Source organism: Hordeum vulgare, chromosome 3H, assembly GCF_904849725.1.
Source record: "Hordeum vulgare subsp. vulgare chromosome 3H, MorexV3_pseudomolecules_assembly, whole genome shotgun sequence".
Classification (NCBI taxonomy): domain Eukaryota; kingdom Viridiplantae; phylum Streptophyta; class Magnoliopsida; order Poales; family Poaceae; genus Hordeum; species Hordeum vulgare.
In genome coordinates, this window is record NC_058520.1 from 589,041,306 (window position 1) to 589,142,456 (window position 101,151).

General features: G+C 43.8%; 5 protein-coding genes across 6 annotated transcripts; all 5 read left to right on the forward strand.

Moving 5' to 3' along the window:
- Window positions 1-5,287: 5,287 nt before the first annotated feature.
- On the forward strand, window positions 5,288-13,574 carry LOC123440869 (4-coumarate--CoA ligase-like 7). The gene is made up of 5 exons (XM_045117412.1): window positions 5,288-6,347; window positions 12,356-12,542; window positions 12,637-12,782; window positions 12,892-12,959; window positions 13,066-13,574. The coding sequence occupies exons 1-5, from the start codon at window positions 5,313-5,315 to the stop codon at window positions 13,292-13,294; spliced, it is 1,665 nt and encodes a 554-aa protein (XP_044973347.1). The 5' UTR covers window positions 5,288-5,312; the 3' UTR covers window positions 13,295-13,574.
- Window positions 13,575-21,463: 7,889 nt separating this feature from the next.
- LOC123440870 (chitinase CLP-like) lies at window positions 21,464-22,933 on the forward strand. The gene has a single exon (XM_045117413.1). It carries the CDS (start codon window positions 21,495-21,497, stop codon window positions 22,752-22,754), a length of 1,260 nt encoding a protein of 419 aa, XP_044973348.1. The 5' UTR covers window positions 21,464-21,494; the 3' UTR covers window positions 22,755-22,933.
- A 5,196-nt stretch (window positions 22,934-28,129) lies between these two features.
- On the forward strand, window positions 28,130-29,754 carry LOC123440871 (chitinase CLP-like). Its single transcript, XM_045117414.1, has 2 exons — window positions 28,130-29,149; window positions 29,234-29,754. The coding sequence occupies exons 1-2, from the start codon at window positions 28,188-28,190 to the stop codon at window positions 29,622-29,624; spliced, it is 1,353 nt and encodes a 450-aa protein (XP_044973349.1). The 5' UTR covers window positions 28,130-28,187; the 3' UTR covers window positions 29,625-29,754.
- Window positions 29,755-40,982: 11,228 nt separating this feature from the next.
- LOC123442136 (putative disease resistance protein RGA3) lies at window positions 40,983-51,260 on the forward strand. The gene is made up of 5 exons (XM_045118224.1): window positions 40,983-41,337; window positions 42,164-43,327; window positions 47,318-50,172; window positions 50,267-50,434; window positions 50,524-51,260. Exons 1-3 carry the CDS (start codon window positions 41,035-41,037, stop codon window positions 50,159-50,161), a joined length of 4,311 nt encoding a protein of 1,436 aa, XP_044974159.1. The 5' UTR covers window positions 40,983-41,034; the 3' UTR covers window positions 50,162-50,172; window positions 50,267-50,434; window positions 50,524-51,260.
- Window positions 51,261-51,833: 573 nt separating this feature from the next.
- LOC123445411 (putative disease resistance protein RGA1) lies at window positions 51,834-61,428 on the forward strand. Of its 2 annotated transcripts, none has more exons than XM_045122398.1 (5): window positions 51,834-52,281; window positions 54,846-56,009; window positions 57,524-60,404; window positions 60,489-60,696; window positions 60,777-61,428. In XM_045122398.1, exons 1-3 carry the CDS (start codon window positions 51,976-51,978, stop codon window positions 60,356-60,358), a joined length of 4,305 nt encoding a protein of 1,434 aa, XP_044978333.1. In that variant the 5' UTR covers window positions 51,834-51,975; the 3' UTR covers window positions 60,359-60,404; window positions 60,489-60,696; window positions 60,777-61,428. The 2 variants fall into 2 exon arrangements, with proteins under 2 accessions (XP_044978333.1, XP_044978332.1); XM_045122397.1 differs by having other exon boundaries at window positions 60,489-60,690.
- The last annotated feature ends 39,723 nt before the right edge of the window (window positions 61,429-101,151 follow it).

Genomic DNA, 101,151 nt, shown 5'->3' on the forward strand with positions numbered 1-101,151 from the left:
CGTAGGACTTTATTCTACTTAGAGTTATACAAATTATAACATCCATTATTACAATAAAATAGCTGATAACATCAAATGAGTGATGTGGAGATTATATAAGATCTCCATATGCGTCTTGGTTGTATTCCACCATCATTTTGTCAACATCAAGAAGATCTTCATCCTTCTGCCTTGTTTCCTTAGGAGCGGTTTGAGAAGTGCTAGCTTCAAGGTTTTCTTCTTGTTGTAAGGTGTTGAAGTGAGCTTCGGCTTTTCCATTAACTTGTTTGCCTTTCCCAGTGGATTTGATGTATAAATCCGCTAGATGCTTGGGAGTTCGGCATTTTCTAGTACGATGGTTAGTACATCCACACCTTTGACAAATCTCGGAGTTGGTGTTTCGGTCATTTTTCTTGAAGTGACCTTTACCTTTAGATTGACCAAAGCTTTTCTGCTTGTTGTTCCTTTTCCACTTTCCATTGAATTTCTTGAAATTCTTTTTGTTGCCCCCATACTTTTTAGTAAACTGAGTGTTAGCATGTGCTTCAGGGAGTGGCATTGAGCCCGTTGGGCGTGTCTGATGATTCTTCATGAGAAGTTCATCATGTTTCTCAGCCTGAAGTAGAGTGTATATGAGCTCAGAATACTTTTTGTATTTTTGTTGACGGTACTGCTGTTGTAGTACTCTCATCGAGGGGTGGAAAGTGCACAAGGTTTTCTCAATAAGATCTTCTTCGGAAATTGCTTGATTGCAAAACCTTAGTTTTGAGTTAACCTTGTGAACTGCAGAGTTATATGCTGCCACAGATTTGAAATCTTGGAACCTTATGAGGGACCATTCTCTCCGTGCTTCCGGCAACATAACTGCTCTTTGTTGGTCATATCTCGCCTTGAGAGAGTTCCACAAAACTAGTGGATCTTCTTCCATCAAATATTTCGACTTTAAGTCCGGATGGAGATGGTGCCTTAAGAAACTTAAAGCAGTATATTTGGCTGCCGTGGGGATTTCTCCGGCGCCTTCATCGGGTGTGATGATAGTGGAACCGAGTTTACGGCTTTCAAGGGCTATCTTTGCATCCATAGCCCATGGTAAATAGTTACTACCATCTAGTTCAAGTTCATGAAATTCACGATGCATGACACCAGCCATTTCCTGCATGGTATTTTCATGCATAATTTAGTTTTACTATGAGAGTAAAATATAAGTTACAACAAATGCTTTAGGAAGCAAAAATTTTAAGTATAACCGATGCTTTATGTGTAGACCTTATTTTATGTATATGACACTTCGAAAATATTCACCGTTGGGGTGTAGATCTCATAGTAGTGGAGAACATAGTCTGGTTTTGACCAGTAGATGTTCGTAGTCCATTACCTTGTGTCATACTTTATTTTACAAAAACACTTTGAAAGTAGTCATCTTGTCAAAAGACTAGATGTAGACCTCTCAGCAAGAGTGGATAATCTGCAAATTATGCAGTAGATCACACAATTACCTTGTGATTTGTAAAAATTCAAGGTAGTCACATTAATTCGCATATTCGGGAGAGCACTCGAAGATAGTCACTTTGCCAAAATAACGAAGGCAAAATGTAGATCTTTCAGCGATGAGGATAATCTGCAAAATGCAGTAGATGCCTCATCTACCTTGTGATCCCAAAAAATTGAATTAAAAAAATTGTACTTGAAAACTACATATTCTAAAAAAAATGAAAAATGTTGAGGCAATTATATAGAATATGTACACATAGTCTGAGACTTTATTTTAGACGATATACAATCTAAGTATTCAAACGTACAATACAATACCAAGTGAATATGATAAGCAGAGGTTCTTAATACAATAAGATATCACACTGAAATAAAAGGAACAAGCTGCAGTGCAATATAGTAGTTGCAGCATAGTAATACTATGATTAAAACACAACTAATAGTCATTTTATTTCCTGGCGTGTATGCCTTTTGGAGAGGAATCATGGCTTGTAGGCCTTTTGGAGATGAAAGGTGGCCTGGCAAGCCTTCTCGAGAGGAAACGTGGCCTGGTAAGCCACGCGCCGCACCAGTAGATAAGGGAGCAAGGGCAGCCACGCATCAGGGTTTCCCCATAGCGCCACCACTCCCATTCCCATCGATTCTGGCTCACCATCTCACCACGCCAGCCCTCCTCTCCCCATGGCAGCGTCTTCAAGGGAGGCGGGGTGTTCCCCGCGCTGCCGCACGGCCACCGCCGCTGCTGCTCGCCCCAGGGGCGCCGGTGAGGCCGAGGGCCGCCGGCGACCATGCGCCCCAGACTGCAGCACGGTTCAGTGCCATGGACGCGGCGTACTGCCGCAGGATGCAGCGCGCCTCTGGTGGAGGCGTGGGAGGGAGGGGCGGTGCTGAAGGCGGGGGCGGAGTCGACGGTGATGGTGGAGGCGGCGTCGACGACGAGCCCTGGCCCTCTCCTTCTTCTTCCATCTTGATGGCACCGTTCAGATCGGGAACAGCGGGGTAACCGCCTGTTTCTGCTGCTGCCGGCGTCGAGGACGGCAGATCCGAGACGGGGCCATATCCTGGGGGGGAAGAGGTGCGGTAGTTCGTCTGATGGCGTCGGCGACGGAAGCCGCGGTGGTGCGCCCGTACGCGCTGGGCATGTAGTGGGTGGTTGCCTCGCCGGGCATAGCCACGGCGACGGTTCTGGTGGTGGTTCCTGGCGAAGAAGCGACGACGAGGGCTACTCGTGACGCCAAGTCCATGACGGCGTCGTGCAGCCTGGTGATGAGTGCGAGGAAAACGATGGCGACGGCTTTTCCGCTGGATGTAGCGAGCGAAGGCAAAAGCAAGGGATGGCAGGCTCTCTCCTGCCATGTTCTTACCTTTTCTTCTTCTCTGTCGGCCTTTTTTCTTGTCTATGTCGGTAAAGCAAGTGCTGATAACGTGTGGAATGTAAAAACGAGAGAGCGGATAAAATGATGGAAACGTTGCTTTCATTGATGGATTGGGAGTATATATACCCCTGGTACAAGGCTCTTACAAAGAGGGAGTTGCTACAAGTAGCAACCGACATAGTGAGGATTAACCCTTTAATTAATCTAATTAATTTATTTCTAACAATGTTGACGACCAGCGGCTACTTTGTGGGCCTTGATGATAAGGGCAACTTCATCATCAAATGGACATCACCAAAGATTCGTTGATGACCGACATTGGAAGTTGCCCTTGTCAGGTTATCAGGTTATCCACCGAAAAGCTTGGACTTCCACAGAGATGTCCATTTTTTACATTATCTCTCCTTCAGACTTTTTATAAGCTGGACAGACGCCATTCAAAATGTTATGCTTAAATTTGGCCAAAATTTGTAGTTGGTTTCCTATTTTAAATTCATTAATTAATTTTCTAGCCTTTTAAAAGGGCAAAATTGTCCCGGTTCAAAATAGTGTGCAAATGTGCTATAATATGACCCCTGAAGGTTGCGGTAAATTTTTTGATAATGTTACGAGGAAAACCTGATGCATTCCTTTTTTTTTTTTTTGCTGGAGAAAAACCTGATGCATTCCGTGTACATACCGACAAGTATGGAAGAAAGTTTCCAGCTCGTTTGGCTCCCATCATTTGGGCTTGGAATCGTGGATTTCATTTTTCAATTTCCTAAATGACAAATTTGGTTGTTCCAGAATTGACCATCGGAATTCATTCCACGATTCTAGATGATTGACATGGTGTATGAATCAAATCCCATCCTAACCCCCCGTCATTCTTCAAATCCAATCGCCCCTGACTGCCCTCGTCTCGCCCCCTATGCCCTCGTACCCTTCCACCACCGATGTTCATGAGATCCGCCGCCGCTGTCCAGTAAAGAGGACTCGGGACGCTGGAGTCTATCTCCACCAGCAGGGCATACCGGACACCGAGTTCATCTCCCCAGTGTCAAGGGCGCCTCCTCCTCCTCAAACCCTACTCCCTGATGACCAGAATCTCCCGACCTAATGCCAAGGGCACCGCCACCTCCTCGACCAAAACCCCATCTGCCTCGTCGTCCACCCGCCTGTTGAAGCAGGTAGCCAATCTTGTCTTGTTGTAGTTTACTCATCTTTGTGAATATTCTGGCTGGTTGTTGTGTGAGCTATACCAACTTTTTTTGTCAGTTGTAATTGAATTTATATGTGGATCTGTGCTTTATGGAGCTGCGTCTTATCATGATTTAATCTTAGCAACCAAAGGAATACTTTAATCTTAGCATGAATCTTGATTTTCCAAATTCATTTTTGTGAGAAGCTAACATCGGATTTAACAAGAAAAGAATATACAGATTTGACAGAAAAAACTTGTGTCAACAGTCAACATCCATTTAATTTGGTATTTGCCTCCATACATCTAGATTTTCTTACACCTTTTTTTACCTAGCTTTTAGACTTTCCAACAACTCTAGGTTTTCCCCATGTATGGGCTTTCTAAAGGAGAAATTTCCCCACATGGAGTATTAGATTGTAGTCGGTTTTTTTTTACCAGATTATTATTCGAAGCAAACCAAGTTCATATGGGGATTATCTAATTCCCGCCTGTAGTGATTTCTAATGGTGCATCGCCTCCAACACAAGGGTACTGGGCCAGGCTAGCTAGGAACATGATCTGAGTCCACGCGTCTCCCCCTTAGCGACATGCTTCGCTTAGAAAAAGGTAGCGACTAATATAACATCGATAAGAAAAAAGAGGGCTAGTGTAAATTACACACGTTTCCATTTTCTCTACTCCCTAGTGTAAAATACATAATTTTTAACTATTTTTTCCTGAAATGTAAACATTAGTTCATATAAACTATACAAAAAAGTTTATACAATGAGAAAAAATTATGGCATTTAGAAAAGTATTCACAGGTTTAAAGATTTGTTTATCCAATGTAAAACTTTGTTCTTATAATTTTTGAAAAATAAGTGTCGTACTAAAATATGTTCATGAAATATGAAATTTATATTCATAATGCTTAAAAATGTTCCCCCGTATGAAAAATGATAAATTTCCGCGTGCTTATAAATTGTTCACAAATTTTGTCAACGTGCATTTGTCAAATATGAAACATATTTCCCTATAGATGTTTAACATGTTACACTGCGTCTATTTTTGAGCATGTGTTTTTGAACATGTGGAAAACCAATGTTGGTTCCGAGTTCCGACACAAATAAAAGTACTTTACTTTAGGTCGCCAAAATTTAGTCGATTGCCGCTGCCTGCAGCAACACACAGGACAAAGGACAATCCTTTCAACTGAGACAGCCTGCCTCCACCAACCTTTGTGCCCGTGCCCCGCACACCCACTTACTGGCCTCACTCTCGACCAACGACTTCCCCAGTCGAGAATGCCGTCCAGCGCCCACGCCGCCATGGACGCCCGCACCGGCTACTGCCCGACAACCAAGTCGTTCCTCAGCCTCCGCGCGCCGTTGCCGCTGCCGCTGCCGCCAGCGGACGTCCCACTCACGTTCCCGGCCTTTGCGCTGTCGCTGCTGCCGTCCCCTCTGCCCGCCCACCCCGCGCTCCTCGACGCCGCCACCAGCGAGGCCATCTCCTACCCGGCGTTCCTGTCCCAGGTGCGCACGCTCGTTGGCGCTCTGCGTACGCGCGTGCTACCGCTCGGCCGCGGCGACGTGGCCTTCGTCCTCGCCCCCGCGCGGCTCGACGTGCCCGTGCTCTACTTCGCGCTCCTTGCCGCCGGCGTGGTCGTGTCCCCGGCCAACCCGGCCCTCACCGCCGGCGAGGTGTCCCGCCTCGTCTCCCTGTCTGGCGCGTCCGTCGCCTTCGCTGTCGCCTCCACCGCCGCCAAGCTCCCCGCCGGCCTCCCCGCCATCCTCCTCGACTCCCCGCACTTCCGCTCCCTCTTGCGCAGCAGCAACCATGTGGATGTGGAGAACCAGTCGGAGCCGCTGCACGCCGGAGCAGTGCGCCAGTCAGCGACAGCGACGATCCTCTACTCCTCCGGCACGACGGGGCGGGTGAAGGCGGCGGCGGTGCCGCACCGGAGCTTCATCGCGAGGGCGGCGGGGTTCCACGCCCTGCACGTCAAGTCGGGGAAGGCCAACGAGAGGACTCTGATGGGCGCCCCCATGTTCCACTCCATGGGTTTCTTCTTCACGCTCAACGGGCTGGCGCAGGGGTCTACCATTGTTGTGATGACGGGCCCGGCCGCGCGGGCGGGGTTGAGGGGAATGCTGGAGGCAGCGCGGCGGTGGGAGGTGACGGAGATAACGGCGGCGCCTCCCGTGGTGCTGGGGATGGCAAAGGACGGTGGTTGTCGGCTGTCGAGTCTGCTGCGGGTGATCTGCGGCGGCGCCCCTCTGCCGGGATCGGTGGCGGAGCAGTTCCTGCGGCGGTTCCCCCACGTGGATCTGTGCATGGTTAGTGTTTCCACATCACATCTTCTATTAATAAAAATATATCCCGTCATCACTAGGAACAATTAGCAACACATAGTACTTCCTCCGGTTTAGAATGCGTGCATGCAAATTCTCTACGACCTAGGTGGTTATTGATTGGTTGTGAAATGAGTTAAGAAAATAGCATTCACACTACGCATGCATATAAAAATAGTACAACGGAGTACTCCTAATTAGCTGCTCAATAATGCTAGACATACAAAAACTTACAAAGGTTTACTTAACCTTCCAAACTAACTCTTCTCTCCCTCCCTGATTTTCAGTGGGTGGGGCCCCTCATCCCTCAATTACCAATCACAATCTTACACATCAGTTTGTACGTAAAATCTTTACGTAAGCCTTTGTAGGTGTAGCATTACTCTTAGCTGCTAGGAGTAAATGCAACGTGCCTTAATCTTTGTCTATTTTGAAAATGCACGCAAGTCTAACTGTGTCTTCTAAACCGTGACGGAGGAAGTATGTGCATGCCGTTTTTCATTTATGTCTCTACAACGAAAACTAAATGCAACAGAAGGGACGAATTTTATCCGCGCGTAAGTTTGGAAATCAAAGCGGACATAAATTATGACTCAACGCATCGACGTAAACGGATAAGTATTCACTTTTTGTCCGGTGATCATCCGTTTCAGGCCTAACTTTGGGCCCGGGTTGCATTGGCGCTAACAAGGTGACGCGCGCGACGCTCGCCCGGGCGTACCACATCCAGTGGTACATCCACCTCATTTTTTTACCTTTTTGTCCAAAACCCTGCTGTCCACTCCCCTCACCCTCCCTCATGCTCGCCATGGCCGATGTGCCAAATCCCGTCGCCCCCCGTTGGCCTCGCATCTACTGTCGACAAGCCCCACACCATCGGCCAAAAGGAAACCAAATCAAAGATGGAGTTGACGCCGACGCAATGGACCGTACAATCGACCAAGACGGCTTACCGGAGGAAGGTGCATCCCGACAAGCTCGAAGCCGCCAACACGGCCACTATCGCCGCCGCCACTCAACAGGAGGAATTCATCGCGGACAATCAGGTCATCCATGCCGAGGTCACATAGCATGCCCTTTTACTGGTAGGGTTCGGCAATGGTGCCACCGCTGCAACCATGGGCAGAGTCAACATGTACATCCATCACGCTGCACACGCCCGACTTTCATGAGAAACCACAAGCAACCACCCGCTTCTCCACCTTTCCCGGTGACGACTCGCCAGAAGCAAGTGTGCTCGTGATGGCCACGCCCGCGCCCATCGCCATCGGCATCAATGCCACACCTATGGCTGGCAGGTCATCCACCTGGGGCCAAAGGAAGCAACCGTGGGAGATCCTTGCCGGCAACAGCCCGGACGCCCGCGCCCATCGCCATCGGCGTCAATGCCACACCTATGGCTGGCAGGTCATCCACCTGGGCCAAAGGAAGCAACCGTGGGAGATCCTTGCCGGCAACAGCCCGGACGCCTGCCAACAGTTCGATGCAATGCCACCGTCAATGGATGATGACCCGGTGAATCATTCAATATCGAGAATATCATCTTCGAGGGCCACGTTGGTGACACGGGCTTCGACCACGATGAGACCCAGAGCCAGGACGACCGTGACCACTACACGGAAGGCGAGGATGGTAAATATCCAAAGGGGACTAAAATGATGAGACAAGCAGTCTAAGAGAAATCTTCACCAAATCATGAATGTCCCGTCATCCTATGAAGATTCCCTATTATGAAAAGCCATGAGACTCTAACCAACTACAAAATGATGAACTATCTGAAAGGGTTATATTTGTTATAAAGGTTCGTCGAAAGTACGAAGCATCTCAAACATAATAAAAATCACATGAAGATTCCAAGACAACGGAATGACCGTTACTGTTTCCATAATGAGCCGCCGACGTGCCACTGCCGCTGCTTCCATACTGAAGTCGGCTTGACCTTGTCAATGAAAGCTGGAAAAGTCTTTATGCATGTTCCCCAAGGAGGAGCGTCCTGGAACGGCAATCATCGCCGTTGAACTCTTGGATAGATCGGAAGTACCTAACACCAAGACCGGCCTGTCACATGACGAGAAATCCTAACCTCACCGCTGCAAGAATACGTCAGGAATCTACGCCGGAGCGGAGGCACCGGGATTCTTCTCCCTACCACCGACCGCCGAAGCGGGAAACAGAACCGAGGAACCGGGATTATCCTCCCTGCCACCAGCTGGCCGGAGCGGCAAGCAGAGCGGGGACCGATCCGCTGGCTCGCGAGTGAAGTTTAAAGGGAAGATTTTACCCTACCTGCCAAGGGTCAGGTAACGGAACGAGTGGAAGTCATGAAGTGTCCACTATTTGTGTGCAGACATTCTACTATATATGGTTTGAATCAAATATCGAAAAGGCCATCGGAGATTTCAGCTTGTCAAACATCGTCTGGTGAGATATGTGAAAAGGTGTCAGTACCAATTATGAATCACCATAATACCCCACCACAAAAAGAAAAAGAAAAGTGTCATAACCTTTATCATTCAATATCTCGTCCAACTAAGTTAGCTGATCAAACATGTCTGGTGGCATATGTCTATCACTAAATTTTACATGCTGTAATGAAGCTCTTGCTAAGGAAACAATTTTGTTTTAGATAAGTAGCCAAAGGCCCTTACATGTGGAGATTTAGTGAGGACATGAACAATCAATCAACAACTATGAACATTTTTTTTTTTGAACGAGCAACTATGAACATTCTTGGTTGGTAGCCAAAATTCTGGTAGTCAGCATTCCGAAACTCTAGATTATCCAAAATTCTGGTAGTCAACATTCCGAAACTCTAGATCAAACCAACCAAGCTTAGCCAAAATATAGGTAAATCTAAAACTGGCCAAAAATTGACTAGTATAGGGAGGTTGCCAAAGAGAGATGGCTTCATCCTAGTGGTGGTTTTTTTTTTAATAATGGTACGCGCCGGGGCAGGGGAGGGTGGGGTGGGGGGGGGGGAGGCCCACATGAAGGTTGGGGAACGTCGCATGGGAAACAAAAATTTTCCTACGCGCACGAAGACCTATCATGGTGATGTCCATCTACGAGAGGGGATGAGTGATCTACGTACCCTTGTAGACCGTACAGCAGAAGCGTTAGTGAACGCGGTTGATGTAGTGGAACGTCCTCACGTCCCTCGATCCGCCCCGCGAACTATCCCGCGATCAGTCCCACGATCTAGTGCCGAACGGACGGCACCTCCGCGTTCAACACACGTACAGCTCGACGATGATCTCGGCCTTCTTGATCCAGCAAGAGAGACGGAGAGGTAGAAGAGTTCTCCGGCAGCGTGACGGCGCTCCGGAGGTTGGTGATGATCTCGTCTCAGCAGGGCTCCGCCCGAGCTCCGCAAAAACGCGATCTAGAGGAAATACCGTGGAGGTATGTGGTCGGGCTGCCGTGGAAAAGTCGTCTCAAATCAGCCCTAAAACCTCCGTATATATAGGTGGGAGAGGGGGACCTTGCCTTGGGGCTCAAGGAGCCCCAAGGGGGTCGACCGAGCCAAAGGGGGGAAGGACTCCCCCCAAACCGAGTCCTACTTGGTTTGGTGGGTGGAGTCCTTCTTTCCTTTCCCACCTCCTCCTTTTTTTTCTCTTTGATTTTTCTTCCAATGCGCATAGAGCCCTTTTGGGCTGTCCCACCAGCCCACTAAGGGCTGGTGCGCCACCCTCAAGGCCTATGGACTTCCCCAGGGTGGGTTGCCCCCCCCCCCCCCTCCGGTGAACTCCCGGTACATTCCCGGTAACTCCAAAAACCTTCCGGTAATCAAATGAGGTCATCCTATATATCAATCTTCGTTTCCGGACCATTCCGGAAACCCTCGTGACGTCCGTGATCTCATCTGGGACTCCGAACAACATTCGGTAACCAACCATATAACTCAAATACGCATAAAACAACGTCGAACCTTAAGTGTGCAGACCCTGCGGGTTCGAGAACTATGTAGACATGACCCGAGAGACTCCTCGGTCAATATCCAATAGCGGGACCTGGATGCCCATATTGGATCCTACATATTCTACGAAGATCTTATCGTTTGAACCTCAGTGCCAAGGATTCGTATAATCCCGTATGTCATTCCCTTTGTCCTTCGGTATGTTACTTGCCCGAGATTCGATCGTCAGTATCCGCATACCTATTTCAATCTCGTTTACCGGCAAGTCTCTTTACTCGTTCCGTAATACAAGATCCCGCAACTTACACTAAGTTACATTGCTTGCAAGGCTTGTGTGTGATGTTGTATTACCGAGTGGGCCCCGAGATACCTCTCCGTCACACGGAGTGACAAATCCGGTCTTGATCCATACTAACTCAACGAACACCTTCGGAGATACCTGTAGAGCATCTTTATAGTCACCCAGTTACGTTGCGACGTTTGATACACACAAAGTATTCCTCCGGTGTTAGTGAGTTATATGATCTCATGGTCATAGGAACAAATACTTGACACGCAGAAAACAGTAGCAACAAAATGACACGATCAACATGCTACGTCTATTAGTTTGGGACTAGTCCATCACGTGATTCTCCTAATGACGTGATCCAGTTATCAAGCAACAACACCTTGTTCATAATCAGAAGACACTGACTATCTTTGATCAACTGGCTAGCCAACTAGAGGCTTGCTAGGGACAGTGTTTTGTCTATGTATCCACACATGTAAATGAGTCTTCATTCAATACAATTATAGCATGGATAATAAACGATTATCTTGATACAAGAATTATAATAATAACTATATTTATTATTGCCTCTAGGGCATAATTCCAACAATGAATACATTACTCCAAGTGCCAAAGGCGAGGTTACAAGAGTGCGCTAGCGCGCAGGTAAACAGGGCATTCATCTTTTTTATGTGCGAATCTGGAAGTCTTGAGGAAGAAATAATTTACGAGATTCAGAATCGTAGTCCCAGCCATGTGGTCCTCACTGCAAAAAACACGGACATTCCTAGAGTCCAATATTTTCCACAAAATAGACACCGAGACCGACGGCAAAATGTCATAGGAGAAAAATGTCGGCGAGGCAATATCCAAAATTGCAGTAAGCGAGGGTGGAGCGTCTAGCTATAGGACATCCCATATGTTCACTGCAATTGGGCAGAAAACAAATAGGTGAGCGGCATGCCGGCATCCTCCACCAGTGCAGCACATCGAGGACAGATGGAATCGTTGGTGATCATTTTCTTGAGGAGATTGTGTTTGGTGTTGAGCCGATCCTTGAAGAGAAGCCATCCAAAAATCTTGACCTTGATCGGAAGAACCTCGGATGACCAAATAAGGTCGGCGAAGGGGTCGCTGTCATCCGTATCGGTGATGGTGGAGTAGGCTTGTCTGGAGGAGAAGGGCGTGCCGTGCAAGAGGAACCTATCATCAGTAGCATCATTGGGGAGAAAGTCCTCCAACAAAGACAACACATCCACAAGCTCGTTTGAAGCAAACATTAGTAAGGCGATTCCGCAGGTTAGTTAGTACTCCATCCAGCATGATCGGAGTCACTAAAATGGTAGGGTTTATGGAGTGGCAGTAAAGGTAGGGGTATATAATGGCTAAAGGTTTAGGGGTGATCCAAGTATCAGCCGAGAAGAAGGTAGCATAGCCAGTATTTGTCAAAACAAAGGAATTGAGGATGGATGCCTTTTCATTGGGGGAGAATAATTCCAGGCCATTGTGCTCCAATACCGCAATTTTGTTATGGCGAAAACCTTGTGAGGCAGAGTCCTGAAAATATGTTGTATTTTGGTCTGCCTCAACGGCGGAACGGATATTTCCACGATTTTTGGCAAGTGACAGTTATTTTTATTTGCTTGCCTACATATCGGCAAGCCAACTCTTGACATCGAAATAGATACTCTCTCAATTCCAATGAATAATGCTCGCACGCACTTGAAAATTAAACTTTGACCATATATTAGACGAACCAAATGTGCGTTGCATATGTGATAAAAAAATATACCCGTGAATCTGGTTCAGGGTTATGGCTCAACAGAGGCTGGGGGCATATCCTTGATGATGGACCGGGACGAGTGCTCCCGCATAGGCTCCGCCGGCCGCATCTCCCTCAACGTTGTGGCGAAGATCGTCGACATGGTCACCGGAGAGCCCTTGTCGGTGGGGCAGAAGGGGGAGCTGTGGGTGAGAGGCCCTGCCATCATGACAGGTTAACCTCACGAACATCTCCCTCATCAGTTGGTTATTTCAGGCGCGCAGATTGTTACGACGCTGCACTTATGTATCTGTGTCTGGCTGCGCAGGCTACATAGGTGACGACGAGGCGAACGCGGCCGCTTTCGATTCGGAAGGCTGGCTGAAGACCGGCGACCTTTGCTACATTGATCAGGACGGGTTTCTGTTCGTGGTGGACAGGCTCAAGGAGCTCATCAAGTACAAGGCCTATCAGGTCTGCTCTTGGCTCGTGAGCAACGGGTTATTCTCAATTTCTCATGCAGCAATAATTTGTCTCGCATGCATGATTGATGCGTGGTCCTAATATAAACAGAATACTGCAGGTCGCACCTGCAGAGCTGGAGCTTGTCCTGCAATCTTTGCCAGGGATCGTCGATGCCGCAGTTATGCCGTAAGTCCGCTGCAACCCATATATACCTTCTGAAGTTTACGATCGAGCGATACCGTATGCACGATGAACCAACTCCTGCAGTACTGACGTTTGCATGAATTTGCAGTTATCCTCACGAAGAGGCAGGAGAGGTACCCATGGCGCTCGTGGTGAGGCAACCCGGGAGCAAGGTCACTGAGGCACAGGTCATGGAGCACGTAGCGAAGCAGGTCGCGCCGTACAAGAAGGTGCGCAAGGTGCTGTTCGTCGACTCCATTCCGAAATCGCCGGCCGGAAAGATCTTGAGGAGGCAGTTGTCAGCCCATATGCGGTCTTGCCCTGCGTCCAGACTCTGATGAAGTGTGTGTTGCAGCTTGCAGTGGGCAAAAAGAAGTCTTGCAATAATGTCGTCACACACGGTCCTAAACCGATGCAATAAAATGGATGGAAATTGACGTTACGTTCCGTCCCGTCGTTGTATATGTACTTACATGATTCCAACCCTGGACTGCTCAAACTTAATGTTCAAACCATGTAGTGCCGGCCGTCTAAAATTTATTTTTCTTCACCTAGTTGTATATGCTTACGAGTTTTTACACCTACTAAAATTTATTTATACTTCGAAACTAAGACGACCTACTGCCTAGGCAGATGGAGAGACTGATATATGGAATCACAGATTGCAGACTAAATTGATTCAGTGATCGTTGTCCATATATTGTTCGAGACAGAAATGTTTATGATTCAAAATCTGTAATATACTGCGATGGTGAGCCCCCTAGTTTTCTTTTAGCTGAACACTTGTTCAGGATGTAGCTGTCATTTGATTTGAATAAAGTGCGCGACAGCTTCCAATAAAAAATAGAAAATATTTGACGAATTGTTAATCTTCTATTTAAAAAATGGTAAACATGTACGAAAAAAATGTTCTTGTGGTATATAAAAAATGTAGAACATGTAGTAAAAAAATTGAACATAAAACATAAAACATAAATTTTAAATATGTTGATCATGTATAACTAAATGTTAATCATATATTTAGAAAGTGTTAAACATGTATTAAAAATGTTTCCTATATATAAATAATGTATATTGTGTAACAAAAAATAGTTATGAAACATATTGTTTCAATAAAATGTTAATCATGTATTTCAAAAATGTTAAATATATTTATTTTTTCCTGATGTATACTAAAGATGTACAAATGTGTATGAAAAATATAGACATATGTTGAAGAAAAAACAAAGAAAACAGTGAAAACTGAAGAAATGAAATAAAAACTATAGAAATGTAGAAAACTGTAAAACTTGAAGAAAGGCATCAAACCCCGTGAGGAAACAAAGAAAAAACCAAGGAAAAAACAGTACAAAAACAAAGAAAACAGATGAACACTAAGAAGGAAATTGAAAACCTAAGAAAATTAAATAAAATATAGAATAAAAGGAAAACCAAACAAATAAACAAAATAAAACCAAAGAGTAAAAGAAACAAGAAAACCGGAAAAAACATCGCAAAAAAATCAAGGAAAAAATTGGAAACCAAAAAGAAAGAGAAGAAAAGGAAACGAGAAAACCGATAAAACAATACATATACCAAAGAAAATATAAAACAATAAATAAAAAAGAAAACTATACACAAAAAATGGAATCGAAGAATAAAGTCACACAGAAAATATAGAAGAAAACCATGAACGAACACAATAGACCGAAATAAACCGATGATAATGGGCCGGCTCACAAGCCAGAACGCGAGGACAAATCCCCATGAGAGACGGGAGGAGCACTTGTAGTAAGCGAGATATAGCTTTTGCTGTCCCTTTCCATAACCGATATCTCAATTCTACAGGTAGGCCATGAAATAGTGACACAACACGTAGCCCGACTTGCGAATCGAGATCTCAATTCTAGTCCAGCCCACTTTCTCACGCGAGCGGTTTTCTTTGTTTTTATTCATTTTTTTGTTTAGTTTCATATTTTCATAGTGTTGATAGATTTTTCGGGGACTTTTCTGTGTTTGCTTCGCTTTTAGATGTCTTTGCGTAATTTTATAGTTCATTTTATTTGATCATTTTTTATGAACTTTCTTTGTTTCTATGTTGTTTCCGTTTTCTTCTTTTTGTTCATTTTAAGTATTTCTTTTTCTACTGATGGTCCAAGAAGGATTAGTCACACATGGTCATGGTTACAACAATGTCGATGAAGAAGGCTTCGGAGATGGATTCTCCTCCGACAGAATACCGTAACAAGCCTCCAGATTGGAACATCACAGAACAGGAGATGGTGGCAAAATAAAAAATACTTGATTATTATTTCCTTATGTTTCATACCAATATAAAGACAGGGGCACTAGGAGGAGATGGAAGCATGTCCTAGGGGTATCATGAGGCCCTTGCTCAGGTTTCCAGGCCTGAGCTGACAGAACTAGCAAGTGTGGGTGCAACATTAACAATTACATTTTATCATAAGGAATAATAGCAATTTTATAGAGATAAGTATCTTTTCGAGGGGCGTCGTAGTCATAAGAATCAAAGTCATCCAAAAGGGATATATAATGTTCATAAATTTCAACATCATAATTTTCATCCTCCAGTAACAATGGATAGTATCCACACAATATATGAGTTAAATAATTACTCTCATTAGAAGGTGGCCACGAGTAGCTAATTTTCTCCCCTCCTGTAGTCCTTCACTCTCATCCTCATCTTTTTCAGCCAATGATTTCTCAACAATTTCATAGTAAAAAGCATATGTTCCTCTCTCATAATAATTTTCAGTAGCATCATGAATGAATTCACCAATATAACCATCACATAAGGCATTATGTTCATGATCCACAAGCATCCACACAATATATGAGTTAAATAATTACTCTCATTAGAAGGTGGCCACGAGTAGCTAATTTTCTCCCCTCCTTTAGTCCTTCACTCTCATCCTCATCATTTTCAGCCAATGGTTTCTCAACAATTTCATAGTAAAAGCATATGTTCCTCTCTCATAATAATTTTCAGTAGCATCATGAATGAATTCATCAATATAACCATCACATAAAGCATTATTTTCATGATCCACAAGCATAGAAAAAATATTACTCTCTACACAAGAAAATTTCTTCTCATCAATAATAGTGGGAGCAAACTCAACAAAATAACTATCATGAGAAACTTGATTGACATAATCCAATTGAAAATAAAAATCATGATGACAAGTTTCATCACTATTCTTTATAGCATACATGTAATCACAATAATCGTCATAAATAGGAGGCATGCTTTCATCATAATAAATTTTCTCATCAAAACTTGGGGGACTAAAAATATCATCTTCATCAAACATAGCATCCCCAAGCTTGTGGCTTTGCACATCATCGGCATCATGGATATTCATAGAAAGCATACTAACAACATTGCAATCATGCTAATCATTCAAATTAAACATTTTATAGAATTCTTCTTCAATCAATTGAGCACAATTTTCAGAATCCTTAATTTCAAGAAAGACATCATAAAGGTAAATCATTTCATGCAACTTCAATTCTATTTTTTGTTTTCTTTTATACAACCAACTAGTGATAAAACAGGAAACTAAAAAACTCGATTGAAAGATCTAAAGATATACCTTCAAGCACTCACCTCCCCGGCAACAGCGACAGAAAAGAGCTTGATGTTTAATACACAACTTGTTGTTGTAGACACATGTTGGGCCTCCAAGCGTAAAACTTTGTAGGACAATATCAATTTTCCCTCAAGTGAATGACCTAAGGTTTATCAATCCATGGGAGACGTATGATGAAGATAGTCTCTCTAAAGCAATCGTGCAATCAAATACAAGAAATCTCTTGTGTCCCCAACACACCCAATACAATGGGAAATTGTATCGGTGCACTAGTTTGGCGAAGAGATGATGATAAAAGTGTAGTATGGATAGTAGATATGAGTTTTTGTAGTGCGGACAAAAAAAAAGCAAGGTAGTAAATAATAAAATGGACCACAAACGGTATTGAAATGATAGAAAATGATGCCTAGGATACATACTCTCACTAGTGCAATATCTCAACAATGCTAACAGAACTGGATCATATGATTATCCCTCAAAGTGCAAGAAAGAATCACTCTCAAATTCCTATTAGCGGAGAACATAAGATAGAAATTGTTTGTAGGGTACGAAACCACCTCAAAGCTATTTTTTCTAATCGATCTATTGGGCTATTCCTATAAGTGTCACAAACAACCCTAGAGTTCGTACAAAAATAGCACCATATGACACACATCACCAACTCTAATCTCACCGAGATACTCAAATGTCACCACAAGTATCCATGAGTTGATCCTACGACATGTATCAAACAACTTCATAATCATAATATTCAATCCACACAAAGAACTACAAGGAGATCCCAAAGTTTCTATCGGAGAAAAGATAATGAAAACGTGCATCAACCCCTATGCATAGATTACCCCAATGTCATCTCGGGAATCTGCAAGTTGAGTGCCAAAACATATATCATGTGTTCTCAAATCTGAATATTCAATCCGACAAGACAAAACTTCAAAGGGAAAAGATTCAATTCATCACAACAAAGGTAGAGAGGGGGAAACATCATATGATCCATCTATATTAACAAAGCCCGCAATACATCAAGTTCGTGACATCTCAAGATCATAGGAGAGAGACCAAACACATAGCTACTAGTACATACCCCTAGCCTCGAGGGTGTACTACTCCCTCCTTGTCATGGTGGCCGTCGGGATGATGAAGATGGCCTCCGGTGATGATTTCCCCCTCCTACAGGGTGCCAGAATAGAGTCCAGCTTGGTCTTTGGAGGATACAAAGGTGTGCGGCGGCGGAGTCCAAGTTCTTGGTTAGCCATCTCAGGTTTCTATATATATATGTGAATTTTTGGCGTTGGTTTCAAGCGAAGGGGGGCCTTAGGGGGCCCACACAACATCAGTCCATGACCAAGGGGGAGGGGCGCCCCGGTGTTGTGTGGCACCCTAAGCATCTTCTGGTCCTTACTCGAAGCTTTCTAGGGCTCTTTTCTTATATAAAAAGTCGTCAAAAAGTTTCATTGCATTTGAAGAACTTTTATTTCTGCACAAAAAACAACACCACCGTAGTTCTGCTGAAAGCAGCGTCAGTCTGGTTAGTTCTAATCAAATCATACCAAAACGATGTAGAATTTTGATAAACATTGCATGAATACTTCATAAATTATAGATACGTTGGAGACGTATCATGTGTGCGCCCTTATTTTACACTACCTATTAGGAAAATGCTCCTCATCGATTGGAAATGCTTTCGCAAGAGGCACTATTAAAGGTCATGTCACTCATGTCGCTGCGTCACATGGGCGATGATCACCCTTTTGATGGAGAATTGTGTATCCTCCTGTACATGTCAATGAGTCAAGGATGGTGTAGCTACTTCTTGTTGATTTCTTGTTTTCTCCATGTATGTGGTTGAATGTTGCTTCAGCTGGTGCCCTATTTGTGTGTCCTTGCAAGGAGTTGCTTATGTGTTGTGCTCCGACATCTTGTACGAGCATCGACAATGTCCCTCTTCTGCAAGTGCTCTCTTGTAACCAGTGTTGCACCCCAACCGCCTACATGCTTAGAGCATCTCTAATAGAAGAAGTTGATGCAGAAACAACTAATTTTTGCATCTTCAAGGACCAAAAACTTCTTTTCAATACATGATGTAGATGCAAAAAGATTTACATCTCTGCCTTCCGAAGACGTAAACTACAACACCCCGCAGTGCAAATTTGCATCTCCACCTACTAGAGATGTAAAAACTGCAGCTGCACGCCAATCGCCCAACTGCCTTCGCCGAAGGTCTGGCTGCCAAAATTGCTTGCACGATGCGGGCGTGGAGGGGCTGGGCTTGTTCATAGCATCGACCCATTGATGTACGTAGGGGAGGCACGCCACACCGCCCGCCCGACGGCCACCCGCCTCCGGCTTCTTCCCACCACGCGAAGCCGGCCGCCCACATCACCGAGCTCCCTTCGCTCCTCCGACGCTCCTCCGCCGTCCCTACGTCGCTCCTCCTCCTCTCTCTACCTTGAATCACCGCTCCTCTATCGCTACTTCGCCGACACGATCCTCGCCGCTGTTGTCCCGATTCACCACCCCGTCGCCTCTCCGACGCTCCTCCACCGTCCCCCACGCCCAGCTGCTACCGGCCCGATGCTACACCGACATCGCCGCCCCGAATCGCGTCGTGCCACCACCATCCCCACTATCGCTGCCCCGATTTGGACGCCGTCCTCTAGTTTTTACATCTCCATTTTGCATCATCTATTGGAGTTCCTCTTTTACATCTTCAATATAGATCATATGTTGGAGTTTACTCTTTTTTGAGATGTAAAAAGCATCTTTCAGAGATATAAATTTTTACATCTCCTGATTTACATCTCCAAATTTGCATCTTTTATTGAAGATGCTCATAGGTTGTTCATCCTCACCTTAGCTTCTAATTTTTACTTGGAGCATTTTGTGTTTTGTGTGGTTCTTGCTTTCAGCAAGATGTATTGCCTGGTTTTCGATCTGGTATCTCACATAAACTCTTAGTTTCCGACCCGGTTTTCCACATTACCTGACCCATTTCTATTGAAATTGAGTTCAAGATAGATATGGGGATTACTCCTTCGTGACGAATTCAAAAGAAATTGCCTTTTCATCTTTTCCTAATAATAAAGCAAATACGGTTTCTGGTCGTCCGTCTTGGAAATTACCCCTAAAGTTTGCATAAATTACCCACCATGCCACCGGTAAGTAATAGAAAACGTTTCACAAAGCGAACAATCTTGGACTGGGTCGGCCCATGTAAAAACCTCCTATATTACGCTCTGCACGCTGGCAGAATATCTAGCACACCTTATGGGCCGCCCCATGCACAGGAACTTGCTTCTAGTTCCGTTTATTTATTTATTTTCAGTTCCGTTTTATTTTTTTATTTTAAATAATTTAGAACTTCAAATAATCTCTAAAATTTTAATAAACTGAAAATTATAAATCAACATATTTAAAAAATTAAAATGTTCATGACTTCAAAAACTGCTCGGAGTTTTGTAAAAAATGCTCGCATATACAATAAAATATTTGCAATTTTAGAAAAATGTTTGTACAATAAGAAAAGTCCATGGTCTCAAATACAATTCCATGTATTAAAAATTATTAAAGGCATTTAACAAATTGCTTTCTAATTCAAAATATGTTAATGCATTTAAACAATGTCCTAAAATTTTGAAAATAGCTAATGCCTGTTTTAATAGTTTCTTTTTTTATCTAAAATTTTCCGTTCCATTTTTGTTTATTTATAATTTAAATAATTTAGAATTACAAAAACTTTTGCATATTAAAAAATAGGAATTTTGAATTAAAATGCTGACGAATTTTTATTTTGAATTAGAAATAGGAGTCAAAAAAAGCGCCGGATTTTTATATTTTTTTGCAAATTCCAAAATAATGTCCATGAATTTAATAAATATATTACTGATTTATAAAAATGTTTGTTTATTCAGAAAAACTTCATGCGTTTCAAAAAATGTTTGTGAATTTAAAATAAAATCCTCCAACATCAAAAATTATGTTCGTCTTTTCTTGAATTGGTCGCCAATTCAAAAGGAAATATTGAAACCCGTTCGAAATATAAAAAATATTCACGATTTTTAGTAAATGTTTGTAAATTGTAAAAAATATTCTCGATTTTAAAATTGTTCCCATATTTGTAAAATTGTTCACGAAAGATCTAATATATGTAGGTAAATATTAGTGCTTCTAAGTCTTTGTGACAATATACCTGTGTGAATTTTGAAGAATTAACAGTTGGATGTATCGGATTATTATTGTAAGTTTTCTAAAAAAAAATCTTGAAATTCAGAATAAATCTTTGAGTTACCAATTTTTTTGACAACCATGATATATATTTTTTGAAAATGTAAAGATTGCTTCAACTTGTAAATAAATTTAAAAGAAGAAACATTTTCTTGCATTTGTGCACAAAATTTCTAAATCAAGCGATGATATGTGAACATAATGTGGTCACCATCATTGAAGATTATGTTTTTTTTCTTCCGTGACAACGAACGGGCCATTTTGCAAGTAATAATAAGTTGAGAATGAAGAGTATGAAAACATTTCCGCCGAATCAATCGTGTTTATGTCAAAATCTGCAAACATGATGCTCATTGTTGGTCTCGATTCTTCAATCTCCATGCTTGCTTGATGGCATGCATCGGAATCCTCCTCGTCGGCGCGATCTGTCAGAAGGTCAATGCATCGAAAGCACCTTCCCCTCCAAGGTTTTCCACTCGGTCAGTCAGTCTCACTCTGCATCGATCGGGCCTTCCTGTGTACGCCGCAGTAAGATCCGACACTGTGGCAGACGGAAACAATTTAACTACGTACACTCCTCATCGTCGACGGCAAATCGCCATTAATTCCGGTGTCGAGACTCGGGAGATCGCACATGCCTCACCTCCAGTATATAAAGAAGGTCGCACCCACCGACTGAATGCCACACTCACAAGTTGAGTCAACACCACCACCAAGAAAGATGGCGCGGCTCCACCTCCTCGTCCTGGCCGTCTCGCTCGCCGCGCTGGCGTGGCCGGCGTCGTGCAAGCGTGTTCGGTCGGTGCTCGCTCCGGTCACCAAGGACCCCGCCACACGCCTCTACACCATGCCATTCCACTACGGCGCCAACCTCGTCGTCGACATCGCCGGCCCGCTCGTCTGGTCGACGTGCGCGCCCGACCACCTGCCGGCCGCGTTCCCGTGCAAGAGCGCCACCTGCAGGCTCGCGAACAAGTACCACGTCCCGGGCTGCACCGAGAGCGCGGCTGACAAGCTCTGCGACAGCAGCCACAAGGTATGCAGGGCCTTCCCGTACAACCCGGTCACCGGCGCGTGCGCGGCCGGGGACCTGATCCACACCAGGTTCGTCGCCAACACCACCGACGGGAAGAACCCGGCGAGCCAGGTGAACGTGCGGGGCGACGCGGCGTGCGCGCCGAGCAAACTCCTCGAGTCGCTGCCGCAGGGCGCGTCGGGCGTGGCGGGGCTCGCGGGCTCCGACCTGGCGCTGCCGGCGCAGGTGGCGTCCGCGCAGAAGGTCCCCAACAAGTTCCTCCTCTGCCTGCCCCGCGGTCTCTCGAGCGACCCCGGCGTGGCCGTCTTCGGCGGCGGCCCGCTCCATTTCATGGCGCAGCCGGGGAGGGACTACGGCAAGGAGCTGGCCTACACGCCGCTCGTCGCCAAGAAGGGCAACCCCGCGCACTTCATCTCGATCAAGTCCATCGCCGTGGATAACGCCCGCGTGCCATTCCCGGCAGGCGCGCTCACCACCGGCGGCGCGGTGCTCTGCACGAGGGTGTCCTTCACCATGCTCCGCTCCGACGTGTTCCTCCCGGTGTTGGACGCGTTCACCAAGGCCCTGGCGAAGCAGGGCGGGCCGGTGGCGAAAGCGGTGAAGCCATATGCGCCGTTCCAGCAATGCTACGACACGCGGACGCTGGCCATCACGCGGAACGGGTACCTGGTGCCGGACGTGACGCTCACGCTGGGCGGCGGGAAGAAATGGACGTGGGACGGGTTGAGCTCGATGGTGGACATGGCGCCCGGGACGGCGTGCCTGGCGTTGGTGCAGATGGAGGGGGTGAAGGGCGGCGACAACAGCGCGCCGGCGGTGCTCATCGGAGGGTTCCAGATGGAGAACACCGTGGTGGAGTTCGACATGAAGAAGAAGCGGTTCGGGTTCGCCAGGCTGCCGTCTTTCACGCAGTGCAGCCACTTCAACTTTACTAGGGCCGGCTAGACATTTTTGTTGTCGATCGGTGATAATAAATCTGTATCTCTAGCTAGTAGTACTATTGGATGCTCAGTCCCCTTGATCTTGTTAAGTCTACATTTTCGTGCAAGTCATTTTTCCAAAACTGCACTTGTTTGTGCGTGGTTGAGATTCATAGAATTAAACAAGTAGCAAAATTATCAGTACCTTTTCTTCTTTCTCGATTTAGCTTTGTGTTAAGTCAAACCTTGGTAATTAAGTTTGATCAATTTCATGATATATAAAATGTATCAACATACAAATATCAAATAAATACAATATGAAAATATATTTTACAGTGGATCTATATAATGTTATTGATTTGGTATCATGGATGTTGATGTTCTTTTTAATAAACTTGTGAAAATTTAAAATGTTTGACCACAGTTATATAGATTTGAGTAACGATTTGTCAGATCCTCCTAGTGAATCGGCCGATTTGGGGAATAAGCTATGAATGGAGATTTTTTTTCACACTACTAAGTAGCCCGCATGCAAGAAATTAGGTTTTTACTAGCAAACATATCCGTGTATTGCAACGGAAGAGTAAATACTTTTTATCCGAGCCATTGTTCTCATTTTGATTCAATTTTGGTTCACCTACGGCCAGACTTAGATAACAACCTGTCGGTGTCGTTCGACACTAAGGAGGCCGCTTCAACAAATTAACTCTATTTACAAAAGTCTATATTTGTCACCGTCACATGCAGCGGATGAAACACAAAATAAAATCCTATGTATGATTTCCAATATTAATCTTCATAACTATCACAAGAATTGTTTGGATAATTTGAAAATAAATCTTCATGCACTTCCAATCTTCATAAATTTTATAAGTGTATGTATATGCTATAAAAATTATTTGTGTATTCAATATAAAAAAGAAGTATGTAGTCCGTTTGTAAGTACGTGTGTTGATTTGGCCAAAGAAAGTATGTACGTAACATCTTCGATCATGCGACATGTACAAAGACAAAGGCGGGTGGAAGTACAACATGTCTATGAATTTATTTGATTCATTGTAATTATTTCCCTCGTTCATTCCCTATGAAGCAGAGCAAGCATGCACCATTGATTTAGGTTGCATCCTAAATAGAATTCTTTTTAAATAGCTAATAGATAAAAATTACATTACATTATGATTCTACGCATTTTTCTAGTCGAATTTCATATATAATATGTTAAAATTAGAGTTCAAGTTTAAAAGATATGATGACTGTGCGTTGTTTAACATAAATATCAAAAATAAAAAGAGGTTCGCTGTGACCTAAAATCGGATTGCGTGTTTATTATTGTAAAAGTCAGGGGCTTCTTGTAAAAATAAAAAAACAATTTGTTTTGACTTAAAAACGTATTGTGGATTGATTACCTAAAATTACAAGGGCTTTTTTGCAAAATGATCAATAACGTACATAAGACACCCATCCTTTATTAATAGGTATAGACGTGTAGATATCAGTCATTCCATACCTTGCCTCCAATCTCAGGGGTTTAAATAGTTGCTTACAATAATCATGATAAGAACCATTAAAGTATGATAAACATCAACAATGATATTTTCAAAAGTCATATGCTGTATTATTGATAGAGCGTCGGCAGGAACGAGTTCCACCAGATGCGCAACATGCGGATCTCTCCCAATCTAAAGACCATGGCATCACCACGTGTCCAACAAACCTGTTTTTTTTCCTTCTTTGCCCACTTCTTGCTACAACCGTTCGGATAACATAGGGTTGCAGAGAGGGCGACATTTCGTGCGAGGGCAACGAGGACGGTGGCGCCAGGAAATCAGAAGCGACAGCGGCGTCTCGGGACGGATCTCGGTTCTCTGCCGAGCTATGGCACCCCCGAAAGGTAACCACCTCTCATGCTCTCCATTTGTTTCCCCTCCCCTCCCCCGCATGGGTGGTCGAGGTGGTCGTCGGTGGTCGGGGGTAGCGTAGCCGCCGGGGATGCACACGGGGAGGCGCTCCAAGGGAGTAGCTCCTACACCGGGGAGAGAGTAGCGGAGCGGGATGTTTGTGTGGTTTCAGCAAATGTCGATGCGGGTAGAAGCATATATCATGCCGACTCTTGGCCCGCCCTCTTTATGGTTGCAGCAAAAACATGTGATTATTGTAACAAAATAAATTATTGGATGCAGCTCCGCCGCGTGCCATCAATTTCTGTGGTTTTTGTCTCCGCATCCCCCGCTCTAGCCTCACATTGGGCCTCCCCTCGCCGGAGATCTTCCGTCGCCCTCAGCCGAATTGCTGGCATTTTACACCCACTCGTTGTTTGGAAAAATAAAATCCAAATTGATCTATATGAAACAATCAAAATTTGTAAACATGTATCTTTTTTCCTAGGTATTTCTATTGTAGATTTTGATAAAGACTACACCTGTTTTTAGTGTCAAACCCAATAAACAATACAATATATTTTTATTGTAGACCCGTCCAAAACACTATGTAGTTCACCGAACGTTTTGGCTACCTAAGGCTGGTCGTAATGGGAGTATCATAAGTAGTATCATACATGCCAACTAGGCATATTTGATGAGGTGGCATGGAATTAAATGAAGAAAGGGAGAGTTGAGTTTCATACTATTATAATACCGTATCATATTAAATGTTGTGCTACTATGTGTCATGCATGATAATAAATAAACTTTTCTATGATACTACACATTATGGATGTAGTATCATATACTATAGTATCATATGCATGATACTAGTATATGATACTCCCCATTACAACCAGTCTAATAAGGAGCAAAACAGCAGAGCCATCTCCAGGAAGCTATCAACAATTTTCTACTGCAACCCACGCACACATCAAAACTACAGTAGCTCCATGTCAGCTGCAGTGTGTGAACCATTAGCGTAAATAGGGTGGAGAGAGTGTTGCCAATGTATGTTTCAACATATGCTTGCTAGATCTGTGTTTGTAATGTACTCCCCTTTTCAAAATAAGTGACTCAAAAGTAAATCAAATTTGTACTAACGTTAATACAAACTTGAGTCACATTTGAGTCACTTATTTCGGAGCGGAGGGAATATGTTTTTTATTATATGTTACCATTTTACGATGTTTTGTTTCTAGCTACTGCTTGATTATGTTTTTAGGTGCCGTGTGTGTGCGCGCTTTTTTTTGTTCCTAGCTATTGTTTTGATTGAGTTATTTTTTTCTCTTTGTCTAGTTGTTGCGGGCACCTCTGGCGAGATTGAGGGGAGTGACAAGGTTAAGAAGAAGAATAAGAAGAAATGGAATCTATGCGGTTCAAGACGAGGTTTGATTCAAAACGGCTAGGTGATCTTGCGAACAAGTTATCACCTGTGAAACATAGTATCATAAGGAGTGGCCCTTTTGGAGATTTGTTGGACTTCAAGCCCTTCAAGTTACCGCATGAGCTTATCGAGTTTGTTGTGATGGACACAAACTACACACTTTAAGATTTTGAATACATGAATAAATCCATCAAGTTTGGCAAAATTGTAGTGAAAAGGATTTTCAAAGTGCCATGCGGTGATAGTCCCGTAAAGCTTCTTAAGAAGAGTGATGAACATGACCTCCACAACATCTACACGTATTCTAATTAAAATAATAAAAGTATTTTCAAAATTACAATTCTTAAATATTATTCTAATTACACAAACATTTCAATAATTATACACATATTTGTACAGTTTAATGTTTGTGTAATGAAAATATTCACAATTTAAAATTTAAAATGTTGATATTAGTAGTCAATCACGTCTAATATTTTCTATAATGTAAGTCATGAGTAAAAATAATACAAAAGTAATATTCATAAATTTTGAGTAAATATTCATAAATACTTAGTAAATATTTATATTCATCATTTTTATAAGTTGAATATAAGCCGTGAGTGTATAAATTTTAGGATCGAATGTTGCCCCAATACGCCCGTCTCCTCCATTTCATATTTTACATGGGCCGGATCTTCATTCTCATTGATCATACTTGTTAAGCATGTCTCCTACATGTTCATGGTTTGCAAGCAATCATCTTATGTGAACTAGTGAACTATATGAAACATTAATCATTAGATCAGACATGAGCAAACGTACCCGATCTTGTTGAGACATTTCGTCGAACATGTCGAGTGCAGCCTGGGTGGTGGGGTTGCCCGTGCTCACCCGCACCCGAACGAGCTGCGAGGACTCACACTCATGGACCAATGGCTTCTGCATGGCCGGAAAGCTCTCCGGAAGGGTCCAGCCGGTCGTCTCATCGTCCTCCTCCTCGGTCTTGACGGTGTCGGACAGCACAATCCGCGTTGGCGCTTGCATGGATGGGGTGAGGGGATCCCGGCGTGCCGGGGGAGACATCGCGTCGACGACGCCCTCATGTACCTGTGTGGCCAACACCCTTTGTCGCTGTCGTCGATGGCGTAGCTTACGGGTGATGTTCTCCGTCTTGCAAGACGAAGCGGAGGAAGGGCCACAGACGGACGAGGCGGACTGCGTCTCCGTCACGGCAGACGAGGATAGGGTGAAAGACATCACGGCGGCGGACCAGGACAGGTGGTGAGAATGGAGATTAAGGGTGCCGGACAGCCAGGGGTCGGGCGCCGAAAATTTTGGCGGGCGACGGGAGGAGGAGGAAGGGTTTGGGGGATTTGGTGCAATTTGAGGTAGGGTCAGACTGCCGAATCCGACGTGGCGGGCGCACCCGGGCGTGTTCGGGCGCCCCCATATCCGCCCCATGTTTGAGCTGAAATGGGGGTGTCGGTCAGCCGGACGTTTAAGGCCGGTTTGAGAGCCCGGCTGGGTCGAATTTTTGTGACCGGACGGCCTGCCCGGTCATTTGAGGAGGGTTTAAGGGGTCCGGCTGTAGATGCTCTTACTCTTATAACTTGTTCAAATAGATACTCCTTCCTTTTCGGTTTATAGGGCTCAAATCTAAAATTTCATAAATCAAGGTGAATTATGAGTGGATGACACTAGTTTTAACTAGTCAATGAAATATTTATCACAAATTTGAAATTGAATTTGTGATAAATACTTTTTTCATTGAACTTGCATGATGCATGCGTAGTCACTAATTTCCTTTTCTTTTATCATTATGAATTAAATAAGGCGTGGACTCAAAGCAATTTAACTCATATATACTCAAAATGAGCCTAATATAATAAAAATTTATAATTTTTAAGACGAGTCCTACAAACCGGAAAGGAGAGAGTACTAGTAATGAGACAAAATTGAAGAAGATCAGCACAATGTTTTGAGAGATCTTGACTTCACGACTTTACATATTGTCAACTCCTCGGTATCATAAAAACAAGAACAACTAGCCATTCAGAGTAAAGTCACGATCAAACAAACTCTGAGTAAGCACTATAAATACGTACTCCTACATCAGATCGAGTATCCAGCCATTCAAAGTAGTCATCCACTTCGCAGATCCCAAGCCAATATGGATCGAATGCGGAAAAATACTCCCAATCCCAACAACTACTTCGTGCTCCATCGTATCATCGTCTCATCGCTCCTCTTGCTGCTGTCATGCACGGCGGCGAGCGGCCAGCAAGCCCCGTACAAGCCACTGATCTCCCGGCTCGCCAAGGACCTCAACACCTCCCTCTACACAATCACCATCAAGGCCGACAAGTCGCCGCTCCTCCTCGACCTCGCCGGCTCGCTCGTCTGGTCGACTTGCTCGCCGTCGTCGGCGCACGGCACTGTGGCATGCGGGTCCGGTAAGTGCGGCAGTGCGGCCAGCCAGGAGTGCCCATGCCGGTGCATGCACCTGGAGGGCGGCCAGATAGGGGAGTCAGGGTCGCGATGCGCCTGCGCCGGCAACCCAGTCACCCGCCAGTGCTCCACCGCCGGCCTCAGGAGCTTCGCGATGTCGGCCAACTCCACCGACGGCGCGGTGGAGCTGCTCCCGGAAGAGTCGTTCGACGTCCTCGGCGCCTGCGCGCCGGGCAGCCTGCCGAGGTTGCTCCCCGCGGGCGCCACAGGCGTGGCGGGGTTCTCCCGTCGGCCGCTCTCGCTGCCGTCGCAGCTCGCCGCGCAGCGCGGCTTCGGAGGTAAGTTCGCCCTGTGCCTCCCCGTCTTCGCCATCTTCGGCGACTCGCCTGTCAACCTGTCGGCGCCCGGGCAAGCGCCAGGCTACGCCGACTACACGACCATCATACCGTACACGCCGCTCCTCACAAACCCGGCGAACCCCGCCGGATACTACATCCCCGTCAAGGGCATCTCCGTATCGTGGCACGGGGCCAACGCCCAGGCGATCCTCCCGAGCGCCGCGCTCGACCTCGACACCGTCGCCGGCACCGGCGGCGTCGTGCTCAGCACCGCCACGCCCTACATGATCATGCGCCCCGACCTGTTCGACGCGTTTGCCAAGGCCTTCGACGACGTCATTATGAGGTAGTACGCATTCTTCGACATTGTTCAACCACGGCGCCACTACAGGTCTAAAGCTCACTGACGGCTGCCGGAAATGTCGTTCAGGGGAAAGATTCCGATGACGACGGTGGAGCGCGTGGTGCCGGCGCCGAAGCCGTTCAAGCTGTGCTACAGTGGCGGGTTCCCGCTGCTGAAGCGCCCGGTGCTACCTGACCTGCCGCGCATCAACCTGGAGCTGGGCGCCGGCGCCACGAGGAACTGGACGCTGTTGAACAACAACTACATGGTGCAGGTGGACGGGGCTTTGTGTCTGGCGATCCTTCCGATGGGGCCTGGCGGCATGCCGGTGGACGGCGAGCCGGCGGTGGTGATCGGCGCCAAGCAGATGGAGAACAACCTGCTGGTGTTCGATGTGGAGAAGCAGGTGCTCGGGTTCAGCATGCTGCTGGACTTCTCTTTGTCCAGTTGTATTAGCTCCAAGTTCTTCAGAAACTAGACATCACAGATCTCACTTGAGCAGCCAGCTCCATGTATCCAAGGCATTGTACCGCGACGCAGTGCATAGTAGAATAAGTTCTTGTGGGCATCTCAATAAAAACTATCTCTTTTTTTTAAAAAAAAGACCATCGACCTCTGCATTTGGACAATGCATACATCCACTTTATTAATTATTCACAGAAGATCTTACAAAAAATATAAGTCTGAAGCCATCGTCTAGTCAACATTCGCCGCTACTCCTATCCAGTTGATGAAGAGATGCTGGTAGTCTGGGCCATCTTCAGAGTTGTACTAATGCATCAATCATGTCCGGCCTAGCTGCCACTGACGCCATCACGACGACAGACAACGCCACCATCCTACGCTCATCCATCAATACACGCCCTGCAGTGAGACCCTGCTGCTCCATGACGCCGAGACCCGCAGTTGTCGACATGTCAAATGCAATGCCGCTCCTCCTTCGCGAACACCACCTACAACCACTGGTCCCATCCCCTCCACGTGCAGATCCTCTGCACTCCCAACCAAGCCCCAAGGCCCCCGACGACACCTCCAGGAAGGTCATGACACGAACAGCACCGCTGCCGTCAAATCTGAAGAGGATTAAAGATTTTCACCCGGCAGGAGATCGGGATGGGTAGATTTGGCCCTTAGTTGCACCTTTATGCATGAAAGTGACACCCATGGGCGCTGCCGCCCGGCCGGCAAGAATGGTCAAGGTTTCCCCCGGACCCAAGGTAACCACCAGGGCTCACTATGACCGGAGCATGCAGCCACAGAAAAAAATCAAGATGTACTACAGTTTTCAACAGAAAAAAATCGGTCTTAAAGCAAGTCGAGGGATCACGCAGGAAAGGCGGATCCAGCGATCGACGGGTCATGCGGATTTGTCATCAACGTTCGTTCGGAACGTTAGCTTTCTCGTTGACAAAATGCTATCGCTTGTTGCTATCCTGCCATAGCGCTACTAAGCCACTTCGCACGGTATTGCGCAGACGAAAAAAGTTGTCTTGCTATTTCGCACATATCTTGTGCATATAAACACTATTTCAACTCAACTTCCATGTCATATAATTTGAGTTCTTATATGATATTTTTTCGAGGCAGTTTTAATATGATTTAGCCACACATAATTCAACAATACTTTAATCAATATTTTATAAGTTTAAATTCCAACCAAATTACGTAAGAATTTATCCAAAATATGTTCCATGTCAACCCAAATAGTTCATCATCAGGAGGAGGAAACTATTGACCACATCTTACTCACGTGTGTTTTTGCCAGAGAGGTATGGTCCCAAATTGGTAATGCCCTCGGAGTGCCGGAGTGGGTGCCATCCGCGACTGATAACCTGCATGCATGGTGTTTTTTAAACCGATCCAGGCAAAAGATTTGACTCATATATTAATTAAGAATAATAAAGGATGAACGCTAAGCATACTTGAACCGGACAATTGTAGTGCTCGGGCTATGGGAGTTGTGAAACAGTAATGCCAGAAGTACGGGCTCTCTACGGAAGATTTACAGGCTCGTTAGTTAGTTGTGAAAACACCGAAACGCGGTGGTGTTTGATGGGGCTACTCCGAATGCTGCTGCAATTGTGAGCTATCTGGAGCAAGAGGGGCCTCTTTCCAATGGATCTAATTGTAAACACTTTTTTGGACATGCGAATATTTATTGAACAATGTGAACATTTTTTTGAAATACGTGAACATTTGTTTTTGAAATGTTTACAATTTTCTCATGTTTACAATTTATTTAAATACGTGAACAAAATTTGGAAACAAGAACGTTTTTTAAAATTTATGAACATTTTTTGAAACAGAAACAGTTTTTGGAATCCCAGACAATTTTGAAAAATGCGAACAATTCTTGAAATGGCCGAATTTAGTTTTGAAAATGCAAACATTTTTTGAACGAAAACGCTAATATTGTGCCGATCGCATGAGAGATTCGCTACCAGCATAACCGTTGGATCATCCTTGGGCACACGTCCTCAAGCACTTTTTTTTATCTTATCTTGCAAAAGAAAAGGTGTTGCAAATCAGGTTGGCGAACCATGATGACAACTTAGATAAGTTTTTGCAACATCAGATATGTTGCAAAAAAATCTCGCAATAAAACCCTTGTTGCAAAAATATTCGCAAGAAGAACTCTATTGCAAAAAAAGAATCCAAAACATGATCTATGTTGCAGAAAAAAAATCCCGTAATACAATCTTTGTTGTAAAAGAATCAGCAATATAACTTCTATTGTGAATGTTTCTGCAACAAAACCTATGTTGTGAAGTAGAGAGTACGTTGAGCCGTTGATTATGCCACATCTAATAACCCGCGAGGCGACTTATTACATCCGTCGACCGACGCGTAGCAGGCCCCTTTTTTGAAGGACGGACGTTTTTAAATTTCTGAATACTTTTTGAGATGTGATCTATTAAAAAGGTAAAAATATACTTGAAAAGTAAACAAGAAACAGAAATGAAAAAGAAAAGGCAGAAGCATGTTCTTGTTATCAAAGCAAAATTAAAAAGGTAATTTTCATACTTTTTTGTAAACATGAATTTTTTCGAATTTGGAAACAAAATTTTAAAATAAAGAACATATTTTACTTTTTTGAAGAAATTTCAGAATGGAGAAGAATTCTGAAAATCCCAAACAAACTTGAAATGTGAACAATTTCTGAATATGTGAAAAAAATGAAAACAAGAAGACTTTCTGAATTTGTGACCAAGTTTTGAAAACAGGAATATTTTTTGAAATACCGTTCATTATTTTAAAATTTCTGATAAATTTTAACAAAAATATTATGAACAGTTTTTAAAATACACTACGAACAAATTTGAAAACAGGAACTTATTGTTGATATTCCTGAACAATTTTCTGAAGTGCCAAAATAATTATGGATTTATTATTTTTTAAGACATGACCATTTTTAAAAATATTGAACGTTTTTGAAAAGCACGGACATTTATTTTATGTTTCCAAACAATTTTTAAAACATGAAATCTTATAAAAATAAAGTAAACTTGTGAGGAAAACATAAAAAGAAAAACACAAAAAACCTAAAAATAAATTAAATTTGAAAAAAACAGCAATAGGAAAATAAAATAAAAAAAACCAAAATAATAAGGAAAAATTAAAATAAACCGAATAAACGGTTCATAGAACCTACTAAAAGTTCCCAAATAAAAAATGGCTATAAAACTCTAGAGGGTTCCCAAAGCCGGAAACACTTCTACATGTTAATGGGCGGGCTCAGATACATCGCCAGGTCTGTGCGCGGGGTCGACATGTTGACGCAATGTGCGTCCCATAAAAACTTCCCATTGCATGTGCTTACATTACTTCTACTTATTTTTGAGACAATTCCACAAAGCTTTATTAATTCTTCACATTGTTCATAGGAACGGATGTTAGATTTTCCGAATGACCTAAGCAAATATGAAGGCCACCACCCAGTGTAAGAGCACGCTTCGTTAAATTGTAAGCTTTAAAATTTGAGCTCCTACGTTCATGAACAAATGTTATATTACTTCTACTGTTGCGGCAGAGGTTGGGGGTGTCACTATACCTGCTCTTGGGCGAGATATCCTATACATCACTTCTGGCCTGTTGGTCACTATTGCACCTGAAGGCCCCTATATGGACCAGCACAAGTAGCGCTAGCTCTTTCAGAAAATGCACTTTAGAGGACGGGCTCCATGGAGCCCGTTTTAAAATATCATTTATCCAAAGCCCGAAAAATCAGAGAAAAATTATACATATAGAAATACGTGTATAATATGTTTGAGAACAGTTTTATAGCAATATACTTCCTTACGTGGCGTATACATAAAAAAATACAAAAATGAAATGGGTCCTTTTTTTGTTGTTGTTGGGCCAGATTTTTCTTATTTTTGTGCAGCTTGCAAAAATTAACTTTTTTCGAATGAAATTTCACAGATCCACTGTGAATATGTATAAGTTTTCACATATTTATTTTTGTATTTTTTTGAAACATAAAAATATCATTTTTGCAGCTTTTGATATAAAGACCTCCATGTAGGACGGGCTCCAAAAAGTCGCACTCTAGCTCTTTCCTTTCTTCTTCAACTCGCTCTAATGCTCTCGTCTTTTTTGATTTACAGCTGTCTTCGACAGCGCCTACGGCCTACCCGCGTATCATGGGGCTACGCCCAATCTAGGCTTCCTCGACAACGAAAGCCGCACCGCCGACAACTAGATCATACATTGTATCCCTCCACTTCGCATCCACCTCGACCTTTCATCCATTGGCTTGCCAGAACTGCCAACACCACTATGTTCTTTATTCCTGGCACGGCCTCGTCCTCTTCTACATCTGTATGAGCTCCCGCTTTGTTGTCTGCGACCTCATCACCAACCACTAGTGGGAAATTGACGCGTACCCCCAAGAGCTAAGAAATCATGTGGATGGAGGATAACAAGGCTAGAGACTTTTCTAGCACAAATATGGACTGCAGTCAATACACGTTTAGGGGAAAACTGACTGCCTTTTATACAAATAAAGAGGATCATGCATCTTTTTACTGTTCATGGATTAAAAAAGCAGTATTCAAAAAAGTTCACAAATTTAAAAAATATTCATGAATATGAAAAAAGTTCCTGAACTTGATTTTGTGAATTCAAATAAGTGTTTGTGAACTGGGAAAAAGTTGTTGAACCAAAAAAATCATGAATTTTTAAAAACTTCACAAATTCTGAAGAAGTTCATTGAATATGAAAAAAGTTCAAGAATGTGGAAAAAAATATATATTCAAAATGAAAAAAATAAAAGAAACCAAAAGAAATGTATAGAGCGAAACATAAAGGAACACTAAGAAGACAGACATGGAGATTTTGATCCCGAGCTCACATACACCCCAGTAAAGAGTAGAAAAAATGTGACAAAGATAGATTATTTTTTCACCCACGTACAAAATTTCATGATTAAATGGCATTCATGGAGGTCTGGGCAAATATAATGGATGCTAAAAAAGACTGTTGTTCCATGGATGTATTTTTTTCGAAGCGGAGGCAAAGATTGCGGATGTCATTTTATCACAAAACATTGCACGCACATGAAGCATTCACATATATTTACAAAAAAAAATCAGAATTGTTTGGATTTTAACTATTTTTGTAAACTTTACTACTCATCAGGGAGCATGTAAACTCAGGAATAAAAGAATACTTTCGCGAAGAAAAACGAATGGACATGTCCTTTTAGAATCTCCAAAAAAACCATAACGGGATCTCCACCATAACATTCCCCTATCTGGGTCAGGAAACTGCTGGCGCTTCTTATGGAACCACATAGCATTTTGACTTCTGGGTACTCCTTTTTCGCTCATAGCTAGACATAGTGTTGCCGACGCCTGAGTGCAATTTAAATTTTATGTAATTTATTCTTTTTGTGTGTGTTTTGTGTGTGTGTGTGTGTGTGTGTGTGTAAATAAATCATAAATTCAAAATAAAATCACATTAAAGTTCAAAATTATAAGCGCATGCAAACATTTCGCTAGTCTAATTTTAAAAACAATTGATATCATTCAAAACAAATGCTCTTGACATTTAAATCATTTTCATGCATTCCAAAACAATGTGTGTAAAATTTCTAAATATGTCTATGAATTGTAAAGAAGTGTTTGGGTAGTTCAAAGCTATTGTTTCGTACCATTCAAAAAATGTAGGTTACATTTATAAAAATGTTCACACGTTTTGAAAATATGTTTTTGAGCCTTCAGAAGATTAGATATAATGTAAAAATAAATTGAATAGTCTTAAACACATGTTCTGTTTCATTTTAAAAAAATGTCTCAACGTGTATTTGAAATATGTTTATCAAATACTCCACAATGTTGAAAATCATCTATTCAAAAGCAGAAGTTGTATCTTAAAATTGTTTAGTTGTATATGAAATATGCACACCATGTATGAAAAGATTTAGACATCAAAACATATATTTGAAAACAGTTAATCATGTATTTCAAAATGAGAACGTGTATAAAAAATATTCCCAATATATACAAAAATGTACAACATGTGTGGAAAACTGGTCACATGTGTTAACGATAAATGAAACTATGAAAACAAAGATAAAAAATAAAGAAAGAAAGAAAGAAAGAAATAAAGAAAATTAGAGAAACCTGAAGAAAAAACCGAAAAGAAAATAAAATGAATGAATAAGTGAAAAAAGGTAAAGCAGAAAAAAAAGGAAAGTCAAAGGCACCTACAGTATTGGGCCTGGCCACTAGCCAGTAAGACGCCTCGTTGAAGGCGGCCGCCCGATTGACCGTTCTTATGTAATCAAACAGTTACTCCAATTGTTCTTAAAGATCTCTTATTTACTACATCATTTAGTCTCCTGCCTTTAATTAAACAACAAAAACGTCTTATATCCATATATCCTTATACATATCCAACAATAAAAAATTGTTCATCCACACACATTGCAATCTATATTTATCAACACATATGTATTCGTGCAGTAACGATCTATCCATATGCATTAAAAAATAGTCCACCGTATCCACACTAATTAAAAAAAATACTCCATCATATCCATACATTCATCCACACAACTCTACTTTTACCTCATATCAATAGTTCAATACTAAACAACTTTAACATCATAGAATTTCAAAAAAGTTGGGGCACTGGGGTTCACCTAGTGGAACAAAATGCATCCGAAAGAAAGGGGTTTGTCTCAAACTAACTGGAGAAAAGAATGAAGAATACCTTTCTCTTTGATTTGGCTAGAAGATCTACAAAAAAGCATCCACAAATAGAGGAGATCCAAGGGGGATGATTTCAGAGGGGAGAGGAGAGGAACTCCTTTGTTTCCAGCCGCCACAAGCAAGAGAGGAAGAATAAGGGGGTTGTGTGGTGGGTTGTCCCTAGCAGCGGCCCCTCATGGCCTTTACCTATTTACTGACCTATCACCATTGGTTCTGGTAGTAGGGTCTAAGGTGCTACTGCTGAGGCCCGTGGCGGTAGCAATGCAGGGCACACTGATCAAGGCCCTACCACCATTGACCACGGCGGTAGGGTGTAGTATCCTATCACCACAGATGACGAGGGTACCAAAATGTTATATCCAAAATAAACATAACATGGTCAAATCGTGTTGAACTTCATGCCAAAGGTGAACATTTATTTTGGCTTTGTGTGTGCAAGCCCTCAACGCTGACGTGACAGCTAACCCAATTCAACATTAATGGATTACGGATGACTCCACGTTCATGAGGGGTTTCGACCCATTATTATTGACTAGTTTTGCTAGTGTCGTGTAATCCAATGGGCCGTTGTTGGTACTTAGTTACCACGGGGCTAGGGGAGCCCTTCTGTGTGATTGTTAGCTGGTCGGCGCCTTTCGATCCAGGGTGAGTCACCACATGTTTAGCAGGTAGGAGGGTCTCTTTGGTGACAGATCTTGCATACACTACTAGAAAAACGGTTTTTAACGACGGTATATGTGGTTGTTAAAGATCATATTGTGGTTGTTAAAGATCATTAACGACCACAATCTGCTGGTCGTTGTAGGCTCCGTCGTTAAAAGTATAACGACCACATATCTTATGTGGTCGTTATAGTTTTAACGACAGATTGATGTGTGGTCGTCAATACCAATGTAATAACGACCATAATTATAGTATTAACGACTACTTTTGTCATTGCTAATAATATTATCATACTCGCCAAAGTATCATTACCGAACACTCTCTTCACATTTGGTATCCTTCATAATCATTTATATTTATTATAACTTCCCATTCCACGATCACTTCATGTAACATCCAACATTTCAATATTTACATCCACATTAATATAGAAACAAGAGAATCAAAATTAGAAGGATCATAGACTTTTTTTAATATAAAAATACCAATATTCCGACATACAATTCTAAAATGAAAATATCATTTCGGAAATCTGAGTCAAAAGCACTCGTCATATGACCAACATACTTGATCATATCTATCTACAAAAAGACACAACTAGAAAAGGTAATATTTATTAATCTTCCATCGGTGGACACCATCGTTGCTTGAATGGATATTACTCTTCATCGACGATTACAATGCCTCCCGAGGCTTCTATATATTACGGTGGACAATCAATCCTACAAAATGTTGAGTAGTTTATAAAAGTCGGTCTCTGTAAACAAATTGGCACAAAGTACAATAGCATATAAATCAAGTGTTTGAGAACAACTTACTTGATAATGTTGGCTTTCTTCAGAACTATCACTTAGAGATCTACGAGACACAAGATGATTAATTTCTGTCAACTTCTTGCACCACACAATTGAATTTTTCTTCAAGTACTTGTTTCGCTTGCTGAGAAGATTGAACTTTAGAAAGCAAATTTGGTCTTACTTAATGTTGGTCCGAGCAAATCTCTTGCACTAGTGCCATCACCAAAGCCAAGTACATAATCACGCTGCCTAGGTGAGTCACATTTCTGCATCGAAAGATCAGAAATGGTACACTTGTTGTTCATCATATAGAAATTATTACAGTTAAATTAAGTCTTACATAATTGTGAGAGGTTGTAGAATCAACAAAGGATGTACCCATTTTGTGTGTCTCAGAAAATAGTTTATCCATACTCAGTAGCTTGTTTTCCTTTCCTCCCTGTTTCAACATAGGAAAGTGGTTATTATTATTTGAAATAAAATGACAAGACAAAAATTCAGGTTACAATGTTAGAACTTTTAATAGAACTTACATTAACTGAGTCAAATATATGTTTCCGAGCTGTGTTAGTAATATTAAACAGTGCTTTTACCCTTCGTCGAGGTAATTCTTGGATTAAGGATAATTCTACCCAAATGACGTGCCGATCTTAGTGAAAGAGTTAACGAGTGCGCTGATCTCTGAGTTTTGAGGTCAGCGAAGAAAAGGAAAAGAAGAGTGGATCTTCAGTCCCTGTGCGTGCAATACGTACAACTAATATGACTATATGACATATTAAATTCAGTCAAAATGAGAACATATTAAATTGAAAGCAGGACATGAAAAAATATACCACACTATGGCTGCCACTGCATGTTTAATATTTTCTTCTACTTATCCGGCTACCTCAGGCTTAACAGAATTAAAATTCATCAATCGTAATGTACATTGCAATTCATGGTTTTTATGGTCACATGAAAACATGACAAAGCATCGAATTCATATATAATCTATGCATCAGACAATCGGTACATGTGTTTTACTGTTGGATTTGTCTTGGGAGTTTTTTTCTTTTGAAGGGAAATTTGGCTTGAGTCGTGGTTGACTTACTTGGCTGAGACGCATCAGACCAGGATACCCTTTTATCAAACAATGAGGCACACCTTTTTCTTCTTCTGAACACAAAAAATACAGACACACGTTTAGGTTTCAGACAAAGATCCCATCCATACCGACCATGTACGAGCACGGACGGCCGTGGCCGCCACCATCGAGATGAGCAGCACCTGCCTAGCCTCAACTCCGATCTGGATCACAATGCCCACGGGAAGTGAGACCTGGAGTACATCGCCTCAACCTCGACCTGAATCCAACCTAGCAAACGGTGAAAGAAAGACGGCTAGACCTTGACGACTCTAAGAACCAAGTGAGTGGATCTCGATGGCCAAGCAGCAACTTCTGTGCCTCATGAAAGATAAGAGTCGTATGTCAGGTTGATAAAGAGAAAACACTGAAACAAGTGAAACGAACCTTCCATGGAACAAACCTTCTACCATAGTACATATCCATGTCTTCCGGTGCTACTCTTCCTCAAAGCCGAGATGAAGTCCACACTCTATGACCACCTTAGATCTATGGGATGGGTGTGGTTCCGCTTCTTCCTCGATGGATCTTGCTAATGGGATCTGAGTCTCGGCTAGGTTAAGAGACCTTGTTAGTATCCTTCGTTTTTTCTGTTAGTATCCTTCGTTTGCTAGTCTACTTATCCTTGTTTTCTCGATATAGAAGGGTTATAATGAATCTCTAACTGCTACTCCCGAAAATAATGCAACAAATCAACTACGACCACCAAGTAAGGCAATTTAACGATGGGAGACCTGTGGTCGTCGTGGGGGTCTCGCGGGCCAAAAATGCATACGTGGGATTGGTGGGTCGTACTAATAACAACCATGTATTTTTTATGACTGGTCGTGAATGTGCTAAATTGTAGTAGTGATAGTGCGCAACGATTTCTACTAGGACTAATCTCTTAAGGCAGTGAAGGGTTGCCTCATTTCCATCGAGACGATGTTTGCATCCAGCACCGGCACTGCTCGTCCTCCTTCTAGTGAAGGACACAACCGCATAAATCGAGGACGTCTTGTTTTTTCTTTTTGGTTTTTGTTAACATCTTGTATCGTTTGGTCATTTGGTTTTATCTATGTACGGTGAAAGCCTATTGTATCTAACTAAACACAATATGGTGTCCGACAACTCAAATTCTGTTGCGTGCCCTTACTTCCCTCAGTCAGAATCAACTTGCTCCTCACCTGGTTATCCAATGGTGGCTCAGTTGAACCAATCTGGTGAGCTCTCAACTCCCTATGTCTGCACAAGTATGATGCGCTCTACCGTCATCATTGCTGTCCACTCGAGCATCTCGAAAAGAAAGAATGCAATTGTCTTCCATGACAACGTGGAACCAAGGGACAGTTATATGCGTGCCACTACGCCGCCTTATGTGATCAAACAGTTGCTCCTATTGCTCTTAGAGATCTCTTATTTACAACTAGGGGATCATAGTTCTTCACTTAGCCTTCTCCCTATAATCGATGCACTATTCATTATCTCATCGAATGACTGTAAGTTTCTTTGTCAATTGTCCTATATCTTGTAGGGGTGGTAGACCACTCGTCTTGTGCCGCTGGACCGTGTTATGTTTTGGCTGAAATTTGTGTCATGCCAGGAGGGTTTATCGGTTTATTAAAAAAAATTGAAATTCTGTTCAGCCTGGCATTTTGCCCGCCGAAGCAGCGTAAAAATAAAAGAGAACAACTTGACAGATAGGGCTGCTGTCTATCGGTATAAATTAAGTACAGATGATGCAAAAACTCAGGAAGTCAGAAGACGTAGCAATCTAGGTTGGTTGGGTAGATCAGCAAGAAACGGGTGTTCACATCATCATCACATGGATACATAGATTTAAAAATCGGTGGTACCCACTCGTTCCAATAGTTGACTTGGCCACAAACCCACCACAAGAGCCATTCTGAAAAGAAAACCCACCCAAGGGCCGTTTAGGAGAAGAAAATAAAGAAAGAAACGAGACTTGAGGGACTTGATACCGTCAAAAAATAAGGCACGACTGCATGCTTTTTGGTTTATATGCGCACGATCGACTCACATGGGCTGATCTGGGTTTCAGAAACACAAGAGTACTCGCAGGAGAGAGCGAGAGCTTGCTGCAAAGCCATGGCTGAAATCGCGGGGATTCTTGCGAGCGCCGTGGGGAGTCAAATCGCTGGCAAACTTGGCGAACTAGCCACGGAGGAAGCCACTTTGCAGTGGCAGTTCAAAGAGGATGTGGAGGACATGGCGGAGAAGATGAAAGATCTGGAGGCCTTGCTACATGATGCGGACGAAAGGTCACGCCGAGGAGGATCAGATGGCCAAGTCGGACGATGGCTCACGAAATTCAAGTCCCTCGCCTATGACGTTGAAGACGTCCTCGACGAGCTGGACAGTGCTGATCTCATCAAGGAGAGCCAATCCAAGGTACCTACTCAGAAATTGACTAGCACTATTCAGCTTGAAGGAAATTTCTTCCCACGTTTCTGGTAACTTGTTATTATGGATTCTCGGATCCTCTAAACCAGCATTCAAGCGACTATATTTCTCACACCTAGCTATTTACTACCCAGTCTTCTACACCGGATCCGGTAGGCCGCTATCATCACAAGGCCTAGTTATGCAGTATATTGGTCTACGATCAAACTTATTGTGCATGCGATGTTTCATGCCGTATCCAATGTCCATCGGACACTGAAGTTGATGGGCCATAAGAGCATGATTGGAGTGCAGCCAGCTGTTGGCTATAAAATATTGTCATGTTATTTATAGTCAAGCTTATAGCCAGCAAATACAATAGTTAAATATAAATATGTATTACTTTGTTGATACATGACCTACATCACTCTTTCAGATAGTCTCTAGGAGCACATGTTACCGTCGTCTATTAATTAGTAGCCCACTTATCCTCTTCGCTATCGACCAACTGACCAAAAATATAGTGTTTAAAGTCTTACAGCTCGTCTACATCTCCTTATTGTATTTGCTCTAAGTGCTTTCAGCAGTAAGTTGTTAACGAGCGCTCATGTACCTACGTCCAATTCTGCAACAATATCTATACACAACAACTTCTCTTTTTTGTTTCACACAGACAAACAAACAAAAAACTGAGATTGAAATTTTGCAGGCGTAGAGCCACAAGAAACGCAAAATTCTGTCATGTGCTTTTGGTCCATCAAAAACATATTAAATGATAAATATTATTCTAAACTTTATCATTTTAGCGAATGACTTTAACTTCATTTCTTTCTAGCTTAAGCAATTCTTCTCCGGTAACAACCAACTTCTCCAGCGGATGACCATAGCCCACAATATGAAGAACATAAGAGAGGAAACAGACAAGCTAGAAAAACTGGGACATACACTCAATCTTGTGCCTCATGAAGCACATGCAGAGAGGAGCAGAAGCAATGGATCTTCTGCAGCTATCACTAATGAAGGCGTGAAAACTGAAATGGTAGGTAGGGATACCGAAAAGGAAAAAATAATCAGCTTGCTATTTAAAAATGAAGGTATTGAGGATATCTCTATCATTCCAATTGTTGGGCCCGGCGGTCAAGGAAAGACAACATTAGCTGAATCAGTTATTGCCGACAAGAGGGCCGGTGTCTTTGATATCCAAGCTTGGGTTCATGTGTCTAAAGAGTTTGATCTGCCCAGAATTGGGAGGGCCATCATCAAAAGCATAAATAGCAGTGTTAACATTGACATTTGTAATATGCATGTTATACAAGAAAACCTGATGAAGGAACTTGCTGGTAGAAGATACTTGATTGTTCTGGATGATCTCTGGGAAGAAGATGGAAAGAAACTGGTGGATTTACAGCAGATGCTACAACATGGCGGTAGTGGTAGCAGGATTATAGTAACCACACGAAACCAAAGAGTGGTGGACAAACTGCACACTGGTTTCCTTGAAAACCAAAGGAAAATCTGCACCGTAGCTGAGTCTGACCAAATCAAATTGGGCATTTTATCACGTGATGTCTGCTGGAAGATGATGAAGCAAAGAGCAGTTGGTCCTGATGATGACCAAACTGGCCTAGAAAAAATTGGTATGCAAATTGTAGACAAGTGCGGGGGTTTACCACTCGTGGTAAATGCTCTTGGACAAGTAATGTCGGAGATACGGACAGTCAAGGCATGGGAAGATATCAGAGACACCAAGATCTATTTAGGTCCAACAGATCAAAAGGACACATTAGAGTGCCTCATGCTGAGCTATTACCATATGAAGTTGGACTTCAAGATGTGTTTCACATATTTGGCTGTGTTCCCCAAGGGCTACATTATGAACAGCGGTCATCTAATTCAGCAGTGGAAAGCTCTTGGATATATTCATGGAACTAAAGATGGTCAAAGGTGCATCAACTATCTTCTTGGGATGTCCTTTCTTCACATTTCAGGGTCATCTTTGGTAAGTATCTAGCACTATTTCTTTTTTTCCTGTTCAGCCATTGATGGGTTGTGTGCTTACTTCTTACTATAACTAACATATAGTTGGGAATAAATAAACTGATTATTGATACAGAAGTTAAATTTGAGTTGTTTTTGTGAATATTAGAAGTATGTTCTGTACTTCCGATTTGGAATACATGTACAATGGTATATGTTATTATTCACCATTTAAGCATAGCTAGTTAGCACGCACAGTCATCGAAGATTTTTATTAAATTCTGCAAAAATGGAGTAGCCTTTTGTACTCTATTAACAATCTGCCCCTCCAAGAAAATTTGCTCCTTCAATTTAATGATACCTAGAATATCTCTCTACACACTTTTTCTAAAACCATGTACAAGCCTTGGGGGTGCCTTTTTTTCTTCTCCCACATGGGTTAAATTGCGATGTACCTATTTTCAAACATTGATGCTTGATGACTCATTGGTACTCCCTCCATAAAGTAATATAAGATCTTTTAGATCACTATAAAGGGTTTTCAGTGGTCTAACCACCAATTAAGAGATTTTTCTTAAAAATCCAACACACACAGACAGACACAGGCACACACACATATGCATAAGGACTTTAAAGTTGACTTACTTATCAGAAACATCCCACGCATATGCACAAGAAGCTTAAAGTTGACTTACTCATCAGAAACATCTGGCTAGGATGGCAACATCAGAGTACATAAAAACTAAGACAATACATCTTTATGAAGCACACACAAATATTGTACGTGATCCCTGACATGCTATAATTATAAACAGCGATACTAACCTCCAAACCAACGATACTGTATTATAACTTTTCCAATTTTGCATTGTTCAAGGGGGAACCCTTCCACGAATGTAACTACGAATAAATGGTCTATTTCCAAATTCTCTTGAGGGGATCAATGTGATAGATAGGGTACTCGCAAACACTCCACCTAGCCAAAGTAATGCCTCTAGAACCTCTAGAAAAAACCTACCATCAACAGGGGACAATCCGATAGGCAAGAGAGAGAAAGTGGAAGAATAGTTACTTTTCTTACTTATGTTTCTGATCAATAGAAAAAAGTTGCAGTCCTCAAGTTCAAGGCCTTAGAGTTATAAGGAAATTACATGGAACCTCTCCTTTCAATAAGCATTCTACCACTAACTATGCGATTGATGGATCAGAAATTTATGTCGGATAGGTCAAGTGGCATCTGCTGTGCCTCTATCAAATGAACGAGAATCTCACTAGCCAGAAATCTCTCTCTCTCTCTCTCTCTCAACTTATTTTGTTACAACAAATTAATTTGAAACTTGGGATTTGCAATACACAAAATTGAAAAGATTTCAAATTCAATGTTTTCTAGTTTAACTATACAAATTCAAATACACCATATTGTCCAAATAAAACATGATAAAAATAGAAAAAAAAAGTGCAATGAAATTGCCACAAATACTCAACAAGACCATATTGGAGTGGGTGATGAGCTTCGCGATGCTCAACCATTTGATGTGCAGAAGGCGAGATTGGAGATGCGGCGGTCTGCAATGGAGCTCCAGCCCCGAACCGACCAACATAGAGGTAGAAGAGGTGCCTAGACGCCCGCATCAACTATTCCTGGTCTTGTTGTCCATCTACGCAAGGTGGAGGAAGCTCTCGGAGCTCAGTAATGACGACAAAGAAGTTGGCCAATTCTGACTCTAGTGACTAACATGGGCTCGCGCATGGGTCGGCTATGGACACCTGTGGGGGTGGAGACAATGGGGCTGCTGGTGGTCGCCGGCGGTGACGTGGCTCGTTTTTTCCCTAACTAAATTTAGTACAAAGGGGTATGGTTTGAGGGATGAAAAAGGCTAAATATTAAACCCTAAAGGTATAGTGAAAAGGCTATATAGGTATTAATTCCCTAAATGATTTTCTTAAAGCAAATTAATGGATTTTAGAGGAAAGGCTAAAGATGCTCTATCCGGGTTTGACAAAAGGTAAACGATTGCAATCTGCTGGCGGGTTGAACCTTCGTTCGATCACGCTCGCTCTCCAAGTGCGACACACATTTTACCCACACCCAGCATCACGTGCAACACGCGTCCTTTGCTGGCCCACCACCACCGTCGAATCTTTTACACTGGGCTTCTTATCCATGGTGACTCCACTCGCTGGTAAGTACTAGCGAAAAAATAACGTGCTATAGCATTGCTAATATAGCGTTCCAAGCAATATCTCATTCGATATATAATGTCTCATTAATAATATGTTATAGCGTAATTAATATAGCATCCTAATAACATATTTTAAGAGCCAAGCTATTTTTTCCATAGCACGCTATTTTTTCCATTGCTCGTAACTGGTCATGGACCTGCTCCACGCACCCAACAGCAACAATTATTCTTCATTAGCGGGCACCAGATCAAGATCCTCCGTGGCTCACCTCTCCCTCCCATGTTACAAGCCTGCACGACGGTGCTGGCAGCCGTCCATCTATGTTGGGCGCGCAGGCGCACAACCTCCTGCATCCAAATGTGCCTCGCTAGAAGGTTATTGCCGGTCGGTGGCTGCGGCGTTTTTCGAGGGCGATTACCGATGCATGATGAATGGATCCAGAACATGGCGCATGCCCGACAGCAGCGAGCCGAGTTTGCGTCTCTGTTGGCTGGAAACTGCAACCCTAAAGACCCCTGGTGTTGCACCCAGTATGATGGGAAACAGGAACCAGAGGCACTTCTATTCAGGGACGGATCCAAGGGAGGGCGAGGGGGGGCTAGACGCCTAGACCCTCTCAATGAATTGATTATTCTTCAATGCTCATAGTTACTTCAACCAAAATTTCTTAAAACATGAAAGCTTTGCCCCCTTCATGAGAAAACCCGCCCCCTCCATGTGTTCATCCTCGCTCCGTCTCTGCTTCTATTCAGAAAAAAAGAGCCAGAGGCACGACGAGCTACAACCATATGTGTTCGGTGCTGCAAGCAGCATGGCCTGAAGCTGACCGGCATGATGGGAAGCTGGAACAAGAGGCACGACGAGCTACAACCACATCTTCTCGGTGCTCATGACTGTCGAGGGCAAAAAGCTGCAACCGGCGTCTGCCATACGACCGTCGCCGGGAAAGGCATCCATGAGCTGTGCCGGCAAGGTGCAAGCAGGAGGCCTCTGGGGTGACGAGCAAAGCAAGCGCTGCGGGAAACTTGCAGCGAGAAATAAAAGGATTTGAGAGCGAGAGAATAGTGTCTGAAATCACGCGGTCATGTATGTGCATATTGTGTGGCTCCGTGGCGGCCAACCCAAATTTGGACCGGTCGGCCGACGCCTAGCACTGCCCTTGAGAAAATGATGTACCCAAATTTCCGATTGCTCGTGGAGTGTCTGTGTGTGGTGCATTGTTGGTCTTAAAATAATAGGTTAACTAGTAGGAAAAGTGCTTACATATTTTCATAAAACTGGAATAGGTTATACTCCCTCCATTCACAAATATAAGATGTTTTGGATATTTAATATTTCTTGCATATATATTGAAATGAGCCAACAAACACACTAAAATGCGTCCATATACATCTGAATCAGGAAAAAAGTAGAACATCTTATATTTGTGAATGGATGGAGACATGGAGTATGTTATAATTAGCTGCAGCTCCACTCCAAAATTTATGGACTAAAACTAGTTAAGTCGAACTTGTTGGTCTTAGATCACCAATTAATTAGGCAAATTAGTTAAGTTAGGTACAAAAGGAAGTTTATCTTGAAATATACCTTCAAAATATATGGTACTCCCTAGTGTCAAAAAACGCTCTTATATTATGAGATGGAGGGAGTATATTTGATTATCCCATTTACATGTTTATATGGAAGTTGATGTAGAAGTTGTAATGGCCAATCACTTTGCATCTATATATAATATGTTAAGCGAGTTTACAATTAGGTTCACAGCATTCTTTTGATAATAGCTACAGTACATTTGTATTTTGCGGAAAGATAATAGCTACAACTGCAGGTTCGTCATCTCAATGACATGGCTTCACAGGATCTCAGCATGCATGATTTGGTTCATGATCTTGCATCACTAATTATTGCCAATGAATCCCTTGTTCTGGATTGTACTGACAAAAGGAAGTGGAAAAAAACACGTTATTGCCGACATGCACAGTTGATCAACTGCAAGAATAAATGCAAGGTTTTTAAAGATCTGCCGAGCAAGATTAGGTCACTGCATTTTAGGGATTCAGGAAACGTGCAGCTCAAGGCAAAAGCATTTTCTCAGTCCAAGTATATACGTGTCTTGGATTTAAGTGGATGTTCAGTTGAAGGGCAACCTACTCCGAGCAGCATAGTGTTGCCAACTTCAATTCAGCAACTAAAGCTACTTAGGTACCTTGACGTCACAGGCTTGCCAATTACATCACTTCCAAACACTTTCCATACACTTCGAAATATGCAAACTCTGATTCTGTCCAATTGCTCACTTGAAACCTTGCCCGAAAATATTTCAAGATTCAAGAAACTTTGCTATTTGGACCTATCTAGCAATATAAACCTTAAAAAGCTCCCAACATCATTGGGGGAACTTTCCGACCTCTCCTTCCTTAACATATCAGGGTGCTTCCTACTCCAAGAGTTGCCTGAATCAATATGTGAGCTTGCAAATTTGTGGCACCTAGACATGTCGAAGTGTTGTGCTCTTGAAAAACTCCCTGATAAATTTGGTAGCCTCCATAAGCTCATATTCCTAAACCTATCTTATTGCTGCAAGCTAACCAAACTACCTACTAATGTTAGCCTCGAGTCTTTAGAGCATATGAACCTATCAAGTTGCCATGAGCTAGAAAACTTGCCAGAAGTTTTCGGGAATCTTTCAAAGCTTTGCTACTTGAATCTATCTGGTTGCTACAAGATTGGCATGCTGCCAGAATCATTCTGCCAGCTTGAGTATTTGAAAGACTTAGATGTTTCAGATTGCCATAACCTTACGGAACTTCCTAGTTGTTTTGGTAACCTTTCTGAGCTTGAGTCTTTGAACCTAACAAGTTGTCCGAAGCTACAACGGTTGCCCGAGTCATTTCATAAGCTAATTAAACTGAAGCATCTCAACTTGTCACATTGTACAAGCCTCAAAAGGCTACCCTCTCTGTTTGCTGACCTTAACCTTCAAATATTGGACATCAGTTGTGCTGCCCTGGAAGATTTGCCAGATAGCATTTGTTATATGACTAGTCTCACCCAACTTCTGGTCATGTCCGGACATCCTAAGGTGGTTGAAAAAGCTAAAGCCGTTAGGAAGAGTCTAAATTTTCCAGGCATTGTTTTACACACTGTACATGAGATGGACAGCGAAAGATTTAGCAGTATTCTCGACCTTGCTCAGTTGACTTGCAATGAGTTATCAATCCTTCATCTTGAGAATGTCAAACATCCAGATGATGGAAAAAGAGCTAACCTGCGTGACAAATCGGAACTTCAACTGCTAGGTCTTAGCTGGGATCTCAAAGGCCATGACCTACCAGAGATGGAGAATGATGCACAGGAGGGGAAGTGTGTTCTAGAGAGCCTTGTACCACCTCGGACACTTGAAAACTTCGTGTTAGATGGGTATATGAGCAAGGAATTCCCTAACTGGATGTCTCACATCTCGTACTACCTTCCTTCTCTTACCTACCTCAGTCTTTCTGATCTAGGAACATGTGAGAATCTTCCTCCATTTGGGCAACTGCCGAATTTAAGAAGCATATGTATGCATAACATTCCAAACATCAAGAAAATCGGCCATGAATTCTATGGCGAGGGTGGAACTTGCAGGAAATTAAGAGAGATAAAGTTGGAGTCGATGGAGAATTTGGAAGAATGGTGGACAACAACGTCAGGTGAAGAAAGTGAAAATTTCTGTATTCCTGATATACTAAAGTTGCAACTAAAGGACTGTCCAAAGTTGAAATTCCTTCCTTATCCCCCAAGAAGTATGAGATGGCTATTGGATAATAGTGACGAGGTGTTGCCCGAACATGGATTTGGGAGCCTTTCGTCTGCTATTTTTCCTTTTGCCATGAAGATAGAGAACTGCAATTTCTCTCCAGCCGAGTGGGATAGACTTCAGCATCTTTCCACCCTTGTGTGGCTTCAAGTTTCCTCCTGCCGTGTCTCAAGGGGCTTGACGGATGTCATCGGCTGCTTCTCTTCTCTAAGAGGGTTAAAATTGAGTTTCTTAAAGGACCTAGAGACATTGCCAGAGTGGTTGGGGCACTTCAAATCTCTAGAAGTTGTTCACATTCACGACTGTTGCAAAGTAACATTTTTGCCTGAAACTATGAAGAACCTCACCACTCTCAAACACCTGATTTTGGGAACCTGCCAAGTCCTAAATGCATTACCAGAATGGTTAGGCCACCTGACTTCCCTAGAAACAATCATCATCGCTGAGTGCGGCAGTCTGGCAACATGTTTGCCTGAAAGTATGAAGAACCTCATTGCTCTAAAAAAACTCATGTTGTCTGGTTGCAAAGAAGTAGAAATATTGCCAGAATGGTTGGGACAGCTCCTTTCCCTACGAGAGATCTACTTCTCTCGCAACCCCAAGGTTACATCTTTGCCTGAGAGCATACAGAACCTCACCGCCTTGATGGAGCTGCGAATTAGGAACTGTCCAAGACTGATTAGCAGGTGCCAAGGTGAGGATGCCTACAAGATTTCTCACATCCCAACAGTGATACTGGATAACAAGAGATATATGGGCGGCATTGGAGAGCGTAGCTTTGGAGAGCATAGCTTTGGCTTGTCTTGCCTTATAAGCCCAAGTCGTCCCCTGAACAGCTTCGTTCTCGACCGCTTTGCCCATCAGGCATCTTAAGTCTTAACCAGGTGCACTTTTCTAGTGCAAAGCATGACACTCCTACATACAAGTACTTCTGCCTAATTTAGTACCTGATGTCTCGTGACAATGACCCCCGTGCAGGGTAGAGATTTTGATGACTAATGTTGGTCCCGCCGTGGGAAGGCAGCCAAAGTACCAACGGCACCACCGAGCCGCCGTCGCCGTCCCCAACGCCTGCGTGGGCATCCTACTGCGATCGGGCGGCCCTTCCCGGACCTTGAAGCTGCCACTGGCATACAGTATCACCAGGTAAACATACGCACATGCTCTAGTCTCAAAGAGTCAAAGCACGGCACCACCATTATAGCCAGCTAATGTCTGCCGTAAATGGCGGGCAGGGAAGGAATATTCCGATGACCTCCGTGGAGCTGGTGGTGCCGGGGCCAAAACCGTTAGAGCTGTGCTGCAGGGGAGGGTTCCCGATCGACAGCCGGTGAGCTTCGACCTGTCGCGCACGAACTTGGAGCTGGCGCCATGGGGAACTGGACGCTGTTCGACGACAACTAAATGTGCAGGTGGACAGGGCTTTGTGCGTGGGGATCATGCCAATGGGGCCCGCCGGGCCGGCGGCGGTGATCGGCGCGAAGCAGCTGGAGAACAACCTGCTGGTGTTCGACAAGGACAAGCAAAGGCTCGGGTTCAACATGATGCTGGGCTTGGCCTTGTCCAGTTGTACAAGCTCCAGGTTCTTCAGAAACTAGACAACACAACTCAGCAGGCGGCTCCATATCCAAGGCAGGCGTTGTACCGCTATGCAGTGCACAGTAGAATACGTTCTTGTGAGCGTCTCAATAAAAACCTACTCTTGTATCCAAACTCTCGTTCAGAAAAATGTTAGAATTATGTCGAATATTTATACAAGTTAGATTACAATTGGACTTGGATTTAAACTATGTATAGACAGGATTGAAATCAGGATACCTGTATCCCTAGACCTCTTATATAAGGAAGTAGACACACGATGTAACATATGCTAACATAATAGCACACACATAGCGGGAGCCGGCGGCATGTGCCTGCGCCCGAGCAGCCGAGGTGTGGTATTGTTATGGTGTCACGGAGAGGAGCACCCATATTCAGGCCTTGAAAATGTAGCTATATCGGTGAACCATGTTAAAAACTCTTGGTGTCGTGCTCATGTAATTGCTTGCTCCTTGATAGATCGACAGTGCTCCTTAATACAATCGACGGTGCACCTCCTATATCTTGTAGTGGTGGTAGAACTCTTGTCTTGTGCCCTCTGAACCATATTATGTTTTGGCTGAACTTGTGTCGTGCCAGGAGAGTTTATGGATTTATTCAAAAAACAAATTGAAATTCGGTTCAGCCTGGCATTTTGCCCACCGAAGCAGCGTAAAAATAAAAGGGAACAACTTGACAGATAGGGCTGCTGTCTGTCGGTATTACATTAAGTACAGATGATGCAAAAACTTAGGAAGTCAGAAGACGTAGCAATCTAGGGTGGTTGGGTAGATCAGCAAGATAACCGGTGTTCACATCATCACATGTATACATAGATTTTAAAACCGGTGGTACCCACTAGTTCCGATGGTTGACTTGGCCGACAACCCACCCCAAGAGCCATTCTGAAAAGAAAACCCACGCAAGAGCCGTTTATAGGAGAAGAAAAGAAAGAAAGAAACAAGACTTGAGGGACTTGATACCGTCAATAAATAAGGCACGACTGCATCATTTTCGGTTTATATGCCACGATCGACTCACATGGGCTGATTTGGGTTTCAGAAACACAACGGTACTCGCAGGAGAGAGCGAGAGCTTGCTGCGAAGCCATGGCTGAAATCGCGGGGATTCTTGCGAGCGCCGTGGGGAGTCGAATCGCTGGCAAACTTGGCGAACTAGCCACGGAGGAAGCCACTTTGCAGTGGCAGTTCAAAGAGGACGTGGAGGACATGGCAGAGAAGATGAAAGATCTGGAGGCCGTGCTGCGTGACGCGGACGAAAGGTCACGCCGAGGAGGATCAGATGGCCAAGTTGTTGGGCGATGGCTCACAAAATTCAAGTCCCTCGCCTACGACGTTGAGGACGTCCTCGACGAGCTGGAAACTGCTGATCTCATCAAGGAGAGCCAATCGGCGGTGCGTACTAAAAAAATTGACTTGCACTATTCTGTTTGAAGGAAATTTCTTTTCATATTTCTTGTATTTCTTATTGTATCATATGTGTTATTATGGATTCTCGGATTCGCTAAACTAGCATTCAAGCCACTATATTCCTCAGACCTAGCTACTGCCCAGTCTTCAACCCCGGATCAGGTAGGCTGCTATAATCGAAGGGCCTAATTATGGAGTATTTATATTTTTTTAAACAAGGTGAAAGATTTGCCATTTCTATTGATAAAGAAGAAGAGAGTTGACCGGTTAATTAGAGGGAAATAGGACGAAAACCGAGATTAGAAACCCCACAAGGGGGCACGCGGACGACCTGGCCACAAATGCCAAAAACTCGACCGAAGCATCGAGGACAAGACAACTTCGATTTTCCCAACAAGTTTTACAAAGAAAGTTGCAAGCCTAGCACCGACCTAGTCCACTGCAACACCTGGAAAGCACCGCCCACTAAAAACCACCCTCATGGAGTCATCGTTGTCACAGTGGCCCCGCAGCTTCAACTTCTTTGTGACATCCAGAAATCAGCATAGGCGCATCTATTGACGCACCGGACCGTCGGCAACAGAAGGACAAGCCGCAAATCTGCTCTGCTCGTCACCATAGTCGTTGCCACGCTCGCCGCAACGCCACACGAACCTCGCGCCGCCGGTCAGACACCTGCCGACCATGATGCCGTGCACGTCTAGCCTGCCGGAGGTGCCAAAGGGACCAAGATCTCAAAGACGATGCCCCAAGAGGGAAAGCAACGCAAAGATCTCGACTTTTGCACGAAGATCTTGACCCGAGAGGACAGGTTGCACATAACCCCTCAACGGTGCTTCCAAGAAAGATAGCGACGCCGCCCAAGGGCGACCACCGTGGGCTGGCAAGAAACCAGCCAAGCTTTCGCCTGGAGCAGCAAAGCCTTCACTCCCATGCAGTTGACCAAAGACAACCAGCACCTCCACTGAACCGTGCACCCCTGCACATCACTCGCGCCAACACTGCACAGGGACCACCAACGCACTCGCCGCCCCGGACGAGCCACATCAAAGCACCGCACCATGCTGCCTGTAGAAGCACGCCCACGCGTAGACTGGTGGATCTGGGCGCTGAGACAGGGAGCGCCGCCCGGAGAGCCGAATTGCGAACGGGCCCTGCAACCAGATCCACCCCACAGGACGCCCTCGGAAGAGCCGTCCACCGGATCCACGTCGTGGCCGTCGGGACGCCGGCAGCAGCCCCGCCGCCGAAGCCACCACGCCGCAACTACCGAGGGCCGTCGAGACGCCGCCCACGAACAGGGCAAGGAGAGCCGCCATCCCACCTCACCCGCGCCGGTCGTACGTGAAAGCTAGGGCGCCGCCGTCGGCCGCGCCGTCGAAACCACCACGCCGCCACCACCGAGGGTCGCCTTTCCACCGGATCCACGCCGTGGCCGCCGAGATGCAGCCCGCGAGCAGGGCAAGGAGGGCCGCCACCCCACCTCACCCGTGCCGGCCGGACCTGCAAGCGCAAAATAGTCGCCACGGCTGGGCCGCCGAGCCAGAGGACGAGAGCCTCCCACCACTGAGGCAACAAGCTCCCCGCCGCCGCCGTTCGCGGCCCAGGCTTTGCCCGGCCGCATCCTCCGGTGGCGGCGAGTGGGGAGTAGGGAGAGGGCGGCGCTGGCGGCCCGACAGCTAGGGTTCCCCCGAGTCGCCTGGGGGCGACGCGGGGGTCGGGCGGGTTGTTGTGTATCCTGTTACATTATGGAGTATATAGCTCTACGATCAAATTTTTTGTGCATGTGAATTTACATGTTGTATCCAATTTCCATCCCACACTCAAATCAGCCGGGGGGTAAGTGTTGTCAAACTGCATGCGATGGTGGCTGCAGTACTTACGGGAAAATTGTACCATTATGTTTGGGGGAAAGTTGTTAATGAGCGTTCCAACCTCCAGTTTTGCAACACTCGGCCTAGCTCAATTGGTTGGGGAAGTGCATTACAAAACCCAACATCTGAGATCTAATCCTTACAGAGCCAAATTTAGGTTTTTATTTATTTTGGAAGACCAGATTATTGTCCTCACGCATTTATTAAGGACTATGTTTGGTGGATAACCGGAACTAAAAATCCTAGTACTCGTATTTAAAAAGCTGCGCGCGTTGGTGCACAGGCCACGAAAGAGAAATTCTACATACCCGCGGCAGCAGATCGGATCAGATCTGACTAACCCTCTCGGTGGAGGCATTGGGCTGGTCTCTGGTCAGATCCGATCCGGTTGGTACGATGTCCATGCGCAATGCATATGATCCTGGATGGAGGGTCCTCGAGGGTATCGTGTGAAAACCCTACTCTTGGCACATTGCCAAGGTTGGCGATGGCGGCGTTTTTTTTTTGCATCACCCCCTTCTAGAAGGCATTGTCATGGAGAAGCTTTAGACCCCAGTTCACTACGTCCGGGGGAAACACTAGATCAGTCGATCGGATGACTTTGAGTATAAACTAGTAGAAGTAATTCTAAACTGTATCATTTTAGTGAATGACTTTGAGTTCATTTTTTTATAGCTCAAGCTATTCTTTTCCGGTAACAATCAACTTCTCCAGCGGATGACCATAGCCCACAATATGAAGAACATAAGAGAGGAAACAGACAAGCTAGAAAAACTGGGACATAAACTCAATCTTTTGCCTCATGAAGCACTGACAGAAAGGAGCAGAAGCAATGAAACATTTGCAGCCATCACTAATGAAGGCATGAAAACTGGAATGGTGGGGAGGGAGACCGAAAAGGAAAAAATAATCAGCTTGCTATTTAAAAGTGAAGGTGCCGAGGATATCTCTATCATTCCAATTGTTGGGCTTGGCGGTCTAGGAAAGACAACATTAGTTCAATCAGTTATTGGCGACAAGAGGGCCGGTGTCTTTGATATCCAAGCCTGGGTTCATGTGTCTAAAGAGTTTGATCTGCCCAAAATTGGGAGGGCCATCATCAAAAGCATAAATATTAGTGTCAACCTTAACGATTGTAATATGCATGTTTTACAAGAAAACCTGAGCAAGGAACTTGCTGGTAGAAGATACTTGATTGTTCTAGATGATCTCTGGGAAGAGGATGGAAAGAAACTGGAGGATTTAAAGGAGATGCTACAACATGGCTCTAGTGGTAGCAGGATTATAGTAACCACGCGAAACCAAAGAGTCGTGGACAAACTGCACACTGGTTTCCTTGCAAACCAAAGGAAAATCTGCCCTGTAGCTGAGTCTGACCAAATCAATTTGGGCATTTTATCACGTGATGACTGCTGGAAGATGATGAAGCAAAGAGCACTTGGTCCTGATGATGACCAAACTGGCCTAGAAAAAATTGGTATGCAAATTGTTGACAAGTGCGGGGGTTTACCACTCGTGGTAAATGCTCTTGGACAAGTAATGTCGGAGATACGGACAGTCAAGGCATGGGAAGATATCAGAGACACCAAGATCGATTTAGGTTCTACAGATCAAAATGAGACATTAGAGTGCCTCATGCTGAGCTATTACTATATGAAGTTGGACTTCAAGATGTGTTTCACATATTTGGCTGTCTTCCCCAAGGGCTATATTATGAACAGCGATCATCTAATTCAGCAATGGAAAGCTCTTGGATATATTCATGGAACTAATGATGGTCAAAGGTGCATTAACTACCTTCTTGGGATGTCCTTTCTCCACATTTCAGGGTTTTCTTTGGTAAGTATAGAGCTCTATTTCTATTATTCCTGTTCAGCCATTGATGGATTGGGTGCTTACTTCATACTATGAAATATATGACAAATTATACATTCTTTTGGTTGAAGACATCTTACCCAGAGTTTATGTAAAATTATTTATTTAAAGTTTCAACAACGGTATACTTTATTTTGAAATTCATTTTGATAACAATATTTTTAGTTTTCAAATAATATTATTTGGTTTAGGTTGGTTAGTTTCACGAACATGCAAAAAAAAAAAAACTTATAATCAAAGGCCCTTGCCGTGTCCTTTGTTTTCATCTTAGTTTCTTTTCTTGTTTTCTCTCCATACAATCTAGTTTCCTCTCCGGTACAAAGGGATGTCCTGGCTGTGTATATACACGTCAGATTAGAGCAAACCTGAACAGGAACGACTAGGACTCAGCCTGAACTAAACATGTACCACCTCTAAGCTGGATTAGTACACCGAAGCTAACTGGGATATAAACAAGGACACATCAGTACCACCTTTAAGCTGGATTAGTTGCTAGCTAACACATACTCCCTCTGTCCCAAAATTATTATCTTAGATTTGTCTAGATATGAATGCATCTAGTCACATTTTGATATTTAGATACATCCATTTCTAATCAAACCTAAGACAAGAATTTTGAGACGGAGGGAGTACATGCATACACTACGTGGTAGTACTAACACACGTTCTAAGATTGAAACTGACCAACCTAGTAACCAAGATTACCTAACAATTTTCTCTTAATCTTGATGCTTGGTCTTTCATGCTCCTCCGATCTTGACTCATTGACGATTCACCCTTTGTCGACACATCGACTCGCAGCACAACAAGTCAAATTGTTGGCTTGGATATTCGCAACATTAAATGGTAGATTTTGTTTTACATAAAATAGCAATAGGATTTATGTTATAATTAGTAGCAGCTCCACTCCAAAATACTTCCTCCGTTCCTAAATATAAGTCTTTTTAGAGATTTCACTACGGAGCTACATACGAAACAAAATAAATGAATCTACACTCTAAACTATGTCTATATACATCCGTATGTATTCTCCTAGTGGAATCTTTAAAAAGATTTATATTTAGGAATAGAGGGAGTAAATATGGACTGAAACTAGTTGAGTCAAACTTCATGTTCGTCTTTGATCACCAATTAATTAGGCAAAGTAGTTAAGTTAGGTAAAAAAAAGTACCACTTGGTTTATCGTGAAAACTACCTTCAAAATATATGGTATATTTTTTATTCTATTTACATGCTTAACTTTATATGGAAGTAACAGTAGAAGTTGTATTGGTCAATCACTTTCAATCTATACATTATACTCCATCTGTTCCTAAATATAGGATGTTCTGGAAGTTCAATTCAAATTGAACAGCCATAACGTCTTAGATTTAGGCACGGGGGAGTATGTTATAGGTGGGTTTACATTTAAGTTTACAACATTATTTTGATAATAGCTACATCTTTATTTGGCGGGAAGATAATAGCTACATCTGTAGGTACGTCATCTGAATGACATGGCTTCACAGGATCTCAGCATGCATGATTTGGTGCATGATCTTGCATCAGTAATTATTGCTAATGAATCCCTTGTGTTGGATTGTACTGACCAAAGGAAGTGGAAAAAAACACGTTATTGCCGACATGCACAGTTGATCAACTACCAGAATAAATGCAAGGCTTTTAAAGATCTGCCGAGCAAGATTAGGTCACTGCATTTTAGGGATTCAGAAAAGGTGCAGCTCCACGCAAAAGTATTTTCTCAGTCCAAGTATGTACGTGTCTTGGATTTAAGTGGATGTTCAGTTGAAGGGCAACCTACTCCGAGCAGCATAGTGTTGCCATCTTCCATTCATCAACTAAAGCTACTTCGTTACCTTAATCTCACAGGCTTGCCAATTACATCACTTCCAAACTCTTTCCGTAGACTTCGAAATATGCAAACTCTAATTTTCTCCAACTGCTCGCTTCAAACCTTGCCCGAAAATATTTCGGGATTCAACAAGCTTTGCTATTTGGATATATCTAGCAATATGAACCTCAGTAGGCTCCCGTCATCATTGGGGAAACTTTCCGAGCTCTCCTTCCTTAACCTATCAGGTTGCTTTACACTCCAAGAGTTGCCTGAATCAATTTGTGAGCTTGAAAATCTGCAGCACCTAGACATGTCAAAGTGTTGTGCTCTTCAAAGTCTCCCTGATAAATTTGGTAGCCTGCATAAGCTCATATTCCTAAACCTATCATATTGTTACCATCTTGCCAGACTACCTAATGATATTAGCCTTGAGTGTTTAGAGCATCTAAACCTATCGGGCTGCCATGCTCTAGAAACGTTGCCAAAATATGTCGGCAATTTGCAGAAACTTCGAATCTTAAACCTTTCCGATTGCTACAAGCTGACAATGCTGCCAGAATCATTTTGCCAACTTAGGTATTTGAAACACCTCAATCTTTCAGATTGTCATGGCCTCAAACAACTTCCTGATTGTATTGGTAACCTGGATGAGCTTGAATCCTTGAACCTAACAAGTTGTGCGAAGTTACAACAGTTGCCCGAGTCAACTGGCAAGATGACTAAGCTGAAGCATCTGAATTTATCATACTGTATAATGTTAAGGAATCTCCCATCATCGTTAGGCTGTCTTGAGCTTCATGTATTGGAAATCACTGGTGGTACTCCTCTCTCTGATCTGCCTGATAGTTTTGGGGACATGACAACCCTCACCCAACTTGTGGTCCTGGCAGGGCATCATAAGCTGATTAGAAAAGCTCGGGAAATGCAGAGGCGCCTAAATTTATCACCCCGTGGAAGACTTGATATACAAGAGATAGACACAGGATGTAGAAACATAATGGATACTGCTCCACTGAGTTGTTGCGAGCTTGATGTTGGAAATCTTGCACATGTCAGGCAACCGAAAGATGTAGACACAGCCAAACTGCATGACAGAATGGACCTTCGTCTATTATCACTTAAATGGAAATTCGAAGGTACTAAGTTACCAGAGTTGAATACTATTGCAGCAGGTAAATCTGTGTTGGAGAGGCTCACACCACCTCGAACTCTTGAACACCTTATATTAAGTGGATACATGAGCAAAGAATTTCCCAACTGGATGTCTTGCATCTCGTCCTCCCTTCCGTTTCTCACCTACCTCATGCTTTCTAACCTTGGAAGATGTGATGTTCTTCCACCAATTGGGCTGTTGCCGAATTTGAGGTGTTTATATATGGTCAATATTCCTAACATCAGGAAAATTGGCAAGGAATTCTATGGAGAGGGCAAACCTTGTCTCAAATTAAGATGTATACAGTTGGAGAAGATGGATAATTTGGTGGAATGGTGGACCACACAATCAGGTGAAGATAATGATGAGTTCTTAATACCTAATTTGCATAAGCTAGATTTATTGGACTGCCCAAGGTTGAAGTTCATGCCATATCCCCCAAGAAGTATTGAGTGGATGTTGGAGAACAGTGACGAGGTGTTGCCAGAACGAGGGTTTGGGAGGCTTATGTCTTCTACTCTTCCTTATGGTATGGGCATGATCAATTGTAATTTTTCTCAAGACAAGTGGAAGAGACTTCAACACTTTCCCAGTCTTGATAGTCTTGAACTTACCTCCTCCAACTTTCGGGGTGCCTTCCCAAATGCCATTCGATGCTTGACCTCCCTCAGAGAACTAACGATGACGTCCATGAATGACCTGGAGACATTGCCAGAATGGTTGGGGGACCTCGTTTCTCTAGAATGCTTTAGCATTAAAGATTGCAGCCGTGTAACACTTTTGCCTGAAAGCATGAAGAACCTCACTGCTCTCAAAATACTTGGTTTGCATAGATGCCAAGGCCTGAATACATTACCAGATTGGTTGGGGCATCTCACTTCTCTGGAACACATGCAGATCGAAGACTGCTGCAGTCTATCAACACGTTTGCCTGAAAGTATGATGAACCTCACTGCTCTGAGACTCCTCCTCTTGAAGGGATTGGAGAGACTAGAAATATTGCCAGAATGGTTGGGACAGCTCGTTTCCCTACGAGACATGTACTTCTCTCGCAGCCCCAAGGTTACATCTTTTCCCGAGAGCTTACAAAACCTAACCGCCTTACTGGAGCTACAGATTTGGAACTGTCCAAGACTGATAAGGAGGTGCCAAGGGGAGGATGCCTACAAGATTTCTCACATACCAACAGTGCTATTGAATGGAAAAAGATTCAGGGGCGGCATCGGAGAGCATGGCTTGGGCTTGTCTTGCCTTACAACCCCAAGCCGTCCCGAGAACAGCTTCGTTCTCGACCGCTTTACCCATCACGGCAAATCAAGAGGGTGAAAAGCTCATCTCTGCTCTGCTCTGCTCCACCAGGCGTCTTAAGCAGGTGCGCTTTTCTAGTTCAAAGCATGACACTGTTACATACAACACAAGTACTTCTGTTTAATTCTGCTCCTCGTGTCTCTGACAGTGACCTGCAGGGAAGAGATTCTGATGACCAATGTTGGGTCCTCCGTCGGGCGGCTGCCAAAGTACCAACGGCACCACCGAGCAACGTTGGGGACTGTCGCCGTCACCGTCGCAGTCCCTGTTGCCTGCATGGGCATCCTACTGCGATCGGGCGCCCCTTCCCGGACCTTGAGGCAGCTGCCACTGTCATACACCATCACCAGGTAAACGTACGCACATGCTCTAGTCTCAAAGAGTCAAAGCACGGCACCATTATAGCCAGCTGATGTCTGCCGTAAATGGCGTGCAGGGGAGGAATAATATTCCGATCACCTCCGTGTAGCGGATAGTGCCTGTCCGGCTGCCCCGAAGCCGTTTGAGCTGTCCTACAGGGGCCGGTTCCCGATGCTATTAACGACCGGTGAGCTTGGCACCGGCGCCACGAGGAACTGGATGCTGTTCAACAACAACTACATGGTGCAGGTGGACGGGGCTTTGTGCCTGGCGATCCGGCCTACTGGGCCCGGCGGCATGCCGGTGGACGGCGAGCCGGCGGTGGCAATCGGCACGAAGCAGCTGGAGTGTTCGACGTGGAGAAGCATGTGCTCGGGTTCAGCATGCTGCTGGACTTCTCTTTGTCCAGTTGTAAGCTCCACGTTCTTCAGGAACTAGACAGCGCACCTCTCACTTGAGCAACCGCCTCCAATTAAGTACCAATCATTATACTTCAAAAATGCTAAACATATAAAGAGTTACACATGGTTACACGCTGGTTAGGATTCTTTCTTCCTAACTAATCTCTTTCCCCTAATTTTTAAAGGGATGGGGCCTCATTCCTCTTAACCTCCAATCAAAATCCACCTGCCTGTGAAACCCCTGTAAGTTTATGTACGTGTAGCATTACTGATTGTACCCCCAAGCAGTGCACAGTAAAACAAGTTCTTGTTGGCGTCTTAATAAGAACCTACTCTTTCATCCAAAGTTCCAAACTCGCCTCGAGACAAATCGGCAAAAATGGGATAAACGCTTTGACAAAATGGTATGGCTTGTAGATCCGTGGACACTAGCATCCAGGGCATATGTTTATAGGAGTTGGCCATGGGTGCAGGGTCTAGCCCACTGCCTAGTTTTCCTAGAAAAACTCTAACTGATCACCTAAAAGTTAGTGAAGAAAAAAAAATTCACTAATGGTGGAGAAAAAAATGGATTTTGTGTCTTAACTGAATGATTTCAAATGGAGTCATAGCTGAGCTCATCAAGCCCCAAAGTTGCTAAAACTCCGGCCGTGTACATGCATCTCCGCACTATGAAAAAAAAACAGGCAAACTACATCACCATCCCCACCAACAATCACTGATCGGCCAAAATGTCGAAGAAGTTTAATTTTACATTGTAGGCATTTCATCAAACACTTGGTGGTCATGGTGTTTCTTGCCAGCGGCCGCCGTCGGACATGCCAGAGCAGTGCCGGTAGCCGTAGCCGGAGAGAATGCACGAGGCGGCGGGAGGGCGGCACGCCGTCGCTAGAGAGGCGCTGGCCACCCCCGCAGCCTTTGCCGCGGTTGGAGCCGGGGGTTATCCCCAAGCTTTTCTTCGGCGCAGGGGTCGTTTTTGGCGGCGACAAGCCGGCAGCGGGGTTCGGGGTATCCATTCCGGCGGGTGGTTCGATCATCGGTGGCAGCGGCGAGGCGAGGAGACGACTATAGCAGAAAAGAGGTGGCGGGTGAGAGGGGTGGCTTTTCCTCGGCCAAGCCCACGATGAGGATATTTAGGGAGATTGTGGGGTTTTTTCGACGACGAAGGATATTTATTTTCCACTAACCATTTTAATGGATCGACTAGGTGCGGCATAAGGGAGAATAGTTGAATTAATTTTTTTCTTTAGCACCAGATAGGGGATCAGTAAGAGTTGCCCTTATGGCCTGTTGTTACATGAGTGTTTTTTTAGTTGGACATGGGTGCTTCAGGGTCGGGTCATAGCGGCAGTGCGTGCACACGATATTGAAGTCCAAAAAAAAATATTTTGCTGTTTCGCACCTCTTGTGCATATAAACACCATTCAACTCAAGTATCATGTCATATAATTTCAATTTTTATATCTTTTAACCACACACAGTTCAACAACATTTTAAATCTGTAATTTTTAAGTTTAAATTCCAACCGAGTCTACAGAAGAATGAAACCAAAATATGTTTCATATCATCTCAAATAGTTCATCATAAGAAGTCACAGTTTATCCTACAATAGAATATAGATCATCTAAAAGTAAGAAATTATTCTTAATTAAACGTCATTCAAAAGCTAAGTTTATCCTTAAGTCAGAATCACCAAAACACATAGTTTATCGCAAAATGGTCAAACACTTCTTCGATACAACCCTCTAAACACATAAATGGAGGAGATCTCTCCATACAACTAAATATAAAGGACAGGATTGTTTTTTCTTAAAATGCGCCGTCCACATCAAGTATCGGTACACGGTATGTATATGTAACGCCCATACACGGCCCGGCATACGTTGCATACCCATACAGAACTTATTTCTCAAATTTGTGAATCTGTTTTATTTCTCAAACTTTTTGTTAACTTTCTTATTGAAACTTTTTTTTAGATCTACGAAAAAATTCTAACCCGTGAACATTTTTCCAAAATCTAAGATCTTTTCAAATTCGTGAATGCTTGGGTCTGTCTCACAGACACCCGACGGGAAAACCCATTTTAAACTTTCTTATTCTTTTTGAAACCTGTTCAAAAAGTTGAAATATTGTTTGGAATATAAAAAAAATTGCTTGTTCGCAAATATTGTTTACAATTTCCAAAAAATATGGAATTACCAAAAATGTTCCCATTTGAATTATTTGTTCAGAAATTTAAGAAATGTTTGTGTTATTGAAAAATATGCGGTTTGCGATTCATTTTCAGAATTTTCATCAATTGTAGGGAATTTGTTAAGAAAATTTGTAAAAGCATTCAGGTTTGTAAAATTTTCATACACGATTGAAATTCTAAAATTGTTCACAAATTTTAAGAAATGAGTAGGACATCAGAAAAAATTCATGGTGATTAATAGTGACAAAAAAAATACAAATCATAGAAGCATTTAAATTAGAAAAAATATATGCTCTTGGATGTAAACATACAGCCAATTGATGGTTGTCGAAAATCAACATGATTCTTCTGGCCTACCCGAAAACCCTCCATTCAACATGTTCTCTTGTAGGACATCCTTAAAATGACCACAACTTTTGCAAACAGGTGGGCATGCCCATGGTACTTATCCATGTCTGGTTTAAATGATTTTCAATACCCAAGTTGGACGAATGCATTCAAATAGTGACTTTTAAAAAATTACGGATGTTGAACCTCTCCCTCGCATCGCTCTCCCGAGGGCGACTCGGGGGCGACCTAGGGTTCCCCGCGCCGCCACCTCCCCCTCCCTCTCCTCCTCGTTGATGCCAGAGGTGGTCGCCGGGGCCCCCGTGCGGCTGCCAGTGAGGGTGGCAGCGAGGCCTTTAGCCGCTCCCATTCGGTGGAGAGGGCCTGGGTGTGAGACGTCGGCTTCGTTGGTTTGGAGGATGCTCCTTCGGTGGCGGGGGGCATTCATCAGTGAGCGTTGCCGGATCCCCTCGGCTGCATGGACAGCGAGGTCCCGGTGGGCGTTTGTCGTGGCGTGAGGACAGGCTCCAGGCTCCCTCGTCAGATCTGAGGTGCTCCGGCTCACACACGGCACGCGACCTCTATCCGACCTAGATCTCCGGCATGCGCACACGCCGTTAATGCTGATGGATGTTTCGATGGTGGCGGAAGGGATATTTTCCCCTGGCCGTTGGTGGCGTTCACGTCATCGATGGCGTCCTAGACGCCATTCCCTCCTTGGTGGCGGCGTAGAGGTACATCTTCCCCTGTCACCCCACTTTCCCTGGGCCTATGTGAAAACCCTAGCCCCTTAGCTATGAAGTGGCATCACTATGGCGTTGCCACCTTCCTGAAGGCATCGCCTTGGGCATGGGGATGGTGGGTGTTTGTGGCGAGCTCGGCCAATTCTTGTGGTGGCCATCCTATCTTTTGCGTAGTAGCTCTAGGAAAGTTTGTTATCTCTTTCGGCCTGTGTGCTCCTTCCCCAAGTTCTCCAGTGAAATTGATGGTGTGGTGCCCTCAATCCTGGGCGAGAGGGGATAGAGTCTCATCTTCGGCGAATGTTATGTGTTGGTTGTGAGGGAAGATGGTCCTGGTGAGCGCCAGCATAGTACGGTGGCCGCAGTGTTCCCCTTTCGGTCGTGTCTCTGGTAGCAACTTCACCACCCTACAGCTTCCTAATATGCTTCGTGCTTGAGGCGTCGGCGATTCCTCTGCTTCGGATGCACTGACTAGCGAGACCTCGTTGTTGTAGCTTTTGCTCTTCGCTTCATAGTCGTTTGCTTACCTTCTTCACCTTGTACTTGTCATTTGGGGGTGCATCCCCTGTTTCTTCTTCCTTTTGGTTTGTTTGTATTGTTGAATGTATTATGGCCGGTTGATGGCTTTGTAATTTAAAGTGGGTTATGTCCAACCCTTCTTGTGCCTGGCCACACCTTTTCTTTAAAAAAAATGACTGATTCATTCCAATAGTGATTTTAAAACATGTACACGTGTTTTTGAAAAACAAATCATGAATTTTAAAAATAATTACACAATTTAAAAAAATCATGTAATTTAAATATATATTCAGAGCATTGAAAAACTATGTTAGAAAAATAAAAAAAATTATACAATACAAATATTTATTAGCATATTCTACAAGAAGGTTCTGTACATTTAAAATATGGTAACTTGTATTTGAAATACATTTAACATGTACTCCCTCCGTTCCATAATATAAGTCTTTTTAGAGATACACTAGAAGACTACATACGGATGTATATAGACATACTTTAGAGTGTAGATTCACTCATTTTGCTCCGTATGTAGTCACTTAGTGAAATCGCTTAAAAGAATTATATTTAGGAACGGAGGGAGTATTTGATAAATTGTTCAAATCGTCTATTTGAGAAAATATCTATCTTGTATTTAAAGAATGCTCAACATGAATGACACGTTGCTGCACATGTATATGAAAAACGTACAAAACATGTATTAAAAATGGAAGAAATAAAACGAAAAACAAAACAAAGAAAACTAGTAAAGAGACATAATAAAAAATTGCATGAAAGGTCCTATAGAACTTCCGAACCCTGGTTTATTGGGCCCGCCCATTAAGGCAAAGCCCACCATACGTTGGATGTGACAACAAACTACGTCTCACAATCGGCACGATATAGCCCTAGCCGCTGGTAGCTCCTATAGGACGCATAATACGTCCAACTGAGTCAGCATGCACAATGAGCTCCGAGTGAGCGACCCAGTGGACCGGTCCATTATAGCGGTAAACAGATTCTCGGTTTTCAAAAAAACTTTTGTAAGTTTTTAAGTTGGTTTTACGGTTTTGGAAACCTTCTAGACTGTTTTCTGAACCGATTTTTTTGGGATTTTTAGTTCTTCTCCTTTTTGTTTTTTTTTTGTTTCTATTTTTTCTTTCCATTTTTTATTTTCTTTCTATTCCAAAGATTTATAAGTAACTAAACAGTTTTTCTGAAGAATGTTTGCATTTATTATATTTTATTCAGATTTCAAAAAACGATTGAGATTGTAAAAATTTGTTCTCAAATTAGAAATATGTTCGCATTTCTAATATTTTTCCATCTTTTTCTAAATTTGTTCAGAAACTTAAAAAATGTTCGTTCTTTAAAGAATGTTCTATTCTTTTTAAAATGGACGTATTTTAAATAATTGTTTGTAAATTCAAATAATGTTCACATATTTAAAAAATTCATTTGGGATTCTAAAAAAATGTTCTTGGTTTCAAGTATTATTCACCTATATAGAAAAGTGTTTATGTTTTAAGTATTATTCACCTATATAGAAAATATTCGCATTTCCAAAAAATTCAGGATTTTCGAATTGTTCAGTCTAAAATTTTGTTCTGAATCTACAAAGTTGTCCCAGTTATCAAGTTTTGTTTACCAATTTAAAAAATGTTCGTGTTGTCAAAGCATGTTCAAACAAATTATGAAATTCTGAACAACTTTTTAAACCACGAATAAAATTTTAATTTCGGAACAAATATTTGGAAAATAGAATATTTCATGAAATTACGAAAAACTGAAACCGCGGACATTTTCTGAAATCATGAACAAAATTATGAAAATGGAACATCATGAAGTATAAATTAAAAGTAAAACGCAAACATTTTCTGAAATTCCTAAAAACTTTTTCAAACACGGACATTTTCTAATTGCGGACCAAATTTTCCAGCCACGAATTTATTTTGGAATTCCAGAAAATATATTAATATGGATATTTTTTTAATTTGTAATAGGTTAATTTTTTTTGAAATTCCTGGCCATGTAGTTAATGTGCGAATATATTTCAAAACGTGGAACATTTGTAAACTCCTGAACAAATTTGAAAAACACGAACATTGTTTGAAACTCCCGAACAAAATTTGAAAACTTAAAAATCGTTTGGAAAGGCAAACCTTTTTTCGAAACTCCCGAACAATAATTTGGAAAAGCGAACATTTTTTGAAATGTTTCAGTATTTTCTGAAACACAAACATTTTTTGCGAACAAATTTTGAATAAACTCAAACATTTTTAAAAATATGAGCATATTTTTATTATATTATAATTTTTAATATAGAACATTGCATTAAACTATTAACAAATTTCAAAAAAACGTTCACAATCTTTGGAACACAAGCGCTTTTTTTTAACTCCTTTGAATGAAATCGAAAACGCGAACATATTCTGAAATTTGCAAACAATTTTTGAAATCTAGAACATTCTTTGCAAACGTGATCATTTTTTAAAATTCACGATTTTTTTTTAAAAGATGAGTCATTTTTGGAAACGCGAACATTTTCTGAAAACACGAATGTATTAACAAACAACTGAAAAATAGAAAAAAGAAAATTTGAAAGAATGAACAAAAAAGAGAAAAAGGAGAGAAAAGCAAAAAAAAAAAGAATAAAGTCGTCAAAGAATCAGAAATAGGAAAATTTTGAAAAATTCTATTCAACAACTATCTAGAAGGTTTCTAAACTGGAATCGAAGCAAACATTAATGAGCCGGCCATAATGCATCCCTCGTTCGTGAACCCTGTGCGAAACCTAAACAACTTAACGTAGAGAGCGTCAAACAGAATTTTGCCTGACGGCTGTCCAACTGCTTCCATGACTCTCGTGCTTGTGTATAAGGCCGCAAATCACCACATCCGCCGGAAAAACAAGACTTTGCTACTGATTTCCAATTCTTTGCTAGCGCTCGACTCCTGTGGAATTCCATTAACAAGCTTAAAAGAAAGCCTTTTATTTGGTTTTTGAGATACTAGTTATTTATAGCTTAAGTTCTATATTTCACTCCGTGGGCCGGCTAATTAATTCAAGTAATTCCTGGAGGGGAATCAATCGAAGAGATTGCCTACCCATGCTACAATTCCTTACTCAAAAGGACTAGAGTGCTAAGCATAGCCTTCGCCCCTTCTCCCTATTTAGTCAGCAGTTGTCCATCGACTAGTCTTACTTATCGCACCGTCCGGCGAAAAGGGACCTCTCAGTGATAGACCCACGAGAGCGTGAATGCCAGTGACAAAAGAAGTGCGAGAAAATCTGGGAAGTGAGGGATGCCCTTCCTGGGTATCACGAGCGGCGAGGCAGGTACGGTTGGAGGAAAAGCAAGACAACAGGGTGCTAGGTTTAAGCAAGTATTGTCCGATTATTACTCTAGTAGCAAACATGTCCGTGTGTTGCAACAGAAGAATAAGAATGCATGACCTTAATTTTAAAAGAACACAGTATACACAAGGAAATATATATTATGAACTAAAAATGAAGAAAAACTTTGATTTTTGCGCATATGAATCAAGATATGAAGCTCCATTCAAGCCATGTAGTATCATGGCATACACCAGAAGGAAAAGGACAAAAAAGCATGCGCACTGATAAAACGAATTCAAATTTCCATCCACTAATGATATAGTGGTAGATAGAGGGGAGACAAAATAACATTGTCACCTAGAGACATAGGAAGTATCAATATGTGCCTAACAAAGTGCTACACCTCTGCATAAATATTCAACAACTAATGTAAATACAAGCTAACCTTGATTGATCAATGTGAGGTTGCACATGTAATTGATGAGTTCCTCCTCTTGCATACGTGGGCCAAAGTGAGATTTGGTTTTCTTGTGCACTGAAAGCACCATGGACAATAATGACTTTGGCCTTGAAGATGAACAAAGAAAGGTAACATGTTACTAAAAATGAAAAAGGATAGCATGTTGTCCGGATATGCATTGCGCTAAGGATTCTGATTCTTTATAAATATGTTTATTGCACGCTAGGAGTTGTGCCAAAATCCATATCATGTTCGACAGAAGCACATGAACTGATAGAAAATTCAGAATTAGAAGAATATGAAAAGTACCTTATTCCTTCTCCTGGTAGAGGAGTAACTTCTTGTGCAATCATATGAAAATTGATTTAACTGGGTGCATGGACTCTCAGCTGGGGCACCAGATCGGACAGAAAGAAATTGAAATTAAAGCACTTATTATAAAAGGCTTTATACTTGACTCAATCCAACTGGGTTTGTCCACCTGTTAGCTGACTTAGCCGGAGTTCTCGCCAGCAATCGATCGAGTCATGTACCTGTATATAGCCTGCTTAGCATGTAGCTTCGTAAACATATACCCATCGTGTGCATGCATATTCTTTGTTATTCTAAGCCATATCAATCAACGCCGGCAGCTAGTAGCAAAGCATGTCCTTGTATGCTAATCCAGATCAAACAATTTAGTCAGCACTTTAGTACTAGCAAAGTGTGTACGTCTGCCCAGAGAAGAATGGCTCCAGCTGCTTGCTTGCGTAGTTTTGTAGGCTTGCGTCGCTGTAACATCGATCGACTCACGAGAAATCAAGCCAGTGTGAAACACCTGAGCCGCCGTCGCAGCTGGTGCCTCCTTGGACACGGCGCTCCCTTCCAACGACTGTCTCCTCTCTGCTACGCCACCGGCCCCCTCTCCGCCCTCCCTCCCGCTTCGCCGCTGCCGGAGGGGACGCCGGCGAAGCCGCGCGCGCCCCGGGGATGGCGGCGGCGGGGCCTCTCGGGCTCTGGCGGCGGGATCTCTGGCTCTGGCGGGATCTCGGGATCTGGCTCTGGCAGCGGGATCTCGGGCTCTGCCAGCGTTGGCCCTCGGGCTCTGGTGCTGCGGGATCCGGCGAGATCTCTCGCCCACCGGGGCTGCCATGGCGGATGCGGGGCGCGCGACCAGTAGGTAGCGGCGGCCGGGCGCGTCTGCGGTGGTAGGGATCGTTGGCTGGGCGCGATTACGGCTGCCACGGTTTTGGTGGTGACGGCTCCGGTCAGGGGGCGGTGCGCGTGGTTATGGTCAGCCGTCGGTGGCTGCTCTGGCGGCCGGCGGCGCCAAATCTGGTTGCCGTCATCCAGCCCTCATCTGTGGGCCTCTCTCCTGCGGACTTGGCGGTGCCGGCGTTTGCCGGAGCCCTACATGCGGGTGAAGCCGGTGGAGGAGATTCGGATTGGGGGAAACCCCTTGGTTGGCCCAGGTCGGCCTCGCCGACGACGACGCTCAAGGGCGCCGTTTTTCTTTTTGGAGACGTCGGTATACATCTGCTCCTCTGCTCCCCCTCCTTGCCTCTCGGGTGAAAACTCTAACTCCGGTGGGCGGCGGCGGCGTCCTTGAAGTCGTGACCTTCCTGAAGGCGTCGCCTTGAGGGCTGAGTGGTGGTGGGCACTGTGTGGGTCCTGAACGGTTGCTGGTGGTGGGCATTGCTTCGGGGAAAACCCTAGGATCTGGTCTTCCAGATCGGACGATGGCGGTACTGCGGTGCCGTTTCTCTCTTGGCAGCATCGTTTGTGGAGCAGCGCTGGCGGACTGAGGCAGGAGGTGGAGCGGCTTCGTCTTGCATGGAATTTCGGTGAAGCTGTCAAGTCATGCCTGGCCGACAGGTGCTACGCTGAGTAATGCCTGGTTGGCAGGTGCTACGCACGGCAGATCTCCCGGAGTCTTCACAGCTGGACAGATGAGCGCAGGGTGGTGGCGTCGTGGTGGCGTCGACGGATGATTGGAGTGGCAAGGATTATGTGGATCTCTTTCCTGAAGATGGGTCAGTGGTTCGAGGATGATGGCGGCTGGTAAAACGTGTGCGTGAGGTGTGCGTTTTAGGTGTGCTGCACCGGCTGTTGTTCCCGATACGTTATGTGAATGGATTGGAAACAACACTGGTCTTAGATATGTGGAGTGAGAGCACTCTATATTATCGAGTTTGTAGGTGTGAGTGGTGGCTTTGGGTGGATTGATGTATACTCTTGTTAGACCTTTGTGGAATAATTAATAAGATGATTGCATGCATCGATTGATGCAGAGGCCGGGGGTTTGACCTCCTTCTCTAAAAAAAAAATACCATGCACATGTTGCGAGAAAGCACTCGGCAAGTGTGATACACCAAAGTGAACTCGTACTCTGTATCGACGGCGATGCTTCCCGTCTGCGGCGCGCTTGAGGAACAATGACACCAAACCGGCATCCTGATGCACCTGGCTGAGGCAAAAACAGATCATTCACGAAGAATTTGTCCAGGTAACGGGGGAGGAGGCCGGCCGGCTGGACAACCAAACGCCCGGCCATGCGGCAGCAACATGCGCCGCCTGCGTCACGGTGAGTTGAGATACAATGTCTATGGCGTGGCGGCGTGGCGTGGGAGGTGGGATCGCTGCGGCTGCACAACAGGGAACACAGCGAGATGCATGTGATGGCCCGATCTTATTTTTCTTCCTTTCAATCAATCTCTAGGTTACAAGGTAGGTTACATATATATATTTTATGTATTACTAAAAACCTATTAGGTGATAGTTCTTCGTTTTATTCAGACATCCTATAATATACAAACTGTGCTAGTAAGAGTATATATAGAGTTCGACTCCAACACAGGCAACATTTAAATCGTCTCCTTCCCGTGACTCAATTATTACTAACCGCAGGTTGTTTTAATAGGGAGTCCTTCTGTATAACTGCATGACGGACTAAGAACATCTATTTTTTAATAAATTATTATAAGAAAAAATATAGATGGATGTACTAACTAATGTTTTTATTACTTTTTGATGTGAATGCTGACAACAGCCAATTTACTCTCAGGTACTCAAGTCGCTCTATCATGAGGATATAACCATCTTAAAACCACTTCTGGTGCAGGTGGAGAAAACGAAAGAGATATCGATGGGGGAAAGTAACCTTCACATAATTTCGTGCATTCAACATTGAATTAGCATGATACCTTTTCTTTGCTAAAATGATTAAGCATTTAATTCTCCCAATGAATTGTCAGCTTCCTCTAGCCAAAATCTTGTTAAGATGCTTAAAGCAGGAAAACACTTTTTTTCGACAAAGGGTGTTCTTTATTAACTCAAGATGTAGCATCGAGGGATACAATTATAGTGAATACACATCCGACCTCTGCATAACAAAGATACACACAACCAACACTAACACACGCACACAAAGTATCACGTCGGCAAATAATAAAAGTCATTAAAGACTGAAGCTATGCATAGGCATAGACAAAAGAAGGAAAAAACCCGAAAGCAATGAAAACAACGATTGATGACATACACCAATGACCATCAGCACCAACCATCTCTTGACCATCAAAAAGAGAACGACGTGCATGCGCCGCCGTCGCCCGATACAACCGTCAAGGTTAGACCGTGGGTTTTCACCCTAAAGATCAAGTCCGAGTAAACTCCAAGCAATGCCTTCATCAGGGTAACGATGACGAGAACGCCACCATTGACTGGTATAACCAAGGGTTAGACCTAGGATTTTCACCTTGGAGCTCGAGACAATCCAATCAAAGTCATCATATGTTGTCTCCTTCACTTGCCTCAATCCCAGCAGTTGCATACGCGCATGCTCTTGACGACGTGTTGAGGAGCCACAGTGTGAGCCGGTCGTGACAACACGATGAAATATTTGACAGAGAGGAAGGACACTGGCACCGCCAAAATCCCGATTCCTGGGACGCTTTGAAGACATCGTAGCATCCTCACAAGTAGCAGTCGATGGATGATCTGCATCAGACAACAACATCGCGCGCTGCTACTAGCTCTGCTGTCCTTATCATGAACCATGTGACGCAGGAAATTGCCGTTGTCGCCGAATCAGAAGATCAATACCGCAGGCCACGCCGTCTAGCCGCTGCCGCAACCACTTAGGTCTAGGGCAGTGCCATACACAGCATACGGCAAGATCCATGGCGCCTCTAGCCTTGAGTCGGAACAGAAGACCACCATGGCCGCTACCTCCCGACAGGCAGGTTGGGCGGCGGTTGCGACCTGCTTTGGCCATTGCCTAAACCCATTGCACCCCAAGATCTGGTCATCATGGTGGCTGTAGCTCCCGCATCTCACTTGCGTGATGCACCTGCGCCTTCATGGAAGAGAAGGGGAATACGTGCACTCATTGCTCTGAGGCTGCCGTCCGATCCGGCACCGTTGTTGCAAACTCCACCTTCACGGCATCCGGTCGATGTCCATACGCCACCAAAGCATTGCCTAAGCGACACGGGGACAAGGCCCCGCCACCGCCGTCGGCCGTGCAGGCAAGCCAGATGGCGCCGACCGACGACGAGGAGAGAGCGCCCGGAGAGTGTGGCCAGAAAAAAGGGGATCAGGATCCGCCCGAGCCGCCCAGAGGACGACGCGGGGGCAGTTATGTTTCCCTCTAGTTGCAGTTTGTAGGTAGGAAAACACTTGGCTAGATATAAAGTAATGCATGCTTACCATGAGTATTGTGTGACAATTTGTGAGTTTCCTCTAGCGAAAATCTAATGTTGAAGATTTTTCCTGAAGAGTAAGAATTACAATTAATCAAACTAACCACGATGATTGATCGGGATTATTTTAGGACAATATCCTTGTTGTAGTGATGTAGTCATCTTATTGTTCAGAGTTTGTGGGGGTTGTCAGGCATCCTTGTGGTAGAAAATTAAAATATCATGTTTTAGGGTTTTCCAATGAAAATTACACAATGAAGGAAAATGAAAGTCTAATTTTATTTCAGAGTGCTGCAATTCAAGTTGTATAACTGCACATGCCGATGTGACAGTTGCCCGACCTTTCGATGAGGGTGAGGATATCTATTAATTTGATGGATATTGACCTTGACGATCCTACTATACCATACCTGACAATACGCCTCGATAATTGCTAAACTAATCTCTGATGATTATTGACGTTGCCGTTTTAGACAAATGAAATGCTATCGATAATTGCTAAACTAATCTCTGACGATTATTGACGTTGCCGTTTTAGACAAATGAAATGCTTACAGACAATAAGAATGGCAATACGCAACACAACTTCTTGGAGATGAAAAAATAATTATTCTCCTTGCATCTGATTTGTAAATTTATACCTAGACTTGTAAAGGTTCTAAAATTACCAAAATGGACTTGCAGAAGCAACTTTGACTATCAATGAAGCAACTACAAGAAATCACAACTATCATAAACATGAAGGATACAGCTAGCCTGAATACTGACAGAGTTGCATACAGTAAATTTTTTTGTCAAGGAACAACACCGAACATTTACGCATGTCAAGATGAAAAATAAATATCTGTTATTTCCTTATGTTCATAGGAATATAGGAGGTAGTAGTTGTCAAGTGAATCATGAATGAAACTTATTAATATAGTGCTAGAATTAAGGGAACAGTAATCTATCTACTTCCTCACAGACAGGAGCCAAAATATGATATTCAACATCTTTGAGGACCTATGCGGGGATCCAAGATCATCAACATCTGATCCTGGTTCAGCATTTGATGTATCACTAATTCTTTCTAGCAACCGAAATAAGCAGGGACAACACAGAAAACGTTATCCAATTACTATGATATTTAACATCTTGAGGGGCTATAGGGGATCCAAAGATCATCAACATCGGAACCTGATTCAACAAATGTCTCTTTTTAGCTAGCTAGGAGGGGATGTAATTAAACAACAAGTATACCTTGAAACTGATGCCGGATGAACACAGGTCCTCAACAGCATCCTCTCCTCCAACGACGCCGCACTGAGACATCGTTCCGAAACATCCGTGACCGTAAGGAGGGGCGAGCGTTTGTGTGATGGCACGGGGCCAATAGCTCCTGTGCGACGTCTTTCCTGGGAATTAGATGGAATGAGACGTTGTTCGACAGAATGGCTTGGCAGCGACACTTTTGAGCGAGTAAATAGCTCCTGTGCGACATGGCCCTTAAGCTAAACTGATATCCTCATTAGCTGTTATGGGTTGGACCCACAACGTATCCACGTAAGCGCGGGACCCACCACTTGTCCAGTAAGCGCGGGACCTACCTTGTTGCGGCTAGAAGCGATTCTGCCCGTGCCCGTCCGTCCGCCGCCGTCCATTGCTTTCCCCTTTCCCCATTCTTCCTCGGGTCTCCGGCGACGTAGTGCAGATGTCCACCTCCTCCGCCACGCAATCAAACTGGCGTCAGTATGGTCCAGTGATGCTCACAAGGTGCCCTAACTGCCCACGCCCAGAGCCTCTCAAACGGTTGGTGACTAAGACGGATGAGAATGGCAATCTTGGGCGGGAGTTTGTGAAATGCTTGAGCAAACCACTGGCAGGAAGGGATGGCAAGGTTAGATCTCGGTTCTAAGCCCGTTCTTTCAGTGTTGTTTGCTTTGATTTCTCCATATTGTGTTTTTTCTCCTCGAATTTGAGATTTAGGGTTCATTTTGTGGTTTGCAGATCCTGAAGAAATGCACACATTTCGAGTGGATTGATGAATATGTTCAGAGGACTAAATCTGAGGGCTACATTGATTCTAGCGTGGCCGCAACCTGGGAGCTCAATTTGGGCGGGGTGCCGCAGATGGAGAATTGGGGGAGCTCGGACAGAGGGGCGGGCAGAGTTGTGCCGATGGCGAGGTACTTGGAGTCTGAACTGACCGATGAACTGAAGAAGATAAAAAAAATCAAAGGGAGATGATCGATTTGCAGAAGCAAGCAAATATCATGGCAGTGTTTTTTTATTGTTGTGTCATTGCTCTGTTTATGTTTTACTTGCTATTCATCGTCATTAGAGGGGGCATTTAGGTCTGTCCAGTGTAGATGATGTGATCGGTGCGCCATGACAAGTTCATGTATCTTAAATGAATCAGCAGTTTGGAACACAAATTATTCAGTTTTCATGTTGTGTTTCCTTTCTTTTTTGTTCTTCAGTTAACAGAATACACACCCAAATTCAGTTTGTAGTAAAAAAACAAAATTGGGCTGCCGAGTGCTAGACCAAACAAAGTTCAGTTTCAGTACAAAAAAATTATTCGTGGGCTGGCGAATAGATGTTGGGCCATGACGCTGAAGTTGAGGAATAACCAGGCCCAAAGGTGTAATTTACAAAAGCTACTACTGATTTCAATAGGAATAACGAGGCCCAAAATTATTTGACTGGTCATGTATGATTTTCAATAGGAAATAAAAACGACGGATTATATGCAACAATCCAAGTTCATTTATCTTAACAGGGTTGAACATCTAATCTGATCTGTATTATTTACAAACATGGCCTAAGCGGCCTGCAAGATACAAGTGTAAAATAAACACCTATTTATTTAATTACAACCATTGCAAACACGGCCTAAGGCCTTCTTTGGTTAGGATACAATCAACATGGATCACAACCCGATCCACGTGGTCAATTATTTACAAGTGTATTATCTACGGGGCCATTATCTACAGAGCTAGTACTACACGTGAGGAACGTCGGGCACGTCTTCTGACTGCTCCTTTTTGTTGGGGAACGTTGCATGGGAAACAAAAAATTTCCTACGCGCACGAAGACCTATCATGGTGATGTCCATCTACGAGAGGGGATGTTCGATCTACGTACCCTTGTAGACCGCACAGCAGAAGCGTTAGTGAACGCGGTTGATGTAGTGGAACATCCGCACGTCCCTCGATCCGCCCCGCGAACCGTCCCGCGATCAGTCCCACGATCTAGTGCCGAACGGACGGCACCTCCGCGTTCAGCACACGTACAGCTCGACGATGATCTCGGCCTTCTTGATCCAGCAAGAGAGACGGAGAGGTAGATGAGTTCTCCGGCAGCATGACGGTGCTCCGGAGGTTGGTGGTGATCTTATCTCAGCAGGGCTCCGCCTGAGCTCCGCAGAAACGCGATCTAGAGGTAAAACCATGGAGATATGTGGTCGGGCTGCCGTGGCAAAGTTGTCTCAAATCAGCCATAAAACCTCCGTATATATAGGGGGAGGAGGGGGAGCCTTGCCTTGCGGTCCAAGGACTCCCAAGGGGGTCGGCCGAGCCAAGGGGGGCAACCCTCCCCTTCCAAACCGAGTCCAACTAGGTTTGGAAGGAGGAGTCCTTCCCCCTTTTCCCACCTCCTCTTTTTTTTCTCTTTGATTTTCTTCCTATGGCGCATAGGGCCTTCTTGGGCTGTCCCACCAGCCCACTAAGGGCTGGTGCGCCACCCCCAAGGCCTATGGGCTTCCCCGGGGTGGGTTCCCCCCCCCCCCCCGGTGAACACCCGGAACCCATTCGTCATTCCCGGTAACTCCGAAAACCTTCCGGTAATCAAATGAGGTCATCCTATATATCAATCTTCGTTTCCGGACCATTCCGAAAACCCTCGTGACGTCCGTGATCTCATCCGGGACTCCGAACATCATTCAGTAACCAACCATATAACTCAAATACGCATAAAACAACGTCGAACCTTAAGTGTGCAGACCCTGCGGGTTCGAGAACTATGCAGACATGACCCGAGTGACTCCTCGGTCAATATCCAAAAGCGGGACCTGGATGCCCATATTGGATCCCACATATTCTACGAAGATCTTATCGTTTGAACCTCAGTGCCAAGGATTCATATAATCCCGTATGTCATTCCCTTTGTCCTTCAGTATGTTACTTGCCCGAGATTCGATCGTCAGTATTCGCATACCTATTTCAATCTCATTTACCGGCAAGTCTCTTTACTCGTTCCGTAATACAAGATCCCGCAACTTACACTAAGTCACATTGCTTGCAAGGCTTGTGTGTGATGTTGTATTATCGAGTGGGCCCCGAGATACCTCTCCGTCACACGAAGTGACAAATCCCAGTCTCGATCCATACTAACTCAACGAACACCTTCGGAGATACCTGTAGAGCATCTTTATAGTCACCCAGTTACGTTGCGACGTTTGATACACACAAAGTATTCCTCCGGTGTCAGTGAGTTATATGATCTCATGGTCATAGGAACAAATACTTGACACGCAGAAAACAGTAGCAACAAAATGACACGATCAACATGCTACGTCTATTAGTTTGGGTCTAGTCCATCACGTGATTCTCCTAATGACGTGATCCAGTTATCAAGCAACAACACCTTGTTCATAATCAGAAGACACTGACTATCTTTGATCAACTGGCTAGCCAACTAGAGGCTTGCTAGGGACAGTGTTTTGTCTATGTATCCACACATGTATATAAGTCTTCATTCAATACAGTTATAGCATGGATAATAAACGATTATCTTGATACAGGAATTATAATAATAACTATATTTATTATTGCCTCTAGGGCATGATTCCAATAGTCTCCCACTTGCACTAGAGTCAATAATCTAGCCCTCACATCATCATGCGAATTACATTGTAATAAATCTAACACCCATACAGTTCTGGTGTTGATCATGCTTTGCCCGTGGAAGAGGTTTAGTCAGCAGGTCTGCTACATTCAGATCCGTGTGCACTTTGCATATATTTACGTCCTCCCCTTCGACGTAGTCGCGGATGAGGTTGAAGCGTCGTTTGATGTGTCTGGACTTCTTGTGAAACCGTGGTTCCTTTGCTAGGGCAATGGCACCCGTGTTGTCACAGAACAAGGTTATTGGATTCAGTTCGCTTGGCACCACTCCAAGATCCATCATGAACTGCTTCATCCAGACACCCTCCTTAGCCGCCTCCGAGGCAGCCATGTACTCCGCTTCACATGTAGAATCTGCTACGACGCTCTGCTTGGAACTGCACCAGCTTACCGCACCCCCATTAAGAATAAATACGTATCCGGTTTGCGACTTAGAGTCGTCCGGATCTGTGTCAAAGCTTGCATCGACGCAACCTTTTACGGCGAGCTCTTCGTCACCTCCATACACGAGAAACATCTCCTTAGTCCTTTTCAGGTACTTCAGGATATTCTTGACCGCCGTCCAGTGATCCACTCCTGGATTACTCTGGAACCTACCTGCCATACTTATGGCCAGGCTAACGTCCGGTCTAGTGCACAACATTGCATACATGATAGAACCTATGGCTGAAGCATAGGGGACGGTGCTCATATGCTCTCTATCCTCATCAGTTGCTGGGCACTGAGTCTTACTCAATCTCGTACCTTGTAAAACTGGCAAGAACCCTTTCTTGGACTGTTCCATTTTGAACCTCTTCAAAACTTTATCAAGGTATGTGCTTTGTGAAAGTCCTATCAGGCGTTTTGATCTATCCCTGTAGATCTTAATGCCTAGAATGTAAGCAGCTTATCCTAGGTCCTTCATAGAGAAACTTTTATTCAAGTAATCCTTTATGCTCTCCAAAAACTCTACATTGTTTCCAATTAGCAATATGTCATCCACATATAATATTAGAAACGCCACAGAGCTCCCACTCACTTTCTTGTAAATACAAGATTCTCCAACCACTTGTATAAACCCAAATGCTTTGATCACCTCATCAAAGCGTTTGTTCCAACTCCGAGATGCTTGCATCAGTCCATAAATGGATCACTGGAGCTTGCACACCTTGTTAGCATTCTTAGGATCGACAAAACCTTCGGGTTTCATCGTATACAACTCTTCCTTAAGGAAACCGTTAAGGAACGCCGTTTTGACATCCATCTGCCAGATTTCATAATCGAAAAATGCAGCTATTGCTAACATGATTCTGATGGACTTAAGCATCGCTACGGGTGAGAATGTCTCATCGTAGTCAACTCCTTGAACTTGTGAAAAACCCTTTGCCACAAGTCGAGCTTTATAAACGGTCACATTGCCGTCAGTGTCCGTCTTCCTCTTAAAGATCCATTTGTTCTGAATTGCCTTGCGGCCCTCAGGTAGTACTTCCAAAGTCCACACTTTGTTCTCATACGTGGATCCTATCTCGGACTTTATGGCTTCTAGCCATTTGTTGGAATCTAGGCCCACCATTGCTTCTTCATAATTTGCAGGTTCATTGTTGTCTAACAACATGATTGACAAGACGGGATTACCGTACCACTCTAGAGCAGCACGTGGTCTCGTCGACCTGCGTGGTTCGACAGAAACTTGAACCAGAGTTTCATGATCAACATCATTAACTTCCTCCTCAACCGGCGTCGCAATGACAGATGTTTCCCCTTGCCCTGCGCCACCATCTAGAGGGATGAGAGGTTCGACAACCTCATCAAGTTCTATCTTCCTCCCACTCAATTCTCTCGAGAGAAACTCCTTCTCGAGAAAAGCTCCGTTTTTAGCAACAAACACTTTGCCCTCGGATTTGAGATAGAAGGTGTACCCAACTGTCTCTTTTGGGTAACCTATGAAGGTGCACTTTTCCGCTTTGGGTTCCAGCTTTTCAGGCTGAAGCTTTTTGACATAAGCATCACATCCCCAAACTTTAAGAAACGACAACTTTGGCCTTTTGCCATACCATAGTTCGTATGGTGTCGTCTCAACGGATTTTGATGGTGCCCTATTTAAAGTGAATGCAGCTGTTTCTAATGCATAACCCCAAAACGATAACGACAAATCGGTAAGAGACATCATAGATCGCACCATCTCTAATAAAGTACGATTACGACGTTCGGACACACCATTACGCTGTGGTGTTCCAGGCGGTGTCAACTGTGATACAATTCCACATTGTTTTAAGTGAGCACCAAACTCGAAACTCAGATATTCACCCCCACGATCAGACCGTAGGAACTTGATCTTCTTGTTACGATGATTTTCAACTTCACTCTGAAATTGCTTGAACTTTTCAAATGTTTCAGACTTGTGCTTCATTAAGTAGACATAACCATATCTACTCAAATCGTCAGTGAAGGTGAGAAAATAACAATATCCGCCGCGTGCCTCTACACTCATCGGACCACACACATCGGTATGTATGATTTCCAACAAGTCACTTGCACGCTCCATTGTTCCGGAGAACGGAGTTTTAGTCATCTTGCCCATGAGGCATGGTTCGCACGTGTCAAGTGAATCAAAGTCAAGTGACGCCAAAAGTCCATCGGCATGGAGTTTCTTCATGCACTTTACACCAATATAACCTAAGCGGCAGTGCCACAAAAATATGGCGCTTTCATTGTTAACTCTGACTCTTTTGGTCTCAATGTTATGTATGTGTGTATCACTATCAAGATTCAATATGAACAATCCTCTCACATTGGGTGCATGACCATAAAAGATGTTACTCATAGAAATAGAACAACCATTATTCTCTGACTTAAAAGAGTAACCGTCTCGCAATAAACAAGATCCAGATATAATGTTCATGCTCAACGCAGGCACTAAATAACAATGATTCAAGTTCATAACTAATCCTGATGGTAACTGAAGTGAAACTGTGCCGACGGCGATTGCATCAACCTTGGAACCATTTCCTACGCGCATCGTCACTTCATCTTTCGCCAGCCTTCGTCTATTCCGTAGTTCCTGTTTCGAGTTGCAAATATGAGCAACAGAATCGGTATCGAATACCCAGGCACTACTACGAGAGCCGGTTAAGTACACATCAATAACATGTATATCAAATATACCCGATTTTTCTTTGGCCGCCTTCTTATCGGCCAGATACTTGGGGCAATTGCGCTTCCAGTGACCCATACCCTTGCAATAGTAACACTCTGTTTCAGGCTTAGGTCCAGCTTTGGGTTTCTTCGTTGGATTGGCAACAGGCTTGCCGCTCTTCTTTGAATTACCCTTCTTGCCTTTGCCGTTTCTCTTGAAACTAGTGGTCTTATTCACCATCAACACTTGATGTTCTTTACGGAGTTCAGACTCTGCGACTTTCAGCATCGCAAACAACTCGCCGGGTGACTTGTTCATCCCTTGCATGTTGTATTTCAACACAAAGCCTTTATAGATTGGCGGCAGTGATTGAAGGATTCTGTCAGTGATAGCCTCTTGCGGGAGTTCAATCCCAGCTCAGCTAGACGGTTTGAGTACCCAGACATTTTGAGCACATGTTCACTGACTGACGAGTTCTCCTCCATCTTGCAAGCATAGAATTTATCGGAGGTCTCATACCTCTCGATCCGGGCGTTCTTCTGAAAGATGAACTTCAACTCCTGGAACATCTCAAATGCTCCATGACGCTCAAAGCGACGTTGAAGTCCCGGTTCTAAGCCATACAAGACTGCACATTGAACTACTGAGTAGTCCTCCTTACGTGCTAACCAAGCGTTCTTAACATCCTGGTCAGCCGTAGCGGGTGGTTCATCTCCTAGCGCAACATTAAGGACATAATCCTTCTTCCCAGCTTGTAAGATTAGCTTAAGATTACGAGCCCAGTCTACAAAGTTGCTTCCATCATCTTTCAACTTAGCTTTCTCTAGGAACGTATTAAAATTCAGGGTGACTGTCGCGTGAGCCATGATCTACAACACAAATACATTCAAAGTGGACTTAGACTATGTTCAAGATAATTAGAGTTTAACTTAATCAAATTACTCGCTAAACTCCCACTCAAAAAGTACATCTCTCTAGTCATTTGAGTGGTTCATGATCCACTTACACTAGCTCAAGTCCGATCATCACGTGAGTTGAGTATAGTTTCAGTGGTAAGCATCCCTATGCTAATCATATCATCTATATGATTCATGATCGACCTTTCGGTCTCATGTGTTCCGAGGCCATGTCTGCACATGCTAGGCTCGTCAAGCTTAACCCGAGTGTTCCGCGTGTGCAACTGTTTTGCACCCGTTGTATGTGAACGTTGAGTCTATCACACCCGATCATCACGTGGTGTCTCGGAACGACGAACTGTAGCAACGGTGCACAGTCGGGGAGAACACAATTTTGTCTTGAAATTTTAGTGAGAGATCACCTCATAATGCTACCGTCGTTCTAAGCAAAATAAGGTGCATAAAAGGATTAACATCACATGCAATTCATAAGTGACATGATATGGCCATCATCACGTGCTCCTTGATCTCCATCACCAAAGCACCGGCACGATCTTCTTGTCACCGGCGCCACACCATGATCTCCATCAACGTGTCGCCATCGAGGTTTTCGTGCTACTCATGCTATTACTACTAAAGCTACATCCTAGCAAAATAGTAAACGGATCTGCAAGCACAAACGTTAGTTTAAAGACAACCCTATGGCTCCTGCCGGTTGCCGTACCATCGACGTGCAAGTCGATATTATCTATTACAACATGATCATCTCATACATTCAATATATCACATCACATCGTTGGCCATATCACATCACAAGCATACCCTGCAAAAACAAGTTAGACGTCCTCTAATTTTGTTGTTGCATGTTTTACGTGGTGACCATGGGTATCTAGTAGGATCGCATCTTACTTACGCAAACACCACAACGGAGATATATGAATTGCTATTTAACCTTATACAAGGACCTCCTCGGTCAAATCCGATTCAACTAAAGTTGGAGAAACTGACACTTGCCAGTCATCTTTGAGCAACGGGGTTACTCGTAGCGATGAAACCAGTCTCTCGTAAGCGTACGAGTAATGTCGGTCCAAGCCGCTTCAATCCAACAATACCGCGGAATCAAGAAAAGACTAAGGAGGGCAGCAAAACGCACATCACCGCCCACAAAAACTTTTGTGTTCTACTCGAGAAGACATCTACACATGAACCTAGCTCATGATGCCACTGTTGGGGAACGTTGCATGGGAAACAAAAAATTTCCTACGCGCACGAAGACCTATCATGGTGATGTCCATCTACGAGAGGGGATGTTCGATCTACGTACCCTTGTAGACCGCACAGCAGAAGCGTTAGTGAACGCGGTTGATGTAGTGGAACGTCCTCACGTCCCTCGATCCGCCCCGCGAACCGTCCCGCGATCAGTCCCACGATCTAGTGCCGAACGGACGGCACCTCCGCGTTCAGCACACGTACAGCTCGACGATGATCTCGGCCTTCTTGATCTAGCAAGAGAGACGGAGAGGTAGATGAGTTCTCCGGCAGCATGACGGTGCTCCGGAGGTTGGTGGTGATCTTATCTCAGCAGGGCTCCGCCCGAGCTCTGCAGAAACGCGATCTAGAGGTAAAACCGTGGAGATATGTGGTCGGGCTGCCGTGGCAAAGTTGTCTCAAATCAGCCCTAAAACCTCTCTATATATAGGGGGAGGAGGGGGAGCCTTGCCTTGGGGTCCAAGGACTCCCAAGGGGGTCGTCCGAGCCAAGGGGGGCAACCCTCCCCTTCCAAACCGAGTCCAACTAGGTTTGGAAGGAGGAGTCCTTCCCCCTTTTCCCACCTCCTCTTTTTTTTTTTCTCTTTGATTTTCTTCCTATGGCGCATAGAGCCTTCTTGGGCTGTCCCACCAGCCCACTAAGGGCTGGTGCGCCACCCCCAAGGCCTATGGGCTTCCCCGGGGTGGGTTGCCCCCCCCCCCCCGGTGAACACCCGGAACCCATTCGTCATTCCCGGTAACTCCGAAAACCTTCCGGTAATCAAATGAGGTCATCCTATATATCAATCTTCGTTTCCGGACCATTCCGGAAACCCTCGTGACGTCCGTGATCTCATCCGGGACTCCGAACAACATTCGGTAACCAACCAAATAACTCAAATACGCATAAAACAACGTCGAACCTTAAGTGTGCAGACCCTGCGGGTTCGAGAACTATGCAGACATGACCCGAGTGACTCCTCGGTCAATATCCAACAGCGGGACCTGGAAGCCCATATTGGATCCCACATATTCTACGAAGATCTTATCGTTTGAACCTCAGTGCAAAGGATTCATATAATCCCGTATGTCATTCCCTTTGTCCTTCGGTATGTTACTTGCCCGAGATTCGATCGTCAGTATCCGCATACCTATTTCAATCTCATTTACCGGCAAGTCTCTTTACTCGTTCCGTAATACAAGATCCCGCAACTTACACTAAGTCACATTGCTTGCAAGGCTTGTGTGTGATGTTGTATTACCGAGTGGGCCCCGAGATATCTCTCCGTCACACGGAGTGACAAATCCCAGTCTCGATCCATACTAACTCAACGAACACCTTCGGGGATACCTGTAGAGCATCTTTATAGTCACCCAGTTACGTTGCGACGTTTGATACACACAAAGTATTCCTCCGGTGTCAGTGAGTTATATGATCTCATGGTCATAGGAACAAATACTTGACACGCAGAAAACAGTAGCAACAAAATGACACGATCAACATGCTACGTCTATTAGTTTGGGTCTAGTCCATCACGTGATTCTCCTAATGACGTGATCCAGTTATCAAGCAACAACACCTTGTTCATAATCAGAAGACACTGACTATCTTTGATCAACTGGCTAGCCAACTAGAGGCTTGCTAGGGACAGTGTTTTGTCTATGTATCCACACATGTATATAAGTCTTCATTCAATACAATTATAGCATGGATAATAAACGATTATCTTGATACAGGAATTATAATAATAACTATATTTATTATTGCCTCTAGGGCATAATTCCAACACTTTTCTGCCACTTACTCGCTGCAGAATCGTCTGTGATGCGTGGAACAGTGGCTGGAACAGATCCACACGAGGAAAGGAACGTCTTCTGGCTGCTTCTTTTCTGGCCCGCCCCTTAGTCGTTGCGGCTGCGCTTCATTGGCCCCCCTCCATTGCTGCCTTGCTGCTCCTGGGTCAACCAAATGAGAGCTTAAAGAGAGATTAGTTCCTTTAATCATAATGTAGAACAGAACCATCAATGGTGACAAGAAAGGATCAAATACGTGGTGCACTGTGAAAGGACGTGGATGTCGCCTAGAGGGGGGGGGTGAATAGGCGCTTTAAAATAATTAAGGTTTAGGCTTGAACAAATGCGGAATAAAACTAACGTTTAATATGTCAAGCACAAAACCTCACACAACTAGGCTCACCTATGTGCACCAACAACTTATGCTAAGCAAGATAAACAACTAAGTGATAGCAAGATATATGACAAGAGACAATATGGCTATCACAAAGTAAAGTGCATAAGTAAAGGGTTCGGGTAAGAGATAACCGAGGTACGCGGAGACGATGATGTATCCCGAAGTTCACACCCTTGTGGATGCTAATCTCCGTTGGAGAGGTGTGGAGGCACAATGCTCCCCAAGATGCCACTAAGGCCACCGTAATCTCCTCACGCCCTCGCACAATGCAAGATGCCGTGATTCCACTAAAGGACCCTTGAGGGCGGTCACCGAACCTGTACAAATGGCAAACCTTGGGGGCGGTCACCGAACCCGTACACGTGGCAACCCTTGGGGGCGGTTACCGGTACCCGTACAAATTGCTCGGGGCAATCTCCACAACCTAATTGGAGATCCTGACGCTTGCCCGGAGCTTCACACCACAATGATTGAGCTCCGAGACACCACCAAGCTTCTAGGACGCCAAAGCATCCACGAAGAACAATATCTAGGGTACTAAGTACCAAAGGTAATAAGCTTCTCAAACTTCACTACCACGTATCACCGTGGAGAACTCAAACCGATGCAACCAATGCAATGGCAAGAACACACGAAGTGGTCAAGTCCCTCACACTCAAATCCCTCCACAACAACGAAAGCTATGGAGAAATATGAGAGGAAGAACAAGGAGCTCATAAACGACTCCAAGATCTAGATCCAAGGGGTTCCCCTCACATAGAGGAGAAAGTGATTGGTGGAGATGTGGATCTAGATCTCCTCTCTCTTTTCCCTCAAGAACAAGCAAGAACCATTGGAGGGATTGAGAGTAAGAAAGCTCTAAGAATGTCAACAATGAAGGTAGAACAAGAGCTCAACGGATGGATGAGACCAAGGGGGAAGAAGACCCCCTTTATATAGTGGGGGAAGGAATCAGACCGTTACCCCCACTTACAGCCCGAGCCGAGCGGTACTACCGCTGGCTCCAGCTGTACTACCGCTGACCCTCCGACGGTACTACCGCTGGCTGCAGCGGTACTACCGCTGACCCTCCGGCGGTACTACCGCTGGCTGCAGCGGTACTACCGCTGAGCCCATGGTAGCGCAAAGATACTACCGGGCCAACCACCGCCAAGAAAGTCTTCGCAAAAATGTCCGACGCAGTACAACCGCAAAGATGACGGTACTAAAAACTTGGAGCGGTACTACCACTGGCCAGGGGCGGTACTACCGCTGGGACAACGGTACTACCGCCAGCTCTAGCGGTACTACCGCTAGGTCCAGCGGTACTACCGCTCGCCACTGAAACAGCCATAACTTTCGCATACGAGCTCTGAATCGAGCAAACCCAAGCCTGTTGAATTCAGGACGACAAGAGAAATCTTAAGACCATGCAGATATGAAAGTGCCACTGATATAGAGATGTGAGTCCTCTATGAATGAAGAACCGGCAAAAACTCCAACATCGAAAACATCATAGTAGATGCATATGGACTCCATTTTCGATGAACTCGAGCTTGTCATGAAGATGACCATAAGCTCTAAAACTCACAAAGAGAAACACCAATCAAGAACCAAGAAGTATGATGCAAGGATGCAAATGGTTTGAGCTCTCAACGAACGATACGATCAAGCTACTCACTTGAGAGTCCCCCTTGATAGTACATCAATCTATCCTAAACAGAAAACCTATCAAGGGCAAACCTATACCTTGCACCTCGTCCTCTTGAGCTAGATGATGATGATCTTGGCTTCCTCAAGATGGACCACCTTTCTTGATTGCATTGGCTTGATGAAGACTAGTTGATTGCTCTCCCATACTCACTATGGGTGAGCCACTCTTCAACATATCTTCACAAGTCCATTGCCACCACAATGGACGGCAAGCTTCAAGCATGATATCTTCGTGCTGATCCACTTGAACTTGCACACCGCAATCTTGATGGCGATCACCACTTGACGTCATCCTTCATGGGTTGTATGAGATCTTCCTTTTGATGCAAGCCCATGGAAACACACCTAACCCACACATAGAACTCTCACAAAGACCATGGGTTAGTACACAAACACGTAATGGACAATGCTTACCATACCATGAGATCACTTGATCCCTCTCGGTACATCTTGTACGCTTTGTGTGTTGATCATCTTGATTTACTCTTTGTCTGAGATCTTGATCAACCATGTGTCTCTATGACCATTCTTTGGATAATACCTTGAATACCATCTTGGTCATCATATAAACTCCTTGAACCCAACAGATGGACTTCAAGAAGTGCCTATGGACAAATCCTATAAATGTAACTTAAGGCAACCATTAGTCCATAGGAATTGTTATCAATTACCAAAACCACATATGGAGATATATGCTCTAACACACTGCGTCACTGATAAATAGATAAACTGACAGATAAATGCATAGATGTGCCCAACATAGATAAGATAAACACATCACATAAACTGACACAACAGTACGTAGGGCACAACAGTACGATTACAATAAACTTACAGATACGATAGTGTTTAACCTTACAGATACGATAGATAAGAAAGAAACTATGATAAACCCGACATGGAGGGGCGACGGGCGCGCGTCTTCACTCCTCGGGCGCCCTCACTCGTCATCGTCGTCAGCCGGCAGGTTGTAGGGGAGGGTGTGCATGGCGTGCTCGTTGGGCCAAATGCTGTCGAGGTCGGTGAAGATGTTGTAGGTGGTGAAGCAGATGAACTCGCACCCCCCAAACCAGACACGGCCGAGGAGGTGATACGCGTCGTAGGGGTTGCGGAAGCGCACGATCATGCCAGTTCCTCCCATGCGAGACTCGTCGATGGTGAACATCTGGGGAGTTCCCACAGGGAGGTGGCGATATAGGGCGCGAAGGAAGAGCCTCGCGAACTCCCGTCCACCCCGCCAGCGCGACATGGCCCAGACCCGGAGTTGGTTCTCCACGACGACCCCAGCGGGGTACATCCTTTCCGGCCTGGTGCCAGGCGCTTGGAACGTCGGGCCATGGAACTCCATGCCGGGGCTTGCGGTTGCTTGGATGTGATGCGAGGGGGGGCTGGGGAGAAGGAGGGAAAGGAGGAAGATGAAGGTTAGATGTGCACGAGAGGAGGGTTAAATAGCAGGTTTTGGGCTGCGTCGCTTCGTCGATTCGGTTGCCGCAATTAATGGATGCCGCCCATTTGTGTTTGCCTATTGGATCAAAGGGTGCGTCATCGATTCACACACTGCGTCGAGCACGCCCGCCATTCAGACTTTCGTCGGTGCACCGCGTCGAGCACGCCCCTCATATTCAGAGCCCATTCAAAATGTGGTCCTCGATGCGCTGCTAATGGCTCTGATGCGATGCGTGCATGCATGCAGAAAAACCGACGCGTGCCATGCAACAAAGAAGCACACGAAGTCAGAGGCGCGTACGTCATATCCATGCACCGATTCATTTCCAATCGTCGGATCTTCACCGAACTGACTAGATCCAACGGACAGGCCCTCACTCGGGCCCTCGATCCAAACCCCCGCTCGCCAGCCAATCAGCACACGCGGATCACAAACACGGATCGACGTCATATCCAACTGCTCACTCAGCAATGATCGACGGCTATAAACATGGCGGGGTTTCGGATGGGGTTTCCGGGGTTATGGGGTTTAGGGTTGCAGTGAGCTAGGGTTGAGCATAAAAAATTCAAAAAAATTCAGAAAAATATGAAACTTTCTTCCACTGTCTACTGATGCAACTACGTTGCTATAAAAAAATTGATTCTTGTTATATCCATGTTTCAATGAAAAAGATTCACACAATTCATGTTATTGATGGAATGATCTAGGGTAGAGCATAAGTAATTCAAAAAAAAATTCAAAAAATACAAAACCAGTGCAAATTGTGTACTTATTCAACTGAGTTGCTATAAAAAAAATGGAAACTTGTTATATGCAAAGTTTAAAACCAAAATTCACACGTTCACGATATCGACGAAATGAGGTAGGGTTGAACATAATTAATTCCAAAAAAATCAAAAAATATAAAACCAGCACACATTGTCATTTTACATCACATACTTAGCAAACAAAAATATAAACTTTGATTTTGAGTTGGTCAACGTTTTTGTGAAAAAGTTGACTATTTTTCAAATGAGCACAAATAATTCAAAAAAAATAAAAAAAATAAAAACTTGTGCCCATAGTCGTATTATGTTGCATAGCAATCAAAAAAATATATAAACATGGTTTGTATACAATTGCAGGAAAATGCCTTCAAGAAGATGGGATTTTGTTACAATGTACAATGTACTATGGAGGGGTTTAGGATGGGGTTTTCGGGGTTTAGGGTTGCAGTGAGCTAGGGTTGAGCACAAAAAATTCAAAAAAATATGAAACTTTCACCCACTGGTTACTGATGCAACTACGTTGCTATAAAAAATTGATTCTTGTTATATCCATGTTTCAATGAAAAAGATTCACACAATTCATGTTATTGATGGAATGATCTAGGGTAGAGCATAAGTAATTCGAAAAAAATTCAAAAAAATACAAAACCAGCGCACATTGTGTACTTATTCAACTGAGTTGCTATAAAAAAGGAAACTAGTTATATGCAAAGTTTAAAACCAAAATTCACACATTCACGATATCGACGAAATGAGCTAGGGTTGAACATAATTAATTCAAAAAAATCAAAAAAATATAAAACCAGCACACATTGTCATTTTACATCACATACTTAGCAAACAAAACTATAAACTTTGATTTTGAGTCGGTCAACGTTTTTGTGAAAAAGCTGACTATTTTTCAAATAAGCACAAATAATTCAAACAAAATAAAAAAAATCAAAAAAAAATCAAAACTTGTGCCCATAGTCGTATTATGTTGCATAGCAACCAAAAAAAATATAAACATGGTTTATATACATTTGCAGGAAAATGTCTTTAAGAAGATGGCGTTTACCCTACCTTATGAAGTCGTTTGTCACACATTTTTCATGACTATGGCTCTAACTTAACAAAAGAGCTCAGAATGATGACATAACAACCATATTTGAGTTGTTGTGGTAGCATTCAAACATCATACCCGAGTCAAAAGTTCAACTTACTCCAAATTTGAATTTAAACCGAAATTTTTATTTTTCATCAAATTTGAAATTCAGTTTGAAAACAGTAATAATCAAACAAGTTTTGATGGAAACATGTGGGTACATAGTGCCCAACAAATTTGTTTACATACCATAAATTTCAAATGATCAACAGTTCTATCTCTTCTGACCACGTCATGTACCCTTCTTCGCCTTAGCATTTCTTGTTTTTGGTTGTACTGCACACACAAGTTCACTGATCATCTTGGTTTTCTTCACTGGACTCGATGCTATCGCCTCATGAAACTCGATAGCAGCTTCAGTTTAGACAGTTTCGACAGTGTGCACAGCTTCAGTTTCAGTTTCGACAGTGTGCACAACTTCAGTTTCGACAGTGTGCACAGCTTCAGTTTCGATAGTTTCGACAGTGTGCACAGCTTCAATTTCGTCACTTGCAGCACCAAATTGTTCCATCCACTAACTTGTTTGCCTTGTGCTGCCACTCACTCTTGCTCTTTTTGTTGGCCAAGACTGTTCAACAACAATAGGCTGACTTGGAAGCGTCCTCCTGAAAACAACAAAGCATGCCACATATTTATAATTTAAAAAAAATCATAATATGAACAAACACAAATAAACAAGCACATACTTTCTCGGATTAGGAGGAGAGAAAATGCATAGTCTGGATCCCTCTCTGTGTCCAAGTATTTGGCACCTCTTGCATCTGTTTTTGTTACCCTTTTGAGCCCTTTTTGGCTTTGCATCTTTCTTGTCCTTCTTGCCCTTCTTACTACTCCCACCTTTTTCAAACCATGCTTTGAATCTACTCTGTTTAGGTCTGCCTGCCTTTCTTTTTGTTAGAGGAGGACACATGGAATATTCAAGCGGCACTTCTGGCCACTGTTCCTGATCTGTAAGAGGTGGAATTGGAGTTGCATATGCAGCTCTGAATTTTGCTACCGAATAATACTCATGCAGATATGGATGCATGTTTATCTTTGGTTGGCCGGCTAAGAATAGAATGGCATGATCACATGGTTTACCAGTGGCCTGCCATTCGAGGCAACTGCAATCATGCAATTCAGTGTTAACAACATGCCTCCTTCCAGTCTTGTTATCTCTAACTTCAGCACCCCACAGTGATGATTTTTCAACAGACAAATGTGTAAGACCTCTGCTTTTGTTGACCACCTGTTGCACCACTGCTGGAAGTTTATCACCTTGTAGACAATCAGCAATCTTTTTTCTCAATTCCCACAGCCGCATGAGCATGATCCTGATTTGATCAACCATGTCATGCACAGGCAAATCTTTTAGCTGCTTCACCTTGTTGTTGAAACTTTCTGCCAAATTGTTGTTGATATGGCCACACTTGATGGCAGTGTTGAATCCTGACATGTACCATAATAAAGAATGGTAGGTGTTCAACCATGTACCAAACTCCTCACATGTTGCCATTACCTTACTAAGATGATATGAATGTGTATGTTTAGTGTAAGATCTTGTTGCTGGCCACATTCTCCCAAATTCATCTCCTCTGAATTTTTTGATCAAATTCATCCACAAATGATCGAAGCACTCCCTTTGCTCAGCATGTGGGAACACATTTTTAACTGCATTTTCCAGACCTTTGCATGCATCTGTGTGTATTGCCAAAGGTGACACTGGCCCTAAGCATCTTTTCAACTGCATCATGAACCATGTCCATGAAGCCTCTGTCTCTGACTGAAACAAGCCAATAGCAACTGGAAACATCCAGTTATGTCCATCTAGAGCATTACATGCTGCCAACTGACCATTCCACTTGCCTGTCAAAAATGATGAGTCTATGCTCAAATATGGACGACATCCTACTTTGAAGCCATCGATGCAAGGCTTTAAAGCCATAAAAAAATTGGAGAAATAAACCTTGCCATCCTCTGATACCTCAGTATCTATCTCGACAACACTGCCAGGTGACCTTTTCTCCACCTCTGCTTTGAAATTGAAAAGCAGCCTAAATGTGTTTGCCCAATCATCATACAAATTCTTCATTGCCCTTTGTTTAGCCTTCCACACTGTGGTATAATGCAGTTTAATGGGGTACAACTTTTCCAAGTCTACTTGGAGTCTTTTTGCAGTAGTGTTGGGTGTTTTGACTAAAATTGGAGTTATCTTTTCTGCAACCCAAATTTGTGATGCCATGCTTGATTTTTTCTGTGAACTTGTGAGACAAGTATGTTTATTAGGGATTTGGTTAACCCTGACAGTACTTCCATCACGCTGCAGTCTAGCAGATATGCACCACTTGCAAGCCCTCCTACCACTACCATCAAAACCTCTGCACTTAGCATAAAACTTCTTTCTATCAGTCCAAACTGTCTTGACATGAAACTGATGTCTGACTGCATAAGTCTCGAAAGACAACCTGAACTCATCCATGTTTGGCCACAACTTCCCCACTCGAATGACAGGGTTTTCCTTGTCATACACATGCACTAGGTCTTCATCATGTGCATCATCTACATCATCTGCAGCATCTTTCATCAACTGTTCATCCACATCACTCAATTCTCTGTCATCATTATCACTTGTATTAGCTTCATCCCTCTCCTCCTCATCTCTGTCATCGACTGGAATGCCAAATAGTTTGGCCATCTCAGTGTCAGCAATTGGTGCAATGACCAAATCAGTAGGCTCCTCCAACTCAACTGCATTCCAATCAACAACATTAACATTTCCCTCTTCTGCATGTGCATTAGCCACATCGGCTATTACTGTTAGATCCGTAATAATGGGAACGATATGCCTCTGCGAAGCCCAATCATCATCTGCCTACTGCATAGCCAAGTGTGACGGCACATAACCTACCTTCGAGTCAATATTCACATCAACGAGCTCAGCAAAAAAATCAGCCCTGAGGCTTGCCCGGCCCTCTTGCCTATCGATTTCAACAACAATATCTTCACCATCTTCAATTATGACATACTCTCCTTTGAAATCATCATACCGCAATAGTGAAACCTCTTGCTCTGGACCCCAAAGCACAGTTTCCCCAATTTTCTCCACCAATTTCCTCACTGCCTTCTCTTCCATCGACTGTATCTCATTGGGATCAATTTCTGCGCAATCAACCTCCCATTTCACAATTGTGTCTCTCTGGATGTTCTCAATGCTACCATCAACTAATTTTGCCGTCGATGGAAAGAAATTGATTGCAAATTCAAATGTTTCAGCAGCATTCCATCTGTTATAGGCGGGCGGGCAGCGTGAGACAGAGCAAAGATTGCCTTCAATCGCACTCACAAATGGGCGGAAGGGAGGCGCATTACCTGTTCGAAGCTGAATCTGGCGGCTCCTTCTCGACCTGACCACGGGCTCCTCTCACCGCGCCGCCCCCTCTCACCTTCTATCGATTTCACCAAGCAAAACAGAGAGCTCAGATCTACAAGGCGGAGGGGATTGGGACTAGAGTATCGAATTCACTCACCACCATGGCCGCCACCGCCGCCGAAAGGGGGCTCCGCCGCCGCCGAGAAAGAGGGCTCCTTCGCTGTAGCCGTCGCCGGAGCTGAAGATGTCGGGCAGTTTCGGACAGTTCTAGTCGGGCAGTTTCACAAGATGCGGTGCTAATTAATTTGGGCCCAAATTAGGTAAGACATGACTTAACGCAAATTGGACTAGTTGACTAAGGTTTTATCGCATGTGTGGCCGTGAGCTATTTTCTCCCTGCAAACCGTCGCAAGAGAGCTATTTCATCGAAAGATGTCGCACTGCTTTCAATTCCCAGGAAAGACGTCGCACAGGAGCTATTGGCCCGATGGCACGATAGGGATTAGGGAGAAGGATCTGTGGAGGGAGACAACAAAGAGGAAAGCTCCTGCGGCCAGCTCGTCGACACCAAACCCAATACAACTATCGTTAGTCAGCTTCGCGTCTCCTTGCACTGCGTTGTGCGGTCGTACAGGAAGCTGCTGTAGCCACAAGCCAGACCAAAAACACCAAGAATCAATTCCCATTGCCAAATTTTTGCTCTTACCGCACCATCTCAAATAAACTGGCGCTGGGGATGGAGATGGCGCCATTGTTTACCGGCCCATCGCGCGCCTCTTCGTCGCGTAACTTGCCTCCGCCACGCCGATGATTTGGAGGGGGAAGGGGAAGATCGGCGCCCTTGCACTCGTCCGGTCGCCGAACACCATCGGCTACCTCCTCGCGGCCGCCACGACCACCCCGAGCCTCTTGCGTCGGAAGCCGCCCGCCTCCTCGGCTAGATCGATGCGCCTCCTTCCGCGTCGAGAAAGATGAGGGTCGCCTACGTGGGCAGCGCTGAGTTGGTGTGGCGGCGCTCGTGGGGAAACGAAAGAGAGAGAGAGGTTGCGTGCGTGGTCAGGATGTAAATGGATTTTTTTTGAACCACTCCTATTTCCTATTTATTCATAAAAACGGGATCTCTGCCTGAAAGAGTATGCATGATACATTCTGGAAGTTCATACAACCACACCTTACATAAACTAGACAAAACACCTTCCTTAGCTAGCAAATGCGCTGCATTATTTGCCGATCTTCGCACCCATCTCACCTTCCATTGCTATCGCGTCTCCAACAGCATTTTCGCTTCCTGAATTAGAGGTCCCAGCACCGAGAAGTCTCTGTCTTTGCTTTGGAGTTTACTTACAATATCTTTGCTATCCATCTCAGTATGAAGTTTACTAGCATTCACCTCAGCTGCCAGCTGCGCTACCCGTGGACATGCTTGTAATTCCATTGCTGCTGCATCTTTACCTTGAGGGAAATAGTGGCACGCTCCTTCGAGAAAAACCCCCTCATGATTTCTGAACACAACCCCAGCTCCACCCTTCTCTCCGAATTTTGAAGTTGCACCATCAACATTAGCCTTAGAGGGTGCTTGGATACGTTTTAGTTCCATGACTAAAAGTAGTGAGACTAAAACTTGCTAGCCTCATCCATGCTTGGATACAAATACTAAAGAGACTAAAATCAAGTTAATGAGCATTTATTATCCTCCAAACCCTCCAATTCATAACTCGCATGTGTTAAAGGAGAGGAGTTAAATGAGGAGAGAGAGGACTAATCCACATTTTAGTAGGGGTACCCCTGACTAAAAGATTTTAGCCTTAAGACTAGTTTTAGACTCTCTTTAGTCAGGGGTACTTGGAACTTTAGCCTCTTAAAGAGACTATTTTTAGTCAGACTAGTTTTAGTCCCTTGGATCCAAGCACCCCCTTAATCCAACCAGTGTCAGGTGCCTCCCAGCGTTGCACAAGAGGGGCTCTTGCATCCCTACTTTCGCGTCCATGCGTCACTTGTCAGTCTTCCACTTGTTTCATCACTGCACGTACAATACATTCAGCTTCATGAATTCTTCTCCCATCTCTTGCATTATTTCTAGCCACCCACAAGCCATAGACCCCCTGCATCATAATCGCCTTCTCATCATCTGAAGCATCCTCCAACCATGATAGCATCCATTTGGAAAGATCACTCTGAGAGATAGCTGTAACCGGCGGGATCGTCACCGGAACTCCCACTTCCGAGTGCAAAATCTTCCAAAATTTAGTTGAATGACAGTAGCCCCAGAACCTATGGTAGTTAGACTCTTCTCGACCACATACAATGCAGAAAACCCTAGCCTTAATTCTCCTCCTATGAAGCTCTGAACCAACCGCTAACCCATTCCTGATCAGTCTCCACATGTGACTTTTTACCTTACCAGGAGCGACCGCTTCCCATAAACTGAGCCATGCCTTATGCCTTTCCAACGTTGATGAGGACTCCACCTGCCCAGATTTAAGTCTTTTTTGTGACATCCTTAAATGATATGCCGACCTCACCGAAAAGATGCCATTTTTTGTATAATTCCAAGCTTGGTAATCTTCCACAGCCGCCCCCCCAATTTGAATCTGCATGATTTCATGTGCTTCATCCGGCGGAAACATTTCATGAACCTTGCGTGAATCCCAGAGTTCAATATATCACATACCATGTTAATCCCTTGGATGTAAGTGTGGCCCAGTGGCGTCAAACTCCCTTTCCTTGGGATCCAGTTATCATGGTGGATTCTGATTTTACTTCCATCTCCTATCCTCCATATTAGTCCATCCAACAACAGATTACGGCCATGTATTATACTCCTGAAGGTGAATGATCCTCCTCCAGGGCAAGTAGCATTCAGAATTGAGCTCTCAGGGAAGTACCTTGCTTTAAGTACCCTTGCGCATAAAGAAGAGGGTACGTGAAGAAGCCTCCAAGCTTGCTTTGCAAGCAACGCTTGGTTAAAAGCCTCTGGGTCGCGAAAACCAAGCCCTCCCTCATGCTTCCGCGTACACATTTTGTCCCACGCTATCCAGTGTACCTTTTTACACCATTGACTGCACCCCACCAGAAGTTGGAAGAGATCGATGACAGGTGCCCGCACATTTTCTTTGTGAGTTGAAAGCAGCTCATGGTGAAAGTTGGTGTAGATTGAAGCCCAGATTCACTAATATCTCCCTCACTGTTTTGGATAGACCTTGTCCTTTCCGTCCTGCAACCTTCTTGCCCGCACTCTCTCTGACATACTTAAAGGATCCATCCTTTGACTTCCCAACCACCGTCGGAAGTCCCAAATACCTTTCACTCAAAGCCTCAGAATCAATACCCACTGTTTCCTTCAACATAGTTTTATCCTCTTGAGTCATACCCTTACCAAAGAAAATGGACGATTTTTGCAGATTCACCTTTTGCCCCGAGGCTGCCTCGTAGTCATGTAGGATCACATGCAATCTCTGAAAATTTGCATGGGATCCCTCCAGGAACACTACACTATCATCTGCAAAGAGAAGATGTTGCACAGTGGGGCCAGTGCTCCCAAACGAGACACCCTTAATGTCCTTCACCTCTTGAGCATGCTTCAACAAAGCTGAGAAACCCTCCACACAAAACAAGAAGAGATATGGGGACAAAGGGTCTCCTTGTCGTAATCCTCTGGACGAGGCAAAACTATGTGATAGACCACCATTCATCTTAACCTGGAAGCGTGTTGAAGTGACACATCGCATAACCATCTCTATCCATGACCCAATGAAACCAATTCTTTCCATCATCTGCCTTAGGAACTTCCATTCCACTCTGTCATACGCCTTCATCATATCTAACTTCACTACACATAGAGGCTTCTTTCTTTTCCTTTTCCTAATAGCATGAACACACTCGTACTCCACCAAAACATTATCCGTTATTAGCCTGCCGCGGACAAAAGCACTTTGTTCTTCTGAAATCAAAATAGGTAACACCACCTTGAGTCTATTTGCCAAAACTTTTGCAGCATTCTTATATAGTACATTACATAGAATAATAGGTCGAAACTGCGAGAGTAACTCCGGTGAGTTAACTTTCGGTATCATCACAATAATAGTATCATTAAAAACATTTGATGTTTCCTTTCCCGCCAGGAATTCCTTCACAGCGCTGCACACATCATCTTTCACCAACGACCAGTGTCGTTGATAAAACATTGCTGGGTAACCGTCCGGTCCAGGTGAATTTGTAGGACCCATCTGGAATAATGCTTTCTCAATATCCTCATCAGTAAAGGCCTCAGTAAGATGCCCATTCATCACTTCTGTCACCAAAGGGTTGATGTGCTGAAGCAGTCTCTCACCCTCATTCGAGCCTTCCGAGGTGAACAATTGTTTATAAAAATCCGCAGCCATCACTCGCATTCCTTCATCATCAGCGCGCTTTGATCCATCTGCTCTCAGTAAAGCTTTAACTGTATTTTTACGTTTCCGGTGAGATGCTCTATTCTGAAAATATTTAGTGTTCTGATCACCCTCTAGTAACCAATCAATTCGGGATCTTTGCTTATGGTAGATCTCCTCTCTGTCATATACGTCGTGCAGCTGGTCCTCGAGGTCCTTTATTTCTTGTCTATATCCCGTGTTGGCCGCCCTTTCCTTGGCATCCCGAAGCTGGTTTTTTAAGTGAGCAATCTGTCTCTTAATAGACCCAAAAACACTCCGGCCCCACACATGCATAGCCCGCGATAGGTGAGCAAGTTTTTTGCATGCACCGCTCAGCCCCATTTCCCCATGATTGGCATCATGTGCTTCATTCCATGCAGTGCTAACCATCTGCTCATATTGCTCATGTTTCGTCCAGGCTGCCTCGTAAATAAAGGCTCTATATACTCGTTGCTTGCCCGTACCCAGTGCCGACAGGACACGAACGACGAGGGCCTGGTGGTCAGACCCTTCAGTAATAATGTGCTGCACTTCTCACCCAGGAAACATCTGTATAAATTCAGCATTGCAAGTAGCTCGATCTAACCTTACTTGAATGTTTTCCTCTGCATCCCGCTTGTTATCCCATGTGTAAGGGTATCCCGAGAAACCCATATCCGCCAAACCACAATCTGTGAGACAGTCCCTAAACGCCTCCATTTGCCTTAAGCTCCTCGGATTCCCCCCTATCTGCTCTGTCTGCTCTAATGTTTCATTATAGACTTGGGAGGTTTTACGCTATTATAGGCTTTGGATCCGACTTGTCCCACAAATGCCACTCACGTAAAAAAAGCTTAAATGGCGTATTTAGGAATCCAGTAAAAATATGTGGCACAAATGGGCAGCCCAACAAAGCCCACCGACGCCAGTGGCTGACCACAATGGATTCGCCTCCTTTGCCCAAATCATTCGCTGCCTAGGCGCCGCGATTGCGGGCGCCCTCATCCCTTACAATCATCTCTGTGGTCCATGCCTCCTCGTCGCTGTCAGAGGCTGCCATCCAAGGGAAACACCGGGAACCAAGTCGAGTAGTGTGGGATGCCTCCTTTATCTATTCCCAATCTTGTCGATGCCGCCGCCACCATCCAAGGGAATATCTGGGAGCGAGCCTGGCCTTGCGGCGACTCCTCCTCTCCCCCGTCATTGTCCAAGGGAATCTCTGGGAGATGGGCTGAGCAAGTTGTCGATGCTTTGTGCATTTTGTATTTCCAGTACTACTATGAATGCTACTAATGCTGATGAATCTGAACACTGAACACTATTGGCTTTGTACTGAATCTGTTTATTTGCTCTGTATTGAATGGTTGTTGCGTACCAATTCACTACTAGGAGAAAGCCTAGTAGTAGCGTTTGTTTTACCAATACCAGTAGCGCTGGTGGCAGCGCTACTGCTAAGGTGCTACAGCTAAGTAAGGTAGCAGTAGCGCTAGTAAACAAAAAGACATTGCATATCAGTTTTCTTTTTAAATATGTGGGTATTATGTGAACACCATATATGTAACAAAAAAGATAACTGGAATATGAAATATTTCCACATAAAAAGTGAAGGTCAATATAGGCAAGACCCACAAAGTCCAGCGAGCTATTCATTTACATCTTTAGTGCCTGGGATTAAGGCAAAGGGGAGGTATTACCTGAGATAGATGAGCGACACAATCCGTTTATATGGTATGAAAGATGGACCAGGAGATTCTCACCTCAAAATAAAAAGAAACAACCTGCGCTGCCCAATCAGGATAAGCACTTTTTTCTCTCAGCTCCTATCCGATGTGCATGCCCCCAACGAATGACTTCTAATTCGCTCTTCAAGAGTGTCAGTTGACATACATGAATTTTCTTATTATACTCTCTTATTAAATAAATACATATGAGCTTATATATCAATTCATCAGTACAATTCTCATCTTCACACGGGGTTCATAAAAATATTCTATGACTCGACATATAATAAAAACAACTTATTATACTCTCTTATTAAATAAAAAAGAATTATATTTATTATTATTATTATTTACAATCAAATGGAAAATATATATTATTGTAATAATTTGGATTGTATCAGAGGTAGTCATGTCGATATCACATTCTCACTAAGTTTAAATTAATTAATTACTTAATAATGATCTTTGTATATATTTGTACTAAAACTTTATACATCCCTAAAACTTGTATTGTTACCGATTAAGTTTTTTTATTTACATAATATTTATGATACTATTGTTATACTTCGTATTTTAGTTTTGTAACTAGTTGAGTAGAATATTTGGATGAAAATTATTATTATCTAATTATAAAGTTTATAATTTATTTAATATCCATGTACCCAATAGTAATATACTTTATAGAAATAATATGTTAGTTTTGAATACCCCACGGTGTTTATTATTATATGACCTTCTCCCTAACTATAATGAAAAGGTAAAGATCCTAAAACCACTCATCCTCCATGTTTTACTTTGTGGCATTTACATGTCTTTTCGTCTCTTAATTTGTTTTTTATGAGAAACCGAGAATAACCTCAAATATCTTGGTGGAGGTTCTAAAATGTGTTGATAAACTCTAGTATGTACAATAACAATTTTAAGTTTGAGATAAAATAACTAATAATATTATGCATTTTTGTATGGTTT

Excerpts from the sequence above, each read along its gene's own strand:
- LOC123440869 (XM_045117412.1), top strand. The coding sequence starts at position 5,313 with ATGCCGTCCAGCGCCCACGCCGCCATGGACGCCCGCACCGGCTACTGC. Across the intron at positions 6,348-12,355 it reads CCCACGTGGATCTGTGCATG|GGTTATGGCTCAACAGAGGC; the intron begins GTTAGTGTTTCC and ends AATCTGGTTCAG. Across the intron at positions 12,960-13,065 it reads GTCGATGCCGCAGTTATGCC|TTATCCTCACGAAGAGGCAG; the intron begins GTAAGTCCGCTG and ends ATGAATTTGCAG.
- LOC123440870 (XM_045117413.1), top strand. The coding sequence starts at position 21,495 with ATGGCGCGGCTCCACCTCCTCGTCCTGGCCGTCTCGCTCGCCGCGCTG.
- LOC123440871 (XM_045117414.1), top strand. The coding sequence starts at position 28,188 with ATGGATCGAATGCGGAAAAATACTCCCAATCCCAACAACTACTTCGTG. Across the intron at positions 29,150-29,233 it reads TTCGACGACGTCATTATGAG|GGGAAAGATTCCGATGACGA; the intron begins GTAGTACGCATT and ends AATGTCGTTCAG.
- LOC123442136 (XM_045118224.1), top strand. The coding sequence starts at position 41,035 with ATGGCTGAAATCGCGGGGATTCTTGCGAGCGCCGTGGGGAGTCAAATC. Across the intron at positions 41,338-42,163 it reads TCAAGGAGAGCCAATCCAAG|CTTAAGCAATTCTTCTCCGG; the intron begins GTACCTACTCAG and ends ATTTCTTTCTAG. Across the intron at positions 43,328-47,317 it reads ACATTTCAGGGTCATCTTTG|GTTCGTCATCTCAATGACAT; the intron begins GTAAGTATCTAG and ends CTACAACTGCAG.
- LOC123445411 (XM_045122398.1), top strand. The coding sequence starts at position 51,976 with ATGGCTGAAATCGCGGGGATTCTTGCGAGCGCCGTGGGGAGTCGAATC. Across the intron at positions 52,282-54,845 it reads TCAAGGAGAGCCAATCGGCG|CTCAAGCTATTCTTTTCCGG; the intron begins GTGCGTACTAAA and ends ATTTTTTTATAG. Across the intron at positions 56,010-57,523 it reads ACATTTCAGGGTTTTCTTTG|GTACGTCATCTGAATGACAT; the intron begins GTAAGTATAGAG and ends CTACATCTGTAG.